This window comes from Corvus hawaiiensis, chromosome 18, assembly GCF_020740725.1.
Source record: "Corvus hawaiiensis isolate bCorHaw1 chromosome 18, bCorHaw1.pri.cur, whole genome shotgun sequence".
NCBI classification, from domain to species: Eukaryota; Metazoa; Chordata; class Aves; order Passeriformes; family Corvidae; genus Corvus; species Corvus hawaiiensis.
In genome coordinates, this window is record NC_063230.1 from 1,855,256 (window position 1) to 1,987,392 (window position 132,137).

The window sequence follows — 132,137 nt, forward strand, 5'->3', positions numbered from 1 at the left end:
CGTGTAAAACAATGGGCAAATGGGAATTTTGTGTGCCACATGTGTGTGAATCCATGGGCACAAACGTGGATTCTGCCTGTGTAAAAGCGTGTAGAACAACGGACGGACGTGAATTTTGTGTGCACACGCGTGTGTAAGTCCACACGCACAGGGGTGCACACCCACGGTCCCGCACACGCGTGTGTCCCCACTCTCACACCGGTCCCCAGTCGCTCCCACAGGCCGAGCCCAGCCCCACATCGCGCCCCCTCCCCGCGCTGAGCCATCCCCGGGTCTCCCGTTCCTGCCCACCCCGGGCCGGTTTGTCCCCCCAACGTCCCAAATTCCCCCTCGCCCCCCGAGTCCGCCCCGCCAGCGGGACCCCCGTGACGGCGGGGCGGAAGGAGGGGGAGCAGGCGGGGGGGCAGGCGTGGGGTCCCTCCTCCATCCCTCCTCCATCCCTCCTCCTCCTCCTCCATCCCTCCTCCTTCCTCCTCCCCTCCCCCGCCGCCCGCTCGGTGCCGGTGCCGGTGGCCGGGCAGCGCCGAGCCCCGCGGAGCGGCATGGCCGGGGGCCGGGGGTACTGCCGCCGCCCGGCCCTGCCCGCAGCCCTGCCCGCAGCCCTGGGGCTCTGCCTGTCCCTCTGCCTGCTGCTGCCGCTGCCCGCCGCCGCCTGGAGCCCGGCCCTGCTGCCGCCCGCCGCCCGCAGGTACCGGCACCGGGGACACGGGGATGCGGGCACCGGGCACGGGGGCAGCGCCTGCTGGGGGGGACCGGCTGCCGAGGGGCACCAGGCACCGGCAGCTGCGGGTACTGCGGACTCCGAGTACTTGGCACCGAGGGCATCAGGGGAGCTCCGGGCACGGGGGGACACCAGGGACGTAGGGATGTGGGCACCTGGGGGGCTCCGGGCGTCTGTGGGTACCAGGGGTCCAGGGTGCCCGGCATGGGCGCATCGGGTATAGGGGGCATCAGGCACGGGGGTCTGTGGGTACTGGGGGGCTCTGTACCAGGCGTGGGGCCACCACGGAGTGGGGGCACTGGCCGCTGGACTCTCCAGGGAGGGGCTGCGTGGGCCATGCTGCCGGGGCTGCTGGGGGTACTGGGAGATACTGGAGCTAGCTGGACTTACTGGGGCTGGGAGCTGCTGGGGCCAGCAGGACTTACTGGGGGATTACTGGGGGGTTACTGGGTCTAGCAGGACTCACTGGGGCTATCAGAGCTGCCAGGATTAGCAGGGTGCTGGGGCTACTGGAGCTGCTGCCCGGGCATACTGGGACACGCTGAGGCTGCCTGGGCATTTTGGGATCCTGGGGCTGCCTGGGCTTACTGGGGCTACTGGCACTACTGGAACATGCCTGGGACTGCCTGGGCGTATTGGGATACTGGGGCTGCCTTGGCATGCTGGGACTACTGGGAATGCTGGGCATACTGGGAATGCTGGAGTCGGTGAAGAGTGAAAGTCCCCAGCCCCAGGGCCCCCACCCGCAGGGTCCTGCCCGTCCCTTGGAGGTGGCCCAGCCCGGGGCTCTGTGGGTGCTGTGGGGGGCTGCAGTCCCTGTCCCGCCGCAGCGGCGGGGGGATGGCGGCGGGAGGGGGGGGTTGTTTACAGGAAGCCCTTGGCTCTGGCCGTGTCTCCGGCACCGGATTGCCGGGACCTCCCGGTTCCGCTCGGCTCGGTGAGGCGACGGGCAGAAGCCGCCTCATTTCCCCTTCCCCTCCCGGCCAAGCCCAGGAAGCTCCCGGCGCCTTGGCACCACCCTGTCGTGTCCTCCCGGGACCCCCCAGGCCAGCACCCAGCACCCAGGAGCCCCCACCGCATCCCACCCATCCCTCCCTGGTGCATCGCTGCGATCCCACGTGCCCAAGTCGGGGGCACAAAGCCAAGCGGCTGCTTTTGGGAATGGGGGTGGGATTCGGTGCCAAGCGTGGTGTGAGATTTACCCCGGGTGGGCACAAGCCCTGGCCCCAGAGCCCGGACCCCCTCGGTGCCAGTGCGGTGCCGGGTGGGCCGGGGTCACGCCAGGCCACACGGGCGCTCACATGCCAAAGCCCGCCAGCTCCTGTGCTGCTCCTGGGAGGGCATTCCCCTTGGGAAACGAGCCGGGACCCGTCTCCATCCCATCCCAACAGGCATTACCACAGCTGGAGCTAGCACCGCCCAGGAGCCGGGTGCCCCTCCAAGGGGGACGATGGCACCCGGGACCCCCTTGGCATGGCGGGGTGGCAGCGGGAGCGTGGCGACAGCTCCGGCGGGCTCGGCGCTTCCATAGGCCTGGCACGGTGCCCGCCTGGGACGCTGCCCAGCCGGAAAGCCCTGTGCCACCCCGCTCTCCCCCATCCCTCCGGCACCTCCCAGACAATTGTCCCCCCGCGGCGCCCGCTCGTCCCTGCTGCCACCGCCTCCCTCCTTGCAGCACTGCAGCGGTCCCGAAAAGCTCATTTTTGACCCAAATTGTGCAGCCTTTGAGTTTGGAGCTGCCGAGGGTACGGCGAGTCCTTCCTGCCGCGGGGATGGGCACACTCGGCGTCATGGCACTGCTGTGTCCCCCTCTGCAGGGGGAAACTGAGGCTGGGGTGCCCAGGGCGGGGGTGGGCAGAGCCTGGCATGTGGGGCAGAAGAAAGGAGCCTTTGTGTGGGGTGGGCTGGGGGTGCGGGGGGGCTCCGGGCCCCGCTCCAAGCTGGCTGGCGCCAGCACCATGCCGGGAATGCAGCAGGAATGTGGGGCCCCAGCTCCCTCCATGTGTTAGAGAAGGGCACCCCAAAAACTGGGGATGGGCATCTCCCAGGGTGGCAATTTGGGTGGCAGCAGCACCTCCATGGTGTCCCCGAGGAAGGGCTCGTGACATCGGTGGTTTCCCTTCCAGCAACTGGTGCTCCTACACGGTGACACGGACGGTGTCGTGCCACGTCCAGAACGGGACCTTCCTCCAGAGGGTCTTCCAGGGCTGCCGCTGGCCCCTGGCCTGCAGCGGGGGCAGGTGAGCGGGGCCACTGGAGTCCCCTGGGAGCAGGGACAGCCGAGATGCCCCCAGGATGGGCCTGAGCGCTGCCCCTCTGTGCCGCAGCTACCGCGCCGTGGTCCGGCCCCTCTACAGGGTGGCCTACAGGACACTGACGGCACTGGAATGGCGGTGCTGCCCCGGACACACCGGAGCCAACTGCGAGGAAGGTGGGAGCTGGCGGGGATGGGGGTCCTCTGCACGGCCTCGGTGGGGAGGTGGCACTCAGGGGCTGTGGGACGTGGCCTTTGCTGCCGCTGGTGGGCGTGGGTGAGGAGAGGGACCTATGGGTGGGATGGATGGATGGATGGATGAGGGATGGAGGGATGGATTCATGGATGGAGGGATGGATGGATGGATGGGTGGATGATGGATGGATGGATGATGGATGGATGGATGGATGGATGGATGGATGGATGGATGGATGGAGGGATGGATGGATGGGTGGATGAGGGATGGATGGATGATGGATGGATGGACGGATGGATGGATGGATGGATGGGTGGATGGATGGATGGATGGATGGATGAGGGATGGGTGGATGAGGGATGGATGATGGATGGGTGGATGAGGGATGGATGATGGATGGGTGGATGAGGGATGGATGGATGGATGGATGGATGGATGGATAGGGATGGATGGAGGATGGATGGATGGATGATGGATGGATGGATGGATGGATGGATGGATGGATGGATAGGGATGGATGGAGGATGGATGGAGGATGGATGGATGGATGGATGGATGGATGGATGGATGGATGGAGGATGGATGGATGGATGATGGATGGATGGATGATGGATGGATGGATGGCTGGATGGATGATGGATGGATGATGGATGGATGGATGGATGGATGGATGATGGATGGATGGACGGAGGGATGGATGGATGGATGATGGATGGATGGATGGATGGATGATGGATGGATGGACGGATGGATGGATGATGGATGGATGGATGATGGATGGATGGTGGATGGATGATGGATGGATGGATGGATGGATGGATGATGGATGGATGATGGATGGAGGGATGGATGGATGGATGGATGATGGATGGATGATGGATGGATGGATGGATGATGGATGGATGGCTGGATGGATGGATGGATGATGGATGGATGGAGGGATGGATGGAGGGATGGATGGATGGAGGGATGGATGGATGATGAATGGATGGAGGGATGGATGGATGGATGGATGATGGATGGATGGATGGATGGATGATGGATGGATGATGGATGGATGGATGATGGATGGATGGATGGATGATGGATGGATGGAGGGTTGGATGGATGGATGGATGGATGGATGGATGGATGATGGATGGATGATGGATGGATGATGGATGGATGGATGGATGGATGATGGATGGATGGAGGGATGGATGGAGGGATGGATGGATGGATGGATGGATGGATGATGGATGGATGGATGGATGGATGATGGATGGATGGAGGGTTGGATGGATGGATGGAGGGATGGATGGATGATGGATGGATGGATGGATGATGGATGGATGGATGATGGATGGATGGCTGGATGGATGGATGGAGGGATGGATGGATGGAGGGATGGATGGAGGGATGGATGGATGGATGGATGGATGGATGATGGATGGATGGATGGATGGATGGATGATGGATGGATGGAGGGATGGATGGAGGGATGGATGGATGGATGGAGGGATAGATGGATGGAGGGATGGATGGATGGATGGATGATGGATGGTGGATGGATGGATGGATGGATGGATGATGGATGGATGGATGGATGGATGCTCCCGTGGGTGGGCGAGTGGGTGGATGCTCCCATGGCTGGCTGTGCCCATGGACGGATGGATGAGTGGACAGGTGGCTGGATAGATCTTCCTGGGTGGGTGCAGGAGTGTCCCTGTGTGTGGCTGGACAGGGACATCCCAGTGGGCGGGGCAGTGGATGGACAGGGGTGGGTGGCCATCGGGATGTGCCCAGGGTGGGGAGCTGAAAAAGCCGATGGATGGGGCGTGGATGGACAGACAGATGGACATTTCTCGGCGTGGCAGTGCCCACAAGGGGGGTGTGGCCCCCACCCACGAGTGGCCGGGTCCGGGTGGGCAGTGGCTGAATGGGTGCAAGGCTGTGCTGTGCGGAGGGGGATGGGCGCTGCCAGCTCCTGACAGGGGGGTCCTTTGTCCCCATTGTCACCACATCCCCCTCCTCCTCCTCCTCCTCCTCCTCGTCCTCCTCCTCCCTCTTCCCCAGGACCCTGCTGTGGGTCCCAGCTCCGTGAGATCCGGGGCTGTGAGGCAGCGGGTGGCACCCAGGGGTGGGGACACCCTGGGGTGGCACTGAGGGCCTGCAGGACAGCGGGTGACCCGGGGCGTGCGGAGGCAGTGGGTGGGAGCAGCTCTGGGGGGGGCGGGGCGTTCTCCTCCTCCTCCTCCTCTTTCTCCTCCTCCTCCTCCTCCTCCCTTCATGCTTGGCCGCCTGCCCCACATCTGGCCCCACTTAGGGCTGTCCCCTGCAGCACGGCGGTGGCCGTGCCGGGGTGGGGTGACAGCGTGGGAGGGCTCGGGGGGGCCACCTCTGCTCCAGACACCCCTTTCCTGCCGTGCTGGGTGGCCCCAAGCCGCTGGCCCCAGGGTCCCTCGGTGGGGACAGGCAGCTGGGACCTCGCCGTGGGGCGTGGATGTGGGCAGCGTCCCCAGGATTGTGCCCCCCGCTCCAAAGCCACCCCCAGCATGGAGCTGGGGGCCATGGGGGTGTTTGGGGGGTGGGGTTCAGGGCTGGATTGGGGTGACCGCGGCTGGGTTTGGGGGTGAGATTGGGGGGTGATCATGGGGAGATTTGTGGGGTCTGGTTTAGGACCGTGGGTGGGTTTGGAGGGTTGTGGGTTGGGGGAGTCTGGTGTGTGGTCATGGAGGGTTTCGGGGGTCTGGTTCAAGACCGTGGGTGGGTTTGGGGGATCCTGCCTCAGGGTTATGGGTGGGACTGGGGGTCTGAGGCTCTGAGGATGGGGCCCTGCACCCCGCAGTGTTTTGGAGGGAGGTACAGCAGGAAGGTACCCCCAGGCTGACCCCCCTTTCCTCGGCAGAGGCTCCCACCTTCCTCACCCTGCGGGACACCGGGCGCCCAAGCTCAGCCCCGCGCCGGCCCCTCCTGCACCCCACGGCCTTCTCAGGTGGGTCCCTCCCCAAACCCGCTGGGGTGGGCACAGAGGGCTGGGTGCCCCCCACCCCACGGCCTGTGCCCCCCAATTTTCCCCACAGGGTGCCTGAACTGCAGCCGTATCGGGGAGCTGACAGCCCGGCTCGCCACCCTCGAGGCACAGGCAAGTCCCAATTTGGGGTCCGGCCACCTCCCCCTGCACCCCCTGGAGGAGGGTCACCCTGTGCCCCCTGCTGTCACCCATCCCTCCTGTGTCTTTGCCAGGTGGCCCGGCTGGCGGTGGCCGAGCCCCCCACCCCAGCAGCACCCAAAGGCAGCACCCCGGGCAGGGGGCCCGAGGCCGGGCAGCTCTGGGGGTCCCCGGCCGCCCGCGGGAGCCCCGGGGATGACGGTAAGGCAGGGTGACAGCGACACCCGGCAGCACCCACAGGGCTGGGAACGCAGCCGGGTGTTGTCAATATTTGGGAGGGTGCAGGACCCCTCACTTTAGGGGAAATGCGATGCTGTCCCACCGCAGCTGTCCGCAGTGGTGACACTGAGCCACCCGCGGGGACAGGCCAGCTCTGGGGAGGGCGTGGCTGATGGTGGGGACCGGGTGTGGGTGGGGGGCACCCCCAGGGGCTGTCCCCGGGGTCCCCCCCTCAGGGCGCTGCTCTGCCGCAGGGACGCCCGGCTGGAGGGGACCCCCCGGCTCCAAGGGTGACGCAGGGGGACGGGGACCATCGGGAATTCCTGGAGTGAAGGGTCCAGTGGGGCCACCAGGTAAGGGGGAGACAGTGTGGGGGACCCCAGCCCGGTGCCTGGCGCAGCCGAGCCCCCCCTTTCCTGGTGGGCAGATCCTGGGGGGGGGGGCCATGCAGCAGTTTGGGGGCTCGGAAGGGCTCCAGCGCTGCACAGCTTTGGGCACCCCCTGATCTTCACCCTCCTCTTCCTCCCTGCAGGTCCCCCCGGCCCCCCAGGACCACCCGGCCGGGATGGAGCCAGGGGGCTCCCCGGAGAGAAGGGGTTACCCGGGCCCCCCGGCCCCCCGGGCCCCCCTGCCCCTGTGGGGCCAGTGATTCCCCGGCTGGCCGAGCCCAGTAAGGGGGGCTGGGGTGGGGCATCCCCTCCCAGTGTGACCCCAAAAACGGGGCTGGTTGGGGGCTGGACTGGGGCAGAGCCGGGTTGGGGGGGCTGAGCATCACCAGGGCTGGGGGTGGTGTGGAGACCTCCTGGTTGTCATTGGGGTCCCAAGGATGAAGTGTGGGGTGCTGGGCAGCACTGGGGACCTCCCTGCTGTCACTGGGGTCCCAGGGTTGAGGTGTGGGGTGCCAGGCAGCACTGGGGACCCCCATGCCATTATTGGGGTTCAGACATGAAGTGTGGGGCACTGGGCACAGCCGGGCACCCCTGACACCACCAGGATTGCAGGGATGAGGTGGGGGGCACTTGGAAGAGCTGGGGACCCCCTGCCAACATTGGGGTGACAGGGACGAGACGGGGGGGAGAGCAGGGGACGGGAATGGGGTCCCCCCGTGTCCCCAGGTGATGCTGGGAGCCACGAGGGGCCTGGCCCCAAACACCCCCCACCATTCTCCCCCCAGGGGACCCCCTCCTCTCCAACACCTTCACCGAAGCCACCAGGAGCATCGTGGGTCCCATGGGACCCCCCGGACCCGTGGGGCCGATGGGTGAGAGCGTACCCCCTTCCTTTGTCACCCCCCAACACTTTCAGGTGTCCCCATGTGGGGCTGAGCTGTGTCCCCTCTCCTTGCAGGTCCCCCCGGCCCCCCAGGTCCCATTGGTCCCCCTGGCCCCCCAGGACCCGATGTAAGTGCTGGGGTGGGGGGACACGGGGAGGGCTGAACCCCGCTGTCCCCCCAAGGCTGATGGCCCCAACTTTGTCCTCGCACAGGGCAGAGCAGGAGTGCCTGGAGCTGCCGGGCCCCCCGGGGAGAAGGGGGACAGGGTGAGTCCCCCCAACCCCGCACTGTGACACGAGCCGGGGGGGGTTGGCTGTGTCCTCCGGCTGCTGACAGGCTTTGTCCCCACCGCAGGGTCCCCAAGGCCACCTGGGCAGCCACTGGTGTCCTCTGCGGTGGCCGTGCCGGGCTGGGGTGACAGCGTGGGGGGGCTCGGGGGGGCCACCTCTGCTCCAGACACCCCTTTCCTGCCGTGCTGGGTGGCCCCAAGCCGCTGGCCCCAGGGTCCCTCGGTGGGGACAGGCAGCGGGGACCCCGCCGTGGGGCGTGGATGTGGGCAGCGTCCCCAGGATTGTGCCCCCCGCTCCAAAGCCACCCCCAGCATGGGGCTGGGGGCCATGGGGGTGTTTGGGGGGTGGGGTTCAGGGCTGCGGGCAGGATTTGGGATGGCTGGGGCTGGGTTTGGGGGTGAGATGGGGGGGATCTGATGTGCGGTCACGGAGGCTTTGGGGGGTCTGGTGTGGGGTCTCAGGGGGGTCTGCCAGCATCTCCCGTGGTGGGGGTCTGGCCGTGCCCCCCGGTGCTGACGGGCTCTGTCCCCCCGCAGGGTCCCCAGGGCCACCCGGGCAGCCGCGGGCAGGACGGGGCGCAGGTACGTGGGTGGGGTGGGGTCCCCCCCGGCCGCAGCCCCCCGTGCCCCCCGCTGCCAGGCCCTCTCCTCTCTGTGTTTCAGGGCGAGCCGGGCCCCCGGGGCGAGCCAGGCGACAGGGGCACTTGGGTGAGTGGCACCGGCGACACCGGGGACGGGAGGGGGACACGGTACTGACAGGGGTTGGGTTGGGGACGTGATGGGTGTGGGGAGACCCCGGCCCACTCCCTGCTGTCCTCTGCATCTCGTCTCTGGGACCCCAATGATGTCCTCAGGGTCCCCACTTGTTCCCAGTGCCCCACAGCTTGTCCCTGGGTCCCCAGTGGTGGCATGGGGGTCCCCAGCTCTGCCCAGTGCCACATCTCATCCCCAGCAGCCCAACGGTGGCACTGGGGGTCCCAGGCTGTGCCAATGTCACCTGAGCAGGGTGATGGGGGCACAGTGCCAGCCCCCCACCCAGCACAGGGGGCACAGGGTGGGCTCGGACCCTCCCGGGGGTGCCCCCACTCCTTCCCCTGGTGTCGTGGTGAGTCAGGGGGTGCCAGGAGTTGCGGGGTTCCCGTGTCCCCTCCCTGCTCCCCCCATGGGGGTGGCCTGGGGCCATTTGAGGTGCAGCCCCCCTCACCCCGTCCCTCTCTTCCCCAGGGGGAGGGTTTGCACCAGCTCCGCGAGGCGCTGAAGATTTTAGCGGAGAGGGTTTTAATCTTGGAAACAATGATTGGGCTCTACGGTGAGTAGGGGGACGGGGACCCCGGGGGTGACCCCCACCCCTGCCAGCAGGTCACCAGGTCCCCGTGACGTCATGGTGGCCCTCAGCTTGCTGATGTCATGGAGTTGCAGGGAGGGGACCCTTGGCAGCCCCTCCTCTTTGCCACAGGGGGACAGGGACCCCCATCCCTGCCGGGAGGACACCAGGCCCCCATGACATCACGGTGGCCCTTGGCCATCATGACATCAGCCATGCATGATGGCATCACCCACATGGTGACATCATGGCCAGCACTGGGGACCACTAAAAGGAAAGGCCACCAGGACCCCCCCCACCCTCACCCCCAACTGGGCACCCCAGAGCCCCCCCAGGCACTGCCCACCTCGGGCAGGGACACCTGTGACAGTCTCGGTGGCCCTCTGGGCAGGTTGGGGACATGTCCCCCCATGTTCTGGAGAGCTCAGTGTGCCAGGGGTGGCAGAGGGAGCACCCCCAGCTGGGGACATCAGTGTCCCCCTGGACAGGTTGTGGACACAGGACGTGTCGGGGGGCTCAGCGTGCTGGGGGGTGGCAGAGGGAGCACCCCCAGGTTGGGGACATCAATGTCCCCATCAGGGCACTGTCAGGGACATCAAGCCAGCAGCGCCTGCCACAGGGCCAGCACAAGGGACCCTCCTGTCCCCATGGACCCGCAGGGGTGGGGGAGCCCCCGGCACCCCCTGAGACTGGGACGACCCCTCCTGGGAGACCTGGCACCCCCTCCTCGTGCCCCGGCACCCCCATCCCGCTGGGGCCGCACCCCTGCCGTGCCCCCCCGCCATGCTGTGCCACCCCTGCCGTGCTGTGTCCCCATCCCGTGTCCCCATCCCCTGTCCCCATCCCGTGTCCCCATCCCGTGCCTGCCGCGGGGCCAACCCGCTCTGCTCTGCTCTGCTCTGCTCTCTCCCTCTCCCCCAGGCCAGTAGCTTCCAAACCCTCCTGCGGCAGCAGGCCCGGCTGGAGGTCCTGGCTAGAAGGGTCACCTTGCTGGAAGCCATCATCTGGCCAGGTAACCACCCCCGCCCCAGCCCACCCCACCCCGCATGAGCCCGGAGCGCCCCGGCACCCCCGGGAGCGGGCGTGGAGCACGGGGGGCTGGAGCCGCCGGGAATGGGACACTGGAGAGCTCCGGGCCCACGGGAGAGCTTGGAGACCTGCTTGGATTGAGAGGGGCAACCATGGAGAACCTCTTGGATTGAGACAGGGAACCATGGAGAACCTCTTGGATTGAGGGAGGTGATCATGGAGATCCTCTTGGATTGAGGGAGGTGATCATGGAGATCCTCTTGGATTGAGACAGGGAACCATGGAGAACCTCTTGGATTGAGAGAGGTGACCAAGGGAGAATCTTGGATTGACAGAGGCAACCATGGAGATCCCTGTGGGCCAAAGGAAACTCTGGAGCTCCCCAAGGTTCAAGGGAGACCATGGAGCTTCTCTCAATCCAAGGGAGCCTTCCAGGCCCGAGGGAGACCACGGATCCCCTCTTGGATTGAGAAACACCCATGGAGGTCCTCCTGAAGCAAGGGAAACCCTGAACTCAAGAAGCACCACGGAGCCTTTCCCAAAACCAAGGGAGACCATGGAGAGACCCTCTGGGAGTGAGGGAGCCCATGGAGATCCTCTTGGACCAAGGGGAACCCTGGAGCTCTTTAAGGTTCAAGGGAGACCACGGAGCCCCTGTCACTCCAAAGGAAACCATGGAAACCCCTCTTGGATCAAGGGGACCCATGGAGGCCCCCCAGGGCCAAGGGAAACTCTGGAGCCCCTCTGGAACCAAGGGAGATCATGGAGCTCCTCTCGGATTGAGAGGGGCAACCACGGAGACCCTCTTGGGCCAAGGGAAACCCTGGAGCTCCCCAGGGCTCAGGGAAATGCCTGGAGAAGGGAGCCCATGGAGACCCTCTCAAGCCAAGGGAGACTCACGGAGCCCCCCAGGCTCAGGGGAGCCCATGGAGACCCTCTCGGACTGGAGCAGCTCCCGGAGCTCCCGTTGTCCCAAGGGATGCCCCGGTGCCCACCCGCCCCGTGCCAGGGTGCCAAGCTGGGGACGGCGGGTGCCCCCCACCCTCATCCCCCCTCCCCATTCCAGCTGCGCTTTTCCACAGGGGTCCAACCGGGGGTGCCAGGCAGGGGTGCCAGCCGGGGGGGGTCCTCGGGTGGGTGTCCCCAATCCCTGGGGACACCCAGAGCCACGGGGGTGGGGGGGGGGGGCACGACCCCCATTTCTGTGGGGCCGGACACCCCCACCCACAGCCCCCAGCGCTGATCTGGGGATTTTTTGGAGGGAGGGGTGACATCCCATTCCCTGACACCCCTTTCCGTTCTTCCCGCAGAGCCAGAGTCCGGCTCGGGCAGCGGCGCCCGCGACACGGCGACCCCCGGGCTGACCCGTGGCAAGCGTGGCAGTGGCCAGCCCCCCTACCGCATCGTCACCCCCCCCCCGCCGGGCCCCCCCAGAGCCGTGACAGAGCCAGGGGTGTCACCCAGGCCACCCCCGTGCCACCCTGGGGAGCAGGATGGGGTCACCCCCCGTCCCCCCTCTTGGTGCTAATGGTGGCACGGCACCAACCTGCCCCCCCCTCCACGACGCTTCGCCCCCATCGCTGCTGCTTGAGCCCCCCAGGGAGGGCAAGGGGTGTCCCCAACCCCGTTTCTGTCCCCTCCCTCCGAGGTGCAGCTCCGGGGAGATGGATTCTGTCCCATCCCAAGCCCCACCCCGGGCACCGCAGGCTGCGGGAGGGGAGTGGGGGGGCTGGCGGTGGGGACCCCCCCCGGGTGGGGACCCCGCTGCGCCGTGCGCTTCGCTGCTTTGGGACCCGCGAGGTCATTAAATGTCCCCAAATCTGTGTCCTGTGGTGTCACTCGGTGCGCCAGGGACCTCCCAGGTGACGTGGGCACCTATGGGGGTGGGCGCTGACACAGGGGCGGGAGGGGGTCACAGTGGGATGGGATGGGGATGGGATGGGATGGGGATGGGATGGGATGGGGATGGGGTGGGGATGGGATGGGGAGGGGATGGGATGGGGATGGGGATGGGATGGGGATGGGATGGGGATGGGGATGGGATGGGGATGGGGATGGGATGGGATGGGGATGGGGTGGGGATGGGATGGGATGGGATGGGGATGGGGTGGGGATGGGATGGGGATGGGATGGGATGGGGATGGGGTGGGGATGGGATGGGATGGGATGGGATGGGATGGGATGGGATGGGATGGGATGGGATGGGGATGGGGTGGGGATGGGATGGGGATGGGATGGGATGGGGATGGGATGGGATGGGGATGGGATGGGGTGGGGATGGGATGGGATGGGATGGGATGGGGTGGGGTGGGGATGGGATGGGGATGGGATGGGGTGGGGATGGGATGGGATGGGGATGGGATAGGGATGGGATAGGAATGGGGTGGGATGGGATGGGGATGGGATGGGGTGGGATGACATTCAGGGGCACCCAGGGGCCACGTGGCTGTGCCACGGGACACCCACCCCCCATGTGGCACCCATCCATACAATGTCACTCCTGGGACACCCACCCACGTCACAGCACCCCCGGGACACCCCCGCACCCCCCGCAGGACACGCTGTACCTGCACCCCGTCCCGTGTCCTCGTGGGACACGCCACCGGCAGCGTGGCGGGATGACGTCACGCAGCGACGCCACACGTGACGTCACTCTGCCATGCTCACCACGTGGGCAGCGCGTCCTGCCGGGCACAGCGCGGGACCCCAGCCAGCACCCGCGGTGCCACGTGACCTGTGGCACCTGGTGATGTCACGCACAGCCCACGGCGGCACCTGTCAGCAGGTGACGCCTGGATGACGTCACGCACCAAGGACATGCCGTCAGGCGACCGCGCGGCACCCGGGGCACAGCGCGTGCCGCCGGGCAGGGTGTGTGACGTCACAGCGGCCCCGCGCCCGCCCGTTACGCCGGCGATGACATCACTACTCCGGCCGTGACGTCACGCCCCCGCCGCGCCCCCCGCTCCGCCTCGCGGCCCGAGCGCCTCTTGCGCGACGGTCCCTAACGGCCGCGGGCTGTACCATCCCACCGCCCGGCGGGGGGGAAGCGCCCAGAGAGGCGGCAGAACCGCGCTCCGGAGCGGCGGGCGCTGCCCGCGGGGCCGTCCCGGTTCTCCGCGGACGGTAAAACCGGCGGGCGGGCGGCGGAGCGGGGCGGGCCGAGCCCCCGGGGCTCGTTCTCCCGGTGATCTCCCCCCGGCCGCAGGGTGGTCCGCGCGGCGGGGCCGGGCGGCGCATGCGCGGCGCGGGGCGGGGCCGGGCGGGCAGCGCGGAGGAGGAAGGCGAGAAAATGGCGTCGACGGGTGAGCGGGGCCGGGGCGGGCCGGGCCCGGGGCGGGGGGCGAGACGGGACGGGACCCCCCCGGCAGCGCCGCCGCCCCCGGCACGGGGTGGCCGGAGGGGCGCTGAGGCCGCGCCGCCGGCCCGTGGCGCCGCGCCCGGGGGCCGCCGGGGTCGGGCCGTGCAGGGCCCGTCCCGCCCGTGTCCCCCCGCGCCGCCCGCCGGGGCCTCGCCGGGGCCTCGCCGGGGCCGCGGGTGTTTCCTCTCAGTGTCTGTTGGTTCAGTTGCGGCCCCTCGGTGCTGCGGCCCCGCGGGATGCCCGGAGCTCCGCGCTCCCAGGAGCGAAGCACCGAGCCAGGGCTTCCTCCGCGCCTTCGGGCCTGCCGGGGCTCCGCAGGGCGGCTTTTGGTGCAAATATGGGATTATGGAATGTTCGGGGGGAAGGGGACCTTAAGGCTTTTCCTATAGGCAGGGACACCTTCCAGTATCCCAGATTGCTCCAAGCCCCGTCCAGCCTGGCCTTGGATACTGCCAGGGATGGAGCATCCTCTGGGAGATTCATTCCAGCACCTCACGGCCAGGAATTCCTTCCCAATATCCCATCCAGCCCTGCCCTCTGGCAGTGGGAAGCCATTCCCTGTGTCCTGTCCCTCCATGCCTTGTCCCAAGTCCCTCTCCAGCTCTCCTGGAGCCCCTTTAAGGCACTGGAAGGGGCTCTGAGGTCTTGGATCCTTCTCTCCCAGCTTTTCCCCGCAGGGAAGTAAGGTGTTCCATCCTCTCCGTGGCTCCAAATTTCTTGGAATTAAATGTTTTTCCACGAGGTCTCCAGCTGGATACAAATAGTTGGAAACAGAGACTCCGCAACTGTAGCAACATCACTTTTCAAGGCCAGCTGCCCAATATCTGATTTTCCTTAAAGAAGGGGGATTTTCCTTCTTTCCAGGAAGGAAAATGTCCCAGGCCATGGAGTGTGAGGGAATATCACCAGTAGCACCTTGGAGAGCTTGAAAAAGAAAAGTCAGTGAAGGAACATCTGCCAACGGAATTGTCAAAATGGGGGTTAAAACCACAGCTGTGTTTTCCCTTAATTCATGGAATTGTTCCTCCTGGGAGGTGCTATTTTCAGCCTGTGGTGTGCTCCTGAGCCTCATGAAATAAAAGGATGAAGATTAATTTCCCCCTGGAAATAAAAGCCGGGAGATGGGTTTAACTAAATGAACCATAATATTATTTTTTATTAATGTTCTACGTTCGTCTAAATCCGAGCAAATTAAAAGGGAGGCATCACCACAGGCAAACGGCAAATTCCACACCTGGAATTAAATCCTACAGAGGGGGAAATGTTGGGTTTAGGTGGGACTGGGGGAGGGCCGTGAGGAGAGGGGTTAATTGATGCCCCTGTGTGGAGCTCGAGGCCAAAAAGGGGCTGAAAATGGAGAATTAAATGAGGTTTTGGTGGCTGGAGGGAGAGCAGGGAAACGAGTGGAGTAGGATGAGGGGGGACGGACATTAATTAACACTCAGGATTTAGCAGAACCACGTGTAAAGCGAATTAAAAAAAACCAGAACCCTGAACTGAACAAGGAAAATGTTCCAATATTCCACGTGCCAACCTGTGAGGGAAGTGGGAATGATGCCAGAGGAGTTTTAACAACTTGTGCCCTGTGTCCCAGCAGCAGGGAAGCCTTTGGAGAACTCCAAGTGTCTTCTTTCTCTGTGTGAGGTGTTCTGGGCAAGGTCAAAGGGGTTGAGAACTCCCAGGAATTGCTGTTGGGATCGCGAATCCGGGGGCTCCGCTCCAGCAGCAGCACAGGGAGCAGGAGGAAAAGCTGGGAGCACACCTGGAGGGCAGGGAGGAAGGGTTTAGTCAGGATGGATCCACAGGCTGAGGAGCAGGGGGTTGTGGTGGATGGAAGCTGTGTTTTCCAAGTGATTCCTGGGGCTCCGTCGCCTTGGGAATAGTGGGATAATGGCATTAAAGCTGGTTAGTTGCTTCCTCAAATTCTCCAGCACAGGAGTTGAACTTGATCCGTGTGGGCCTCTCCCATCTCAGGATATTCCATGATTCTGGGATAAACTTGGATTTCTGACCAAGGTGTGATGGTGATGGGAGCACTGGAAGCTCTTCCCACTTCCCACACTGTCTGGGAACAGCTCCACTGATCCAGCTCCTGCCTCCGGCTCAGGTGCTGAGCCTCGACCAGGAAGTTCTGGGCTCATTCCTGATCTCAGGACTTCTGTGGTCCTGGGAGATTTCTGGCCACGTCTGGTGGGAATGATGAATTCATCCAGACGCTGGGATGGGAGCTGGAGCTGTTGGTGCCTCTGAGGGAACTGGGAGCTGCAGTCGTTTCAAATTCAGCCTCCTAATTGCCATGTGGATTCATTTTCCATCCCCGCCAGCAAATCACTTCAGCACAGGCTTTGCTGCTTGGATTTTCAGGGTTTTGGTTCTCCTCCCAATCAGTGTGCTGACATGGATTGAGGATTTGGGGAGGGAATCGCTCCCAGCTTCCCAGCTCCAACCCTTCCAGGGGACAAGTGGCTTTCCAGCCATTGATTTGTGTCCTTGAAAGGGAAAGAGTGAAGGTGGTGAAACCTTTCAAAGCAGCGTGAGGGGGGGGGTTGTAAGGCTCAAATCCCTGGTTTTCCTTTGTTCCAACCCAAATCCCCCCCTGCCAGCCCCCTGGGATCCATCCAAGGTGGCGCTTAAATTGAAGCGGGGTCATTTGAGATCAAAGTCGCTGCTGCAAGCGGCAGGAACAATGAGGGGAAGAGAGGTTTTGTTCCCCTCAAAAAAAAGGGGCTGAAAATGTGCATTTACCTTCCACCCTTGGGAAACTGGAATTCCAGTGGTTTATAGCGAGCTGCAGGAGGAAATTCCAGCTGCTGTGCTCTTGTATTTTTTTTTTTCATTTTGTTAAGCCTTTATCAAGGTTTTTATTCCTTTTCTTCTCCTTTTCTTTTAGATTACAGTACCTATAGCCAAGCTGCAGCTCAGCAGGGGTAAGTAGCTTAACCTCCTTGTTTTAAAAAGGTGTAATAAAAGGATATCATAATTGTGGTTTGGGCTTAACTCAGGTACACTTGGAAATCCTGAGGGTTTTCCTGGAGCTTTGCATTCCCGTAGAACTTCAGCAGAAACCGTCGGGCTGCGGGGGAAATTTTGTCTCGTGATGCAGATTTGGGGCAAGATTATAAATGTCTTCACATTCATTCCACAGCTACAGCGCCTATGCACCTCAGCCAGCCCAAGGATATGCACAGACCACCCAGGTAAAACACGGGAAAGGGGTGGAATTCCTGCTCAATCACCTGTTTTCCAGGAAAACACGCAGCCGTGAGAAACTCCGAGCGGCAGTGTCGAAATCTGTGGCTTAAAGTTGTCTTGGAGTTTCTCCCCCCAGCCCAAAGTGCTTTTTTAAAAGTGGAAATAACCTCAACAATCCCCCCCCTTTTTATTTTTTTTTTGGTTAATTTATTCAATGCTGATCCCAGAAAAGCCAAATTCTTGGTGTATGTTTGACACCACCACGTAGGTGGGTGTTGTAATCAGAGGTGTAGGAGAGAAAAAAACTGGGGAAAAAAGGGTGGAATTGCCTTTTGGGAGATGGCAGAATTGGACAAAGGAGGAGGAGGGAATACATTTCTTTTTCCTGGAGTTTTGATTGCTATAACTGTTCATACTCTCAGTTGGCTGGACTGCAAAATAATGATGATCTTTAAGAGATTAACTTAATGCTTATTTTTAACCTTTAGAATCCAAGTTACTACAACCACATTTGTCTGCAAACTCCAAGTATGTTTCCAAAGGTAAATTCCTGTCCTCAAAAAGTGCTGTAGGCTTAATTTTCCTTCCCAAGAGGAGGAAGGCAGGCTCAGTGTGGGCTGAAAGGAAGGTGATGGTGACTTTTATTTTAAATTAAGCTCTTGGAGACAACAACTGGAAGAGCTGCTCCCAGTTGTAGGTGAGGTGGAAGGTGGGAGCAGGATGGCAAGGCTAGGAACAGGAGGCCTCAACAACTAAAACCAGCTAATTAAACACCTAACCAGCTAATTAAACACCTAACCAGCTAATTAAACCCCTAACCAGCTAAACTCAGCTCTAGGCACGTGTCCATGGGGAGTTTGCAGCATCCCCTGCCTCTTGGTGTAGGGAAATTCCAGGGACAGGGATGTGTTCACGTGGTCAAGGCTTTCCTGCTCCTGGTTCAGACCTGTGCCCTGAGTTCAGGAAGGCTGAATATCCCAAGAGATTTCAGCTCCAGGTTCCCCAGAAGTCTGAATCCCTGGAAATTAAGGCTGTTTCCATGGCACTCCTCGAGCTGCATCCAGAGTTTTATCCTAAGCCAGGAGCTGTTGGGAGCTTGCTGGTGCCTGGAGCATGAGCTGGCAGGGCATGGCTTGGGCAGCTGGTGACACTGCTGGGCACAGCTGCTTCTCTCCTTTCCTCAGTGATTTTCAAGCTGGATTTGAGAGCAAAATCAGGGAATGGGTGAGGTGAGAGCTGATCCCTGACTCAATGCACAGGCACCGGGATGGGAGTAGCACCGCTGGGATACTTCGGGTGTTCCTGTGGATCCCATCCTTCCATGCCTACACCAACTCCCATTTTTCAAATTAATGGCTGATGGGCATGAAAAATACTCCAAATAATTTAATTGAAACCTTCAGCAGGTTTCTTTTAGCCAACACCAAAGCAGTTTTACACTGAAGTGACTTTTGCTTCGTGCAGTTCCGCCCTCAGAGCGCTCCCATTCCCGTATTTCAGGTTAACCCTGGGATGGTGCCTGTGAGTGCTGGTGGTAATTGTGAGGAGCTGGGAGCTTTCCTGTTTGCTTTCCACAGAGCAGAGGTGTGTGGTGACAATGTCAAGAGCCTGTTTCTTCAGTCTTGGCAGGGAAAAACCACTCCATAACCTCCTTGCAGAGCTGACCCGGAATTTCCCGCAGCACCTAAACTTTCACAGCAGCCTTGGCTTTGAGAGTGCTGAGCAACTGCAATTCCTGAGGGTCACTTGTGCTCATGGATTGAATCTGTGTCCTTTTGGAGCAGACCTACGGGCAGCAGAGCTACGGGACCTACGGGCAGCCCACCGACGTCAGCTACACACAGCCCCAGACCACGGCGACGTACGGGCAGACGGCCTACGCCACGTCCTACGGGCAGCCCCCGACAGGTGAGAGGGGCCTGCTGGGCTGGGCTCAGCCTGGAGACCCCCCTTGGGCTGGGAAAAGGCCTTTCTGTCATCTAGGACAATCCTTGCCATGGGCAGGGCACCTTCCACGGGTTGCTCCAAACGCTGGGCAGCCCCGGACACCTCCAGGGATGCGGCAGCTGCGGCTCTGGGTAACCTGTGTGATAGGGAAGGATTCCTTCCCACGATCCCATCCAGCCCTGCCCTCTGGCACTGGGAAGCCATTCCCTGGGTCCTGTCCCTCCATGCCTTGTCCCCAGTCCCTCTCCAGCTCTCCTGGAGCCCCTTTAGGCCCTGGAAGGGGCTCTGAGCTCTCCCTGGAGCCTTCTCCTCTCCAGGTGAGCAGCCCCAGCTCTCCCAGCCTGGCTCCAGAGCAGAGGGGCTCCAGCCCTCCATGGCCTCCTCTGGACTGACTCCAGCAGCTCCACGTCCTTCATGGAATGGTTTTGGCTAGGAGACACCTTAAAGCTCATCCCATTCCCCCCCTTCCACTATCCCAGGCTGCTCCAAGCCCCGTCCAACCTGGCCTTGGACACTTCCAGGGCTTGGGCAGCCATGTATAAGCAGGAATAAATGCACTGCTGAATTTTCAGGGCAGGGTTTGGGTGCTGTGGGACCGAGCAGGATGTGCTGTGCTCAGAGCAAAGGCAACAGTCCCTGGCTGCTCCTCAGCCCTTCCCTTCCCTGACAGTCCTGTCACTGGCAGTGACATGTGCCTGTTCTGATCCTGCACCTTCTCTTCCTCATCTTGTGCTTCCCACAGTGGAAGGGACCAGTCCAGGTTGGACAATGCTGCTCACTCTTGCATGGAAAATGCCATCTCATCCTGTCAGAACTTGAGGTCCCCTTAGGTGGGAACCCTTGAGGTGTCACTTGGTTTTAGTGGCAGAACCCTCGAGTGTCAGAGCTCACGCAGGCAGTGACAGCAGGGATTTGCAAGGCTGCAGTGCTCTTTGCCATCTTCATGGGTAAAATCCTGACCTCCAAGACCTTTTAAGTGATTCCAACCCCATTATCCCCCCATTTCCTAAAGGATAAACAGCATCCTGCCCTCCACCTTTGCACGCCCCGTGGTGGCTTTGGATTTCCAGAGCAGATACTTGTTCATTAATGCTCTATAAACTCTCCCAGCGTGTTCTTGGAGCTGGAATTTCCTCCAGACAAGTGTCTTAATGTTTGAAACTATTGAGACAATGTTTAATTCATGTATATTCATGTTTATTTAATGTATGTTTGGGTTGAATATTCAGGAGGTTTTGAAAGCAGATTTTCCTCCCAGTGATTCCTTGGGTGCCGTGTCCTGCACATTCCTAAGAGACACATTATAAACATTTCCTAGATGGGATTAAACACTTCCCAAAGCAAGGGAATACCAGGACAGACAGACAGACAGGCAGTGGGATATCTGGCTAGAGAAGCCATTGAGGAATTCTTCACAGGGAAGAGCTGGAGAGGAAATATTCACCAAAATTAAAATATTTACCATCTTTCCATGGCTCAGGAAAATTCCTGCATGTGAGATCCATCTCCATTAGCCAGTGTCACTGGGGGTTATCTACAGGGCTTTTTCCTTTCATTTAAAACTACCTACACAAAAGCTGGCAGCAAAAAAGGATTTGTGAACTTCCAAAATTCCTTTCTTAGAAATATTTATGTCCCTGTGACCCCTGCGGACTCCAGTCCTGCAGGGATCACAGGAAACTGCTCTGTTCATGTTTTTCCTTCTCCCTTAAGAGGAGATTTGCTGGAAGAATAATAATAATAATAATAATATCAGGCATTATTTTTTCTGCACAGCTGCTTTTTTTGGTTTGGGTTTTTTTTTTTTTTTTGGTCGGCAAAAAAAGCGCTTCATTTTCTTTTCATCCATAAAAAAACCACCAACTCAGGAAGTGGTCAAGCAAAAGATCCTGTCAGCCCTTGGAGCACGGAGCGGGGCTGTGGCAGCTCCAGGCACAGAGCCAGGTTGGATTTATCCTTCCTCCACCTGCCTCTCCTTGAGGAGCCAGAGCTGTGGAAAGGAGACTGCAGCCTCTCCCTCCCTCTCTCCCTCCCTCTCTCTCTCCCTGCCTTTCACGCTCAATAAACCCCAGGGCCAGACATTGTCATGCCCTGAGAGACGTGAGGTTCTTACAATTGAATCCCAATCCTGCTTTCCCAAGAATCACCTTTTTGTGCTGCAATTCCTTAAAGCAAAATGCCTTTTTTTTTTTTTTTTTTTTTTTTTGCCTGAACAGCCTGGGGGTTGGGTGAGGTGTTGTTGAGGTCAAGGAAATCCGAGGTCTGTGTGGATGGGTGGGAATGGCAGGGATGGATCTGTCCTTCCCAGCCCTTCTTATCCCACCTTGGCCTGACTCCTGGACACCCCAGGGTGGAGTTACCACCCTCCTTCCCTCCCTGGAGCTGTAGGAAGAGGTGTCTTGGAGCCACCCAGTCAACTTTGTTCCAGAGAAAAAAGGGTTTGGGAGCAGCTCCCTCAGGTTAGGGATCACTGGGCACCCTCAGACATGTGGCTCGTTAATCATTGCAGGGTATTAGCAGGAATTACAGGAGTAAATAAAGAGCATTTCAGTGGCCAGGTGTGGATCTCTTGGAAGTGGGAATTGCTCTCCAAAGCCAGCCAGCCCCTGCTTCCCTTTGCCTGGGAAGTTTGGGGTATGAATATCGACATTTCTAATGGATTTGGAATTAATGAACACGCTCACAGCTGCCATAATGACCCCCAAATATCCCAAAATAGGCTGGAAAGAGAGTGAACTCTGCATCCCTTCTCCAGCCCCTCACTGCTGGGATATACACAAGCCAAGCAGGAGTCAGCTCTCTTCCAGAAGAAATCTCTTTGGAAGGAAGAAACCTCTCTGAATCCAACCTTTTCCAGTTGATATTCTCTGAGGATCAAATCCCACATGCTTCCCTTCCACCTGGAGAATCCCCAGACTTCAGTAAGGGGTTGGTTTGGGTCCGTTGAGGGGAATTTAGACACTTTAAGCAGGTTATTATTTCTCCTGTTACTTTTTTCTTTCAGCAGCTCTTCTGCTGAGTCGACTTTTATCTTCCTAGCTGGGAGGGGATGAGAGAGCAGTGATGAAATAGAAATGCCACCCTCAAAACCACAGCCCTTGAGGGTTCCCAGAGTGTCTAAACTGGCCTTGATTTGTAATTTAGACCAGTGGGGTGGTAAATCACTGCCTTTCCTTTGGGACAAACCCCTCCTGCTGAGCACACTCTTCCACGAGTGAAATGCTCCATCTAGAGCTGAAGCTTTAAAATTCCACCTCTTTTTTTTTTCCCCCTCCTCCCTTTTTATCCTGCTGCCTGTGCAGAGCCAGGTGTTAGCAAAGCTTTTTGCTCCCAGTGACAGCACTGGGAAAGGGGGCCCAGCTGTGGGAGGAGCATCCTGGGGCTCCAAATCCAACGGGAACATCCCAGGGCCGGGCTGTGGCTGCAGCACAGGGGCTGCAGGCTGTACTTAGCCTGTTTTAGTGTGTGGTCAGGCTCTGGCCAGTTAAAATAAGGGTTTATTTAACTCCTGGGATCAGTGCTCCCTGTGGAATTGCTGTCTTGCCTCACATTGAAGTGTTTGGGCTGCTCAAATTTGCCCAAGGCTTTAGAAATCCTCCTGTTGGGCACGATCCCCTTCACCTTCTCAGCAGCAGAGAGCAGCAAACAGGAATAATGACCATGAAAACTGATTTTCTACTGATTCCTACAAGTTATTCCCCAGTGGGAGTCCAGTTTACATTCCCAGGTTGGCAGCCCTGGGATGGGGATGGGTTGGGTGCCAGGAGTAGGAAGAGGCAGGAGTGGGCAGAGTATCCAGGCTGGCCTTGTGTCTTCATCAGGATCCTTTTTCACCAAAAAGCTGAACTTTGCGTTGGGGTTTTTTTGTTTTTTTAAATTAATTTGCTGTGCAAACTTCCTCCCCTCGTCCTGTTGCTCCTTCCTGCCCGCTGGGAAGGGCCCTGGCAGGGTGGCAGGACCGGGAGGTGCCTCCTGGCAGCGGCGCGGTGCCCCATGAGGGCACGCCGCCTTCTGCTGCTGCAAGTGGTGTTTGCCTTGCAAATGAGGGAATTGGAATAAAATGCTGCAGCCCAGTTTGCCTAAAGGAAAAGTGTGTCACAAGGCTCCCGTGTTTATTAAAAATCAGAAGTGATGGAGAAGCTGTTGCCCTCACTGATCCCAGCCGTGAGACCCGTTGGCGGCTCTTTTTGCTCATTTTTTTGGGGTCAGATTTAACAACGTTTTTATTGCTAGTTTTCCATCTTAAGTCTTATATTCTTAATTTGAAAGCTTGCTGGGAAGGTTGTTAGGAGCAAAAACACGCTGTGTTAATGCCAGCTCACCTTTGTGACAAGGCAAGTGGCCACTGAATTATACAGGAGCTGGTTTGGGATGTTGGATATTGTAAAACTGGTCAAAAGGAAGTCTGGGAGCTCTCGGCTTTTGCCCTAAACCAAACTGAAATTCTGAGAAAAGGGAAGGTACATAAGACATCAGGAACTGCCTGATGTGTCTCTCTTGACCTTTTTCTCATGTGAAAGCAAATGGAAAGTGCTTTTCTTTTGTTTCCAGCTTTACTGATTTAAAATAAGCCTTCAGAAATGCCTCTGAAAGATTTCCCAGGTCAGGTTTTGTGCCTTTATTTTTCAGAAAAGCTAAAAGGATGGGACTGTACTTGCTAAAGCAGTTGGATTTCTTTTACTTTGGAGCTCAAGGGGGGGGGTTTGTTACCCTGCCTTTGTCGAGGAGATGCTCCATGTCTCAGCTTACCCTGCCTGAGCTCTGGTTGCTGTAAACAATCCTGGGTGCTGCTCCAGGGGTGGCTTCCAGAAAGCTCCTGGGAGTGGGATTTGGGGATGCTGAGGGGCTGGAGGCTGAGGTTTCCCAAGGTGGGGGGGTTCTGTGAGGAAGGCAAAGGGGCAGCGTGGGGTAATGGATGATTTTTGGGTTGTCTGAGGTGGTAAACCTGTGTCTGTGCCCTGGGTCTGGGGGACCTGCAGCACAAGGGCCAGAGTCTGAGGTATTTGGGAAAGCTGGAGAGGGACTTGGGACTGGAGGGACAGGATAAGGGGGAATGGCTTCATGTGGACAGAGAGCAGGGTTGGATGGGATATTGGGAAGCTGAGGTGAGGGAGGTAACACAAAGAAGCTGTGGCTGCCCCATCCCTGGAAGCATCCAAGGCCAGGTTGGACAGGGCTTGGAGCACCCAGCAATAAGTGGAAGGTGTCCCATGGCAGGGGGATGGAGTGAGATGAGCCTCAAACTCCCTCCCAGCCCAGCCCATGCGGGAATTCCGTGGTTCCCGGCAGAGCTGTGTGAGCTGAGCTGTGTGAGCTGAGCTGTGTGAGCTGTGCTGTGTGAGCTGAGCTGTGTGAGCTGTGTGAGCTGAGCTGTGTGAGCTGTGCTGTGTGTGTGAGCTGTGTGAGCTGTGTGAGCTATGCTGTGTGAGCTGTGTGAGCTGAGCTGAGCTGTGTGAGCTGAGCTGTGTGAGCTGAGCTGTGTGAGCTGTGTGAGCTATGCTGTGTGAGCTGTGCTGTGTGAGCTGAGCTGTGTGAGCTGTGTGAGCTGAGCTGTGTGAGCTGTGCTGTGTGTGTGAGCTGTGTGAGCTGAGCTGTGTGAGCTGAGCTGTGTGAGCTGAGCTGTGTGAGCTGTGTGAGCTATGCTGTGTGAGCTGTGCTGTGTGTGTGAGCTGTGTGAGCTGAGCTGTGTGAGCTGTGTGAGCTGAGCTGTGTGAGCTGAGCTGTGTGAGCTGAGCTGTGTGAGCTGTGCTGTGTGTGTGAGCTGTGTGAGCTGTGTGAGCTGAGCTGTGTGTGTGAGCTGTGTGAGCTGTGTGAGCTGAGCTGTGTGAGCTGTGTGAGCTGAGCTGTGTGAGCTGTGTGAGCTGTGTGAGCTGTGCTGTGTGAGCTGAGCTGTGTGAGCTGTGCTGTGTGAGCTGAGCTGTGTGAGCTGAGCTGTGTGAGCTGTGTGAGCTGAGCTGTGTGAGCTGAGCTGTGTGAGCTGTGTGAGCTGTGTGAGCTGAGCTGTGTGAGCTGAGCTGTGTGAGCTGTGCTGTGTGAGCTGAGCTGTGTGAGCTGAGCTGTGTGAGCTGTGTGAGCTGTGCTGTGTGAGCTGAGCTGTGTGAGCTGTGTGAGCTGTGTGAGCTGAGCTGTGTGAGCTGAGCTGTGTGAGCTGTGCTGTGTGAGCTGAGCTGTGTGAGCTGTGCTGTGTGAGCTGAGCTGTGTGAGCTGTGTGAGCTGTGTGAGCTGAGCTGTGTGAGCTGTGCTGTGTGAGCTGAGCTGTGTGAGCTGAGCTGTGTGAGCTGTGCTGTGTGAGCTGTGTGAGCTGAGCTGAGCTGTGCTGTGTGAGCTGAGCTGTGTGAGCTGAGCTGTGTGAGCTGAGCTGTGTGAGCTGTGTGAGCTGAGCTGTGTGAGCTGAGCTGTGTGAGCTGAGCTGTGTGAGCTGAGCTGTGTGAGCTGAGCTGTGTGAGCTGTGCTGTGTGAGCTGAGCTGTGTGAGCTGAGCTGAGCTGTGTGAGCTGTGCTGTGTGAGCTGTGTGAGCTGAGCTGTGTGAGCTGAGCTGTGTGAGCTGAGCTGTGTGAGCTGTGTGAGCTGAGCTGTGTGAGCTGAGCTGTGTGAGCTGAGCTGTGTGAGCTGTGTGAGCTGAGCTGTGTGAGCTGTGCTGTGTGAGCTGTGCTGTGTGAGCTGAGCTGTGCTGTGTGAGCTGTGCTGTGTGTGTGAGCTGTGTGAGCTGAGCTGTGTGAGCTGTGTGAGCTGAGCTGTGTGAGCTGTGTGAGCTGAGCTGTGTGAGCTGTGTGAGCTGTGCTGTGTGAGCTGTGTGAGCTGAGCTGTGTGAGCTGTGTGAGCTGTGCTGTGTGAGCTGTGTGAGCTGTGCTGTGTGAGCTGTGTGAGCTGTGTGAGCTGTGTGAGCTGTGCTGTGTGAGCTGTGCTGTGTGAGCTGTGTGAGCTGAGCTGTGTGAGCTGTGCTGTGTGTGTGAGCTGTGTGAGCTGAGCTGTGTGAGCTGAGCTGTGTGAGCTGAGCTGTGTGAGCTGAGCTGTGTGAGCTGTGTGAGCTGTGTGAGCTGAGCTGTGTGAGCTGTGCTGTGTGAGCTGAGCTGTGTGAGCTGTGAGCTGTGCTGTGTGAGCTGTGCTGTGTGAGCTGAGCTGTGTGAGCTGAGCTGTGTGAGCTGTGTGAGCTGTGCTGTGTGAGCTGTGTGAGCTGTGTGAGCTGTGCTGTGTGAGCTGAGCTGTGTGAGCTGTGTGAGCTGAGCTGTGTGAGCTGTGTGAGCTGAGCTGTGTGAGCTGAGCTGTGTGAGCTGTGTGAGCTGTGTGAGCTGAGCTGTGTGAGCTGAGCTGTGTGAGCTGTGCTGTGTGTGTGAGCTGTGTGAGCTGTGTGAGCTGTGCTGTGTGAGCTGTGTGAGCTGAGCTGTGTGAGCTGTGCTGTGTGAGCTGTGCTGTGTGAGCTGAGCTGTGTGAGCTGTGTGAGCTGTGCTGTGTGAGCTGTGCTGTGTGAGCTGTGTGAGCTGAGCTGTGCTGTGTGAGCTGTGCTGTGTGAGCTGAGCTGTGTGAGCTGAGCTGTGTGAGCTGAGCTGTGTGAGCTGTGTGAGCTGAGCTGTGTGAGCTGTGTGAGCTGAGCTGTGTGAGCTGTGCTGTGTGAGCTGTGTGAGCTGAGCTGTGTGAGCTGTGCTGTGTGAGCTGAGCTGTGTGAGCTGAGCTGTGTGAGCTGTGTGAGCTGTGCTGTGTGAGCTGTGCTGTGTGAGCTGAGCTGTGTGAGCTGTGTGAGCTGTGCTGTGTGAGCTGTGTGAGCTGAGCTGTGTGAGCTGAGCTGTGTGAGCTGTGTGAGCTGAGCTGAGCTGTGTGAGCTGTGTGAGCTGTGCTGTGTGAGCTGTGTGAGCTGAGCTGTGTGAGCTGAGCTGTGTGAGCTGAGCTGTGTGAGCTGTGTGAGCTGAGCTGTGTGAGCTGTGCTGTGTGAGCTGTGCTGTGTGAGCTGAGCTGTGTGAGCTGAGCTGTGTGAGCTGTGTGAGCTGTGCTGTGTGAGCTGTGTGAGCTGTGCTGTGTGAGCTGTGTGAGCTGTGTGAGCTGTGTGAGCTGTGCTGTGTGAGCTGTGCTGTGTGAGCTGTGTGAGCTGAGCTGTGTGAGCTGTGCTGTGTGTGTGAGCTGTGTGAGCTGAGCTGTGTGAGCTGAGCTGTGTGAGCTGAGCTGTGTGAGCTGAGCTGTGTGAGCTGTGTGAGCTATGTGAGCTGAGCTGTGTGAGCTGTGCTGTGTGAGCTGAGCTGTGTGAGCTGTGAGCTGTGCTGTGTGAGCTGTGCTGTGTGAGCTGAGCTGTGTGAGCTGAGCTGTGTGAGCTGTGTGAGCTGTGCTGTGTGAGCTGTGTGAGCTGTGTGAGCTGTGCTGTGTGAGCTGAGCTGTGTGAGCTGTGTGAGCTGAGCTGTGTGAGCTGTGTGAGCTGAGCTGTGTGAGCTGAGCTGTGTGAGCTGTGTGAGCTGTGTGAGCTGAGCTGTGTGAGCTGAGCTGTGTGAGCTGTGCTGTGTGTGTGAGCTGTGTGAGCTGTGTGAGCTGTGCTGTGTGAGCTGTGTGAGCTGAGCTGTGTGAGCTGTGCTGTGTGAGCTGTGCTGTGTGAGCTGAGCTGTGTGAGCTGTGTGAGCTGTGCTGTGTGAGCTGTGCTGTGTGAGCTGTGTGAGCTGAGCTGTGCTGTGTGAGCTGAGCTGTGTGAGCTGAGCTGTGTGAGCTGAGCTGTGTGAGCTGAGCTGTGTGAGCTGTGTGAGCTGAGCTGTGTGAGCTGTGTGAGCTGAGCTGTGTGAGCTGTGTGAGCTGAGCTGTGTGAGCTGTGCTGTGTGAGCTGTGTGAGCTGAGCTGTGTGAGCTGTGCTGTGTGAGCTGAGCTGTGTGAGCTGAGCTGTGTGAGCTGAGCTGTGTGAGCTGTGTGAGCTGTGCTGTGTGAGCTGTGCTGTGTGAGCTGAGCTGTGTGAGCTGAGCTGTGTGAGCTGTGTGAGCTGTGCTGTGTGAGCTGTGTGAGCTGAGCTGTGTGAGCTGAGCTGTGTGAGCTGTGTGAGCTGAGCTGAGCTGTGTGAGCTGTGTGAGCTGAGCTGTGTGAGCTGAGCTGTGTGAGCTGTGCTGTGTGAGCTGAGCTGTGTGAGCTGTGTGAGCTGTGCTGTGTGAGCTCTGTGAGCTATGCTGTGTGAGCTGTGCTGTGTGAGCTGTGTGAGCTGAGCTGTGCTGTGTGTGTGAGCTGTGTGAGCTGAGCTGTGTGAGCTGAGCTGTGTGAGCTGTGCTGTGTGAGCTGAGCTGTGTGAGCTGTGTGAGCTGAGCTGTGTGAGCTGTGTGAGCTGAGCTGTGTGAGCTGAGCTGTGTGAGCTGTGTGAGCTGAGCTGAGCTGTGTGAGCTGTGTGAGCTGAGCTGTGTGAGCTGTGTGAGCTGAGCTGTGTGAGCTGTGCTGTGTGAGCTGTGTGAGCTGAGCTGTGTGAGCTGTGTGAGCTGTGTGAGCTGAGCTGTGTGAGCTGTGCTGTGTGAGCTGTGCTGTGTGAGCTGAGCTGTGTGAGCTGTGTGAGCTGAGCTGTGTGAGCTGTGTGAGCTGAGCTGTGTGAGCTGAGCTGTGTGAGCTGTGCTGTGTGAGCTGTGTGAGCTGAGCTGTGTGAGCTGAGCTGTGTGAGCTGAGCTGTGTGAGCTGTGTGAGCTGAGCTGTGTGAGCTGTGTGAGCTGTGCTGTGTGAGCTGTGTGAGCTATGCTGTGTGAGCTGTGCTGTGTGAGCTGTGTGAGCTGAGCTGTGCTGTGTGAGCTGTGTGAGCTGAGCTGAGCTGTGTGAGCTGTGTGAGCTGAGCTGTGTGAGCTGTGTGAGCTGAGCTGTGTGAGCTGAGCTGTGTGAGCTGTGCTGTGTGAGCTGTGTGAGCTGAGCTGAGCTGTGTGAGCTGTGTGAGCTGAGCTGTGTGAGCTGTGTGAGCTGAGCTGTGTGAGCTGAGCTGTGTGAGCTGTGCTGTGTGAGCTGTGTGAGCTGAGCTGAGCTGTGTGAGCTGTGTGAGCTGAGCTGTGTGAGCTGTGGTTGTTGCAGGTTACAGCGCCCCGACTGCCCCCCCCGCCTACAGCCAGCCCGTGCAGGGCTACGGCACCGCCGCCTACGACACCAACACGGCCACGGTCACCAGCAGCCAGGCCTCGTACGCCGCCCCGTCCGCATACGGCACCCAGCCCGCATACCCGGCCTACGGGCAGCAGCCGGCCCCGTCCGCTCCCGCCAGGTACTGCCTCCTCATCATCCTCGTCATCCTCCTCCTTTTCCTCCTTCTCCTGCTCTTCCTTCTCCTCCTCCTTCTCTTGTTCTTCCTCGTCCTCCTTTTCTTCCTCCTTGTCCTTCTCCTCCTCTTGTTCTTCCTTCTCCTCCTCCTTTTCCTCCTCCTTCTCTTCTTCCTTCTCCTTCTCTTCTTCCTTCTCCTTCTCTTCTTCCTTCTCCTTCTCTTCTTCCTTCTCCTTCTCTTCTTCCTTCTCCTTCTCTTCTTCCTTCTCCTTTTCTTCCTCCTTCTCCTTCTCCTCCTGCTCTTCTTCATCCTTCTCCTCCTCTGTCTCTTCTTCCTTCTCCTTTTCATTTTCTTCTTCTTTTCCTTCTCTTCTTCTTTCTCCTTCTCATCCTTCTCCTCCACCCCCTCCTCCTCCTCCTCATCATCCTCATCCTCATCATTCTCCTCCCTCTCTTTTTCCTCCTTCTGCTCTTCCTTTTCCATCTCCTCCACCTTCTCTTGTTCTTCCTCCTTTTCCTTCTCCTTCTCTTCTTCCTTCTCCTTCTGTTCTTCCTCCTCCCCACCATCCTTCTCTTCCTCCTCCATCTCATCCTTCTTGTCCTCCTTTTCTTCCTCCTTCTCCTCCTGCTCTTCTTCGTCCTTCTCCTCCTCTGTCTCTTCTTCCTTCTCCTTTTCATTCTCTTCTTCTTTTCCTTCTCTTCTTCTTCTTTCTCCTCCTCCTCATCCTTCTCCTCCACCCGCTCCTCATCCTCCTCCTCATACTTCTCTTCCTTCCCCTTCTCTTCCTCCTCCTCCTCCTCCTCCTCATCATCCTCATCCTCATCATTCTCCTCCCTCTCCTTTTCCTCCTTCTCCTGCTCTTCCTTTTCCTTCGCCTCCTCCTCCTCTTGTTCTTCCTCCTCCTCCTTTTCCTTCTCCTTCTCTTCTTCCTTCTCCTTCTCTTCCTCCTTCCCCCGTCCTCATCCTTCTCCGCCTCCTCCATCTCATCCTTCTCCTTCTCCTTTTCTTCCTCCTCCTCCTCCTTTTCCTTCTCCTTCTGTTCTTCCTCCTCCCCCCAATCCTTCTCCTCCTTTTCTTCCCCCTTTTCCTTTTCCTTCTCCTCCTGCTCTTCTTCATCCTTCTTCTCCTGTCTCTTCCTCCTTCTCCTTTTCCTTCTTTTCTTCTTCTTTCTCCTTCTCCTCATCCTTCTCCTCCACCCCCTCCTCATCCTCCTCCTCATACTTCTCTTCCTTCTCTTCTTCCTCCTCCTCCTCCTCCTCATTGTCCTCCTCCTCCTCATTCCCCTTCTCCTCCTTCTCTTCTTCCTCTTGCTCCTCCTCTTCTTCCTCATCCTCCTCTTCCTCATTCCCTTTCTCTTCCTTCTCCTCCTCCTCCTCTTCTTCCTCCTGCTCCTTCTCCTCCTCTTTCTCCTCCTCCTCTTCCCCCCAGCTCCCTGGGCTCTGGCAGCAGCTCCTCCCTGCCTGTTGCCGCGGCGTTGCAGGGCCGGGGGAGCAGCGTGGGGGGGCAGCGTGGGAGGGCTGTGCTGTGCTCCAGCCCGGTGAGTCAGCGCTGTTCCTGTGGCCGAGGGAGCGACCACGCAGCCAAATCAGCCTCTCAGGGTACAGCAGAGAACCGAGTCCTGTCTGCTGCCGAGTCACGGGGTCAGGCAGGATGCTGGGGTGGATGCACAGGCTGCAAAACATTTCCTCTTTAAATCTCACCCCTCTGGGCACTGCCTGTCATCTGTGGAGTTGAATTGTTTGCTCAGAGGATATGAAAAATTTAGAATACATAATGGAAACTTGCTTAGAAGCGAGTAAAAGCTGATTTATTCGTTTACCTGGTGTGTGTAGCAAGCACTGTGGGAAGGAAAGGCAGAGCCTGGCACAGCTCTGACAGGTTACACTTTAAAGGGATGTAAATTTGCAGGATGAATCCTGACATTGTGAACAATTTTTCCCAGCTTCTACAGCAAAAACAGCTTCACTCTTTTAGCTCCACTCTGAGAAACGCTTAGAAAGTAAAGGCTCAAAGAATCCTCTGAGTTGGAAAAGCCCTCTGAGATCATTGAGGCCACCACTAACCCTGTCCCCAAGTGCTGTATCCACACAGCCTTTAAACTTTGGGACAAACAGAAGGGGACGTGTGAACCACATGCAAAGGGTTCTCAATTTTCAGGCCTTGAGAGTTAATTCTAAATACACAATTGGGTGGTTTGGGTTGGAGGGGACCTTTAAAGGTCACGCAGTCCAAGCTCAGCATCCTTTCTCTTCCGTGGGATAATTGGGATAACGTATATGAGGCAATATCTGCGTGAGCTGGATTCTGAAGCAAACAATGGGCCATTTCAGTGCCTGCCTTGCTGGCTGATTCAGCTCCTGCTTTCCCAGGGCTCTGCAGGAGCAGCCTTGCTGGCATTCCACATCCTCCACTCAGCCCCGCAGCCAGAGTCTGAACGCCATGGCTTTGGGGTGAACAGAAGCTGTGGTGTTCCGTGCTCCCTGTTCAGGGCGCTGCCTGGGCCTCCCCTGGAGTGTGCAAACACCCAGGCAGGGAGGGCTAAAACTGTGTTTATGACATATTTATTGGCTGCTGCCACAGTGGCTGTCACCAGTCAAAGCCAGCTTTAATGCTACCCCAAAAAAGAGCTCACAACCCTCAGTCCTGGGGGGATCTGAGCCCTTCGCTGCTGCCAGGTGTGGGGCTGGGCACCAACGTTGTTCCATATTTCTGCCCAGACCCCAGGATGGCAGCAAACCAGCAGAGACCAGCCAGCCCCAGTCCAGCACGACAGGCTACAGCCAGCCCAGCCTGGGCTACGGGCAGAGCAACTACAGCTACCCCCAGGTGCCTGCCAGCTACCCCATGCAGCCCGTCACCGCTCCTCCCTCCTACCCTCCGACCAGGTAAGGCTTGGCAGTGCTCAGCTTAGGGCCTTTTCCTGAGGGATTTTATGGAGAGGGAGCTTTGGCGTCCTGGGAGGAGGAGCTGTGCTCCTTGCAGTTGTGGTGGTGGGGTTTGGGAGGCTGTGGCTGAGTGTAGCAGTGGCTCTGCATGCACACCTGAGAAGGAAAATCGTGACAAACAGGTTTAAGACATTTTCTAGATTTTTTTTTTTTTTTAATTTTATTTTGAGACTTGAGAATTTTAAGAATTTTCCTAGAGGGACCTTTTGCTGCCTCTTCTCACATACAGCTGGCCAGGAGCTCCCTCCTTCCCTCAGGTATCTTTAATGTGGCTTCTAAAACGTACACTTTGAAATTCTCAAAGCCTCAGCTGCATGAGGGGAACTTCTTTTATCCAGGCCCTGTTACCTCCGTTACCACTGAGTTTTGCCCTGGCGCTGGTGCCCTTTCCTAGAGCTGTGAATAAACTGGGGTTGGCCACGTGGTTTTTGCTTTCCCAGCCCTCCAGACTGGCCTCCATGGGATGACTTCAGCTTTTAAAGTGATTTACAGCACTAAATACAGCCTCTAATTGCATTGCCTTCCAGCATGAGCCACTCCACGCTGCCAGGGAATTGCCTCATCATCCCACCTTTCCCAACGCTTTTCTCTTCCAGCTATTCCTCTACACAGCCAAGCAGTTACGATCAGAGCACTTACTCCCAGCAGAGCAGCTACGGGCAGCAGAGCTCCTATGGCCAACAGACCAGTTATGGCCAGCAGAGCAGCTACGGGCAGCAGCCACCTCCCACCAGTTACCCACCTCCCACCGGATCCTACAGCCAGGCCCCCAGCCAGTACAGCCAGCAGAGCAGCAGCTACGGCCAGCAGAGTGAGTGGGATCCCTGGGAAGGAGCCCTGGCCTTAGTTTGGATCTAAAACTCGGAGCTGTGGTGAAGGGAGGGAGGGTTGGAGCTGGGGTTTGGCCTTTCCTGCTGAGAAATGGCATCTCTGGAGGCCGTGGTAGGTTGGGATGATCCCCTCAGGGGAGGGTGGGAACACAGAGGCACAAAATGTTTGTGGGGAGGAGTTGAGGGGGCTCAGGCTGGAGCAAAGGAGGCTCAGGGGGGACCTTGTGGCTCTGCACAAGTCCCTGACAGGAGGGGGCAGCCGGGGGGGTCGGGCTCTGCTCGCAGGGAACAGGGACAGGAGGAGAGGGAACGGCCTCAGGCTGGGCCAGGAGAGGCTCAGGGTGGATATTGGGAAAATTCCTCCTGGAAAGGGTGGTCAGGGTGGCACAGCTGCCCAGGGCAGTGCTGGAGTCCCCTTCCCTGCAGGGATTTAACAGCCCCGTGGATGTGGCACTTGGGGACAGGGGTCAGCAGTGGCCTTGGCTGGGGGCACGGCTGGAATTGCTGCTCTCAGAGGGATTTCCCCAAACTGAATAACCCCGATGCTGCTGTTGTGGCTGCAGCTGAGGGCAGGTGAAGGGGCTGCCTCTCCCTAACCTGTTGCCACCCTTCCCCAGGCTCGTTCCGCCAGGACCATCCCAGCAGCATGAACATGTACGGGCAGGAATCCGGAGGCTTCTCCGGCCCGGGAGAGAGCCGGAATCTGAGCGGCCCCGATAGCCGGGGCAGGGGACGAGGGGGATATGAGCGTGGAGGCATGAGCAGAGGTGGGCGGGGAGGAGGACGCGGTGGAATGGGGTAAGAGCAAAGCTTTTCTCCTTTTCTCTAATTCTGGTTTACCCATAGGATTTGAAACGCTAAAGAAGGGACTGAAAGGTTGACGTTCCCAGCTGTGTTTCCATGGAGGACATCTCTGCTTGTCATCCATGGAAACATTATCCTAAGGGAAATAGGAGCAGGATGGTTGGTTTGTCCTGCAGCTGGTTGGGCCCCCGGGGAGGGGGAAACTGGGGGTAATGCTGGCCCTGGCACTTTCAGCTCCCTTCGTGGTCGCCCAGAGGTGGAATCCTCTGTGGGGTTTAACAGTAACTCTGGGTGGAACACACACAAACCTCCCACCAGCTCCAGGGGGTGCTCCCTGGGCCTCAGGAGCGGGGATTCTGGCAGGGCAGGAGTCTTGTGTCAGCCTCCTCCCACGGAGCCTGCGAGCTCGGAAAGCCTGGAATGCTTGGAGCACGTGGAGAAGGACCCTGAGAACAGAGAGAAGGAAGTGCTTTGGCTCCCAGGCCTGCTCCCCCTCGGAGCATTCAGGTGCTCCGAATCAGTTTGGCCATTTCACCTGATGGCGCAAGCTGGTTTGGTGCCACCTGTGCCTCCACACCTCCCCGTGTGTGGAGGTCATTCTGATAGAGACGAGGGAGGAGAACTAATCCCAAAGGCTCCTCCGAGAGGGAATTGACAGCTTTGTGTGTGTTCCATCCCCTCACCCCGTTGCTCAGAGCTATGCAGAGTGTCCCCAGGTGTGGCACTGGGACACGCCGTGCCCGCCCCGGTGCTGGCAGGGTGGCTGTGACGGCAGCTGCCCTCCAGAGGCCACTTCTTCCCGCGTGGCACAGCCCGGTGGCAACCCCAGTTTGGCAGTGGGTGGCCCCATTCTGCATAGCTCTGTCGCAGCCCGTTGACGTGGCATGAAATCTTTATCAGAGAAATCCAGGAAAGACATGGAAAAGGCTGGTTTGTGTGGGAATGCATCCAGCTTGCAATTGGCTCGGGTGGAACGGAGTTCCAGGGATCTGCATAAAGATTTCAGCCGTGCTGCATTGATCTCTTAACGATTAAAGTAGATGTAGACACCTGAAATGTCTATCATCACATCTTCAAATTTCTAGCCCCTTCCGAGCTTCTCATTGCCAAAGGTTTGTCACCTGTCTCTGATCTCACACCTTAATCCCAGCTCAAATTTGCCTCCCGAGCGATTTCCCACCTGGCCAGACCCTTACAAAGGGTCCTCCCCCCGCCTTATGGACGTAGAGTTTGTGCTGTCCATAGAACAGGTGGCTTCAGGGGACACCCAGGGCAGGTAGGGGAACTCGGCCCACCTTAGCATGCTGTGGTGATGGATTTCAGTGTCTCCAGCAGGTAAGGAGCTCGATGTTATTAACGTGCCCTTTTTCATTGCCTCGATGATTTGATATTTTTATGAAAATGGAAAACTTTTTAACATGCTTTGTCGCATTTATATGCTACAGGTTACAAAGTGAGAGCCTTGTAAACACCTCAATACTTAAAAAGTACCCGTACTCAGTACTCAGCCGGCAGCATAATGAAAAGTGGGACTAGACACGGTGTCCATATGGAGAGGAAAAATATACATAGAATATTTTTAACCCAATGTATTGATTGTATAAACGGAATCCTTCTGTAACTTTGGTAACTTGCATACTTGTTGTTTGGTAATAAAACCAGAGGAGGGTATACTACTACTTTAGAATTGTGTAACGTTAAAGAAAAAAAAAAGAAAAAAAAAAAAGTGTAAAAATCTTCTGTTTAAAAAGAGAGACATTACGTAAATGGTGTGTACTTTTAACGAGAGGAGGCAAAGCTGCATGCAACAGCTCAAAATTCTGTATTGACTTTTTTTTTTCCCAGTATTAGAGGTGCAATACTTGCTAGAAAAAATTCACGGTGCTCTCCCTCCTCCGCTCGGCTCCTTCCAAACAGCTTGCTGGCTCACCCAAAAAAAGAGCAAGAAACAGCCCAAATCCTTTCTCAAGGTGGCATTTTCCTACTTAACCACCACGCTCCAAAGCAGTTTTAGCTGTGAATGCTTCAGCCAAAGCTTTTGGTGAAAGCTGCGGCCCTGTTTGCATTGGCACCTGCCCAAAAGTGAGTGTGTCCACAAAGCTGCACCCCAGGCCTTGGAGCCCCCGCCGTACTCTGTAAGTTCTCCCTCCAGAGAGTTGTTAAATTCAGTAGTGACCTGAATGTATGGCTTTATTTCGAGGGTTTTAGGGGCGATGTCAGCTGAACTGTGTTGTAGGTCTCGCGTGTGGTTTGTCTCCTTTTACACTGTTAAATGTCAGGGACCCGCGGGCCCGGCGCTGCCACAGGCTGAGGGTGCGCCTTGGTGGACACACCGAGGGGAGGGAGTTGACCACTCAAACACCCCCAAATTACTCTTGAACACGAAAAAAAAAAAAAAAAACCAAAAAAAAAAACCCAAACCAAGCCCACTTTGATTTACAAAACACAACCCCCATTTCTCGGCCAAGTATTGCACTGATGATACCCGAGTAACGCCAGGGCACCGACAGCAAAGCGGTGCCTCAAACCACACCAAGGTTGCTTTATATGTAAAGAAAATTTGAGCGAGCTGCCCTGAAGAAAGGCCTAGTGCCGAGATGAGAGAGAGACAGAGAGATGTTTGGAGATGTTTAGCCAGTGCCCTTCTCCCCTGTGAGCCGCAGAGGCTCAGAGCGGTGCTGGCTTTGTAAAGGGAAAGGCCTTCATTTCTTCGTTTATCCCCCCAGCAGCGCTGGAGAGCGAGGTGGCTTCAATAAGCCTGGTGGTAAGTTTTTGAGCATTACAATGGATAGTGTTTAAAAAAAAAAAACAAAAAATGTGCAGTCAAGTTTTTTTAGCACAAAGTGTAATTTTTTATTCGTTTAAAGTGGTTTTAAAAATGACAATATGCAACCAGACTGTAATGGGTACTGCCGGCGATGCCCAGGGGTATGCGGACACAGTGGAAGAGTTGAGCAACCACTCCTGTAATTTTGGGGAAAAGAAATGGTTTGGATGTAATAAATCTTTTTTTTCTTTTTTTTTTAATATATATATATATATAAAGTAACTTTTATTAATGAAGTTAAAAAATGATTGGCTTGGTAAAACCTTTTAAAAAATCAGCGTTAGTGATTAACGGTTTGAAACCTGCTAAAAAAAAAAAAATCAGTGTGATAGTGGTTAACGGTTTGAAAGCTGCTAAACAATCAGTGTATTAGTGGTTATTGGTTGGAAAAAAAATGCTTAAAACCAGTGTAATAGTGGTTTTTGGTTGGAAGAAGTGCTAAAAGAGCCACCTGATGGCCCAGTAAGGTGCAGTGCTGCTGCTTGTGCGGCGCAGGTCATAGCTAGTGTTGTGTGTGTCGGTTCTCCAGCCCGCAGGGCCCCCACTAACACCCTTCCCTATGCTTCTCTCCCGCCTGGCAGGACACATGGAGGAAGGACCCGACCTGGATTTAGGTAATTGCCACCAAACTCCCTCCCGAGGTTGTGAGATGGACGCTCACGTCCTCGTTCCGAGGGCTGCGGCCGCCGCAGCGTCACCTCACTGCCGCTTCCAGGCTTTCTGGCTGTTCCCTTCATTTCTTTGTTCCCAAACAGCTGGGCTGTGGAAAACCACACGTGGTTGGGAAAGCCACCCTTCTCTGCAGGAATTAGGGGGTTTAGGGGCTTCTCTGGAGCTTATCCAGGGAGTCTGCAGCACCCCCAGAGCCTCATCCATGGCTTGTCCCTTCCTGTCACGCAGGCGTGTCTGGAAGTTCTGCGTCAGCCTTCCAGCGTCGGAAAAGGGGGGAGGATGTCCTTGTGTGGGAGCCCAGGGGGCACGAAGGTCTTCCTCATCTCTCCTCTGGGATGTGTCCTGACAGAACCTGGGGGTCCTTCCCACGTGGGTGGGTGTGGGGTGCGTCTGGCCGTGGCCCTCAGGAGATGAGGGGGGCACAGTCACCTCCCTTGGGCCTGGGGTTTCCTGTCACTGCCAGAGAGCGAAGCTGCGGCCGTGGAGGCCGTGACGGGATGGAAAGAACTCGGCCCTGGGGTATCCCTGCCCTTCCTCTGCCTGCACTGACCCTGGGAATTGTCTCCTAGGCCCCCCCATGGACCCGGAGGAGGACTCGGACAGCACTGCAGTCTATGTGCAGGGACTCAATGACAATGTGACCCTGGAGGATCTGGCAGATTTCTTCAAACAGTGTGGTGTTGTCAAGGTGAGGAGACACCAGTGACCCCCAGCTGACAGGGGGAAAAGGGTCACCCACCTCCTCCTCTTCCTCCTCCTGCTCCCTGCCCATTGCTCACATCCTTCAGGCCCATCATGTCCAGGCTCCAGGAGAGGCCTGGCAGGGCTGTTTTGGGCCTGTCCCTTCATTTTTGGGGTGTCTGGGCAGTTGCTGTTACCTGTGGTAGGCCTGGGGCCCCTTTCTTCTGTCCTGGGGTCTCTGGAATGAGCCTCTGCTGGATGGCAGAGCAGTAAATCCCCGCTGGGCTGTGGGGACACAGGGCCCTGGTGACGTTCCACTGTCCCTTAGATGAACAAGAGGACGGGGCAGCCCATGATAAACCTCTACATCGACAAGGAAACGGGCAAGCCCAAGGGCGATGCCACCGTGTCCTACGATGACCCGTCCACTGCCAAAACAGCCGTGGAATGGTTTGATGGTGAGTGCTGGGGGACGTTTGGGGATGGAATTCCAAAAATTGCAGGTGTGGGAAGCAGGGCTGTGATTCACTGATGCTGCTGCCATTGTGTCCCTCCCAGGGAAGGATTTCCAGGGCAGCAAGCTGAAGGTGACCCTGGCACGGAAGAAGGGCCCGATGAACAGCCTGAGGGGTGGGATGCCCCCGCGGGAGCAGCGGGGAATGCCCCCCCCTCTCCGTGGAGGTACCGTGCAGCCCCCCCAGAGCTCCTTCCCATCCTTCCCGTGGCTCCCAGCACTGACAGGGCTCCTTCCCACAGGTCCAGGGGGACCCGGTGGCCCGGGGGGCCCCAGCGGGCCCAGCGGCCCCATGGGCCGGATGGGGGGAAGAGGCGGAGACAGGGGTGGCTTCTCCTCGAGGGGACCGCGGGGATCCCGGGGAAACCCGTCCGGAGGGAGCGTCCAGCACCGCGCTGGGGACTGGCAGTGCCCCAACCCGTGAGTACCCCCCGCTGCCCACCGCCCTGTGCCAAGGGCCCGTCATCCCAGGAGCTGGCCAGGGCAAGGAGGCCTTTCCCAAAATGGCTTGCTGGGCCTTCTCAGGAAGCGCCTTGCACCTGGCACACAGGGAGGGATGGGGTCACTCCTGGGGGCTGTGGGGGAAGGGGCAGCCGGCCCCCCACCCCAGTGCGGGAGCTGTGCCCCAGGCCCTCCCCTCTCCACGTGCTCTCCTGCTCGTGCTTCCCAATGTCACCCCAGCTGGAATGCTGTCCCACGCTGGGCTGACTGGAATTTGTCCCCAGGGGCTGTGGAAACCAGAACTTTGCCTGGAGAACGGAGTGCAACCAGTGCAAGGCACCCAAACCGGAGGGGTTCCTCCCACCCCCCTTCCCTCCTCCAGGTACGTTTGTGGGGGGCTCACAGCCCCACTTCCCAACGGGACACCCCAGGCCCAGCCTCGGGCTCCTTGGGGACTGGCTGGGCCAGCTCCAGGAGCTGCCAGGCCTTCATCCCTCCGTGAGCCAGGACATGGAGGCTGGGAGCACCATTTCTCCTGTACTTCCTGGATGTGGGGGGCTGGCAGCAGCACCCCGACTCCCCAGGGCCCTGCTCCAACCTGAACGAACCCCGAATCCCCTCGGGGTACCCAGCAGCTCCCAGCCCTTCTCCCGCTGCTGCTGCCAGAGCCGGATGTGCTGGGATCGTGGGGCAGGGATCACCGGAGCGGGGTGGGCTCCCTGGGGGTCACTCTGAGGGTCTCTGCTCCTCCCGCAGGCGGTGACCGCGGCCGAGGCGGCCCCGGGGGGATGCGGGGCGGGCGCGGCGGGGGCCTCATGGACCGAGGGGGGCCCGGCGGCATGTTCCGAGGCGGCCGCGGCGGAGACCGAGGGGGATTCCGAGGTGGCCGAGGCATGGACCGAGGCGGCTACGGAGGAGGCGGCCGGAGAGGAGGAGGAGGAGGAGGACCCGGGGGACCCCCGGGACCCCTCATGGAGCAGATGGGAGGAGGAGGCAGAGGACGGCGCGGAGGGCCGGGAAAGATGGACAAGTATGGATGGAGGGCGGGGCAGGGAGTGATGGGAGGGGATAAGGGGACACTGGGGAGGGGAGACACTGATGGGGAGAGGGTGAGTGGGGTGGGACAGGTGGGTGGAGGGGCAAGGGGGTGAATGGGTGGGGGGGCGGGATAAGTGGAGGGGGTGGGTAAATGGGTGTCAGGGGGAGTGGGAGGGGGGGTTAAGGAACCTCCCCGGCCCGGGGACGGTTCCTGGACCCCACAGCTGAGCCTTGTTCCCCACCCTCGGCCCACAGGGGTGAACACCGCCAGGATCGCCGAGACCGGCCCTACTAACGCCGCCCCCCCAGAGCCGCATTTACTACCAGATTTATTTTTTAAACCAGAAAAAAAAAATGTTTTAAATTTATAATTCCATATTTATAATGTTGGCCACAACATTATGAGTCCTCCTTGTCTGTACTTTAGTATTTTTCACTGTTTGTGGAGAAACATTAAAACCAAGTTCAACGGTAGCGTGATGAATTCTTTCTTCCCCTTCCCCCCCGTCCCCCAAAATAAAACCGGTTGTTTAACGCGCCCCCGCCCCCCACCCCGCCTGTAACGCTGTGAACGGTTGTGACGGTTGTTTTTTTAAATAAAATTCCCGCTGTTTGTAACCGCACCATTGCTGGCCTTTCTTGAGAACATCCCTGGGAGCCGGGGGGACACGGCCCCCGGGCCCGGGACGGGGTAGGATGGGATGGAGGGGCGGGATGGAGCTGCCCGGTGGATGCCGCTGTGCCTCAGTTTCCCCACCGGGGGTGAGTTCCGGGGAAGGGGGGTGGGGGGAGGAGGCAGATCAATGGAAGCGGGCAGCCGCACCCGGGCGGGGTGGGGGGGGATGTCACCGAGTGTCGCTCTGTGTCACCCCCGTGGCTCCCCCGTGGCCGTGTCGCCCCCCCCCCCCCCACCACCTCCGTGTCCCCCTCCCGTGTTTTTGTCCCTCCCCGTCTCCGTGCCGTGCCCATGTCGTCCCCCCCTCCGTGTCCGTGTCCCCCCCGTCCCCGCCCGCCGCCGCCGCCGCCGCCCCCGTCCCGGCCCTTTCTGGGCCGCCTCCAACTTCCCGGCCGGGGCGCGGCGGCGGCGGCGGCGGCGGCTCCGCGGGGCTGCGGCGGCCGAGCCTCGTTGGGTGCCCCCCGGGCCCCCCGGCCGCCCCCCGGGCCGCTGCCGGCGGCCGATGGCGGCGGGGGCCGCGGCGGGGCCCCCCCGGCGCTGGGAGCCGCGGCCCGGCCCGGAGCGGGGAGCGGGCCCGGCCCGGCCGTAGCGGAGCGCAGAGCGGCGGCGGTGAGTAGGGCCGGGGGGGTCGGCGGGTGGCCCTGGGCCCTGTGTCCCCCCCTCCGTGTCCCCGCAGGTGCGGATCCCCTCCCGCCGCCCCCGGTGCATCGCCCCGGAATAGGGACCCCTCCGCCGAAAGGAACCCCCCCCACCCCGAGGAAGAGACACCCCCAGAGATGGACACCCACCCCACGGGGGAAAGGGGGAGCCCCGATACAGACACCCCTCGGCACGGACACCCCCCCCTCCGAGGGTAGGGGACCCTCCCCAACAGAGACAACCCCCCCGAGAGAAAGGGACCCTCCAAACAGGGACCCCCCACCCCCTGAGGGAAGGACACCCCCCGATAAGGACACCCCTTCTCCGAGGGAAATGGACACCCCCCAACAAGGTCCCCCCACTCTCGAGGGATGGGGACCACCCCCAACAGGGTCCCCCCCAGCTCCGAGGGTAGAGGACACCCCCCAATAGGGACAGCCCCCCCCAGGTGAGGGGACCCTCCCTAAGAGGGACACCCCCTCCGAGGGTAGGGGACCCCCCTCAGCAGCACGGACACCCCAGGGGAAGGATCCCCCTCCCAGGGTGTGGGGCTGGGCTGGGGGTGGCAGTGGAGGTCACTGGGCCCCCCCGGGAGGGAGTGACCCCTCTGCTGAGGCGTCATCGGCTCTTGTGCCCCCACTCCATGTTGGGGACAGCTGGGGGGTCCTCCCCGAGGTGCAGCCCCCTCCCCAGGGCTGAGTGTTGGGGTCCAATCCCCCCATCCCCCCAGCCGGTGCAGCCCCTCGCGGTTGGACCCCCCCAGGGTTAGGGGGGGCTCCCTGCCCCTGGCACTGCCATCCTTCAGGGTGTCACCTGCTCCCGGGGTGGGGACACCGGGGTGAGGACACCCACCATGACTGGGCAGCTTTTAGGGCGGGGTTGGGGAGGGATGTCCTCGCTCTGCCACAGCCCCACAGTGGGGTGGGTGGGGGGCACAAGGGACTCATTAACCTGGGGGGGGTGGCAGAGGGGACACAGGGTGAGGGACACGGAGGGTGGGACACACATGGTGGAGGGACACGAAGTGAGGGGACATGGGCTGTGGGGGGACACATGGGGTGGAGTGGGGGGTGCTGCAGGTCCTGGCAGGGATCAGGCAGGTCCCGGAGGGGTGGTGGTGGCAGTGGTGACGCTCCTGCCCACAGGTAACGTGGGGGGAGAAACTGAGGCACAGAGGGGTCACCAAAGTTGGTGGGTGGTTTGAGGGGGTTTGGGGGGCTTCCTGCCCGTAACAGCCCCTGTTGTCTCCCCGCAGGCAGGCCGCCATGGCTGACCCCAGCCACATCCAGTCGGCCGCCTCCAAGAGCATCCGCCCCTTCCGCTCCAGCGAGGAGTACCTGGAGGCCATGAAGGAGGACCTGGCCGAGTGGTTCAACACCCTCTACGACCTGGACATCCAGGTGGACACCTTCCTGGAGAGCCTGGAGACGGGATGTCACCTCTGCCGCCACGCCAACAACGTCAACCGCACCGCCCTGGACTTCCAGGAGCGGCACCCCGAGGCGGCCGCCCGCATGCGCGTGCCCCAGAACGAGGTGGTCTTCCAGGCCAAGAACGTGGTGCCCGGCTCCTTCATTGCCCGGGATAACGTCTCCAACTTCATCCAGTGGTGCCGGCAGGACCTGGGCATCCAGGACGTGCTCATGTTCGAGACCAACGACTTGGTGCTGAAGAAGAACGAGAAGAACTTTGTCCTCTGCTTGCTGGAGGTGGCCAGGAGGGGCTCCAAGTTTGGGATGCTGGCCCCCATGCTGATCCAAATGGAAGAGGAGATCGAGGAGGAGATGAGGGACCAAATGGCCGACGGCGCGCTGGGCACGCGCCGGGAGAGCCGGGACCCCCAGGCGGGCGCCTTCCCCAGCCGGGCCCGGCCCATCACCCTCTGCGACCTCAAGAACCTGGACGAGCTGGTGAGACACGCGCTCCCCTGGGAGCCCTGCGCCTGGGTGAGGGCCTCGCCGGCCACCCAGCGCGCTGGGGCACCGCGAGGGCCTCGCTGGCCACCCAACGGGGCGCTCTGTGGTCTGTGGGAGGTCCTGTCCATCCACCCAACGGGGTGCTCTATGATCCACGGGCAGTCCTCTCTGTCCCCCCAACGGGGCACTCTGTGGTCTGTGGGAGGTCCTCCCTGTCACTATGGCCCCCAGGAGGTCCTGTCTGTCTCTGTGGTCCATGGGAGGTCCTCTCTGTCCACCCAACAGGGTGCCCTCTGTCTCCTGGGAGGTCCTGCCTGTCCACCCAGTGGTCACTCGGTGGTCACTAGGAGGTCCCACCTGCCTGTGGCCCGTGGGAGAACCTCACCCAGTGGAGGCCATGGGGGGGTCCCGCCCATCTCTGCGGCCCCCAGGAGTCCTCTCTGTTGCTGCGGCCCCTGGGAGGTCCTGTCTGTGTGTCCCATGAGGTGCTCCACCATCCATGGGAGCTCCCACCTGTCCCCCCAGCACGGTGGTCCAGGGGAGGTCCCACCTGTCCCTGTGACCCCCAGGAAGTCCTTTCTGCCCACCCAGCAGGGCACTCCGTGGTCCAGGGGAGGTCCCGCCTGTCTCTCTGACCCTTGGGAGCTCCTTCTGCCCACCCCTGTGGTCCATAGGATGTGCTCCACCCACCCATCCCAGCTCTCCATGGCTACGGGAGCTCCTCTCCACCCACCCAGCCACCCACACAGCTCCCGTGGAGCCTCCTGACTCCAGGAGGGGTTCTTTTGGTGGCTGTGACCAGAATCACAAGGGGGACGCAGGTGCCACCTGTGCCCTGCCACCTCCTCCCCGTGAGAGGGTGACTCACAGTGGTCCCCAGCCCAGGACTTGCCCCTCCTCCCCCTCCCCCTCCTCCTCCTTCCCCTCCTCCTCCTCCCCCCACCTCGGGGCTGCTGTCCCCAGGGACGGATATGGGGACACGGGGACATCTCGGCTGCTCACAGGCACAATTTGGGGGTGTCAGATGGGGGGTGCGGGGACCCCCCCGGGCCGGGAGCTCAGGACGGATTAAAGCCGGGTGCGGGATCCGTCCCGCGGGCGAGGCAGCGGCTTAATCCGGCCCGGGGGGGGACACGGGGGGGGGACAGGGGGGCTCTGCCCTCCCCTGACTCCCTAAGCCTTTTTTTAATTGAAACCCTAATTCCTCATTAAGTCCCTCATTAAAGAGCCTCTTGACCCCGCCCTCCGCGCAGTCCCGCTGCAGGGGGGGCCCCCCCGTCGCCGGTGCCCCCCCAAGCCCCCCTGGCCGGGCGCTGCCAGCCCCGGCTGCATTTTTCCGGGCTGCGTAATTCCTCGCCATCGGCTTTTATGGGCAGCGCCGGAGCCGGGGAGGAGCCTGGCGGGGGTAGGATCCGGCCCCCCTGGTACCCAGGTGCCCCCCCCGGGGTGGCAGCAGGGTCACGACCCCCCCCCCCCCCACCGCACGCACTCCCCCTCCTCACTCCGTGCCTCAGTTTCCCCAGCTGGATCTGTCCCCGTCACCCGGATGGGAACCAGAGCGGCCACATCCTTCCTTCCTCTCACCCCTGTGATGGGCACGACTGCAGGAAAACCCCAAAAAATCGCAGAATTATTAAAGAACCCCCAAATTTCGGGGCGAGGCCGCGCTGTGTCCCCCCCGCCCCTCGCCCCAGCCCCGGGCCGGGGCAGGATGTGGCCGCGTCCCCGCGTCCCCCCATGGCTCCCGGTTTAATCCCTGACGTCAGCCCGGGAGATAGAGCCGGCAGCTGGCAGCCAGCGGGACCGTGGCACTGGCCGGCCACCCCACAGCCCCGGGGGTCCCCTGCCCGGCCCCCCAAATCGTCCCACTCCACTTTCACCCTTCGGGTTTAAAGGGAGGGAAAAAAACCCCGGGATTTACCCCATTTCTGTTGGTGGATGTGGGTCCTGCCCCATGTCAGGGGCTTGGGGGCAAATCCCCCGTGGTTTAGGATTAGTGGGGTGGGGGGTGTTTTGTGCCCACATGCGGGGGTCTCGGAGCGGGTGGGCCCCAGATGAAGAGAGTTGTGCCCGTTCTCAGCCTGCCGAGGGTTCTGTGGGTGCTCCCCAACCCTGGGAGCTGCTCCCACCGAGCCCACCCGGCTGCTCCCCACGGAGGAGGGGAGGTGCCAGCGTGGGGGGCACACGGAGCCCCTCCCTGTGTGCCAGTCCGAGGGGCTGCCCCTATCATGGGGATCCCCACTGACCCTGTAGGGGGATTTTGTGCCCCACCGACCCTATAGTGGAGGTTCCTGTGCCTACCAGCCCTATAGTGGAGGGTCCATGCCCCACCAGCCCTATAACAGGGAGTTTGTGCTCACCGACCCCATAGTGGGGGGTCTGTGCCCCACTGACCCTATAGTGGTGCATCTGTGCTCACCAGCCCCATAACTGGGGGGTCTGCGCCCCACTGGCCCTACAGCAGGGGGTCTGTACGTACCGATCCTATAACAGGGGGTCTGTGCCTCAGCGGCCCTGTAGTGGGGGGACTGTGCCCCACTGGCCTTATAATGGGGTCTGTGCCCCACCAATTCCATAATGGGGGTGTTTGTGCCCCACCAGCTCTATAATGGGGTTTCTGGACCTCACCGACCCTACAGGGGGGGTTCTGGACCCCGCCGACCCTACAGCAGGGCGTCCACACCCCACTGACGCCTCCCCTCTGTGCCGGCAGGTGCGGGAGATCCTGGGCTGCTGCTCCTGCCCCTCGCAGTTCCCCATGGTCAAGGTCTCGGAGGGGAAGTACAAAGTGGGCGACTCCAACACGCTCATCTTCGTCCGAGTAAGAGCCACCACCGCCTCCCTCACCCCACTGTCCCCTCCCTCACCCCACTGTCACCCCAGTACACCGGGACCCCCCGCCCTCCTCTTTCCCCCGCTCCCAGGCAGGGTGGGGCCCATCCCGAGGCACCCTGCAGCGGGTGGGGTCCAGAGCTGGATTTCCTGCCTACTCCGGGGTTCTGGGGGGCTCTTGGTGGCTTTTTGGGGCCAGGCAGGGTGACAGCGCTGCCCGCAGGTGCTGAGGAGCCACGTCATGGTGCGCGTGGGCGGCGGCTGGGACACACTGGAACATTACCTGGACAAGCACGACCCGTGTCGCTGTGCTGCCCTCTGTGAGTGTCCCCGGGACCCCACACCTGGTGTCCCCTGCCTCGCTGCTGGCTCCTGGCTCGCTGTGGGGCTCCATTCCCCGGCTCTCCATGGGTTCTGTTCCCTGGCTCTCCATGGGTTCCATCCCTGGATCTCCATGGGTTCCATTCCCTGGTTCTCCATGGGTTCTGTTCTCTGGTTCTCTGTGGGGCTCCATTCCCCGGCTCTCCATGGGTTCTGTTCCCTGATTCTCCATGGGTTCCATTCCCTGGCTCTCCATGGGTTCCATTCCTGGACTCTCCCTGTGGCTCCATTCTCTCTGGGGCTCCTTTCCCTGCTTCTCTATGGGGCTTTGATCCCTGATTTTCTGCGGGGTTCCATTCCCTGGCTCTCCTTGGGACTCTGCTTTTCCATGGGGCTCCATTCCCTGCTTCTCCACAGGGCTTTGTTCTGTGGGGCTCCATTCCCTGATTTCCTGTAGGGTTCTGTTCCCCGGTTCCCCATGGATTCATTCCCTGGTTCCCCATGGGTTCTGTTCCTGATTCTCTGTGGAGCATCTTCTCCAGTTCTCTGTGGGGCTCCATTCCCTGCCTCTCTGTGGGGTTCTGTTCCCTGATTTTCCATGGCTTCCATTCCCTGATTTTCTGTGGGGCCTCATTCCCTGGTTCTCCATGGGGCATCCTCTCCAGTTCTCTCTGGGGTTCCATTCCCTGATTTTCCATGGGGCTCCCTTCCCTGGGGCTGGGCTCCTCAGGGCACTGATCCGGCTGGAAAGGGGAAAAAGGGGAGTGACAGAAGTGGGGTTTTCCCCCATATTAATTCCCGAGGTGTTCACCCACCTCCTGGGATTTCCCACCTGGAAAATGCGGGTGCTGTGAGGGGCGGGGGATGCTGAGCGCTGCCCCCGCTGACCTCCCCCCTCTCCGTTCCAGCTCACCGCCTGCCCCAGCCCCGCACCCCGGGCATGTCCCCCCAAAAAGCAGCTGCCAGCACCTCCTCGTCCCGCGCCCCCAGCCCCAGCACTCCCCGGCGCCCCCGGCCCGCTGGGCCCCCCCCGGCCGGGGCGGAGCGGGAGCGGGGCCCCCAGCCCCGGGGGGACCCCCCGAAGCCCCCCAGGCAGGAGGGTTTGCCCCCCCGAGGGGGTGCCGCCCCCCGCTCCGGCTCCGGCAGCCCCTCCAGGAGCCCCGCGGAGCCGCGGGGAACGGGAACGCTCAGGTACGGCCCCCCCGGGGGGCTGGGGGGACCCCAAAACCGCGCCGAGACCCCACAGCAAGGGCGCAGCCCCACGGAGGGGACGGGGAGGGGATGGGGGGGGTTAATGGGGGAAACATTGGGGGATAATGGGGGTGCAGTGAGGGGAATAAGGGACATTGGGGAAAGTGGGAGGTACTGGGGGGGGAATAGGGGGTGGAATGAGGGTAACTGGGGGCAGAATTGGGGGTGCAGTGGGGGACACTGGGGAAATCCTGGGAGGACAGCGGGGGGGGGGGCAGTGGAATCAGTGGGGTGGCAATGGGGGGGTGAATGGGGGAAGCATTGGGGAGCAGTGGGTGAAGGGGGGCAGTGGGAGATACTGGGGGTGGAATGGGGGCAACTGGGGGCTGAATTGGGGGTGTAGTGGGGGACACTGGGGAAACCATTGGGGTGGCAGTGGGAGGGTGCAATGAGGAGCAAGTGGGGGCATCACTGGGGGGCAGTGGGGGGCAATGGGAGGTACTGGAGGGTGGAATGGGGGGTGCACTGGGGGTGCAGTGCAGGTAACGGGGCTCAGTGGGGCGGTGCAATGGGGAAATCGTTGGGGGAAAATGGGGGGACAATGAGGGGTGCTGGAGGGTGCAATGAGGGGGCAGTGGGGGCGAATTTGGGGTGAAATGGGGGTGCAATTTGGTAGGGCAGTGGGGGCAGTGAAGAAGGACAGTGGGGGGGAAATGGGAGAATCATTGGGGAGGCAGTGGGAGGGCAATGGGGGTGCAGTTAGGGAAGGCAGTGGAGGAGGACAGTGGGGGTTCGGTGTGGGGCCATGGGGGGCAATGGGTGGGTGATGGGTGCTGAAAGAGGGGTGCAATGGGAGGGCAGTAGGGGTTCACTGGGGGAAATGGGGGAATAAGGGGAAATGGGGGGGCAATAGGGGAAATGGGGGTACAGTGGGGTGTGCAATGGAGGGGGATGGGTTTGGCAGTGGGGGGAATGTGGGGTGCCATGGGGGAGTTCAGAGGAGGGAGGCAGTGGGTGTGCAGTGGGGGGGAGATGGAGTGCAGTACAGGGAATAATGGGGTGCAGTGGGGAGGGTTGGAGGGGAGAAGGGGGGAGAATGAGGGTGCAGTGGGAGAGTTCAGTGGGGATTTAATAGAGGAGGAAAATGGGGGGCAGTGGGGAGGGAAATGGGGTTCTGGGGGTTGCAGTGAGGAGGAAAGGGTGTGGAGGGGGAGAATGGGGAGTTCAGTGGGGGGGGCTTAATGGGGGAGCAAGGGGAAGGGAAATGGGGTTCAATAGGTGGGATGTGGGGTTTAGTGGGGGGTTCAGTGGGGGTGCAATGGGAATGGAAATGGGGTTTAAGGAAGGGAATGTGGGGTGCAACGGGGGTGCTATGAGGAGCAATGGGGCACAAACGGGTGCAGTGGGGAGGGAAATGGGGTGCAATGGAAGGAACGCGGGGTGCCATGGGGGAGAGCGGGGAGGGTTCAGTGGGGAGGGGTGCAGTGGGTGGGGGCACTGGGGGTATCAAGGGGGGGTTCACGGAGGCTGGGCGATCGGGGGGTGCACTGGGGGGGTCACCAGGGTGCTCATGACCCCCCTCTCCCCCCCCGGCCCCCACCCCAGGCCTCGCGCCCCCGCGCGCTCCCGGCGCTGCTCGGGCGACAGCGACTCCTCGGCCGCCTCCGCGCAGAGCGGCCCCCGCCGCCCCCCGGCCCGCCGGGACCCCCCGGACCCCCCCGGCCCGCCGGGCTCCCCCCGCGCCCCCCGCGCCGCCGCGTCCCCCCGCGGGTCCCCCCGCGCCTCCCGCAGCCCCGGGCGCGGCCCCGCGCCGCTGCTGCTCATCCGCCGCCGGCCCGACGGGCAGCACTCGTGGGCACGGGCAGAGCCCCCCGCGGCCGGGGCCTGCCCCGTGGGGAGCCCCGGGGGGCGGCGCGACCCCCGGCCCGGCCCCGGGGACCCCGAGGAGCTGGCGCGGAGGCTGCGGGCCCCGCGCTGGCTGGAGCCCGGGCAGGAGCAGCGGCTGTTCCAGCGGCTGGAGGAGGAATTCCTGGCCAACACGCGGCTGCTGGAGCAGCTGGGGGACACGGAGAGCCCCCCCCCCGCGCCCCCTGCCACCGCTGACTCGGCCTATTGCTCCTCGTCATCCTCGTCTTCCTCACTGAACGTGTTCGCCAAGCACGGGCTGCCCGCCGAGGACGGGCGGCGGGGCGGCAGCAGCAGCGACGGCAACAACGGCAACAGCAACGGCAACAACGGCGGCTGCCCCCCGCTGCCGTCCAACCCCACCCTGGCAGCTGCGAGGCGCCGCTCCACCTTCTCCAGCTCCTCCGACGAGAGCTGCTGCTTCCCGGCCTCCTGGGACAACCGGGAGACCCCGGGGAACCCCGGCTCCGACACCGACTGGGCGACCGGGGAGGACGAGCTGATGGAGATGGAGGAGAGCGCCGGGCCGGGGGTCCCCGCGCCCCCGCCGCGGCCCTGGGCCAAGCCCCGGCTGGACACGCAGCCCCACAAGACGCCGTCCCGGATTCCCACCCCCCGGGGGTACGGGGCAGGCGCCCACCGAGCCTCGAACGGCAGCCCCAAGGCCTGGGGGGCTCTGCAGAGCATCCCCTCCGCGCTCCTGGAGCCCCCCTGGGCCCCGCGGGAGCGCGAGGGGCTGGAGGAGAACGCGTGGCCATGAGGAGTCGATGGCCGTGACAGCTCCTGGCAGCCCCGGGGACATCCCCGAGCTGCTGCGGGAGGGGGGAGGTGGCACCTGTGTGGAGACACCCGGCCAGGCGATGGACACAGAGCTGGGGTGGCCAGGACCCCTGCACTTGGTGACTGTTGGCATGGGGGTGGGCCCTGCAAGGAGCCCCCAGCCCCAGCCAGGCCCGAAGGGTGCCGGGGCTGTCCCCATGCCATGGGGAGCAGCTCCACAGGGGGGTCATGGTGTGGTCAGGGCAGTGGTGGCCAGGGCAGAGCTGGCACCTGGGAACGGGGCTGGAGAGGACCCAGCTCTTCTTCTCATCTTGGTCTCTTCCTCCTCATTCTTCTCTGCTCGTTTTCCTCATCTTGACCTCCTCCTCCTCTCCTCTTCTTGCTATTCTTGTCAGCCTCCTCCTCTCCTCATCTCAGATCTCTCCTCTTCTTTTGGGCTGCCTCCTGCATCTCTTGTCTTCTCCTCCTCTAGGCCTTCACATCCTCATCATCTTCTTGACCTTCCCCTCTTCTCAGCCTCTTGTCATCACCTCCTCGGCCACTTCCTCTCCTCCTGTCATCTCCTCTCCACTGCTGAGATGGCTCGGGGACATGCAGTTTGTCACCACAACCCATATTTCAGGGCAGGAGGGATCACTCTTCCCTCTCCAGCCCCCAGCCGGCCACAGCACTGCCCACAGCTCGTGTTGATGTCCCCGGGGTGGAACAGGGCTGTGTCCCCAGCCCAGGCCACCGTGGCCCCCACCCCTGTGGCCCTGCATGTCCTCCCCAGCCAGTAAAGACGAACGGAGCTGAGCCCACCATGTGTGGTCATCTGTCCAGGGGGATCCAGACCCCCCCCCCAGGCCCAAGGGAGGAGGGCTCTGGGGGTCTCAGGAGGGGTGGGAGCAGTGAAGAGCTGGGGTGAGGCTGAGTCCCAATGTCCTGTGCCCCGTTAGAGCCATTGGGGCCCCTCCAGGGCCAGGGACCTCCACCTCAGGGGCTGCTGGCCCAGGGGGACATGGCCATGCTCCAAGGGCTGGGCAGGTTGTGGGTCACCAGGGAGGTCCAGACCTGCTGGTGGTGACCACCCTGCTGTGACTTTGGGGGTTCCAAAGCACCGTGTCCCCTGTGGTCCCTGGACACCTGCTCTGCCTCTCTCCCCTGTAAGTGGGGGTGGTGTCCAGGCCCAGAGTGGTGCTGGTGGCCTGTGTGGTGTCCCAGAGCAGGACCAGTGATTTATGGGATGTCCCAGAGCAGCTCCAGTGCTCAGTCACGGTGCCAGTACCCAGCAGGACGTGCTTGTGCCAGTGCTTGGTGGGATGTCCCAGAGCAGCACTCCGTGGTGCTGCCCCTCCTTGCCAGGGACTGTCACCAACCCCACAGGGACCAGCAGCACCTCCTGCAGACCCCACGCTTATCCCCAACCCCAGGAGGGGCTCGGGGCACCCAGGCTGGGCACCATGTAGGGGTGCAGGGCCACCTTAGGCCTGGGTGGAGCCCTGAGAGGCTCCAGGAGCAGAGCCAGGAGCTGTCCAGGCCCATCCTGTCCCCAAGGGATGACCAGCCCCGTGTCCCTGGGCCACCAGCCCAGCCATTTGCTGTGTCAGGCCTTGCCGTGCCAGAGGCCACTGGCCCCAGCAAGGGTTTATCTGCCAGGAAGCTCCCAGGATCCTGCTTCCCTCGGGATCACGGGGCCACGGCCACCCTGGCAGCGTCCCCACGGGCTGGTGTCACCTTTGTTCAACATTCCCTTCAAACCAGTGAACATTACAATATATTTATCTTTCATATATTAGAGATTTCCTGCTTCGAGGGAGGGGGGACCCATGGCTTGATTTAGGGGGAAAAGGAGCAGTGGGATCCCCAGAGGAGCACCCAGGGGGGAGCAGAGGGAGCCGTGGGGCTGTGCAGGGGGAGAGGGGATGCTCAGAGCCCTCCCAGCCTCGTGGAGGGGGCTGGAAAAGCCCTTTTTAACCTGCACATGAAGTGCAGCCTCAAATTTGGGATCCTCGAGCCCTTCTGGGAGCTTTGGGAAGGGCTCCCATGGGAAGGAGACCCTCTGTGAAGGGCTCAGCCATGGCTCTGCTGAACCAGGGGACAAAATCAGGGAGAGGCAGAGAGAGGGGGGTGGGGGGGAGAAGCCAAAGCTGTTTCCCACCTGCTCCAGCCCCAAATCCCAGGGCTCTGGGGGGATCTGCAGCCAGAGCCACCTAATCCCACGGCACTTTGGGCCCCCCAGCCAAGCCAGCAGTGAGCCCCCAGGGTTTGGAATGCTGAACCCACCACCAGACACCGCTCCAGGAGAGCCAGGACCAGGAGCTGGGGATTTTGGGAGAGCAGCCCCCCACAGCTCCGAGGCGGAGGGTGACACTGAGATCTGGAGGGAGCAACACCAGCGAGGAGGACACGGCATCACTCACACACGGATTGCTACAGGGATGCAGGGACTGGGGACAGCCCCCCCGCCCCCCTCCGCTCCCCCCAGCCCTGCCGGGAATGGGACAATCCCAAGGGAATCCTTGGCAGGAAGGGAAGGGGACATGCACACGGATCCAGCCCTGCTTCCTCGGGCGGGAAAGGGAGGAGAGGAGGAGGAGGAGGGGCTGCAGCAGCACCTCAGTTCTTCAGGATGGTCTCGTAGGCTTGGTAGATGTACTGGGACACCTCTGGCGCTCGGCATTTCAGGGATAACTGTGGGCAGAGAGGGAAGAGCGGGGTCATGGAATCCCACCCCATGCTGGAGAGCCACCAGCCCCAAAGCAGAGCCCTGCATGCTGCAGCTCCCCTCCCACGGGGCAGTCCAGCTCTTGATTTCAGCTGGAAAAAGGTTATTAAACCCCTGCAAGCCCTCCCAGGGCAGAGCCATCCACATGCAGCACAGGCAGGGAGCAGGCAGGGGCAACACTCCAGCTTTTGGGATTGGATTCAATGCCTGGCACTCCAGGGTGAAGGGTCCCCCAAAAACATCCTCCTCTCCGAAGAGGAACGAGCCCCTTCAGTGAGTTTGCTTCAATATGAAACGATTCCAAAATCAATTAGCTCCTCAAGCAGGGAAAGCTCATGGAGAATCCTCTGGAATAAGGATTTGCAGCTATCCTCATCCCCAGTGAAACCAGGAGGGTGGCGGGGACATCCCAACCCTCAGAAACATCCCCCTCCTCGTGCCAGCCCTGCTGGGAAGGAGAAGCAGGAGGCACCAGGAGATTGGCAGGGCAGGGAAAAACATCAGGGGAGGGAGGAATATCCAGGCAGCAGCCAGGGAGAGCCCAAAGCCAGGGAAAAACCAGTGTCTAACCTCCAAATCCTGCAAGGGCGGGCAGGCCGGCGAGGGTGGGCGGGCGGCAGGGACGGAGACACAGAGAGAGGAGTCAGGGTGACACAGCTCGTCCCACCCCACAGAGAACAGGCTGCCAGGGAGGTGGGGAGGGGACAGGGACAGCAGGACATTGGGATGGCTCATGGGTGAGGTGTGGATAGATCCCTGCTCAGGGAATGCTCCGAGGACAGGGTTTAATGGAGCTGGGTGGGTTGGGGGCCCTCTGTGTCCTTCAGCTGCTCCCACAGGAGCAGTGTCACCCTCCCCATGAGAGAGGGAGAGCGGGGCTGGCACCAGCACCACCAGCAGCTGCGGGGGTGCCACCACCAGGGACGTGCCCCCCAGCTCGGAGCGGGGAAGGCGGGGAGCTGCCCCGGGGGGCTGGGATGTACCGTGAAGCTGGGATTGCTGGGCTGGATCCGCAGCTCTGCCAGCACCCAGATGCCGTTGGTGAGCTTCAGGGACTGGTAGAGCATGTCCTGGCCCTCCACGTTCCTCTTGGCAATGGTGAAGATGTTGCTGCCTTGGAGTTTGCTGCTCACGGCATCTGCGATGGGAGAGAGGGGCTGAGGAGGCTGGGCTGAACCCCTGCTCCCCTTGGACCTGCTCCTGGTTCTCCCCTCCTTGTCATGGAAGAGGTTTGGGTTGGATATTGGGAAATTTCTTCATGGAAAGGGTGGTCAGGGTGGCACAGCTGCCCAGGGCAGTGGTGGATCCCCATCCCTGCAGGGATTTAAGACCCATGTGGATGTGGCACCTGGGGACATGGGGCAGTGGTGGCCTTGGCAGTGCTGGGGAATAGCTGGACTCAATGGTCTTGGAGGTCTTTTTCCAAACAATTCTATGATTTTATGATCCCAGGGTGAGCACAGCAGCTGCCCCCAAGGCAGGGACATCCCCACCAGGCAGAGTGACTTGGGATCACAGAATCATGGAATGGTTTGGGTGGGAAGGGACCTTAAAGCCCATCTCATTCCAACCTGACAAGATCTTGCAGGGAGCCAAGGGCAAGCAAAGCATCTGCTCCTTCCTGGAGGTCCAGGATGGGCACAGGGGGAGGAGCTCTCAGCTGCCCACAGCCTGGGATAACTGGGATGAACTGGTCACCAGCAGCCAGCTGTGAGCTGAGCCAGGTCCTTCCCAGGGGGTGGGACCCACCTGCATTGAGGGAACAGTCTTTGATCTGGAACTGGGTCTCGTTCTCGTTGGGAATGTCCTTCCAAGTGGCCAGGAACATCTGCCTCTCTGCAGGGAGCGAGGACACCAGCACTGAGGGAGCTGCCAGACTGGGCACCCCGATAGGGACACAACACAGGTGACGTGACAGCAAAGGGATGCCACCCTGCCACGCCCTCCAGCAGTTCCCCAAGGCCAGGCTCAGGGCAGCCACCTGCTTTTGGGGGCTCAACCAATGCGATCAGGAGGGTTCCAGGGGCTGGGATGGCACCCAGGGACAGGTGACAGAGCCACCCACACCCCGACTCACCCATCTTGCCGTCCTCCACGAACAGGATGTGCAGGGGGTACAGGGTGCTGAAGTAGAAGACGTCGATGTTGTTCTTCACCGCCACCTGGGGTGGAAGGACATGGGGGTTTCAACACCTCTGACCCACAGCAGGTTCCCGAAGTGTCATGTCCCGTCCCATCCCATCCCATCCCATCCCATCCCATCCCATCCCATCCCCCCCTCTGGAGCCACGTGTCACTCTGGTTCCTGCTGTCACAGCTCCCTCGGGAATTCTCCAAGGGACCCTGCCCCATCCCCAGCTCCCCAGGAGGGGTCACCTCCATGTTCCCCACCTGGAGGTTGTTGAGAGGGTCCATCTTCATGACGGAGCCCACGGTGTTCAGGGGCAGGGAGATCTCCACAGACTGGTTGGGGGCCAGAGGTGCGTGCACCTGGAGAGGAGCTGCCGGGGCCAGGCCGAAGCTGGGGGGGACGCCAGGGAGGGCAGGGGGTGAGGGTGGGGACAGCAGGTGATGGCACAAGGCGCTGCCCATCCAACCCTGGCACTCCCTGCCTTCCTCCACTGGTATCTCAGGGACACCCAGCTGCCCCTGCACTGTCCAGGACAGGACTGGTTCCTGCCCTGCCCACCCTGGGGCAGCCCCATAATCTCCCCCCTTCCTCCTACACCCATTTTGTAGCATTCCTGCAGCATTCCCTCAGGGCTTTTGAGGGCAAAGGAAGCATCAGTTCAGCAGCACAAACACCAGGACAATGGTGAGAGCCCTGAGGAACGGCCTCTTCAGCCAACTTCTTAGAGGCTTTGGTTTGATGCTCATCACCACCACAGCCATCAGAGAGAGAAAGGTCATCACCAGAGGCTGCTCCCAGCCCTTGCAGCTCCTTCCACACAAGACCAGGAGACCCCAGCCCAGGGGGGACTCACCTGTTGCGGTTGAACTGGATGGCGAAGTCGGACATGACCTGCAGGGCTTTGTTGGTCAGCACGAGGTCCATGGAGATGGAGCCCACTTGGCGGCTGAAGGTGCCAGAGATCTCCAGCCCCTTGGCTTTCATGGCAGGGAGCCAGACCTGGGTGAGGGGGACAAGATACCCTTGAGGTGTCACCCAAAACTGGTGCTCCTCCACCTCCTCCAGGGGAGGCTGTGCCGTGGGGAGGGGGCACGGGGGTCTGTGCCCCTCCTTAACCCCGAGCTTGGCTGCCCCACTCACCGTTTTGGGGGCCACGTAGGATCCTGAGAGGGTCCCTACCCCACCGGTGAGGTCGAAGAGGTCGCCCAGGCCGCTGCCAAGGGGTGCCCCCACGTTTGTGGGTGCTGTGGTGCTGGGTGCTGGTGTGAAGCTGCTGCCGCCACCGCCGCCACCCATCTGTGGGGACAAGGCAGGGGTTACGGGGGGCACTGTGGGGAGGGGGACAGAAGGAGGAAGAGGAGGATGAGGAGGAGGATGCAGACAATGAGAGGGTTTGGGTGTGAGGGCACACTCACAGCAGGGCTGCCTCCCACATCGCTGCGCAGCTGCAAGAGAAGAAAGGGGCATCAGCAGGGGCAGGGTTGAGGGCACGGGGGTCCCCAAAATGTCCCCTCTGGACACTCCCTGAAAGCAGCAAGGGCCTGGAGTGTCGGGATGCTCCAGCGGTCCCAGACCAGGAGCTGTGAGGGGCCATGGCTGTCCCCAGAGGGAAGTGAGGTGTCACTGGGGCTTGGGGGGGGAGCAGGGGCAGCCAGGGGTGGGCACGGGCAGGAGAGCTGGGCAAAGGTGATCCATACCCCTTCCGACTCGTCCCCCATCTCCAAGCAGAAGCAGGCAAGGTGGAGAGAAGAGCCAGCCACATGCAGAGAGAAGCCAGGAGAGAAGAGACAAAAAGAGAGAGAGAAGAGAAGGGGAGGAGGGGACAGAGGTTAGTCCTGACACATCTGTCTGTCTGTCTGTGTCTGTCCTGGAGCCAGGGGACAGAGCCAGGCCTCATTCCCAGCCCATCACCAATCCCTGTGAGCCACAAGGAGCCAGGGGACCACTTGCAGGGTTACAAAACAGGAAAGGCATCGACGCTGCCTCCCCTTGGGATAAATCTGCTGGATAAATCCGCTGGATTTTGTGAGTCATGGAGAAAACTCTGAACTCCATTCCTTCAGGGAGCCTGGCCCATCTCCAGCACCCACAGGGCAGGTGTTCCCACACAGGGAGAGGTTTCCATCCCACCTCACCCCGAGGCCAAACCACTCCCAGGGCTGCATTCCCAGGAGGACACGCTGTCACCTCCGGATCTCCTGGCACAGGGGACACCCCATAAAGTGCCCCACAGGCTGGGAGTGGGCTCATCCTGGCCCAGCCCTGCAGCAGTTTGGGGGTCAGAGAGAGGTCCCCAAGAGCAGCCACTCCTGCAGCACAGCACATGGAGTGGGAACATCCACACCAACCGAGAGAAAAGGCACCGGGAACGGGTGGGTGGGACCCCTCCAGCTGCTGGATACTGGCAGGATAAAAGAGGGTGCAGTGCCCCTCTGCCCTCACCCACTGCAGGAGGAAAGGACCAGCCCAGATGTCCCCAGGCTGACAAGTCTGTCATATCCCAGGACACCCCAGACCAGAGCCAGCATCAAGTCCAGCACGATGCCAACGGGAGAGCCTGGCATCAGGGAAGGAGCGCGGGAGCTGGGACGTACCAGGCTGTCCAAGCCGCCTCCAAGGAGGTCCACGGCGCCCATCTGCATGGAGGAGGTGGCCATGGGTGGCCCACTCACTGGGGGGCCCAGGTCCAGGTTGAGCAGGTCGCCCAGCAGGTCCCCCTGGGTGGGGATCACCGAGGGCTGATCCGCTGCTGGCCCCCCCGACGGGGCCGCGTCCGGGCTCTCGGCACTCTCACTCCTGCAGGGAATGGCACGGGAAAGATGGGAGAGGGCGAGGAGCTCCAGCGGGGACAGGAGCTCCCACTGCAGACAGAGACCCCCTGCTGTGTTAGATCCCTGCCCAGTTGGATCCCCCATGCCATCCTGGCTCCCGACACATTCCCATGGAGATCCCCTTCCACTGGGATCACTCCTTCAGCTTTTTAAGGACAGTGTTGAACCCCTGCTCCTACAGAACCTCCCTTGGGGATGGGGACTTAGTTCTGAGCCCAGCAGCCCCACAACCGCTCAGCTCCACATCCAACCCCTCCATCCACAGCCCTGGAAGTCCCAGCACGGCGTGGGGACACAGGAATACTCACGAGCCCGTCCGTGGGGGCAAACTCTTGTGCACGACGCCCCTGCTGCCCTCCACGAAGGCGCTGGGGGGTTTGTGGTACACCGAGGCCAGGGTCCCGATGTAGCAGATGAGCTCGTCCAGCAGCGTGGGCTCGATCAGATCCGTCTCCTCTGAGATCAGCGGCTTCTCCGCCAGCACCACCTCCTTGGCGGCCACGGGGTCCGTGGAGAGCAGGCGCCAGTAGATGTATCCACGATCCCGCAGGTCGGGGTTGTCCGAGTCCTTTGGGAAGCCATTGGGAAGCTGCAGCTACTACGGAGTTGCTTGGAGCAACTGCAGCTACTACAGAACTACTCGGAGCTGCTTTTCCCTTCTAAGCCTTGCTGGGAGGGATTACAGGGATCAAAGTTAAAGAGGCTACAAGGCGCCTCCAGAGCCATGGGAGTGTCCACACTCTCCAGGCTTTCAACTGTCAGCATTCCCAGAGGGACGTGGGACAAGGCATGGAGGGACAGGACACAGGGAATGGCTTCCCACTGCCAGAGGGCAGGGATGGATGGGAGATTGGAGAGGAATTGCTCCCTGGGAGGGTGGGGAGGGGCTGGGCTGGAATTCCCAGAGCAGCTGTGGCTGCCCCTGGATCCCTGTCAGTGTCCAAGGCCAGGCTGGACATTGGGGCTTGGAGCAGCCTGGGACAGTGGAAGGTGTCCCTGCAGGCTGGAACAAGAGGATCCTTAAGGTTTCTCCCAACCCAAACCATTCTGAATTAAGCTCCAATTCCCTGCCTGCTGCCACATGACCAGGCCATTCCCACTGCCCCAGGGGATGGGAAGCCCTGGGAAGCTCTCCCAGGTGTTACCCACCTGCGTGGCCAAGCTCAGCACCTGCTGCACCAGCTCCTGCGTCTCTGTGGGCTTCTTCAGGAACAGCTTCACGATGGCTGTCAGCAGCTGCAGCTGGACCTGTGGGGGACGGACAGACAGACAGGTCACACTGGGTTTGTGCAGGAACACATGGATTTTCCCCAGGACCTAACCCCAACCTGCCTTTCAAGGGACCAAAGGCATGGTGACCATGTCAGGGCACCTCACTCAGCCTCATTCCAGCCCATTCCCACACCCTCAGACACACAGGATGACCCCGACATTATGGGGCACGATCTCAGGAGCAGGTTACACGGTCCCACAGGGCACACACCAGAGCATCCTCTGACTTCCACATGGATAAGCAGCAGGAATTCCCCTGTGACAGTCCCTCCCGGCCTCTCAGGGAGCCAGGATCGCTGGCTTGGCTATTTTGCACTCGCAGACTTTGCCCTGGTCACTGTCACTTGGTTACAGGCTGTTTCACAGTTTTCCAGAGATGGAAACCCTCCAAAATTCCACAGGCAACCCCACTGGCCTCAGTCGCCCCAGGAGACAGGGCAGGCATGGCTCCCTCTGCTCCTTTTCCAGCTCCAAAAGGATCACTGTGGGATAACCAGGTGACTGCTTGGTGCCTCCCAGCCACGGGATAGGGAAAGTGCTCGGGACAGCACCATGGTGCCATTTCACAGAACCATGGAACAGCTCGGGCTGGAAGGGACCTCAAAGCCCATCTCATTCCACCTCTTGCCATGGGCAGGGACACCTTCCACTATCCCAGGTTGCTCCAAGCCCCGACCACATTCCTGGGCCACATCCTACACCCAACCCTGCCGTGGGACATGGCTGCTCCGAGCACCTGCATGAACACCACCTTGGGAAGGGATCCGCTCCCTCCCAGAGCAAACCGTCACAGGAGCTGTGTGACGGTGTCACCCTGAGGCAGCGGGTCCCCCTGGCACACCTGGGTGCTCTCATCATGGAAGCCCTCCAGGAAGCTCTCCAGCAGCTCGTCGGCGTTGTCGATGCGCTCGGCGTATTCCCCCACGATCCAGATCATGGCAGCCCTGGCCTCGGGCTCATCCAGGGAATCAAGGTTCTCGCAGAGCGTGGCGATCACGCTCTCGTACCTTCCCAGGAGAGGACAAAAAGCAGGAGAAAGCTCACCAAGAGCAGGAGACCCAAATCCTGATCCACCCAAAGTCCCCATCCCATTGCCCACAGCAGAACTGTGGCCAAGGGCACCCTGCCTGGGGCTGTCCCCTCGCCCCATGGGCAGTGCCCACACTGATCCCAGAGCACATTCCCTGCTCCTGAATTCACCCTGCTGGTCTGATCCGCTCCTCTCTGCAGCAGCCCAGAGCTGCTGGCTATTCCTGCAGAGCTCTGCTCGTTCCCAATCCAGTTCATTAGTATTTATTACCACTATTAGTCCCCCACTTCCTGATTACAGAGCTGCCTATTCATCCTGGCTCAGCTGGAACATTCCCTCCCCTCTCCTCCTGCTGCCCTTGTTCCAGCATCAGGAGCTGGATGGAGAGCCAGGGACAGTTTCTGCTGACGCAAGGGACCTGCACATCCCTGGCAGCTCCTCTCCATCTGAGTGCCTGGAGCTGGGACTGCAACCACGGAGCCACCCTGGGGCTGGGGACAACTTCACTCACTCCAGCTGAATTCCAGCTGATCCATCAGAGCAGCAAAAAACCAAAGCCACCTGTGCTCTGAGGACTTCATCCCACCAAGAGTTTGTGGCCCCCTCAAGCACAGTGAGGGGCGGGAAGAGCTTGTGTAGGACCGGGAGCATCCCGGAGAATCCCCACGCACTTGTTGGGGTACTTGCGGAAGATGTCCTTGATGACGACGATGGCCTCCTGCACCACGTAGTTGACCTTGGTCTGGATGAGGTCCAGCAGGGTGCTGACACAGCGCTCGGCCGATTGCTGCCGGAGGGACTCGGTCACACAGGGACAGGGACCCCCTCACATCCCATCCCAAACCCCCCACTGCCACTCCCCCTTATCCCCCCACAAATCCAACCCACAGCAGAATGTGGTAAGTGTGGTCTCCCCTTCACACCCAAGTGTGGCTCCTCCTCATCCTCTCTCCTCATGGGAAGCATTCCAGCCCTGCAAAGCTACCTTTCCAAGGAGATTTTTAATAATCTCCTTTGGAAAATTATCCCCACAGGGAAGCAAAGCCTCCAAGCATCCCCTCAGGAAGGGATCAGCTCCTTGCCAGCCTCAGGTAAAGAGATGGGGACATTCCCAGGCCCTCAGGAAGGGATCAGCTCCCTCACAGCCCCTCGGGAAGGGATCAGCTCCCTCACAGCCACTCACGAAGGGATCAGCTCCATCACAGCCCCTCACGAAGGGATCAGCTCCATCACAGCCCCTCACGAAGGGATCAGCTCCCTCACAGCCCCTCACGAAGGGATCAGCTCCCTCACAGCCCCTCACGAAGGGATCAGCTCCCTCAAAGCCCCTCGGGAAGGGATCAGCTCCCTCACAGCCCCTCACGAAGGGATCAGCTCCCTCACAGCCCCTCACGAAGGGATCAGCTCCCTCACAGCCCCTCACGAAGGGATCAGCTCCCTCACAGCCCCTCGGGAAAGGATCAGCTCCCTCACAGCCCCTCAGGATCAGCTCCCTCACAGCCCCTCACGAAGGGATCAGCTCCCTCACAGCCCCTCGGGAAGGGATCAGCTCCCTCACAGCCCCTCGGGAAGGGATCAGCTCCCTCACAGCCCCTCGGGAAGGGATCAGCTCCCTCACAGCCCCTCGGGAAGGGATCAGCTCCCTCACAGCCCCTCACGAAGGGATCAGCTCCCTCACAGCCCCTCACGAAGGGATCAGCTCCCTCACAGCCCCTCACGAAGGGATCAGCTCCCTCACAGCCCCTCGAGAAGGGATCAGCTCCCTCACAGCCCCTCGGGAAGGGATCAGCTCCCTCACAGCCCCTCGGGAAAGGATCAGCTCCCTCACAGCCCCTCGGGAAGGGATCAGCTCCCTCACAGCCCCTCGGGAAGGGATCAGCTCCCTCACAGCCCCTCGGGAAGGGATCAGCTCCCTCACAGCCACTCACGAAGGGATCAGCTCCCTCACAGCCACTCACGAAGGGATCAGCTCCCTCACAGCCACTCAGGATCAGCTCCCTCACAGCCCCTCGGGAAAGGATCAGCTCCCTCACAGCCCCTTGGGAAGGGATCAGCTCCCTCACAGCCCTTCAGGAAGGGATCAGCTCCCCCCCAACCCCTCGGGAGGGGATCAGCTCCCTGCCAGTCCCACTCTGGCCCCCAGCAAGCCACTGGCATCAGCCACTGCATTAATTCATCAGGCAGAGCTGCTGGCTCTGCTTCAGGCAGGGATCCCAAAGCAGCTCCTTAGTGAATACCCTCCTGACACCCCACATGATCCCTGTGGAACAATCACGGCTCATCCCCAGGCCTGGGAAGGCTCCAGCTTGCAAATTCCTGGGGGATGAGATGCCCACCACGTGCTGGAAAGTGCTGCCCTGCCCAGCCCCGCCGTGTGCCAGCCCTCACCTCCACCTTGATGGCGCAGCGGCCGATGGCTCTCACCGCCTTCCTGACAAAATCCACATCCACCTCCGTGGCATATTCCTTCAGCTCTGCCAGCACCTGAGGGATGGCACAGTGCAGTGAGAGCCTGGCAGCAAGGAAAAGCCACCAGGAGAGCAGGGCAGTGACCCAGCACGAGCAGCATGGGGGGGACGGCTGCTCCCGGCCGCATCCCGCAGCGCTGGGGCTGCGACTTGGATACCCCTGGATGCCCCAGGCCCAGCTGCTGACCTGAGCTATGTTGGCCTGGGAGGCCAGGCGGATCATGATGTCCAGTTTCTCCAGTTTGACATAGATGGGGTCGTTGTACTTGACAAAGAACACCTTCATCTCGTGCTTCAGGATCTCGGGCCTGGGGGCAGCGAGAGGCAGCGTTGGGGGGGGGCGTGCACTCACTTCCACCACAATCCCAAGGTTTTGGGGGCCTACTCAATGCCAAGGAATCTGAATCATGGTGATTATCCCCCAGGATTCTGTCCCTTGGCTCCCCTTTGCTGGCACTTAGGGGACAGAGCACAACCTTGTCACAAACACGGGCCAGACGGAAGGCAACGGGAGATGTTTGTCCTGCCAAGGCTGGAAGGGACATTTTAGTGGGAGCAGGGACACAAATCCAGACCCCAGGGCTAGGCTGGACCTTTCTCACCAGCTCACCCTCCCTCTAAGCTGGGAAAGAGCTAGGCCAGGTCCAGCTCCAAGCTGCCTTCCCCATTCCCACTCCCAGGGACACTAATTGCTTTCCACTTCTCCCAGAAATTGCTGCTATTTTTAAGAGACGACCACGGCGCTGACTGGGAGGAGGACAAATCATCTGAGTGGGCTGGGGCTCTCCAGCTGCCACTCCTGCTCCAGGCACACGTGTGGGGCCTCGGCCACCTCCTGCCCACCAGGATTTTAGATCAGCAAAGGGACAAAAGGACTCTGAGCACTTGTTCAAAGAGGACAACTGTGGAGAAAGCAGCTGGCAGCACAAAAATCCCTCCCTAGACATGGGAGTGACTACTCCAAAGTCTCACAGCTTTTGGCTTTGCCCTCCTTTCCTGCCCCAAATAAAGAATAAATTAAATTAAAGGAAACATTAAACTGGAGATCCCAGCTTAGCTCCCTGCTCATTCCCCCACCTGACTGACTCAAGACCAGCTTGGATGTGACTTGGAGCAAAGCTGATCTAGTGGAAGGTGTCCCATGGCAGGGGGTGGGATGAGATGAGCTTTAAGATCCCTCCCAACCAAACCATTCCATGATTCCATGACTCTCCTTGGATTTTAAATAACAGAGAAGAAAACACCCCACAGGATGGGTTGTGACAGAGGGACTGAAGCACCTGTGGCAAAGAGGGGACACCTGGACACCCACCTTTTCTGCACAATGAGGTTGATGTTGCGGAGGGCCACGTACTGCAGCTCGGGCTCTGCGGACAGCAGGGTGACCAGTGGCGGGGCCAGCTTCTTCAGGAGAGTGCCATAATAATCCAGGTCCTTGGACAGCATCTCCATGAACTTCATCAGCACCTTGACGGCCGACAGCACCACAGCAGAGTTGGCGTGGGACAGCCGCGGTGTCACCCGCTCACAGATGCTGCCGGGGCGAGCAGGAGGGAAAGGAAATGATCCCAGCCCTTCCTCCTGCTGAAAAACTCCTGCCAGCATGGAGGAAGGACTCATAGGAAAGCTGAGCAGCACTTGGGACCTTCCCAAAGAGGCTGAACTGGCTCTTGAATGCCCCAGTGAAGGTTATTCCCCAGAACCCTCTGGCGGTGACCCCGTTTGGGGCCTGTTGTCCCCTGCAGCCACATTTTAAGCAGCTCAAGGAGCACAATCCCAGTGCCAGGACTCGCTACGGGACCAGGCAGGCTCCAGATGGCTGTGCCCAAGGCACAGCTCCAGCAGATGCCCGCTGTCCCACCTCCTGCAGCAGGGTCAGGAGGATGAAGACGCTCCTCAGAGGAGAAGGGGCAGTGCCAGGGCCTGCCTGTCCCCTCCCCTTTCCAGCCCAGTGTCCCCTCACCTCTGTGCTTCCCGGTCATCCTTGGGCATGTAGTTTGCCAGGCAGTCCAGGATGAAGATCTGGCCCCACTCGGTGCACTCATTGAGGGCCGTGAGCAGCTTGTTGATGGACTGGGGGTTGAGGTCCAGCAGGTTGCTGCTGGGGTGAGACTCCGCAATTTCCGACAGCGCCGCCACCGCGTTGGCCACCACCTGCCAGGGGCACAGGACACGGATTGGTGACACCAAATGTGGTGTGAGGGGATGAGCTGCCTCCTCACTGTCAAACTCTCACATTCCACCCACATCTGGCCTCCAGCTTCTCCTTCCCCCCAGCAGATCCGAGGGAGGTGGATGAGCCATCCCCACCGGCACGCTCCCGCCGCCCACGCCGCATCTCCAGCAGCTCCCACATGTTCCACGGGAGGCAGCCTTGGCTCTGTGCCCAGCTCCCCTTCCCCAGCTCCAAGGCAGCTCCAAGGAGCCCCAGAGCTTTCCACACAGCTCCTGGGCTCAATGCTACACCCAGGGTAAGACTTGGAAAGCAGGGAAGGCTGTGGGAAGATAAAACCTGGGGAAAGGTGGTTTTAAAGTTCCTCATGCCTGGGGAAAGGGAGGGAAGCCAAAGCCCAGCTGCCAGGAGAACCAGAGGCAAAAGCCACTGGCTGTGTAGGATCAGAACCAAGCACCAGCTTCCCCCTGCTCCCAGCCAGCTGGAGCAGCCTCCTTCCCACTGGAAACAGAGGAATAACACACTGCCAAGGGATGGGAGAAACCCTCCGTCCAGGAGACAGGGTTATGGGACAGGGAACACGGCCTGAGGTCCTGACAAGCAAGAATTCCCCAAAAGTGGTTTGTTAACACCAAAAAAGAGAGGCTGGGAGTGAGTCTGAGAGGAAGGGAGTAGGACGCGAACACGATGGGAGAGCGGTCACTGCCACTCGGATGAAGGGAAGGCGGAGAAGGCAAAAAACGATCACCATGGGGTTGGAGTCTGAGATGAGATCCTTGAGGGTGTCCAGGAAGCCCTGGTCCTCCACCAGCTGGGCGTTGATGTCGTGCAGCTTGGCCACGCAGACGGCGGCCGTCTTGCGCACGTAGGGGTCCTCGTCCTTGAGGCACTTCCGCAGGGGCTCGCACAGATATTCCGTGATCTTGTCCACCCGGATGCAGCCCATGGTCCGCACGGCCAGAGCCCGGATCAGCGGGTTGGGGTCCTCACAGTCCTGCAGGGAGGAGAGGGGAGGTTGGGTAGCCTGGGCTCCTCGAATCACAGGTTACCTCTGGTGGGTTCAGGTCCTCCAGGAGGATTTGGGTTCAGACCCTGAGGTTTTTATGCTCTGCTCTTGAGAACGAGTCACCCAAGAGAAGTTCCCCTCTTGTCCTGCACCCACTGAGTTCCAACGCCACCAATCCTCACTCCCAGAACTCCTCATTCCCCCCAGGAATCCCACATCACTTACAGCAGGTAGCTGAACCCAGCCTGATGTCAGAAACAGACACATTGGGATTATGATGTGGGGTTTATCCTCCCTACAAAGCCCAAACTCCTTGTAAAGCCCAGCAGGCCTCTTCACTGAGTGATTTGGCAATATCCTGGCTCCTAACGCACTCTTCAATCCCCAACTCCAACGGGAAGATCACGAGGGATCTCTCAGCACATAAATTCACATGACGGCTCTCGATCACGGGAGCTGCCCACACCCCTGACAGAGCGAGTGGCACAGCACAGCTGCCAAAAACTGCATTTCTGCATTACTGGACAAACTCAATCCGTTTCCTAGAGCTTGGAGAGCCCCTCCTCCAGCAGGGAGAGGCTTTGGAAAGCTGCCCACTCTCCCTGAGTTGCAGCTTGGCGCAGTGACCTGGCACATGGTGTCCCCTGTCCCCTCACCTTCACGAAGGTGTTCACTGCCATGATGGCCATGTCGGGCTGGCTCTTGGCGTAGTTCATCAGGTAGAGGTAGACCAGCTTCTTCAGCTCCAGGTTGTCCGTCTGCATGCAGTTCACCACGTCCGGGAAGAGAGCGCTGGAACGCAGAGCAGCTCTGTGAGGGCAGGACACGGCCACGCCGCCTGTGGGATCCCCCTTCCCATGGAAAACCCACTCCTAAAGGCAGGGGAACCCAGCTCTCTCCCGGGAGCCAGGCTGGGAGAGCTGGGGGTGCTCACCTGGAGAGGAGAAGGCTCCAGGGAGAGCTCAGAGCCCCTTCCAGGGCCCAAAGGGGCTCCAGGAGAGCTGGAGAGGGACTGGGGACAAGGCATGGAGGGACAGGACACAGGGAATGGCTTCCCAGTGCCAGAGGGCAGGGCTGGATGGGATATTGGGAAGGAATTGTTCCCTGGGAGGGTGGGGAGGGGCTGGGCTGGAATTCCCAGAGCAGCTGTGGCTGCCCCCGGATCCCTGGCAGTGCCCAAGGCCAGGCTGGATGGGGCTTGGAGCAGCCTGGGATAGGGGAAGGTGTCCCTGCCAATGGCAGGGGGGTGGATTAGATGGGCTTTAAGGACCCTTTCCCACCCAAACCATTCCATGATTCCATGAGCTGAGCCCACCCTGCAGCAGAAATGGCTGAATTGCCCATACCATGTGGATTTTTTTGTATGAATCTGTATCAAAACCAGCCTGATGGACCAAAACCGAGCTTTCCCAACATGGCTGTGCTGCATCCCCACTCCAGGGCACATCCACTGCCCTGGGAAAAAGTGCTGGACAATTCTCTCAGGCACAGGGTGGGGTTGTTGGGGTCTCCTGCGCAGGGCCAGGAGCTAGACTAGATGACTCTTGTAGATCCCTTCCAACTCAGGATATTCCATTATTTCATGCACCATCATGGGTGCATAAAGAAGAAGAGCCCCACTCCCCTGGGGGAGTCCTGAGCACTGGGATGCTCCACTGGGATGGAGGGGAATGGAGTGGATCAGCTCCCTGCACGGAGCTGGGGCTTCCCCTCCCCAAACATCCCAGAGCTGGGGGACACCAGAGATGCTGCTTCATCCAAACACAGACCAATTAGACAATTCAACCACCCCAGGAGAGGCAATCAAGGGCTAACACAGGGGTTATCCCACCCTGACAGATGTCCCGTGGCTCCTGGGAGCTTCTCCACCTCCGCAAACCCAGCCAGCCCTGACAGGATCAAACCCAGGGTCCCCCTAAATCCAGGGAGCTGGGCTTTGCAGAGCTGCCACCCACCTGGGCTGGTCTCACCCCGGGCTAAACCGGGCTTTGCTGGCACCTCCTGGGGAGCAGTGAACTCAGCAAACTGCTTCCCTGCAGCCTAAAACAGGCACACACCAAAACAATGCGCTGACACAGCCACAGGATCATGGAAAGGTTTGGGAATCGTGGAATCTTAAAGCTCATCCAGTTCCACCCCTGCCATGGGCAGGGACACCTTCCACTGTCCCAGGCTGCTCCAAGCCCCAATTTCCAGCCTGGCCTTGGACACTGACAGGGATCCAGGGGCAGCCACAGCCCCTCCCCACCCTCCCAGGGAACAATTCCTTCCCAAAATCCCATCTAAATCTCTTTTCGTTTAAAGCCATTCCCCCTTGGCCTGTCACTATTTGTCCACGTAAAAACCTGTTCTCCCTTTTTTTTTTAAGCCCCCTTCAAGTACTGGCAGCTCCTGCCACATCCATGGGATCTCCACAGTGGTCCCAACACGGACACTCCCTGCTGCTGCTGCTGCTCTGGGAGCCAGGGATGCCCCAGTTCTCCCAACCCTGAATGTGTTTTCCCTCCACTTCCTCTCAAATGCACCGTGAAATCCAAATTGCTGATGCTGCCTGTGCTGGGACGGGTCCGTGCAGGAAAAGGCAGAAGGAAGGGGCCACGTGCAGCTCAGCCAGAGGGAAAAAGGGAAGCAGGAACAGCAGCAGCCTGACCTTTTGGACTGGAGAGGCTGTAAAAGGCTTATCAGCATCCAAGCCCCAACGGCTCCGAGGGGGTCCTGCTTGTTTTTAGTAACACACGAAGGAAGTGGGAATAATCCCAACAAACTGAGCTGGCAGCCAGACCAATCCTCTCTTAGCCAGATTACAACCAAAGCCAGGAGAGCCCCCACCTGCCAGGTGGCCACGTGGACACAAACTGCACTCCAAGAGGTAGAGCTGTGGCCAGGAGCACACCTGGGTGAATCCCGAGGGGAAAAGCAGCATGGAAACTCCCTTGGAAGCAACAGGGGGGAAAAAGGGAACCCAAAAGCCCAAAAGGGTTTGGCTTGGGCACCAGGGAGAACAGCAGGAAGGGGAGGTTTAGGATGGATTTTAGGAAAAGGTTCTTCCCCCAGAGGGTGCTGGGCACTGCCCAGGGAATGGGCACGGCCCCGAGGCTGCCAGAGCTCCAGGAGCGTTTGGACAGCGCTGCCAGGGATGCCCAGGGTGGGGTTGTTGGGGTGTCTGGGCAGGGCAGGAGCTGGGCTGGATGGTCCCTGTGGGTCCTTTCCCACTTGGGATATGCCATGAGCCAGTCCCAGCACACACCTGACGTCCTTGCCGACAGTCATGGACGCAATCACCTTCTTCACAGCCTCCTTCTTCTTCTCCTTCTTGTCACTGTTGAGCTCAGCTTTCAGCTCAAATATCTCCCCTGGAAAACCGGGAAAAGTGGGAGCTCAGGGGTTGGTGGAAGGGGCATCCCAGCCTTCAGCTGGGTGAGCACCCACTGCACGCCAGGGATCCTCTGCCACCCGCTAAAAGAGGGATTTAACTTCCCCAACACCTCACTGAGGGCTGGGGCTGTCCTGGGGGCTCAGCTCTCATCCATGGGAATGGAGACAACCCTCCTGGTGAATCCCTGTGGCTCCTCCAGCCCCACAGGGATGGGAGATGCTGCAGAAGCCAGGAGCACCCCACGGGCACTGGATGGGATTATGCAGAGGGTATTTTTGGCTGTAGGGTGCTTATCCCAGCCCCAGGAGGCCCTACCCTTCCCAGGGATGATGGCAGATGCGTTTTGGGCACTGCTCCTCAAGCTCATCCAAGGGAGGATGGCTCCCAAATCTCTCCCTGCCTGTGGCAGCAATCCCCCAGCCCAGGGCACCATCTCCTGCCCTCCTGAGGCCATGCTGAGCTCCTTATTCCCTCCTGGGCCGGCAGATTGAAGAGGGAGATGCCACACTGCTTCTCTCCGCATTAATTCCTTGCTCTGGAGAGTGCTTAAGGCCCTGAGTGCTGCCCAGGGGAGCTCCTGAGCTGCTAAAGCCGATCACCAGCTGCCACCAGCTCTGGCCAGGCTCAGGGGACAAAGTGTCCTGACCCCACAGCAGGCTGGCAGCGAGGAGCAGGGTGTGGTGTCAGCCACAGCATCCCACAGGGGCTCAGGGCATTCCCACGGGAGCTTCCCAACCCTCCCTGCCTGGTTTAGAAAGGTGTAAGAACCAACTGGTGATTTGGGGATGAATTGTGATATTCCTGCTCCTTCCCTTACCTTTCTTGGTGGTGGTGAAGTACTTGGAGTCCGTCATGGTGGTCTCCAGCCAGCGGCACGGCCCTGGGAGGAGAGGCAGAGCACAGAGGTTCAGGGTTGATAATTCCCTTCCTGGGATCGTTATGGAGAGCTCCGGGAAGGAAAAACCAGGGGAGGGAAAGAGTTTGGGATCTCATAGGAAGAGTCCCAATCCCTAAGGGAGGGTGAGCACCTCGCAGCTTTGCCATGGTGGGGAATCAGCTGGTTCTCCAAAGAGGATGTGGAGGAGGAAGGGAATCACTGAAGATTCCAGGGCTGCAGCCCTGGCTTTGCTCATCCCACCCTGCACAGAGCCGGGCAGCAGGGGCTCACTGATCCCCCCTGGATTCGCCTCTCCTCATCTAAAAAAACGCTTTCTTAGGGAAAACTCACTCCCAGCCCTCCCTCACACCTACACAGGGAACAGCTCTGGGCTGGGGAGAGGAACCGAGCCAAACCCGAGGTTCAGCTCAACGGGACAGCGCAGCCCAGGGGCACAAATCCGCCAGATCAAAGGGAGCCTCTTCCAGAAACCATCCCTGCTCCAGCAGGGTTGCTTTAAATTCCAAGGGTGCAAGGTTTCCGCCCAGCACTCGAGGCTCCGTTATATAATTCAGGCAGTTTAGGGCAGATTTAGGGCTTGGCAGGCTGAGGAAGGCGACGTGCAGCCCTTCGGAAAGGTCAGCGGGGATTTGGCTTTTAGGGCTGCTTTTCCCAGCTTTCCTTCAACAGGAAAGGAACCAGAGGCTTGTCCTTGAAAGCCTGCAGTGGCCTTGCTGTTTTGGAGGGGCAGGAGCACGGGAAGCAAAGCCAAGTGGGAAAAAAAAAAAAAAGATTAAAAAAAAAAGAGCTTGCGGATGGGTTTAAAATGCAAATGAGCATCTTGAAAGCCAAACACAGCAGGAGCACAGAGGAACTGTGTCCTCTGTTCCCTGTCCAACTGAAGAGGGATCCCCAGCAGGGATAAAAAGAAAATCTGGATGAAATCTGGGGGTTGAGCATGCTGGGCAGAGCACATGGCTTGGCAGGGAGTAAAAGGGAAGGAGTTCGTGTGGGTTTGGGGCTGCTCTGGGGGCTGGCAGCATGATCCCAGTGCTGTTCCAGAGGGGGAAGGCTGTCAGCACGCTCGCACAGCCCTGCCCCTGGCGAGACAGGACACTCCTCCCTGCCTCGGTTACCTGTGACTGATTCAGAGCCTTTTTTATCCCACTAAGTCGATGGCTCTCCAGGGAACAGCGGGAGCTCCGGGCTGCGCCGCAGCTCTCTGCGCCTCACTGCAGATCCTGTCCTGCCAGACAGGGAGGAAGGAAGGAAGTAAGGAAGGAAAGAGGGTTCACTGCAGTCCCTCCGATTCCAGGACCTGGCTCACACTCAGCCCTGCTCTGCAGAAGTGCCTGGAAAGCAAACTTGAAGCCAAGCAGGGAATTTCTGCAGGCAGCTCGGAGCCATGAATCACACCGGCCACTTCCCTGCAGCTTCCCGCTTTCCCAGAGCCCAGGGAAAGCACAGCCTGTGGTTTTTCCATCCACAACCCCACCAAAGTGGAGTTCAGCCACCCAAAACCTCACTGATTTCAGAGGCTCAGACAACCACCCATCCTCCCCGCTCCTTGAAGCCCTGCAGCAGCTCCGAGAAGGAAAGCGGCTCCTCCGGCTCGGGAATGAAGGCGCACCCCTCGCTCCTCACACTGGCAGGAAGCACCCCGGGGCCTGGAGCAGGGTGATGAGGCGATGCACACAGCTGCCAAACCCCAGCACCCTGCACCCTGTGGGTCCCCCAGGGTGACGAGGCAGGGCTGGCTGCCAGCGCCGCAGGTGAATTCCCACAGCTCAGCCCTTGGGCGTGGGCCAGCGCTGCTGCCTGGCTCTGGTTTGAAGGATGCAACTGTGTGGTGCAGACCTGGGAGCTGAGAGAAGCTGTTTGCTCCCTCAGCTCCAGCAATTCCCACCCAGCTCCTTTCCAGGCTGATCTCCCAGGGAGAGGCTGCGTGGAGCAGCTCCTCACTCACAAAAAGCAGGATGCAAGCAACGAAACAAAGGAGATCAACCACCCCTGACCTTGTGGTGGCTCAGGTTTTACCCCATCCTCACGCCAAACTTGTTTTAAATGGGATTCAAGGAGTTAAGTGTCTGTAAGGATCTGGAAGCTGCTGGAGGGGAAGCACCCAGAGCTCCCCCACACTCAGTTTGGGCTCCTCAGGTCTGGTTTTCGGACAGGTTTTGGTAGTGGCACAAACCCACAGCCTCCCCTGGCAACTGCAGGCAAAAAGGGGCTCCCCAAAGCCTCTTATCCCCGATTTTATTCACTCCACAGGACTAAATTCCACAACTCCACACAAGCCACAGCAGTGCTGCTCTCCTGAGCCTCTCAAGCCCCCGGCTCAGGGACATGGCAGAGCTCAGCCATCCCATTTTTCCCACTGCCACGCCAGCAGATCCCAAATTCAGCTATCCTGGGGAGGTAAGAGGCTCCTAAACCAAAAATACAACAACAAACACATCCACTGTGCTTCCCACCGAGGTGGGTGCTGCCCATGGGTTCCTGGGAATGACACCAATGCCAAATGAGCCATTGCTGGTGCTGCTCATTTCCTCTTATGGAGAGCGGAGGAAAACTCCTTTCTTCTGCTACTTTTATCACCCCGTTTTAGGACAATTCCTCCATCCTTGAAGGCTGAGATGCTGCTGACCAGAGACTTTCACAGAACCATGGAATGGTTTGGGTGGGAAGGGACCTTAAAGCTCATCCCATCCCACCCCCTGCCATGGCAGGGACACCTTCCACTATCCCAGGCTGCTCCAAGCCTCAATTTCCAACCTGGCCTGGGACACTGCCAGGGATCCAGGGGCAGCCACAGCTGCTCTGGGAATTCCAGCCCAGCCCCTCCCCACCCTGCCAGGGAACAATTCCTGCCCAATATCCCATCCAGCCCTGCCCTCTGGCACTGGGAAGCCATTCCCTGTGTCCTGTCCCTCCATGCCTTGTCCCAAGTCCCTCTCCAGCTCTCCTGGAGCCCCTTTAGGCCCTGCAAGGGGCTCTGAGCTCTCCCTGGAGCCTTCTCCTCTCCAGGTGAGCACCCCCAGCTCTCCCAGCCTGGCTCCAGAGCAGAGGGGCTCCAGCCCTTGGAGCAGCTCTGTGGCCTCCTCTGGATTCACTTCCAGCTTCCACCAACACAGACCCACTGCCAGGGCTGGGATACAGCCTTTAACCATGCCCAAAACATCCCAAATTCCCGGTTATCCCAGCCCACCACAGCTCCCAGGTCTTCCCAGACCCTGTGACAGCCCAGACCAGGAGTTCACCAGCTGCCAGAGCTCTGATCTCCCCACCCTGACCCAGGTCTCCAGAAGGAAGGAAGGGAGCAAAGGCAGGAGGTTCATCCCTGCACTCACATTCCAGCTGGAATTCAGGGGGGACAGGCTGGCACCTAAAGGCAGGCAGAGAAGAAAGGAGCAGGAACTCAAAGGGGAAGTTCCTAGGAAAGGGCTCACCTGGAAAACAGAGGGGCAGCTGGAGGTTAGTGGGGAAAGGAAACTCCCACAAGCAAACACCGCAGCTGGAAATGAAGCACTTGAGGGCCAAGATGGCACAATTAAGGGAATTAAGGAAGACTCTAAAAAATTAATGGGTAACTGGAGCCGTGGGGAATCACATAACTGTCCCCTGCTGGCGTGAGGCAGGTCCAGGGCAGTGCAGAGGCCAGGCAGGGCTGAGGTGGTGATGGTTCCCCACAGCTCCGAGCACATCCCTGCCCTACGGATAAACCCCAGGAGCTGGCCCAGACACCAGAGAGGGGAGAGAAACAGCCCAGAGTGGAAGAACAGAACCAGAGGCTGAGGATATAAAACCCAAAAAGAGCCTTGTGCTGATCCCTCGCTACTCACAGCGGCGTTTCCTGGCAATCCCATCCTACAGCCATGGGCACAGCGCCCATCCCCGTGCTCATCCCACCTCTGCCAGGCTGCCACAAACCCCCAGGGGCTCACACCAGCCCCACACACATTCCCAGTAAGATATTTTTCCTATAACTGCCATAACAGGAGCCAGTGTTTGCTCCAACTCGGCCCTGCAGCAGCGCAGGGCTGCGATTCTGCTGCATCCCAACCAGGACCAACCCATCCACATCCTCCCAAACCTGTTACTGACCAACCCCAGAGCCTTCCAAAAGGCTCCATCTCCATCAAACAAGGGGCCTCTTGGATAACTCGGGGGTAGGAGCCCTGCCAAACTCACTGTGCCATCAGCAAAGTGCCCAAAATCGTGGCAGATCCAAAGCAGTGGCACCAGCAAATGAGCTGCAACCGATCCATCAACCAGTCATTGGGAATAAACTCAGGGAAAAAGGACAATCCTGAAGTGTCCCCTGCAGTACACACTGCCAGCATCCCATCCCAAAGCACTGTGCTCTGAGAGCTGGGGGGATTTTTAATCACCTTGAACAGGGATGGCACCCACAGGGGCTCCCCCCAAACTCCAGCTGAGTGTCCTCAGGGACACCAAGGACCTTGTTCTGGACACAGCATCAGGTTCCCATTGCAGAGGGGATGTTCTCCTCCTGGGAAAGCCAGGTTCTGCAGGGCTGGACACCTCCTGCCATGGAATTCCCAGCCTGGCTTGATCCAAGCAAGGCCCAACACCTCTGGAAAGCCCCTCAGGGTCCCAAAGCCTGTTCAGCCTGGCAGTCTGACCGCACAAATGGGTGTGGGAGCCACAAAGCAGACTGATCCAACTGCTCATCCGAGGCTTATCCCATTTTCTGTCACCTCAGGAGAGAGCAAACACAAAACCCCAGCTGAGCGCCTGACAGGAGTTAAAACTCTGGGGAACTCCACACAAAACACCTGCAAGAACACCACCACCACCACCTCCAACACGGCTCCTTCAGGCTGGAGCTGTCTCCCAGCTCCTTTTTATCCAGTTTGGGGCTTTTCTCCCTAAAATCCCCACGGAGGAGGCAGCGAGCACAGGATATCAGCCCAGCTGCCCCCCTGTCTCCTCCATGCCCAGCTCCCAGCTTACTCCATGCAGAGCCAAGACTTTACCCCACGGATGTGCCATGCCCTGAGGTGAGTAAAGGGGTCACCACGTGCCCCCCAGCCCTCACAGAGGGTCCTGCCCCCAGCGCGGTGCCCATCGGGGCTCTGGCTGTGACCGGGACACGGTGCCCGGGGTGCCGGGGAGGGCAGCAGACTCCGGGGCGATCCCTCCGGGACAGAGCCGGGAGGGCAGCACCGGGACAGGCGGGACACGGCTCTGGCCCGGGGGAGGCTGCGGGATGGGGGGACCCCCGTGTGCCCCAGCCGGGGGTGGGAGAGGGACACAGCCCGGGCCGAGGAGGGGAGGATGGGGGCACAGCCCGGGGACACGGGAGGGGACACAGCCCGGGGACACGGGAGGGGGCACAGCCCGGGGACACGGGAGGGGGCACAGCCCGGGGACACAGCCCGGGACACGGGAGGGGGCACAGCCCGGGACACGGGAGGGGGCACAGCCCGGGGACACGGGAGGGGGCACAGCCCGGGGACACGGGAGGGGGCACAGCCCGGGGACACAGCCCGGGGACACGGGAGGGGGCACAGCCCGGGGGCACGGGAGGGGGCACAGCCCGGGGACACAGCCCGGGACACGGGAGGGGGCACAGCCCGGGGCACGGGAGGGGGCACAGCCCGGGGCACGGGAGGGGGCACAGCCCGGGACACGGGAGGGGGCACAGCCCGGGGACACGGGAGGGGGCACAGCCCGGGGACACGGGAGGGGGCACAGCCCGGGGACACGGGGTCAGAACAGGGACACAGCCCGGGGCAGGAGGACACAGCCCGGCCCCGGGGCCAGGCGGAGGTCGGGCCAAGGGTCAGGACGGGGACACAGCCGGTCCCGGAGGGGCAGAGGGGAGACACAGCTCGGGTCGGGGGGCGGGAGGGGCCCGGGCCCAGAAGGACGCGGCGCGGCCCGAACCCCGGCGAGGGGCCCGTCCCGGCTGCGCACGGGCGGAGCTCGGGGAAGGCGCCCGGAGCAGGAGCAGCCGCGGGTGCCGGCGCGGCCCTGCGGGTCCCGGCTCAGCCCCCGGCCCGGCCCGGTCCGTACCTGCCGCCGCCGCCGCCGCCACCGGAACTGAGGAGCGGGGAGCGCTTCCGGGGCGGGGCGGGGCCGGGGCGGGGCCAGGGCGGGAGGGGCGGGGCCAGGGCGGGAGGGGCGGGGCTGGGAACGGGAACGGGAACGGGAGCGGGGCGGGAGAGGGACGGGAGAGGGAACGGGACAGGATTGGGGACAGGGATAGGGAGAAGGACGGGGAGAGGGAACGGGACAGGATTGGGGACAGGGGATAGGAATAGGGGACGGGGAGAGGGAACAGGACAGGACTGGGGACAGGGATGGAGACAGGGATGGGGAGAGGGATGGGGACATGGAATGGGGACAGGGGCTGGGGATAGGTGACGGGATAGGATTGGGGACGGGGATAGGAATGGGGACAAGAGTTGGAACAGGGAATGGGACAGGGACAGGAATGGGAGAAGAGATGGGGAAAAGGATAGGGACAAAGCATGGGGACAGGGATGGGGACCAGGATGGGGACAGGGCATGGGGACATGGGATAAAGATGCAGGATAGGGAGAGAGGTTATGGGACAGAGAGGTGTAGGGACAGGGGACACCACAGGGAGTGGGACAGCACACAGGGATAGGACAGGGCATAGGGACAGACAGGGCAGGGGATGGGGACAGGAGACACTGCAGGGATTGGGATGGAAGGAGGGGGACAGAGCTTGGGGACAGGGGTCACATGGGGTGTGGGGGACAGGGTCACACCCTGCATAGGCTGTGTCCCCTTTCTGAGCCGGGTGTCCCCACTCCTGGGGGGCCATAGGGTGGGAAGGACCGCTTGGGGCATCGCCTGTCCCCCCCCCCATGGGTAACCCCCATGGCCCCGGGCTGGTGGCGAGTGGCCAGGAGCGGGTCACTCGTGGTGGCCGGCGGGAGCAGGGCGGGCACGGAGCTGCTCAGGGTGGCCAGTGCCTGCTGGCCCCATGTCCCCAACACTTGCCGAGGACGTGTCACCAGCGGCCTGGCTGAGGCTGGGGGGGCTCAGCCTCCCTCTCCCTCCTGGTGCATCCTGGCTGCTCCCGGACCTGCTTCCATGACTTTTGAGGGATGAGGGATGTGGTGGCACCCTGCTCCCACACGGGACAGCTGTGGGGGACAGCGGGGACGCCATGGCTGCGCCTGGGATCACTGCAGCTGCCTGCTGATTGGCTGGGATCTATGGGCCTGTGTGTCGATTGGCTGGGATCTGTGGGCCTGGCTGCTGATTGGCTGAGCTGTCAGCGCCTGCCCACAGGTTGAGCTCTGTGTGTGCTGATTGGCTGGGCAGCAGCTGTGCTGATTGGCCACTGGCCCGTAGGGGCTGACTGGCCGGGCAGTCTGTGAGTGCTGATTGGTCGGATGGTACCCGAGTGCTGATTGGCCGGGCCGTCCGTGCATGTCCGGGTCCCAAGGGCAGATCTGGGGGGGGGTCACACCCCCCCATCCCCGTCCCCGTCCCTGTCCCTTTCCCCATCCCCATCCCTGTCCCCATCCTTGTCCCTGTCCCCATCCTTGTCCCTGTCCCCATCCCCATCCCCATCCCTGTCCCCATCCTTGTCCCTGTCCCCATCCTTGTCCCTGTCCCCATCCCCATCCCCATCCCTGTCCCCGTCCCCATCCCCATCCCCATCCTCATCCCCTTCCCAGCCAGGATGGCAGACCCGGCCCTCTCACCCCCTCCCTGCCTGCAGCCCCCCAGCATCCCGCAGGGGTGTCCCCTGTCCCCCCCTGGACCCTCCTGGCACCCCCCCTTTCCCAGCCAGCAGAAACTCACCTCCCCCAGCCCCAATCAGTGCCTGACCCCCGGGGGGACACGAAGCGGGGGGGTTTGGTCACTGATCCCCACCCCAGGGTCCCTGCCCTGCCATCCCACCCTTGGAGGGGGTGTCTGTGCCACCCGGGAGTCCCCCCTTTCTCCTTCACACCGAGGTGGGGACCTGCTCTGCCCTGGGTGGTCCCAACTCTCTTCCCAGGGTCCCACTCTCTATTCCTGGGGACGCCACTCTGTTCCCAGGTATCCCTCTCTCTGCCCGGGGTGTCCGCGGTCCCACTGGGGCCCTGTCCTCGGGGGTCCCCCCTCTCTTTCTGAAGGTGCCACCCTCTATCCCTCTTATCCCACTCTCCACGCTCCCTTCAGGGGCTCCCCTCTTCCCACGGGGTCCTTACTCTGTCCTGGGGTGCCCCTGCTCCCTTCCGGGGGCTCCCATTCTCTACTCCCAGTGGTCCTGCTCCCCCCCCGGGGGATGTGTTCTCCCTTGAGACACACCCTCCTCCCTTCCCGGGGAGTCCCACTCTATTCTCGGGGGTTCCACTCCCTTCCCGGGGGTCCCGTTTCCTGCTCCCGAGCTCCCGCTGCGCCCCGGGGTCCCCATTCTCCTGCCAGAGGGGTTCCGCTCCTTTCTCCTGTGACTCCCGCTCCCCACCGGGGCGTGGCAGCGGGGTCCCCCCGCACCCGCGGGGCTGCGGCGGCGGCGCGGGGCGGTGCCGGTGGCGGTGCCGGTGCCCACCCCCGCTGCCGGTGGCGGGGCGGAGCGGCCGCCCCGAGCCCTATAAAGCGGGCGGCCGCGCCGGTGCCGCAGCGAGGGCGGGGGTCACCATGAGCCTCATGCTGGAGACGCTGCTGGGCCCCCCGGGGGGGCTCCGCAAGGAGCCGAGCCGCGCTCCCCCGCGCTCCGCCGCCTCCAGCGGCTTCTACTCGTGGCCGGCCCCGGTGGTGGGACGGGCGCGGGGCGCAGGGGGCGGCGGCGGCAGCGCGGCCGCGTCCTCCACCGAGAGCCTAGACTCGCTGAACGGCGAACCGCGGGCGCGCAACGAGAAAGAGCTGCTGCAGGTGCTGAACGACCGCTTCGCCGGCTACATCGAGCGGGTGCGGGCGCTGGAGCAGCAGAACCGGGCGCTGGCGGCCGAGGCGGCGGCGCTGCGGCAGCAGCAGGCGGGGCGCTCGGCCATGGGCGAGCTGTACGCGCGGGAGCTGCGGGACATGCGGGGCACCGTGCTGCGCCTGGGCGCCGAGAAGGGGCAGCTGCGGCTGGAGCGGGCGCGCCTGGCCGAGGACGTGGCGGCGCTGCGGGGAAGGCTGGAGGACGAGGCCCGGCAGCGCTCGGAGCTGGAGGCGGCGGCCCGCGGGCTGGCGCAGCGCTCGGCGCAGGAGGAGCGGGCGCGGGCGCCGCTGGAGGAGCGAGCCCGGGCGCTGCGGGAGGAGGCGGAGCTGCTGCGGAGGCAGCACCGCGCCGAGGTGGGAGCGCTGCTGCGCGGGGCGCGCCTCGAGCTGCCCGCCGAGCCCCCCGCATCCCTGCGCCCCGGCGTCACCGCCGCGCTCCGCGACCTGCGCGCACAGCTGGAGGGCACGGCGACCCGCAGCACCCTGCAGGCCGAGGAGTGGTTCCGCGGTGAGTGTGAGGGTGCGGCCGCGGAACGCGCCGGCAGCATCCCCATCCCTCCCCGGGGACACCCTGGGCTGCCGCGCTCCGGGGCGGGGTTGGAGCAAGGGGGGCGAGGGAGTCCCGAGGGATGCGGGGACACCCCGCTCTCTGTTTTGTGTTAGGGTGACCCCAGCCCCGGAGGTGCAGGGACCCCTCCCATCTGTGCTGTGCTCCTGGAGGGTGTTGGGATACCCGCGCCCCAGGAGGGTGCAGGGACCCCCATATATTGTGCTCGGGGAGGGCGTTAGAGTCCCCCCGCCCCAGGAGGGTACAGGGACCCCCCCGTACATTCAGCGCCCTGGGAGGGTTTCAGGGTGACCCCATCCCTGCCACCAGACCTCCAGTGCCTGCGGGTGCGCTGCCCGACACCCCCTCTGCCCCGCAGTGCGTTTCGAGGAGAGTGTCAGGATCACTGGCCCGGCACCCCGCAAGGTTTTAGGGTGCTGGACCGCCCCGATGCCGCAGGGTATTGTGCTGGTCCCTCTCAGCCGGGGCGAGTGTTTGCAGTGCTGGGGGGGGGGGGCGGTGGTGCCGCATCCTTGACGCGGGAGGGGAGGACAGGGAGGGGTCTTTTGGGGGGGGGGGGGGGACACTACGGGCGCGGGGTGGGGTCGGCACCCCCAGACTCAGCCCCCGGGCGCGCAGGGCGGGTCCAGCACCGCGGACAGCGGCGATTCAGCACCGCGGGCAGCGGCCGCGCCGACCCCGGGAGCCGCAGGATCGGTGTTCCCCATTCCTGTCCCCTCCTTCTGTGCCCCTCCTCGTCCCCTGGGGTATCCGCAGGGCGCTGCGGCAAAACCCCCCCGCCTCAGGCCGGGCTTGGCGTGTCTGGGATGCGGCGGGGGGGCAGCGTGGTGGGGCAGCGGCTGTGGCACAGCTGAAGGAGAGGCGGGGGCTGCGGCGAGGATCTGCACCGGGTGAAGTCCAGGATGGCAGAAACACCCCCCGAGCTCTTCCTGCCCGTCCTCCTTCACTCCCCGGCACAGAGGGAGCGAGGGGTGGGGAAGGCAGAGTGCTCAGGGAGCCTGGGAGGGCTTTGCAGAGGACAGGGATGTGTGGCATGGACAGATCGGAGTTTCCCCGAGGAGGGGAGGCTGCAGCCTCCTTCCCTCCCGCCCTGCAGCTTCCCCTTTCCCCGTTGCAGTGAGGCTGGACAAGCTCTCGGAGGTGGCCAAGGTGAACACGGACGCCATGCGCTTGGCCCAGGAGGAGATCTCCGAGTACCGCCGGCAGCTCCAGGCCAAGACCACCGAGCTGGAAGCCCTCAAAGGGACCCAGGAGTCGCTGGAGAGGCAGAGGCAGGACTCGGAGGAGCGCCATCATGCAGATGTCCTGTCCTACCAGGTACCGTGGCGCAGTGGGCAGCAGCCCAGGCTGGGGAGGGACCATCCAGCTGCTGGGGAGGAGCAGCGCTGGGGTTTTGGCTTCAGGGATGTGAGTGAGCTGTGGCAAATGCTCGGGGCTGTGTCAGAACTGGCCTTCCCCAGCCCGCAGGGATCAGGAACCCAGAGCCTGAGGGGTGTCCGGGCTGTTGTGTCCCTCAGCACCCCTGGAGCTGCCCCATGGCCCTGCCTGGTGCTGAGCTGCCTGTGAGGATGGTCACAAACACCATGGAAGTGTGTCCAGGGTTCAGGCCACATCCTGTCCCCCAGATCCAGGCAGTGAGGGCTGCGTTGGTGGCAGGGTGAGTTTAGTTGCCATTGGACTCACCTGAGTCCTGGAAGCATTCCCACAGCTTGTCCCTGCTGGAGGGAGTGCTGGGGGTGGCCCAGGGGCTCAGCTGGAGTGCAGCTCCTTGCTGCGGGGGTGCAGGGCTCCTGCCAGGTCCTCCAAGGCAACTGGACACCCTGGGACAAGCCCTGGCTGTGTCCCCTTCCCTGTGTGTCTGCAGGAGGAGGTGGCTGCAGACTCCTCTGTGAGGACACGCTGGTGCTGGAGACCAGAGGACAGTTTAGGGGTTCTCTGTGTCCCCCTGCTCCTGGGGACTGTGTCATGTGCCCCCTGCCATGATTGCTCTGTGTGCCCACAGGAAACCATCCAGCAGCTTGACAGCGAGCTGAGGAACACCAAGTGGGAGATGGCAGCTCAGCTCCGGGAGTACCAGGATCTGCTCAATGTCAAAATGGCCCTGGACATCGAAATTGCTGCCTATAGGTACAGGGGGGGGCAGGGGGAGGAGTGGGGGGGTCTCAGCCAGGTCTGCTCAAGGTCCCTCGTTAACACCTGGGCTCTTTTTGGTGAGAAAATCATCCATCCACCAAAGCCATGGTGGACAATGTTCAACTGGGTGACCCAGTGGTGTGTAGAGGGAAGGGCGAGGAAACCTGCTCATCCCAGGCCACAGGAGCAGGAGGGTCATCCAGGATGGGGCAGGGAAGGAGATGGAGCTGCAGGACATGGCTGGCAGCTCCTGGTCACAGGAGGAGATGAGAAACCATCACTGAGTGCCCTGCTCTGGTCTCTCCCTGGCAGAAAGCTCCTGGAAGGGGAGGAATATCGACTCGAGACTGGCATTGGGATGCTCTCCTACCCCGAGGTGCTCCCCAAGGCTCCCAGCATCCCCACCAGCATCAAGGTGAAGAGCGAGGAGAAGATCAAGGTGGTGGAAAAGTCAGAGAAGGAGACGGTGATTGTGGAGGAGCAGACAGAGGAAATCCAGGTGACCGAGGAGGTCACAGAGGAGGAGGAGGCTGAGAAAGAGGGTGAAGAGGAAAAAGCTGAAGAGAAGGGGGAGGAGGAGGAAGAAGAAGAGGAGAAAGCTGAAGAAGAGGGTGAAGAAAAGGCCAAGTCTCCTGCAAAGGAGGAGGCCAAGTCCCCAGAGAAACCCGAGTCCCCCTCAAAGGAGGAGGCCAAGTCTCCAGAGAAACCCGAGTCCCCCTCAAAGGAGGAGGCCAAGTCCCCAGAGAAACCCGAGTCCCCCTCAAAGGAGGAGGCCAAGTCCCCAGCAGTCAAGTCGCCTGAAAAGCCCCCAAGCCCCTCAAAGGAGGGGGCCAAGACCCCGGTCGTGAAATCTCCAGAAAAACCTGCAACCCCCTCAAAGGAGGAGGCCAAGAGCCCGGCTGTGAAGTCCCCAGAGAAACCCCCAACCCCCTCAAAGGAGGAAGCCAAGGCTCCAGCTGTCAAATCCCCTGAAAAGCCAGCAACGCCCTCAAAAGAGGAGGCCAAGACCCCAACAGTGAAGTCCCCAGAGAAACCTGCACCTCCCTCAAAGGATGAGGCCAAGACCCCGACAGTGAAATCCCCAGAGAAACCCGCACCCCCCTCAAAAGAGGGGGCCAAGACCCCGACTGTCAAGTCCCCGGAGAAACCTGCAGCCCCCTCTAAAGAAGAGGCCAAGAGCCCAGCTGCAAAGTCCCCAGAGCCACCTGCAACTCCTGCAAAAGAGGAGGCCAAACCCCCATCTGTCAAATCCCCAGAGAAGCCCCCGACTCCCTCTAAGGAGGAGGCCAAGGCCCCGGCTGTGAAGCCCCCAGAGAAGCCCCCGACTCCCTCTAAGGAGGAGGCCAAGGCCCCGGCCGTGAAGTCCCCAGAGAAAGTCAAATCTCCCGTGAAGGACGAGGCCAAGTCTCCACAGAAGGAAGTGGCCCCGGCCAAGGAGCCAAGCCCTACTCCAAAGGAGCCAAAAGCCCCCGCCAAGGAGGAGCAGCCCAAGGAGGTGAAGGCTCCCTCCAAGCCCGAGGAGGGTAAGAAGGAGGAAGCTCCCAAGAAGGACGTCCCGGCCAAGGCAGAGGAGAAACCCAAAGAGAAGGCGGCCACTGTGCCGGAGCCTCCAGCTCCGCAGGCCAAAGAGGCCACCAAGCCAAGCCCCAAAGCTGCTGAAGAGGGAAAGGCTGAGGAGGCTCCAGCAAAACCTCAGCAGGAGGTCAGCAAAGCGGCCACCAAGGAGGCTGAGAAGCCAAAGGCTGAGGAGAAGGTGGAGGAGCCCAAGAAGAAAGTGGAAGAACCCAAGAAGAAGGTGGAGGAGGCCAAGAAGGCGGAGGAACCCAAGAAAGAAAAGGCGGAGGAGCCCAAGAAGGAGAAGGTAGAGGAGCCTAAGAAGGTGGAGGAACCCAAGAAGGAGAAAGCAGAGGAACCCAAGAAGGTGGAAGAACCCAAAGCTAAAGCAAAACCCAAAGATGAGCCCAAAGCCAGTAAGGACCCCCCCAAAGTGGAGGCTCCCTCCAGCAAGGAGGGCACAGCCCCAGAGCCGGCGCCGGGGAAGAAGTGACAGGAGAGTCCCGGGCGCCAAAGGCACCTCTGGGCATGGGAGCTGCTCCGCTCCCTCCGACGGCTGGGCCCGGGGTGGGACCCCAGGGACCCCCAGAGCCCCCAGGCCAGGCTTTCCCTTAGCAATAGGCCCGTGAGAGCCCCTCGGGTGGGCGATTGCTTCCCTCGCAGAACGTGATATTCGCCGAGCGCCACATTTAAACACTTGAATTATAACCCAGGAGAAGAGGGGGGGACCCCTGGGGGAACCCCACCGCCCTTCTCCTCTAAGTGCATTTATTTAATGTATGTGCAATGGATGGATGAGTGCAATGCAGAGCTGTAGCTGCTTGGGGGGGGGGCTGGGGGGTCCTGCCCTGCCCTGGGGGGTGACAGTCCCTCCAGGCAGAGGTGGGAGAGGCTGGGAGCTGCTGGAATGCTCACGGACACACCCGATGCACCAGGAACCTCAGCCCACTGATACTTGCTTTCTGTGCAATAACCAAATAAAAGTGCTTACGGAGACACCCCGGCTCTGCTGGCTCGTCCTGGGGGGAGGACGGGGAAGGAAGGTGGGAATGTGGGGCTGGGATCTGTCACTCAGGGCTGAGCTGGGTGACACGGGGCTTTCCAGAGGGGAAACACACCCCACAGCAGGCAGGAAGGACCCTGTGCCCTGAGGATGGAAACAGGGCCGGCCCTGCCGTGCTTTCCAAAGGATTTCAGTGTGGTTTTTCCCTTCCTTCTTTTTTTAAAGCGTGGCTCCTCAGGGACTGGGGGAGCCTGGTTTGACCCAAGGGCTGCGGCGCAGCCTGGCACTGCAGCACTGCACCGAGGGCAGCAGCTGGGGGGAGCAGGAGAGGGGCTGTCAGCCCTTCTGGGGGAGAAATCACTCCCAGGAGAGACAGGGAGAAGCTGGGATGAAGGAGGGACAGCGACCTTGGGAGTGGGGATGGAACCCCAGCTCTGCCAATCCGGGACCCCACACGGAGCAGTGCCGGGGAAGGGGCACATCCCAACTCCCTGATGCCAAGCAGGGCGAGCCAGGATGCTGGGATGTCCCAACCCTCATCCTGCCTCTCTCCCAGGACCCTGCTGTGCTCCCCTCCGAGGCCAGGGAGCAGAGAAGCCCCCCCAGGATGCAGGGATGGTGCCGATGGGATGGCAGCCAGGCAGCAAGGACAGGCTGGGGCTGCAGTGCGGGCTCTGGAAAAGGGCTATTTTTAGCCATCTCAGTTTTTAGCCATCTCAGCTCCCCAGTCCCCGTGGTGGGGAGGGGAGGGAAGTGAGGAGGCAGGCATTATCCCTGGAAAGGCCGTCAGAGCCCAGGGATGGGACACAGGGCTTGCTGCAGCCCCCACAGGTCGGCCATCCCAGCCCTCTGCACGGACAAGGCACCCACACATTTTTTCTTCAGTTCAGTTTAATCCCTTTGACTACAAAACCTTCAAACAAAACCCAGAATCTTGGAAAAGGAGCTGAAATGTCAGGGTGGGAACACTCCCTCCACAGAGAGAACGAGCCCCAGAGTGATGCCCAGGGCTGCTCAGCGATGGCTGAAGAACCCCTGGGGGTAGTTGAACTTGAAGGGCTTCAGGCGCAGGGGACCCCTGGAAGAGGGAGAGGCTGTGACCCACAGGGATCACAGAAAAAGCCCAGTCCCCGGGATACTGCCCAGCTGTGGGGGCAGATTCCCTCAGGACAGGCTTCCAGGCTGGCTCCAGGCATCAGCAATGCCACCAGAGTCCCCGCCAGCACCCTGAGCCCGCAGCCAGCTCCCACCTGACCAGGCGCAGACACATCTTCTCCTGGGGGAACTCCTTGGGCCCCTCCACGCTGGGATCGTGGGGCTCTGTCTCCAGGTACACGTCCAGCACCATGCACAGGCGCTGCAGCTGGTTGGTGAGGAGCTGGTAGCCCGGTTTGGGCCCCCACAGCTCCTTGTAGTAGACATTGACCTCACTCTCCATGGCCTGGAAAACAGAGATGAGGTCGGCACAGGCTTGGATCTCTACTCTGCATTCCCAGGCGTGTCCAGCCACCAGCTCACCCCAACATTCCCTTGTTACGGACACAGAACTGCTGGGAACACCCCCAAAAAAGGCAGGGGTGCTGCAGGGCCCTGTGCCCCCATCCCACAGTACCCGAATGTTGTCGTCGTTGCTGCTGTTCCGCTCTCCCTTCCAGTTGAGGCACAGGCTGAAGACGGGAGGCAGCGTGGAATACCCGGGGTTCAGCACCACGGCTGCCTGGAGCTTGGCTGAGCAAGGAAAAGGCATCACCCACGGGTGGATTATCCATGGAGGTTCCCAGAAGCTGCCCTGGGATGGGGATTGGGAGTTCCCAAGGGAAGGAAAGGTGCCTACCTGTTCCCCTCTCTATCAGGGCCATGTAGTAGAGGTGAGTGTCTTCAGCCAAGCCAGCCTCTATCACATCCTTAGTGTAGGGCAGCTCCTGAGAGGAGGAGAAGGACTGATGGCTCCAGTGCCATGTGGGAGCTGTAAAGGAGCTGGAAGGGAGCTGGAAGGGAGGGATTCAGCCTCGTGCTCGGCGCTTACGGCATAATCCTCGTAGGGAATGGCTGTCCACTTCACCAGGCGCGAGACGATCTTGGTCGGGAAGAGCTGCTGGCACTCGCTGGACACGGGCACAACGCCGTGCTCTGGAAGCAAGGACAGGGCCCCTGAGCAGGGCAGGGCTGGGGACACAGCTCTGTCACTGCCCTGCAGCGGGGACGCTCCCAAAGTGGGACCTGGGGATGCCCTTATCCTTCAGCAGCTCCATCAGGTACCCTGGGCTGTGATCCCACGGGATCCTTAGACTGCGATCCCACTGGATCCCTGAGCTGCGATCCCATGGGTTCCTTAAACTGCGATCCCACTGGATCCCTGGGCTGTAATCCCACTGGATCCCTGGGCTGCTTGACAGGCACACAACACACATGGGTGTGCACTTCACCTCCCACCACGTCCCAAATCGCTTCCCAGCGCTGGGATGGCCATTCCCAAAAAGGTGCTGGGCACCAGAAGGGGCAGAGCCTTCCTCTGCCACCCAAAATAGGGCAGTTCCCTCATCCCTACAACTCCCAAGGGCAGAGGGAACAACTGGGAATGCTGAGGGTGGCACTGCCACCCATCAAAGGTGACGTCAGCCAGCTGATGTCTCCTCTCCTGTGATTGCTGCTGTTCCACTCTCCCTCCCAGTTCAGGTTGAACTGGCTGAAGATGGGCAGCAGCGTGGAGTAACTGGGATTCAGGACCACGGCCACCTGGAGCTTGGGGATGCTGCCACTGCACCCCTGTCCCCAGGGATGGCTGGGGGGCCTGGCAGGACCCTGTCACTGTGCCCTGTGCCTTCAGGGACGGGCAGGGAGCCCAGCACTCACCGAGGGATGCAAACTGCTTGTGCAGGGCCAGGCGGGACTGCAGGCGGCTCCGGAGCAGCTTCACCGTCAGCTCCATGTGGCTGGCACTCAGGGAGTTGTCAGCAGCCACCGTGTGCTGTGGGCAGGAGGGATGTCAGTCCCCAGCAGCCACCCCTCCAGAGGGACAGAAACCCACTGGGTCACTCAGTGTCACTGACAGGGCTTGCACTACGCCGTGTGTGACATCAACACATCAGCATGGCCCCACGCACAGACCCAGCCCAGCCCATCCCAGTTTATGGTTTGGGAGCAGCTGGGGCCAGCAGGGGCACAGGACAGGACCCCAAACCTCAGCAGGGGAAAGGGGAGGGGTTTGTGCCATGCCTGAGGCTGATCCTTGGGGAAATGCAGGCCACCCAGCTTCTGCACCCACACGTAGGGGTGTCCCAGCTCTGTCACGTAGTCACTCAGGGTCAGGATGCTGTGGGGACAAGGAGGAAGGGTCACATCAAGCCAGGGAGGATTTGCTGTGCTGGGGCGAGGACCTCACGGCTGTGGCCTGGGTGACACTCACCCCACTTTATCGAACTGGAACTGGTTGGCCGGGTTGGGCGTTTTCCTCCCGTGGTCCCCTGGATAGAGGCAGTTGAGGAGGGAGTCTGGGGAGAGCAGGTCCCTGGCAGAAAGAGGGGAGAGGTGAATCAGCAGCAGCCTGGGTTCCACATCTCCCCACAAACAGCCCTCGAGCCCAGAGAAGGGGATTAAGAGCTCCATGAGCTCAAGACCTGAATGACTTTCCCCTAGTTCCACTCCTAAAGGAGAGCTGTCTCCTCCCTGGCTGGGAGAAGATGGAAATCACAGGGCACCAGCTCCTGCTCCCTCCAGTGCCATGAAATTCCTCATGTCTGACTGTACTCACAAGCCCAACCAAGCACAACGGGCTGCAGGATTTGGGGCCTGGCTCAAGGCACAGCCTCCCTGGTTTGGGGTAACACAGCCAAGGGCAGCAGGAAGGAGGGAACGCCCTGCACAGGATCTCCAGCTGCTGTCACACAGGGTTTGGGGTGTCTGCAGCAAGAAGAGAACCCCAAAAGGATGAGGAGGCTGCATATGGGACAGGCTGGGAGGCAGCACCTGCTCCCAGGCAAGCCCAGCCCAGCCTCTCCCACCCCCTGTCCCAGGGAGAGCCAGCAGAGAGCTGGCAGCTGGTGGGAGCTCCCCGGGCAGGCTCCCAAAGCTGCCACTTCAGCTGTTCCTCACAGCAGTCAGGCTCCAGCAGGCTCTGGGGAGCACAGGGAGAGGCAGCTGCATCTCCGGAGCTCAGGACAAGGTGACCTCGGGAGCAGTCAGGTGAGGGAGCTGCCAGGCTCTGCCTGTGGCAGGGAGGCTGAATGTGTCAGCAGGAGAGGCTTTCCCCCAGCTCCTGACAGCCCTGGCACTGCTGAGAGGTTCCCAAACTCCCTGACTGTGCATTGTCATGGCAGAGGAGAAGAGGAGGAAGGTGCTTGGGCTGTGCAGGGCTCCTGGACCCACGAGAGCAGAGGGGTCACTGCCTGAGGGCTCTGCAGGGCTCCTGGATCCCATGGGATCGGTGCCCAGTGATCTCCAGGCTCTGCAGGGCTCCTGGATCCCAGGGGATCAGTGCCTGATGAGCTCCAGGCTCTGCAGGGCTCCTGGATCCCAGGGGATCAGTGCCTGATGAGCTCCAGGCTCTGCAGGGCTCCTGGATCCCATGGGATCAGTGCCCAGTGATCCCCAGGCTTGCTGCCCACAGGACTCTCCTTACCCAGCACTGATGGCCGTGGTCATCTCCACAGCAGTGGTCACCTTGGCTTTCACTGTCATGACGTTGAGGTTCATCAGGTAGTGGAAGGTCAGGTGAAGCACGTTCTCATCTGCCCACACAGAAGGGGTGACATTGGTGTCTGCTCCAGCTCAGAGAAACCCCTCCACACCCTCAGCTCCCCCCAAGGTCCCCAGGGTGCTGCTGGGGTCAGTCCCTGAGCTGCTGTCCCACCCCAGAGCCCCTCACCTTTGCACTTCAGGTCGAGGGTGACGGACAAGGGATGTCGCTTCAGCATCTCCTTGCGTTTGTCGTCCAGCTGCACGCCCAGGGTGGGCCTGCGCCGCTTCTGGGGGGGTAAAACAGCTCTCAGAGCCTTCTCCTGCTCCTCACCAACCCCTGGACCTTCCCAGCCCACTGCTCTTTCCCCCCAATCCAGTTCCCCGATCCCCCAGCACCACGGCCACAGCTGCCCTGGGGAGGGAGAGGAGCAGGAAACCAGCTCAGCTCTGGTTCCTGTCATTCCTTCAGCTCCAAGGAACGTCTCCACTCCTGGGAGACAAAGCCAAGGACCTGCTGGCCCAAAAGCTTCCCCACTGCAAGAGGCAGAACCCAGAATCAGCAAATCCTTTAGGCTGGAAGAGCCCTCTGAGAGCACCAAGTCCAACCACTCCCACAGCACTGCCAAGGCCACCACTGACCCCTGTCCCCAGGTGCCACATCCACCCGTGTTCAATCCCTCCAGGGACGGGGACTCCACCATTGCCCTGGGCAGCTGTGCCAGGCTGGACAGCCCTTCCCATGAAGGAATTTTCCCTATATCCTCCTCTGGCAAACTCTGTTCCCTCTCCTCCTGTCCCTGTTCCCTGCGAGCAGAGCCCGACCCCCCCCCGGCTGCCCCCTCCTGTCAGGGACTTGTGCAGAGCCACAAGGTCCCCCCTGAGTCTCCTTTGCTCCAGGCTAAGCCCCTTTCCCAGCTCCCTCAGTTGCTCCTGACCCTTTCCTAGCTCTGTTCCCTTCCCTGGACACCTGAGGCCCTTCCCTTCACCCTTCCCCACAGGAACAGCCTGAAACACCCAGTGCTGGTGCCAGGAGGTGGGAGTGGAGGCCCAGAGCCCCCTCAGGCTTTGCTGCTGGGAGCAACCAGCATTTCCAGCCTCTCCTCAGCATCCAGCAGGAATTATCTGTAGGAGAAACACTTCCCCCAAGGACTGCTGAACAAGCCCTGGTGCACAGAATGCTGCTGGCACGGGATGGACACGGATCCCTCCCCGTTGGACACCAGCTCCCTGCCCTCAGGCTATTTATACAAAGTGGAGCAGCTCCAGCTGGAGATGTGGGATGTCAGCGTGGAGGGACACGAGAGGAGCAGCTCTGTACCCTGGCTGCTCCTGCATTTGGGACACAAACTGGAAATGGCAGCTCCCTCCTCCCAAGAAAGGTTGGGATTTGACATCGCTGCACTTCCACACACTCACGGTGAGCAGGGGCAGCTCCCAGCCCCACCCAGCCCCACCCAGCCCCAGAGGGGAACAGCTCTGTCCCTTACCGTGGTCTGTTCCTCCTCCGCGTCGGAATCGCTCTCATCATCTGTGCAGAGAGAGGGGTGTCAGAGGGACCACCCAGGGCTCAGCTCTCCCACCACCAGCAGGACCACCAGCCCTCTTCCCAAGGCCATGGCTCCCTCTGACACCCCTCTCCCAACAAAAGCAGAGTCCCAGGAGCTGCAGACACACAGGAACAAATCCCCAGGGCAACACCACAACTCACCCTGCGAGTCCTCAGGTGGCTTGTAAAGGGCTTTGGCTTCCTCCACACTCCCTTCAATGGCCACCACCAGCTTCTTATCTGCAGAGGAGACAGGAAAACTGAGTTAGGAATCCCACTCCTGCTGGAAAGGCAGTGGGCAGAGCAGCCCTGCCCCAAATGCTCCTGGTTCCTGGTGAAGGAAGCTCCAAAAGAGGCCCGGTGGGAACAGCAGTTGTCTGGAAAGTTCCGTGAGGTCACCACAGGGTTGGATCTCCTGGACAGGATGAGGTCAGAGGATGGAAAATGATGGGTTTTGAGGGACTCTCCCTGACCCCATAAGGGCCAAATCGTTATCAAGAGACAAGAGGGGTTGGGGTCTGGCTGGGACAAGCAGGGATTGAGGAGTGGTGTCACCATGGCTACAGATGCAGCAGGGACCTGGTGTGGCCAAGCGCCGAAGTGTCCTCCACAGCCTTCACCACACAGGAGGTGTGGACAGGCCAGTGGGATCCCCAACCTGTTCCAGAAATCCTTCCCGACTCAGGGCGGCTCCAGAAAGCTCCTTAAAATACAAAGCTGCCTGAGGGGATGAAGGTTTCCAGGCGAGCTGTGGGAAGGGGCTCTACAAGGCCAGGGAAAGGCACCACCCATCTTGGAGTCCCCACCACCCACGGGTGGCACAGGGCAGGGGGTGACAGCTCTGGGGAGGCTATGACAGCACCCAGCCAGCTCACAGGCTGCAAGGACATCCCTGTCGACCTTGGGAAGGGGGGGAAGGGGTGGGAAGGGAGCTTCCCAAGCACTTCTTCCAGCGAGGCAGCTGAGCAAACAAGGTTTCAAATGCTGCTGCCTCACTGCGCCGTGGGGCCACCCCGCTGCTCTGCGCTCAGCAGAATCCCACAGCACAGCAGACGGTGGGGAAAGACCCCCAAAAAGTGGTGATTCCTGCAAGCAGGAGTGAAATCTGGCCCGTGGAGGGGCACTGCCCCCTTGGTGCTCACCACAGGCCTGTCCGTAGGCGCTGGCTTGGACAAAGAGGACGTAGAGCGGCGGCGGGAGGTGCCGGGCGGTCTCGTACTGCTTGTGTGCCTGGTCGAAGGGCATGAACAGGTACTCCTGGACTGGCAGGGAGGCCTGGAGAGTGACAAGGAGAGCCTTCAGCACTGGGAAGGGAACAGCTCATCCTCCTCACCCCGAGCAAGTCAGAGATGAAGCTGGCACAGCAGCGGTGGGCAGGGTTAAATATGGAGAGCCCCAGGGAAGGGCTGGCAGCTGCCTCTGCTGGGAAGGTTTTGGATCTGGAAATAACCCAGTTCCTCCTCCTGTTCTTCCCTCCCAAGGCAGTCACAGGGGGCTAGAACTGCGTGGGGCTCTCCAGGGAAAGGCCCATTTAGCAGCTCCTGCAGCTGCAGGGCTGCGGGAGCTGCCGCATAAACAAGGAGACTCTGGAGGGGTCTCGGATCTGCCCCTCGGCCTCCCTGAGGGGAAACGAAACATCTCCAAACCCAAACCAGCCCAGGAGCTGCCCCTGGGACCGTGAGCTCCTGCAGAGCTCAGGTACCTGCATGATGCTGTTGAGTCGAGGCTGGAGGCTGCTCAGGTATTCCTTCTTCACCTCGATCTCCTTCAGGATCTTCTCCTTGCTGGTCAGGCACTCCTTGTACTTCTCTGCCAGCCTGCGGGTGGGAATTCTGTCACTGCCACACACCACAGCTCTAAACCTGCTGGGATCCACCTGGATGATGGGCTCCAGCATTCCTGCCCCAACATATGGAACCAGGAGAGCTCAGACATGGGGCAAACACTGAGCTCCCAATGCCAAGGGCAAGCCAAGGAAGGAACTGATTGGAGATGGAAAACGAACAAGGAAAAGGGGAAGCTCAGCCTCGTGCTGTGCTCCAAGGAGGGGCAGCAACGGGATCTTCCCTCAGGAGATCTGCTCCCACAGCAGGCTCTGCTGCCAGCAGCCACGAGCCCTCCAAGCTCCCTAAGAGGCTTTTCCACTTCATATTCCCAGAGTCACTTCATGTCACATAGTCAAGGTTTAATACAGCAAATCCAGGGAAATGCAAGCCCATCACGATGCTCTGAGCCCTGGACACACTTGTGTTTAGGGAGAACTCACTAAATCTCCTTATTGCTGCTGACTGCAAGCTCTTTCCCAGCAGGAGCAGGGAAACTGGACATGGAAGTGACCAGTTCCTCTCCAAGGACAAACAGACCTGACCTTGCAGAACCTGAATTTTGTTTCCAAGCAAAGCTGTGTTTGTGGGGGTCAGCACACATCCCAACAGGCTCCCACGCAAGTTCTGAGCTCCAGGGTTCACACACCTTCCCAAAACTGAGCTACTGAAATCCCTGCACGCCACTCCAGAGGCACCTCGCAGAAGATTCCAAAGCCAGCCCAGCACTCCTTGGGGTTGCACAGCTGAAAACACCAACATAAATGATGGATGGATGGAGGGATGGATGGAGGGATGGATGGAGGGATGGATGGAGGGATGGATGGAGGGATGGATGGAGGGATGGATGGAGGGATGGAGGGAGGGATGCCAACAACATCAGAAAAGGCCCAAAGCACCACTGGCATCGGCTCTTGAGCAGCTGAACAGGCCATGTCCCACCTCAGCAGCAGTGGGAGATGGACAAGGGCATTCCCTAGACACCACACAGTGAGGATTGGGAATTCCAGAGCTTCTCAGCAATTTAATGTGCAGCTGAGGGTCTCCATGAGGTTTGCAATGACCATTTTTAAGCAGGACCCTCAGAGTTCTGCCAGCTGAACACTCCTCCGCTTGTGCCACAGGCAGAGCCAGCTGGAGGATCCTGGCTGTGCCTTCCACCAGGCAAAAGCAGCCAGGTTTTAGGGAAAGGGTCTGGGAGAGGGGAAGCACGAGGGGTTGGAAGCACCCAGCACCTCTCACTGCTCTGCTGAGCTGCCCTCAGGCAGCACCCACCAGCACATTCCAACGGATCTTTCCAGAAGGTGCTCCTGGCCACTGTTCCCCAAACACAGGAATGCTGTGTCATGTTTGCTTTTCCCAGGGGACAAGAGTCAGGGAGCAGCCGGGACAGCGGTGACGCCAGCAGCAGGACACGGGGCTGTCCCAGCCCAGCGTGGTTGGCAGCAGCTGCAGCCAGGATGGGCTCCCTTTCAGGGGGCACAGGGATCAGCAGGCAGTGACAGAGAACTCCCTGACCTATGGAACACGGACCCCAGCTCCACACAGCGGGAATCTCCCAGCCACGCAACAAATGCCTTGTTCCACACTGATCCAAGAGGCAGTGAAAGACTTCATCCCTACATTTGCTCTCCCAGCAGATCCCTGGAGCAGAGGCACGGAGTGGGAACACCCCTGACCCACCTCTTGCGCTGCTCCAGCTCCCAGTCCAGGCGGGCCAGGGTCTGCTGGTGGGGCTCGGTCAGGGTGATGGCAGGGCGGCTGATTTCAGGGGGGGCCTCTTTGTAGAACTCCTCCAGGCTCACCAGCTCGATCTCCTCATGTTTGGACCTGCCAGGACACACGGATCAGACCAGGGAAAAGTGGGAAGTGCCCAATGTGTCCCACAGGAGAGCGTCCCAGTGGTGCTTCCTGCCCCGACTTCCCTCTGCTACTGAGCAACCACCATCAGTGAGCTGAACTTGTTTTCTCCTTCACTGTCTGTGCTTAAAGGGGCTCTAGGAGAGCTGGAGAGCAACTGGGAACAAGGGCTGGAGGGACAGGACCCAGAGAATGGCTTCCCAGTGCCAGAGGGCAGGGCTGGATGGGATATTGGGAAGGAATTGTTCCCTGGGAGGGTGGGCAGGCCCTGGCACAGGGTGCCCAGAGCAGCTGGGGCTGCCCCTGGATCCCTGGCAGTGTCCAAGGCCAGGCTGAACATTGGGGCTTGGAGCAGCCTGGGACAGTGGGAGGTGTCCCTGCCATGGCAGGGGTGGCACTGGATGAGCTTTGAGGTCCCTTCCCACCCAAACCATTCCATAATTACACAACACCTGGAGCACCTGCTCTGCTCCTGCAGTGAACTCAAGGAACATGGGAAGAGCTCCCAAAGACGGGAATCATCCACCCATCCCAGACACACCACTGCTCCCTCTGCTCCCTGGCCACACTCACTTGAACTCCAGGCACTTGGTGATCTCTTTCTGCAGGTGCATCACCTCGTAGAGCAGGTTCTGGAGCTGCAGGTGATAGGCATCAACCTTCTGCTTTGCCTGAAACACAGCCAGAGCAGGGATGGAGCAGGAAAGACACCCCAAGAGAGTCACCAACACCCCCTGTCACAACAGCAGCTTGGGACAGCAGGTTTTAGGGTATGCAACAATTTTTGGGTGGAAGAATGACATTTTTAAGGGCTGGGGGAGCAAAGGATTGTGACATGAGCCCGATCCTGCTCCTTCCAGCATGTTTCAAAGCCAAGGCACAGGACAGGGCTCATTTGCTGGGGCACACAGAGCTCCCTCTCTGAGAACTCTGGGTATGGAGCTCCCAGGCCAATCACCCACCCATCTATACACCTGCACAACACCAGACCCTTGAAACAGAGCTTTCTGACTCTCCACTATGTTCAAGACAGAAGTAGACACTTCATTATTCATCTAATCACAGCTCCCCACACTCACCAGGAGTTTATCAGGCTTGGAGTCTCCCAACCAACCCTCAGCTCAAACCCCACGGCCTGGCTGAGGTGTAACTCCTCACACCACATACACAGAACAGGCAGGACCAGCCCCATGTCCCACCCCCCAAATCCCAAGCTGCATTCCTCGCTCCCAGCCTCTCCTGGGTACCTCGTGGGTCTGGTCCCTGCCTTTCTTCAGCCGGATGTGAGCCAGGCGGTTCAGCTTCTTCAGGGTCATGAAGTGCACACAGCTCTGGACGCGCCGCTCGTCGATCTCCGAGGCCTGAGGGGCAGGAGGGAGGGGATGGAAGCAGGAGAGATGGCTGCAGGGAATTTCTGGCACAAAAGGGGCTCTGCTATGGAGCCACATTTATGCCACTGAGGCTTCCAAGGGAGCCTCCCCCTGCCAGATCACAGGGCACTGCTGGGAATCACTGGAAGGGGGGGGTCCAGGCTCCTAAAAAATCTCTCCAGTCACTTTTCCCAGCAGTAGGAACAGAGGTGGTTCAGCCTGAAGCACCTGACATGTCCCAGGAGCCTGGGACAAGGGAGGCTATTCTATTTCCAGAGCTCAATCCCTGCCCCAGGAGCCTGGGAAAGGAAAGCTGTTCCATTTTCAGAGCTCAATTCCCTGTCCCAGGAGCCCCAGTCAAGGAAAGCTGTGCCATTTCCAGGGGTTCAAACCCTGCCCCAGGAGCCCCAGTCAAGCAAAGTTGTGCCATTTCCAGGGGTTCAAACCCTGTCCCAGGAGCCCCAGTCAAGGAAAGCTGTGCCATGTCCAGAGCTCAATTCCCTGTCCCAGGAGCCCCAGTCAAGGAAAGCTGTGCCATTTCCAGAGCTCAATTGTCCAGGAGCCTTGGACAAGGGAAGCTGTTTCACTTCCAGAGCTCAATTCCCTGTCCCAGCAGCCTTGGACAAGGAAGGCTGTGCCATTTCCAGGGGTTCAATTCCTGCCTCAGGAGCCTGGGACAAGGAAAGCTGTGCCATTTCCAGAGCTCAATCCCTGCCCCAGGAGCCCCAGTCAAGGAAGGCTGTGCCATTTCCAGAGCCAATTCCCTGTCCCAACAGCCTTGGATAAGGAAAGCTGTTCCATTTCCAGGGCCTCAATTCCTGCCCCAGGAGCTGTTCCATTTCCCTGCCTCTGCCCAGGAGCCATCACAGCTCCTGCTGCCTTTCCTCTGGGATTAACGGGAAAACACCAAAGGACAGACACGTTACACCACACACAGAGGCCTTTCCTTACATTTTCCTTGATGCCCCGGCTCTTCAGCTCCTGGATCTCTGCCATGAGCCTCTGGAGCTCCTGGCAGGTCTCCCTGTAGAGCTCGTAGTCCTTGATGGGGTCGCGCAGATCCACCTCGCTCTCCTCGCTGTAGTACCTGGCATCCTGCCAAGGCAGAAACACCTCCCCTGGCTCATCCCTCCCACCTGCAAAGGGCTCTGTGGGACGAGCTGCAATTTCTGGCTCTGCCCATGAATCCCACAGGGAGAGGAGTCAGTTCCAACAATCCCAAACCCACCGGTCACTAAAACACCTGGCATGTTTATGTTTGTTGTTATAAACGTGAATCCACACGGTTGGGGTGGCCTGGGCACGGCCAGGAGCTGGACTGGAGGATCCTTGTGGATCCCTTCCAACTCAGGATATTCCATGATCGACAGGACCACAGAGGATAAACCAGGAAGGTTGTTCCTCCTCCTCCTCCTCCTCCACCCTGATCCCCACTCTGGCTGATCCTACACTATCCTGCTGCTCATGGGAGGGTTTGAGGGCACCATGCAAATCCCTGAGGGATCCTCCAGCCTTGTGCTTGCTCTCCAGAGGAGCGTTTGTGTCTCCTGAAAGAGATGGAAGCAGGTTTAGGAATTCACAGCAGGAGTTTAAGAGGCATTGGAAGCTGGGGGAGTTGGATCTCACAATTCAAGGAATCCCAGAATGGTGTGGGTGGGAAGGGACCTTAAAGCCCATCCAGTCCCATGGGCAGGGACACCTTCCACTATCCCAGGTTGCTCCAAGCCCTGTCCAACCTGGCCTTGGACACTTCCAGGATGGGGCAGCCACAGCTGCTCTGGGCATTGTTTTCCAGCAGGGAAAACCAGGCCAGCACAGAGGGGTGTGGGAAGGTCCTGGGCAGGTCTGTACCTGGTCAGCGTCGCCCTTGCCCCGCTTGCCCTCGGCTGGGACCCCGTCCGTGCGGATCACCTTGGGCTTCCTCTTCTTGCTGGACTCGGAGGACATGGTGCTGCCAGCCGGGCTGGGGAGGGGGCACAGGGGGAGTCCGTGGGGGCCAAACCTGCCTGGATTGGGGCTATCCCGGGCTCCCCCCGCCAGCCCCGCCTGGGCTCTGCAGTGTCCCCTGTGCCTCCCTCCCTCCATCCTCTGTCTCTCAGCCCCCCCGGTCTCCCCAGACCGACTCTGAGCCCCACCAGGACCGCGGGCCCAGGGTCTCTGCTCCACCACAGCTCCCTCAGACCCTCCACTCCCACTGGGCTCCCTTGGGACACCGGGCCCGAGGGCTCGATCCCCCCAGGCCACGGGGGCTCCACCGCCCCTGAGCCCCCAGACTCCAACACACCGGGACTGCGGCTTCTGCATCCCCAGAGCCCCCCAGATCCACAGATCCGGGACTCTCCGCTCCTCCAGAGCCCCCCAGACCCCCAGCACACCGGGCCCGAGGCCTCAGAGCTCCCCCAGACCCCCAGCATGGAGCCTTCGCCCCTGCACACCAGGACCCTTCACTTCTAATGAGCCCCCAGCACACCGGGCCATGAACCTTCCGCCTCTCCGGAGCCCCTCCCAACCCAAGGGGCCCGGGATTTTCCCTCCATCCCCTCCCGGGGGTCCCGGTTCGCCCCCCGCACTCACCGCGCCCTCGCCTCCGCGTCTCCCGGAAGTGACGTCACGGAACAACAGAGCGCGGAGCGGCGGCGAGAGGCTGGCACTGCTGCAGGCGCCCCCTAGCGGATCTGATGTCCTGGAGGACCCGCATGGCGGGGGGCGTGGCTTCGATAAATGGGCGTGGTTTGCGCGAAGGGGGCGTGGCTTAAGCGAAGGGGGCGTGGTCGCTGTCCTTGCTCGCAAACCCGGCGGGAGGGGAGGGGGATGGGGCAGCCCTCGGGGTGAGACCCCTCGCACTGGGGGCACTGGTGGGACTGGGGGGGCTCCTGCTGCAGAAGGGCCCCCACAGGAATAGGGGGAGCTTGGATAGGGGCTCCCGAAGCATTGGAGGGTGTCCGTGGGATTGGGATGGGATCCCCGGTGGCACTGGGGGACATCCATGGGCTTGGAAAGGGTTCAGGATGGGGTCCCCAGTGGCACAGGAGGTACCTATGGGATTGGGATGGGATCCCAAATGGCACTGGGGGGTATCCATGGGCTTGGGATGGGATCCCCAGTGGGGTGAGGGGCATGCAGGGGCTTGGGGGGGGCATGGGATGGGGTCCTCGGTGATGGTGGGAGGATCCATGGGTTTGGGGAGGGCTTGGGATGGGGTTCCCAATGGCACTGGGGTGGATTCATGGGCTTGGAGGATCACGGGATGGGGTCCCCAATGGCGCTGGGGGGGATCCATGGGCTTGGAGGATCACGGGATGGGGTTCCCAATGGCACTGGGGTGGATTCATAGGCTTGGAGGATCATGGGATGAGGTTCCCAGTGGCACTGGGAGGATCCATAGGCTTGAAGGGTCATGGGGTGGTGTCCACAGTAGCACTGGGGGGTTTCAGGAGCTTGGGATGAGGTTCCCAATGGCACTGGGGGGTATCCAAGGGCTGGGCTGGGGCTTCACTTGGGGTGCCCAGTGGTACTGGAGGGATCCAGGAGCTTGGGGGGGAACTGGATGGGGTCCCTGGTGGTGCTGGGTGTATCCATGAGCTTGAGGGGAGCACGGGATGGGGCCCCTCATGGCACTTGGGGGTATCCATGGGTTTATCAAGGGGTTCCCAGCGCCACTGGAGGAATCCGTGGGCAGAGGATGTGGTCCCCAGCAGCATCAGGGCTACACTGGGGTTTTGGGGGGTACCTCAGTGTATCACAGCACCCATGGGTGGGGGGCCTTTGGTGCAGGAAGCACCCATGACATGGGGCAGGGGGTGTGACCAGCCTGGGGGGGTCATACCGAGCACCCCCAGTACCGCCCTCCCCACCCTGAGAGGGGCCCAGGCTTTGGCATATTAAATATTTAATTGGCAGCAAAGGCACCCACTGGGCTCATCAGGAGCAATTAAGCCCCCCCCCCCCACCTCTGCAGCCTGCCCAGCCCCCCCGGCAGCACCATCCTGGGCACCCACCACAGGATGGGGGGCTCCCACCTTCCCCTCCCCGCTCTCATCCCCTCCAGGGCACCCCAAAATGGGCTGGGGGGAGAGCTGGGGGGGAGCAGAACCCCTCCCAGGCCTTTCCCAGCAGGGCCAGGGCACAGGCAGGGAGCCCCTGGGGGTGCAGGGACACAGCCCTGGCACGGCCCCCCAGTCACTGCAGGGGGGAGATCTTCAGGGGAATCATGATCCGTGATTCCATGGTCCGGATCAGCGGGACTGGGGAAGGAAAGGAGAGAGAGAGGTGAGGGCAGGAGGTCCCCACAGTGGGATGGGGTACCCAGCACGGGCAGGGGGTCCCCAAAGCGGGTGGGGGTCCCGCTCACCAGTGTAATAAACGTTCTCATCCCAGCCCCTCTTCCTCCAGGCCGCGTTCCTCGTCTCCTCCCGGGACTGCAGATCCCTGTAGGCTGTGGGGAGAGGACGGGGCTGGCACCCTGAGCCCCCCAGCCCAGCCTCCAGGCTGGGGGTGCCCCGGGGGTGACACCCCCTTACCCCAGAGGTGATGCACCACGTAGAGCTCCCCGATCTGGGAGAAGAACCCCCCGACTGCCTCCTGGTTCTCCTGGCGGTATTTAATGGCCCGAGCCCTGCACAAAGCAGGGGACACATGGAGGGGCTGCCCCAGGGGTTCCCCCTTCTCCAGAGGGAGCTTTTCCCACCTTGGATCCCTCCATGCTGGGAAACCAGTGGCTTACCAGTTGTTGCCCCATTCGATCATGGTCCCTGGCTGGAAACAGGGGAGGAAAACCAATCAGAACTCCCCTGCTTGGGGTTTCTTCATCCAGGAGGGAGGAATTTGGGGGGCTGTCCCCCAAAACCTGAGGTATATCAGCCTGAAGACCCCTCCCTGAGGCACGGGGTGACCCCCACCTTCAGCTTGTAGGTCCTCAGCTCGTAGATGTTCGGTCCCTGCCGGGGCTGGGGCTCGTTCCAGAAGCTGAATTCCAGGAGCAGCTGGTTCCTGCGGGACAGCAGCATCCGGCTCCTCTCCTTGCGGAAGTCCAGGTACTCCTGGGGACAGCCCCAGCCGGGGGTTTCGGGGTGGGGGCGACACGGGCCAGGGGTATTGGGCACAGGGGTCTCGCCCCCACCCCGGTGGTACCTTGTTCTGCCGGAGCTTGCTCATGCAGTCCATGAGCGCCGGGTACCCGCCCGAGAAGCGCCACAGGTGCACTGCAAAGAGGGTTTTGGGGGTGGGGAAGAGGAGCAGCACCCCAAAATCCTACCAACATCTCTGCCTTCGGAAGTGGAGGCAACGGGATCTGCCACCTGCCCTCACCTGCCTGGTCCTGCTCGCCATACCACGTGTTCCAGTTGCCCACCAGGTCACAGGGGTAGTCGGGATCCGAGTGGAGCTTGGGCAGCACCTCCTCTCTGTGGGGGCACAGAGGGGGGCAGTGGGGTGGGGGGGCAGCACCCCAAAACCCTCCCAGTGCCCCTCTTTGCCCTCCCAGGGTTTGCCCAAACAGGATCTGGAGCAGCTTTGGGGCTGCATCCATTTCACAGCGAGGGAAACTGAGGCACGGCACAGGGACACGGACCCACCCAGGAGCCCCGGGAGCCCTGCACGAGCCCTCCCACCCCTCTCACTCCAGAGCAGCACCCCAACATCCCGCTGGGATGCTGGGAAGCCCCCTCAGTGTGCTCACGTCAGCTTGTTGTAGGCTTCCAGGCACTCCGGCTTCACGTTGTGAACTGCAGGGACAGGAGAGGGGCTGGGAAGGGGGGAAGGAAGGGGAAGGATCCAGGAATGGGGGTCCCAGTGGGTGAGGAGGGGCAGCAGAGCGGGGTGCCCGCCTTCTTCCCGGCAGGAGCACTCACACTGGATCTTGTAGAGGTTGCTGGTCTCCTTCTTGGAGAGGAGGTTGGAATGCGCGTCCTTGCGCGGATCCACCTTGTGCACGAAGAGGGAGCGGAACCAGCTGCCCTCGGCATCCCTGGAGTACCCCCTGAGGGACAGCAGGGCAGAGGAGACACCGGGAATGACCGGGAATGACCAGGAATAACCAGCTGGACAGCAAAATGGGATCCAGAGGCCTCACTGCCAGTCCTGCGGGCAGCTACCTCCGTTGTCCGGCTTCCGGGGGGCCCTGGGACTTCACCGGCTTCTGCTCAGTTCATACTGGGAGCCCTGTCCCAGTTCTAGGGTGGGTCTGTCCCTAGTGCCAGTCTGTCCCCCTGAATCCAGATGGATCCCAGAATCCAGAGGGATTTTGGCCATGCTGCCCCAACAGAGCAAGGGCGCTGCTGTGGGGGTGTGGGACACGGGGGGCAGCCCCATGGGAGCCCCCTCAGCCCCAAGGGCCACTCCAGTGGCAGTGACCCCTCCATGGGCAAGGGGACATGGGGCAATGGGGGCATCCATAGGATCCCCTTTACCCAGGGGCTGCTCCAGTGGTGGTGACCCCTCCGTGGGCAAGGGGACAAGGGGACATGGGGCGACGGGAGCAGCCCCCCAGCCTGTCGCCCGGGGTCCCCCATCAGCCCCAGAGGTGGCTCCGGTGCCCCGGCGAAGGTCGGGTCCTCCCCAGGGTAGTGGCGGGGGGGGAACGGGGCCCCTCGGCCCCGGGTCCGAGCTGCGGCCGGACCTTTGTCCCCAGTGAGGCAACGACCGTGGGGCCACTCCGGGGGCCGCCCGCGGGGTCCGGGAGGGCCGCGGGGTCCGGGGAGGGCTCAGGGGGCTCAAGGACGGGGTTGCGGGGTCTTCGCCCGGGGGGATGCGGGGAGCGGGGGGGGATGCAGGGTCCGGAGGGGGTGAGGGGTCCAGGAGGGGATCAGGGTAGCGGGGTGTGGGTGTCCCGACCCGGGGGGATGCAGGGTCCGGAGTCCGGGAAGGATGCAGGGTCCAGGGGGAGGATCAGGGGAGCGGGGTGCGGGGGTCCCCTCCCGGGGCGCTGCGGGAAGCGGGGGGGATGCGGGGGCAAGGGTAGGGATCAGGGGTCTCAGAGGCGGGGATACGGGTATCCCGGGCCGGGGGAATGCGGGATCCGGAAGGGATGTGGAGCCCGGGGGGAATGCGGGGTCCGGGGGGGTGGGGATCGGAGGGCTCAGGGGAGCGGGGTGCGGGAGGATGCGAAGAGCGGGGGAGATCTGGGCCTCAAGGCCTCAGAGGTGGGGTCTCAACCGGGGGGCATGCGGGGAGCAGGAGGGATGCGGGGTCCTGGGGAGATGCAGAGTCCACGGCGGGAGGATGCGGGGTGTCCCCGCCGGGGGAGATGCGGGGAGCGGGGTGGACGCAGAGTCCGGGGTAGGATGAGGGTTCCGGGGATGCCGCGGGGGCTCTCAGGGCGGGGGGTCCAGGGGTCCCCGCCCGGGGGGCCCCCACTCACCGCGCGCCCCGCGGGGCCGCGCCCGCGCCCCCGCCCCGCAGCCGCCGCAGCGCCGCGCTCCCGCCGCGCGCTCCCGCCGCCATCTTCCGCACCGGGGCGGGGCCGCGCGCGGCGCGTGCCCACCGGGCCCCGCCCCCTCGGCCCGGCCCCGCCCCCTCAGAAGCTGGCCTGCAGCAGCGTGATCCTGATTGGCCGCCCGGCCGCGCCTTCGCGCGCCCAGCCACGCCCCCCCGCCCCCGCCCGCCGCCGCCGCGACGCGTCATTGGATGCCGGCGCGGGGGCGGTGCCCGCGGGTCCGGCGGCGCTCGGCAGCCAATCAGAAGAGGCAGTTGGAGAAGCCGGTGGCTGATTGGTCCCGATGTCTCGCTCCGGCGCTGCTCCGGGGGGGCGGGGCTTCTGCGGGTTCCGCCCTGGGGAGGCGGGGTCAGAACGGGCGGGGCCGAGGGGGCGTGGCCGAGGGGGCGTGGCCGGGTCTCACCTGCGGGCGCGGGCTCGGGGCGTCCCCGTGGCCCCCCCCCCGTGTCCCCGGTCCTGGGGGGACACCCCCGCGTCGGGGGCTCCTCCTGGGCTTGGGGCACCTGAGGAAAGCCACAGGGAGCGCTGCTCCGGCGTCCCCAGAGCCGCTCCTGCCCCAGACCCCCCTCTCTGCCCAGAGTCCCCTCCCTCTGCCCCATAGCCCCCCCATTTTGCCCCATAACCCCCTCCCACCCCATAGATCTGCGCCACAATCACCCCAGTACTTGCCTCCCCTCTATTCCCCCCGCCCAGTACAAGTCCCAATGCCCCCCCCTCCCCAGATCTCACCTCGCCGGGGGGCAGTGGAGGCACTGGGGGGCAGCGAGGAGGGGGCACGGGTGGGCTCCCCAGCCCCCGACCCGGGGAGTGTGTGGGCAATGGGGGTGAGGCGGGACCTGTGCTCCGGACTTCCCGGGGTGTCTGCAGGGAGAGGGAGCGGGGGGAGCTGGGAAGTGGGGAGAAAACAGGGGTTAAAGGGTTAACTGCCCCCAAGTGACCCCCACCCCAGATTCCTCAAACCCTCTCTGACCCTCACAAAGCCTCCAACCTCCTCCTGCAGCCTGGGATCCCCCAAACTCCTCAGTACCCTGGCCCCCTGTGCCCCCCGCCATGGACCCAGGCCCCCCGTGCCCCGCTCACCCGGGCAGGGCCAGTGATCCCGACGCCCCCCGGTGCCCCCCGTGCCCCGCTCACCCGGGCAGGGCCAGTGATCCCGACGCCCCCCGGTGCCCCCCGTGCCCCGCTCACCCGGGCAGGGCCGATGCCCCCCGGCGCAGGGCGCAGACCCAGGCGTGCAGCTCCTCGGGGGTCTCAGCCCCCAGGCAGTAGGTTCGCATCCCGGGATGTTCAGCCTGGGAATGGGGGATCCTTGGTAGGCGGGGCTCAGGTATCCGGGTCCCATGCTCCCCACCCAGGGCACCCCCGGATCCCGGCACCCAGGGGGCCGGGGCTGACCGTGAAGAGGAACTGGGGGGCTCGGGGGGCGCGAGGGGCGGGGGGCAGGACGCGGATCTCGTAGCCGGGCAGGGGGAGGCCGCCCCGCACTTGCTGCTCGCTGCTGTCTGGGGGACAGAGGAGGGGTCACAGTGGGGGCACCAGAACCCCCCTCTGCACCCCGATCTCTCCAGTACCATCAGGGAGAGGCCGGGGAGCTGCTCTGAGTCCCACCGGGTGCCCCCAAGCCTCCCGGAGCCCTCCAGAACTTGGAACCCCACCAAGGATCTCTTCAAGCCCCCAGGGACCTCCAGTGGCCCAGGGACCCCCGATCCTGGCGGGATCCCTGATCCAGCCAGAGACCCCCCCAATCCCCCAGAATTCCCAATGCTCCAGAGACCCCAATTCCCGGGGGATCCCTGACTCCCCCAGACACCCCCAAATGCCCCAGCGATCCTAGATCCCACTGGAATCCCTGACCTCCCTAGGGACCTCCAACACCCCAGGGACCCCCCAGTCCCCCAGGATTCCTGGTCCTCCAAGGACCGCCCAACATCCCAGGAACCCTGAGCCCCTCGGGAATCCCCAATGAGTCAGGGACACCCCGGGGATCGCTGACCCGCCAGGGACCCCAGGTCACCCAAGACCCCCCTCACCCCCAGGTCCCCACGCCCTCCGGGTGTCTCCAGAGCCCCTCGGCCCCCCTCACCCCGGTAGTAGTAGAGGCAGAGATCCACCAGTACAAACCAGCGGCGCTTCCAGAGCCGCAGCCCCGAGCTGTCCTGAGAGGCGGGGAGGGGGAAGGGGGACAGGGGCTGAGCCCCCGCAGCCCATCACCCCCCCCCGGGACCCTCAATCCCTTCTGATCCCCCCGGGACTCCCTGCCATGCCAGACCCCCAAACCCCATAATCCCCCCCGCACCCTCTTCCATCCGAGACCCCATAACCACCCCACACTGCCCAGTCTGACCAAGTGTCTCCGACATCCCCAAACCCCCCAAACCCCATAACCCTCCCTCACCACCTCAGATCCCCCCAACCCCCTCTGACCCCCCCCAAGATCCATATCCACCCCCAGGACCCCCTGACACTCTAAACCCCCCCAACCCTGTACACCCTCCAGCTCCTCCCCACCACCCCAGGTACCCCCAAATCCCACAAGCCCCCCAGAACTCCCCACCTCAAACCCCATACACGCCCTGAATTCCCTCCCCAGCCCTCCCCGCGCCCCCCGCCTCACCTGCTTGTGCAGCCAGCCCTGCATGGCGGGGGGGGTGCGGGGGTCTCTCCGCAGCGCCTGCTCCCCCTTTCCAAAGGCGTGGACCCTCGGCACGGGCCGGCAGGGCTGGGCAGGGGGGTCACCCATGGCAGGAGGCCAAGAAAGGCCCCCCCAGCGCCCCCCTACCCCAATTTATCTTTGTACCCCACAATGCCCCCCCAGCTGCCCAGGGCTCCCCCCTTGTGCCCCATAAGTCCCTATGGAGCCTTGGGCTCCCCAAACCCCCCAGTGCTCCACGTGCCCCCCTCGAGTTCCCGTGGGTGCCCAGGGCTCCCCAAGAACCCCTCCCAACCCCTACAACCCCCCCAAGCCCCGCCGTGGTTCCCCAGTTTCCCCCCTCATGTCCCCCACCCCTTTCGCCCACCTGGCTGCGGGGGCCGGCGGGGGCGGGGTCCCGGCGGGCGAGGTCGTCGCTTTCTGCCATGGGGAGTCCTGCGGGGGGGTCCCCGTCAATGTTCCCATTGTCCCCGCGGGGACAGAGGCCCCGTTCTTCCCGCTGCGGAGGCGGGGGCCGCTCCTGGACGCCCGGGTCCCCCCCGGGGGTGTCGGAGGAGCTTCTCAGCTCCCGCTGGTCCCTTCCCTCTCTTACTCCTGCCCGGTTCGGGTCGGCCTCGTTCCCCCGTGCTGGTCCCAGTTCCCGTCCCAGTAACCCCGAACTGGTTCCAGTTCCCGTCCCGTTACTCCATGCTGATCCCAGTTCCTGTCTCGTTATCCCCGTGAAGGTCCATTTTCCGTCCCAGTATCCCTGAACCCCTCCGTCCCAATTCCCACGCCGTAATCCCCGTGCTGGTCCCAGTTCCCGTCCCAGTATCCATAAACTGGTCCCAGCTCCCGTCCTAGTAACCCTGAACTGATCCCAGTCCCGTCCCATTATCCCCGTGCTGGATTCGGCTTCCGTCCCACTAACTCTGAGCGGATCCCAGTTTCTGTCCCATTCCCAGCACGTTATCCCACACCGATGGGGGTCGCAGTCCCTCCCCTTGCCCTGGTGACGGGTCCCTGTCACCGTCCCATCATCCCAGCGCCGGTCCCAGTTCCATTACCGCAGCTGGCTCTGCTCCCAGCCCTGTCCCGTGTCCCGGTATTGGTGCCAGTCCCGTCCCGTTGCCCCGCGCTGGTCCCAGCCGCAGTCCCAGTCCCGGTCCTGCCCCGTGTCCCCGCCCGCTCCGGGCACTGGTCCCAGGCTCTGCCCCCACCCACGAGCCCGGACACCCGGGTCCCCCCGGGACCGCGTGGGCCCCCTCGCCCTGGCAACCACCGAGGGGCAGCCCCCCGCGTCCCGCGTCACCCAGGGAACCCCGGTGTGCGGGGACACCCTCGGCCCTGGGGACACCCGTGACACGGGGTCACCCCGCGGCCGCGGGGACAACGGGGGCAGCGGAGACACCTCAAGGACCTCACGGACCCACAAACCCCGCTCATCTCAGGGATCCCTGACACCCCGAGGACCCCTTATACCCCACGGACTCTGGCCACCTCCGGACACCTCCGGACACCCCCAGACCCCTGACACCCCCACGGACCACTGACAGCCACGGACTCCGGGCACCCCAGGAATCCTTGGCACCCTACGGACCTCGGACACCCCAGGACCCCGGACACTCCTCGGACTCCTGACACTTCATGGGCCCCAGACATCCCGGGGACCCCGGACTCCCCACAGACCCTGGACACTCCGGGTGACCCCGCGGATCCCGAACACCCCACTGACCCTCCAGAGACCCCGGACTCACCACAGACCGCCCAGAGACGCCGGACATCCCTGGATCCCGGGCACTCCGCGGACTCCTGACACCTCACGGGCCCCGCACACGCCAGGGTCCCCTGCCACCCTCCCGTGTCCCCGTGTCCCCGTGTCCCCGTGTCCCAGTGTCCCCGTGTCCCGGTGTCCCCGTGTCCCCGTGTCCCGGTGTCCCCGTGTCCCCGTGTTCCCGTGTCCCCGTGTTCCCGTGTCCCGGTGTCCCCGTGTTCCCGTGTCCCGGTGGCCCCATGTTCCCGTGTCCCCGTGTTCCCGTGTCCCGGTGTCCCCGTGTCCCCGTGTTCCCGTGTCCCCGTGTTCCCGTGTCCCGGTGTCCCCGTGTCCCCCCGCGCCGGGTCCCGGTGCCCGCCCTCTCCCACGCCCGCGCCTGCAGCGCGCTCCGCCCGACACCAGGGGGCGACATCTCCACGTCCCATCGCTTCCTCCCACCTCCCGTATGGCCCCGCCCCGCCCCGCCCCTTTCATTGAGCGGCGTCCGTTCTACCCAATCAGAGTTGCTTCTACTCCCGCCTCTTCAGTCTTGCCCTTTCTATTGGCTATGCGGCGCGGCGGGGGCGGGCGCACCGCGCGGCGGGGCCAATAGCGTGGCGGGGGGGCGGAGCCGGGCCGCCATGGCGCCGCCGCCGCGCTGACCGCGCCGCGCCGCCATGGCCGGGGCCATCGCGTCCCGCATGAGCTTCAGCTCCCTCAAGCGCAAGCAGCCCAAGACCTTCACCGTGCGCATCGCCACCATGGACGCCGAGATGGAGTTCAGCTGCGAGGTGACGGCCCGCGCGGGCGCGGGGCACGGGGGTCCCGCTGAGGGGGGACGGGCCCCCCCAAACACCCCCACACCCCCTGAGGCGGCCCGGGCCCCCCCTCCCCGTCCCTCCTGACCCTCCGCCGGTTCCCGGGGCCTGCCCTGGGCCAGCAGCGGCCCAGCCTTGTTTTGGTTATAAGTCAGCGTTATCCTGATGTGATCCGGCGTGATTTTGGTTATAATTGGACATTATTCTGGTTGTAATTCGTCTTTACTTCGGTTGTAATTCACCTTTTCTTTGGTTATAATTCGGCTTTATTTTGGTCATAACTTGTCTTTATTGCGGTTGTAATTCAGTGTTATTGTGGGTGTAATTCAGTTGTATCCTGGTTATAGTTTGGCTTTATTTTGGTTATAATTCATCCTTATTATGTGTGTAATTCAGCATTGTTTTGGTCATAAATAGTTTTGGTTTTTTTTCTGGGTCTAATTTGGCTTTATCCTGGGTGTAATTTGGCATTCTGGTTGTAATTCAGTTTATATTTTGGTTATAATTCAGCTTTATTCTGGCAATAATTCATCTTTACTCCAGGTGTTATTTGGCTTCATTCTGGTTATAATTTGGTTGCATTCTGCATATAATTTGGCATTATTCTGGTTAGAATTCAGCCTGTACTTTGACTATAATCCAGAGTTTCTCTGGCTATAATTCATCTTGATCCTGGTTATAATTCAGCTTTATTCTCATTACAATCCAGCTTCATTTGGGCTCTAATCCAGTGCTGTCCTGCCATCCCAGCCCAAGCCACCACTACACAGTGGCTGTCACAGGGCTCGAGGAATCTCAGTGTCAAGGCTTGAATCCACAGGAATCCAACTCCCAAGTGCTCTGCAAACACCCGAGGACAGAATTTTGGCATTTTCCTAACTTCTTAGCTCACCATGATGCTGAGGGATGCTCCAGGGGGTTGGGTCTGGCTTTTCTCTGCTAATTTCCCTTTTTTGGGCCCTTGGAACTTGTAAAACATTCTCCCAGGGTGTTACTGCCAAACCCCGGGATCTGCTCTGCTTTTCCTGCTTTTTCAGCTGATCCAGAGGGATTGGCCACACAGGCATTGAAACCATCTCTCCCCACTTCAACCTCTTCATTTAACAGTTTATATTTCATTAGCCTGACCCAAACCCTGACGGAATCCCAGCACCCATCAGCCAAGGGGTGTTTGTCATCACCAATTCCCTTGCTCTGGAAATCTCTTGTCAGCCCTGAAGAACTTCCTGCTTTTCCTAGGGATTCAGGATTTGCTCTAGACAGCCATGTGAGCTTCCCACTTCCAGCAGAGCACAAGTGTCCTGGCTCTGTTTTTCCTGCTTTCCCGAGGCTGCAGCAATAACTGGGGCTGGAAAGTAAATAATTACTCATTTCAGTGGTGTGGCCGCGTGTCATTTCCCCTTGGGATCAGGGGCTTTGTGCAGTGGTGAGGCAGCGCTCCCGTGGGATTTGGCTGTGGGACTTGAGCATCATCAATTGAGTTTTCTGGGGGAGGTTCCTGCCAAAAGAACTTGTTGCTGCAGATAGACTTCTGCAGCTGCAGGGAGCTCAGGAGCTGCTGCGAGTGTGGCCCTGCCGAGGGCTCCTGGGCCATGATGGGGCTGGTGCTGGAGGGATGCAGAGGGAATTCAGGCCTCATCCTTCAGCACGGGGTGTTGGAGCAGGAGGGAGGGAAGTGGTCGGATGTAGGTGGGTGATGTTTCACACCTTGCAGGTGAGGAGTGAGTTTTCAGAGAATCATGGAATGGGTCAGGTGGGAAGGGACCTTAAAGCTCATCTTGTTCTGCCCCCTGCCATGGCAGGGACACCTTCCACTGTCCCAGGCTGCTCCAAGCCCCATCCAGCCTGGCCTTGGACACTGCCAGGGATCCAGGGGCAGCCACAGCTGCTCTGGGAATTCCATCCCAGCCCCTTCCCACCCTCCCAGGGAAAAATTCCTTCCCAATATCCCACCTATCCCTGCCCTCTGGCACTGGGAAGCCATTCCCTGTGTCCTGTCCCTCCAGGTCCTTGTCCCCAGTCTCTCTCCAGCTCTGCTGGAGCCCCTTTAGGCCCTGGAAGGGGCTCTGAGGTCTCCCTGGAGCCTTCTCTTCTCCAGGTGAGCATCCCCTGATCTCCCAGCCTGGCTCCAGAGCAGAGGGGCTCCAGCCCTTGGAGCAGCTCCGTGGCCTCCTGGGCTTGCTCCAAGCCCAGGGCAGCCCAGCTTGAGGTGTGAGTTTTATCCAGGCTCTATCTGAGCAGTCCAGCTCCCTGGCTGGGTCTCTGTCCCTGTTTTTATGTTGTCCTTGGGAGGCTCCTTGTTTTGCGGACTCTGCAGAAACATCCACTGGGTGGATCAGATGGATCAGACACACCTCGAGTCTCTGGGATTGGGAAGGTGGCCCAGGGAAGGGTTTGGCTTGCTCCACACCCACAGTGAGACCTGGAGCGTGGAGTGGAGTTTGCACACTCCTGAAAGTCAGTGGGGTAGGAGAGTTGATTTTTGGGAAAGACTGTGCTCCTCCCTGGAGGAATCAGGCCCCTATCCCAAGCTGTGCCGGGAGAAGAGTGAGCAGCACTGTTGAGCCAAGTATCTGTGTGCCTTGAGGTGTCTTTGAGCAGGATGGAGAGCTGCTGACCCCAGCAGGAGGTTGGGAGAGGGAAATCTGCCTCACAAACACTTGAGAGGATCAGTGGAAGGACGTGCAGTGGGAATCCTGCAGTTTGGGGGCTCTTGAGATGTGTTTTTGTGGCCTGTGAGTGGCACCTGCTGCTGACAGGGACAGAGAGCTGCTGATCTGTTGGATGTCTGGAGTTGATCTTCCATGATCCCTGGGGATTCCTTCCAGCTCAGGACATTCCATGATTCTGTGACCCAGCTGACTCACCTTCTTTCTCAGTGTTAATTTTTCAGTCTGCTCCCTAGAAATCCCCAGCCATGCATTTTAAGGGATTAAACCTGCTTTGCATCTGTTTATTCTGCAGTTGATGGCTCTAAATTGAGCCTAAATCTAAAATAATTCCTAGAAATGAAATCTTAGTCTTTCTAACACGGTGATGGAGATTAATAATCACGGTTGGGGTTTCACTTTAAAGACTTAAAATTTGTTTGGGGAAATCTTGGAGGCACGAAGTGAGTGTCTTCCTTTTGTTACTTCCATCACAGAGGTTTGAGCTGTACCTAATTAATTGATAACATCTGGAGGAAGGGTAGACATTTGCATAGCTCTTCAATCCCTGTGCTAAAGCAGCCCCAGCTGCCTCACCTTCCTGAGAACCTCAGCCATATGGAAGCCTCTTTCCTGTGAGGGTGGGCAGGCCCTGGCACAGGGTGCCCAGAGCAGCTGTGGCTGCCCCTGGATCCCTGGCAGTGTCCAAGGCCAGGCTGGACATTGGGGCTTGGAGCAGCCTGGGACAGTGGGAGGTGTCCCTGCCCATGGCAGGGGTGGAACAAGATGGACTTTAAGGTCCCTTCCCACCCAAACCATTCCCTGATCCATTCAATAATGAAAACCCCAGGGTATTTTTGAGTCCGCATCCAAAGCACTGTTTATCCCGTCCCTCGAGTGGGATGGCAAAGGTGTGGTGCAGCTGGTGTCAGGTTGGTCTCACCCTGTCCCATGTGCAGTTTTTCCCCTCTAAGGACCAAGTTCCCTGGCTGATGGGAGAACCCACCCATCTTTCCTTTGGCCTCGTGGGTGTCTTTGCCAATTTCTTCCTCTTGCAGTGCTCAGTCCCATTATCGTCTCTCCACCTCAGAGCCACGGCCTGTTTTCCAAAGGGTGTGTTTTTTCTTTATCCTTTTCTGTTGTGTTTGTGATCTTGGGCTTGAATCCTGCAGGGATGGTCACTCCATCAAGGTGCAGCTCGCTGCCCAGCTGCTTCCCAACCTTAATCCTTTGGCGTCTTAAAAATGAGTTGGGAAAGCTTTACAGCCAGCCTGGAGAAACAGCTTAAGTGTTCAAGCAGTGAGAAGAGGCAGGTTTGTGCTGATGTATTTGCTGGTCTAAACATGCATTCCATTATTGCTTCAGTGCTTAAGCTGTTCCTCTCTGTCCAGAGGATAATCCTGGTTGGAAGGGATCTTTATTTTAGCCCAGTGCCCCACTCGGTGCAGAGCCAGTTGGATGAGGTTGGATGTAAAGCCCTTGTAAGTAGAAGAGTCCTGATTTCGGGCACGTGCGGCCGAGTGCTGTCCCTTTGTCACCAGACACAGGGAGTTGAGTAGCTGAGCTGCAAAGCTCATCCTCTGGAACAGGAACAACTGAGGATTTGGTGGTGGAAATCTGGGTGGAAATGAGTTTTTGAGGAAGAGCTGGTGCAGTAAATCCAAGCTGGGTTTTGAGCTCTGTCCAGTCACTGCACCAAAATAAAAAAGCAGGAGGAGGAAATCAGGGAGCAGAGTGCCCTCAGCTTCTTTCTGCATTGCAGGATACTTGGAAGGGCGTTTATAAAAATCCATACATTCCCAGTTTCAGGCAGCAGCTCGTGGTGCTGGTAGGGGCAGTGACCTCTTGATGCTGCAAAGCTTCTGCCAGCGGGCACAGACTTAACAGGAAGAGACCAGTCTGTGTGCAGGAGCAGCTGTTTTAAAAAGCTGAGAGAAATAATCCCCCTCAGCTACAACATGATCCTCAATAAATTGTTGGGATACCAGCTGTCAAGTCAGTGTTTGGTTCCTCCATGTGCCTGTGTGTCCTGATCCTGTGCCAGCACTCAGGAGCACGTGCTGCTCTCTTTAAATCTGAGACACAGCAGGTAAGGGCTGTTTCCTCACTCATGTCTTGGAGGGGTTTATGCCCCAAAACCTCAGAATTTCTAGTTCACACCAGTGATGTTTGGGAGTTAATGTTTTGGAGGTGCCTTGCTTGATGCAGTTCATTCCCTTAATCTGTGCTCGTAACTTATGGACATGGATCCTCTTTGGCTTTGCTGCCTCACCCTGCACCTGAAAAATTCTCTGCATCCTCTGTTCCCCTCACAGCCTCTTCTAAGCCAGTTGGAAACTTCTGTTACTTCTCTCCAAAGACTATTCAAAACTGCTGTCAATCCCCAGACTCTGTTAATTAATCCAGAGATGTGTTGATGCTGAGGGGAAGGAGGGAGGGCATTTGGGACAGTAAATCTTTCTCTTTTGGTGTGTAGACTCCACTTTTGATGCTCTTTAATACCTCTTTTTTTTTTTTTTTCTTTGTACAGGCAGTGTCTTTCGAGTAGGTGGTTTTTGAAATTAAAGGTACTTGAACAGGGAAGCAGCCCTGGGAATAATCTCCTTACTTGGAGCACTGGTAGGGAATCACACAGCCCTTGAAATGGGAAGAGAGGCATTTAACCTGGCTTCACTCCAAGGTGAACCGCTGGCTGCCCCTCTCCTGCCCGGGTGAGCTGTCTGTGTTTGGAGCTCAGCAGTGGGTAAGGGTTCATCAGAGCAGGTCAGGCTGGTGCTGAAACACCCTGTGTCCATCAGCAATCAACTCCTGCATGGAGGAAGGGCTTGGGGCTGTCGCTTCCCTGGGCAGGGAGCAGTGTTGGACTGCAGGTGTGTAAGTGCAGCACACAGACAGCTCTGGCTGATGTTACAGCTCTGTGCATCCTTCACAGAGCTCCCTGCAGGATCAAAATCCTCCTTTCATCCTCTTGGAGCTTCTTGCTCCGCACCGAGCTGCTGTGTGACCCCGTAACTCTTCACCTCTGTGGGCCCAACTTACAGGGCAAGGTGAGGCTTTGGAACATGGAACCATGGAATGGTTTGGATTGGAAGGGGCCTTAAAGCTCATCCAGTTCCATCTTCTGCCATAGGCAGGGACACCTTCAACTATCCCAGGTTGCTGCAAGCCCCATCCAGCCTGGCCTTGGACACTTCCAGGGATCCAGGGGCAGCCACAGCCTCAATCTGTGCTTACAGGGAACAATTCCTTCCCAATATCCCACCTATCCCTGCCCTCTGGCAGTGGGAAGCCATTCCCCCTTGTCCTGACCCTCCATCCCTTGTCCCACGTCCCTCTCCAGCTTAGGAAGGTGCTGGAAGGCACCTGAGGTCTCCATAAACTAGGTGAACCCCCTCAGCTCTCCCAGCCTGGCTCCAGAGCAGAGGGAGCCCTTGGAGCATCTCCGTGGCCTCCTCTGGACTGGCTCCAGCAGCTCCAGGTCCTTGCTGTGCTGGGCCCCTGGAGCTGGAGGCAGCTCTGCAGGTGGGGTCTCACCTGAGGGGGGCAGAGGGCACGTTGTCACCAGTTGTTGTCCCCTGCCTCTCCCTGGCTCTGTCTGGTCACAGCCGCCTGCTCTCCGTGTTCCCGCTCCGTCTCTGTCTCGGGCAGACACCACGGAACGTGCTTGGCTGCACCATCTGCATCCTCACGCCTGGGCGCGTTTTTGGCCTCCTCGGTGGTTAACAGAAATAGGTTTTAATTAAAAGCTCATTATCGAGTTGTCGTGTAGCATTAGTAAATAAAAATAACTTTTACAGCCCTGCCTTGTGACTCAGTAAGTGGCAATTGAAAATATTTGACATCACTTTATTTTAAAAAAAATGGACGAATGTTACATTTTTGATTCCCTGTTTGCTCCAAATGGGCTTTAAATCTAAATAAATGGTTGTCTGTGGCACTCTGGTTATCATTCAGGTCCAGAAGGAGAAATAAGTGTGGTCTGCAGTCTCAAAATCATCTCCATTTCAGTTGTAGACTGTTGTGGGCATCTCCTATGGGACGGGGTTTTGGAATAGCTGCAGCCTGTATCCATTTCCTCATTCCTGGGTGGTTGGTGGAGGGATGCTCTGCTCAGGCCCAGCTCTCTCCCTTCTGCCATCGCCACCCCTGTTTCAGTGAAGAGGTGTCATGTTCTCTTGTTAAAATTTGATTCTAAACAGGAATAACTTCACTCTGTGGAAGCTGAGCACTTTTTCCTGGGGCTCAGTCCCCTTTTCCCAGCAATCCTTTGGCTGTCGTGTCACAGCAGGGGCTCTTGCCTCTCTTCTCATCCCTAGCACAGAGCTAACACCTAATAAAATGATCTGCAAAGCATAAAGCCATTTTCTGTGTTATTTGCAGGTAAATTGGTGCAGTGAAATCCTCTGTAAATGTGAGTCATTTCTGCAAGGTCGAGCATTAACCTCGTCCCGTGGGTGAGGTGTGCAGGGACCGCTGCCATGGGCTTCCCTGGGAAGCAGCTAAGCTTTGGTGTCCTCTGCTCACTTGTTTGTGCCCTTATTGCCCAGCCTGATCCCAGGAAGAGCTGAAGCTCTGGGGGTTTGTGTTTGTGATGAGGAGAAGGTGAGATCTTCATCTGCTCCCCCTGTGCAGAGCCAGGTTCTGTCCCCTGGAGTTTGGGCAGCTCCCTGTTGTCCCGGGAGAGCCTCTTGTGTGAGGAACCTAAATATGAAATTAAACCCATCCCTCTTGCTTCCCCTTCACCACATTTGACACTGTTGGAAGGAAAGCGTCAGCCCGACAATTTTTTGGGAATCTCTTTTCTGTGTAGACCCCTTGCTCAACCCTCTCCATGCAGGATGGTTGCACCCCCTTGTCCCTTGCTGCCCATTTTATAGAATCATGGAATATCCTGAGCTGGAAGGGACCTGCAAGGATCATCGAGTCCCACTCCTGGCCCTACCCAGACACCCTAAAAACCCCAGCCTGGGCATCCCTGGCAGCGCTGTCCAAACGCTCCTGGAGCTCTGGCAGCCTCGGGGCCGTGCCCATTCCCTGGGGAGCCTGGGCAGTGCCCAGCAGCCTCTGGGGGAAGAACCTTTCCCTGCACTCAAACCTAAACCTCTTGACAGCTCCATTCCCTAGCTTGCCCTCCCTCCTTGTCACCCCCTGATGAGGGGACCAGACAACCCTTCTGCTCATTTTTGGAGCTACTTTATCGACTTGGGAGCTGAGGAGCAGTTGTGAAACTTGACAGAGAGGTTATGCTCCGAAATAAATCGCGCAGTTGGCTGCAAGTTGGAAATGACTCCCAGTGCGGGTTAATAAATAATGCAAACCCTGTTAATAGATGCCAAATGCGCCATCTCTGCCGGAGAAAAAGATGATGCCAATAATCTGGACTGGAAATACTCTGTTCTAGCCATTGGCTGCAGAGTTTTAAGTGTTTAGTGCTGTTAATATAAAATGCTTTGCTGATAGATTGTAACAGCTCTGTGCTTAGTAAAGAACACAAACAGCTCGGTGGAATAACAGCCTGTTCATAAAGCACCTCGTTCCCGTGTCCCTTTGGCGACTCCTGAATCCCTGCAGCCACCCGTGCTGTGATCCTGCTAATGGGAAAGGAGCTGCAAATGTCAGAGGTGATGCCTGCAGCACAGGGAGGATGCTGGAGTGACGCATCCTGCTCTGTCCTGACGGTCACATTGAGGTTATCGTGATGTAGCTTTTTGCTGGGAGATAGAGCTTTGTTACAGCATCGTGCCAGCCACCCCAGCATACGGCTGAGAAGGTTTTTTTCTGCTCTGAGCTTTTTAGTTTTGCTTGCAGGAGCTCAGAATGGCTTGTAAAATCATCTTTGTGCTTCAGGTGTCACTTGAGTGCCATGCAGGGAATAGCATGACAGGCACAGGATGGATGGGAATGGCCAGCCTGTCCTGGCTGTCCACCAGGCTCCCTGGACAGCAGCTCACTCCATTCCCTCATGCCCTTGTGGGGCTTTTTTTTTAGTAGTTTACAACCACAAAATGTGGCAGTTAATGATACAAAGCCTGTAAAGTATGGGTGAGGAGGGCTGAGGTCCTGGATCTCTGTAAAGCAGTTGGAGTTCAGCTGTCAAAAGATGCCACTTGAATGCAGATTGTTATTGTAAGTACCGAGGTGTGGAGGGAAATCATGTCTGTTGGAATAAAGGTGGCTGCTGATCATCGATATATTTAATGAAGGTAATTCAGCGCAGTTGGGGAGGATCTGTGCTCTGTTACGGCTGGAGTCTTGAGCATTGTGCAGGAATGTTAAATGTCTATTCCTGCCACCACAGAAACGCATGGTGACAAAGCGCTGGTGTAAAATGCAGCAGCAGAAGCCTCACTTAAAATACAGCCCCTTAAAGGGGAACTTGTGAAAAAGGAGAGAGAGTTTTTAGTGCAGGTAGATAATGATAGGAGAAGGGGGAATGGTTTTAAACTAAAAGGGGAGAGATTTAGATTAGGTGTAAGGAAGAAATCCAGCTGTGAGACCCTGGCATGAGATCTCCAGAGAAGCTGTGGCTGCCCCTGGATCCCTGGAAGTGTCCAAGGTCAGGTTGGATGGGGCTTGGTGGAAGGCGTCCCTGCCAATGGCAGGGGTGGAACTGAATGATCTTTAAGGTCCCTTCCCACCCAAACCATTCCAAATTCCCATAACCAGGTTAAAAACGCAGGGGTGAAAAACACACAAAGCTCCTGCTTTGATCCTCACTGCCGCTCTTCCAAACAACTGGTGGTTTGTGTTTTGAGAGGAAACCTTTGGGTCCTGTCAGCTCTTGGGCATAGTTTGGGTACCTGAGGTGGTTTGGTGAGGGGTCACAGGCAGTGGAAATTCCTGGTTAAACGCACTGATCCCATGGGATGTGGAGCGATGTCCCAGGAGCGGCACTGCGTGACCAGCAGGCAGGAGCCTGTCCTGGGAAGGTTTGGTGCAGGCACTGCTGTGCTGAGACTGAAATACAGTCTTAGAGAAGGAAAAACAGCCCATAATGCTTTATACAAAGCAGTTTAGTGAAGAAATAGCCTTTTGCTGGCAGCCTGCTTTTATGTGCCTGCAAAAATGGTACCAAATAGCTCTTTTAATGGGCCTCACTCTGTTTTGTCTGAGCCCTCGAATTAACCTCCCACTTAAAATCATAGTCAGGAAAAGATCTTCTGCAGTCTGAGCCATCCTGTGCCGAGCTGGAGCCCATCCCGGGGGCTGGAGGGTAGTGAAATGTGTGAAATTAGGGGGGTTATAATTACAGCACTGCCAAACTTGCTCCTCCTGGCGTTTTGACCCCGAAGTGTTGACAGCGCCCGATCCGAATCGCGGCGAGCAGTCTGGAGGTGGTGTTTTTCGGGAGGGTGGCATCAGCTTTGTCCTATTCCGGGACTGTCAGCGTGTGTGTCTGTGCTCTCTGGGAAGGGGGAGAGCAGTGACAGAGTCATTACTGAAAGGCAGAGCTTGGTGATGAGCTGGGCCTGGCTGCGCCCACAAGGCGGCAGTGGGTGACAGCGGGAGCGGCCCCGGCATTAATATTGATGTGTCCAGGTGGCTCCGGGATTGAGTTGTAGTGACAAGAGAGTGCTCGAGATCTGTTTGCCCAAGGGCTTTGGAGTAATGGCCGTATGTCTCGGTCCGGCAATTGTTTTCAGCCTGCAGATGGAAGACCGAAGTGTCTTTGGCATATTAGATTCATGTGGTTTATGTCCCTCTTCACCTCTCTGCCTCCCAACACCTCCTGCTTTTATGAGCAAACTTCAGGAGCATCATGGATGCAGCTGCAGGATTGCTCGAAGGACACGGTCCTTGAGCAGGACCAATTTTCTCTGCTCCTGAGCTGCTTTTGTCACCAACATTTTCAGCAGAAAATGCAGTTTGACTCTATCAAAATGTGCTCCCAGAGAACCGCTGACTTCAGTGGTAATGCTGGGGATTTTTGAGCTCTCTTTCCCTTCTATCTGTGCAGGGTCAGAGGCTCTGGATGGACACGCTCCGTGCGTGGATTGTGGCACTGCTGACTTTGTGCTGCTCTCTCTGAACCCCTGGTGTTGATGGTGGTGCTTGTGCAGAGCTTCCTGGGCCTTTAGGGAGACACGTTAAAGCCACCAAGGGGCAGCTCAAAGGGATTTTATTCTCTGCTGGCAACAGGCAGGAACCTAAACACATCAGGAGCCTAAACGTGAGCTCAACAAGAGCCTAAATGAACCCTTAGGTTCCCAGGGCAAGAAACCGAAGCTTTGCAGTGTCATTTTTTGGAAAAGGGGGGAAATCACATCTCAGTTTCCTACTGAGGGAGGAGCTGGTGATCTGCAGATGAGATCAGATGGAAGGAGGTAACGTGTGCCTCCTTAGGATGTTTTTGTGTCTGTACCAGATGCCTGCGCAGGGGGGTTAAAGCTGACCTTGTGAGGTGAAAAGAGTGCCTTTGGTTGAACAGAGAGAAGTTCTGAAATCCATCTTTACAACTCTGCTTCCTGTTTGCTCTCTGGCAGGTGAAGTGGAAAGGGAAGGACCTGTTTGATCTGGTGTGCAGGACACTGGGACTCCGGGAGACCTGGTTCTTCGGGCTCCAGTACACGATCAAGGACACGGTGGCTTGGCTCAAAATGGACAAGAAGGTTGGAACCAAAGTTCACAAAATCCCAGAATGGTTTGGGTTGGACGGGACCCTAAAGCTCGTCTCGTTCCAACCCCTTGCCATGGACAGGGATATTTCCCTTGAGAGGTTTTGTGGGATGACAAAGGAGAATGTCCTTTCTGAATGCCCGAGGTTGTGTGGTGGGTGAACTGGAATAGATGTACTTAAATCCCATCCCCGTGGCATCTGGGGGTGTCAGACCAGGAAAAGCTGGCAGAGATGCCCCATCCCAGCATCTGTGCACACCGAATCCCCTGGAGACATTTTGGGAGACAGCCGTGCTGGGGTGCTGCGCTTGGGGGTGACTGCAAAGCAAATGAAACCTAAAACTCTCTTTTTTGTGCCCCTGAACACAAAACCATCAGCAGAAAAGTGGAGTTGCCTCTTGTTTGGTTGTTGAGAAATACAGAGAGCTTGAGAGGAGGAAAAACAGTAAAAAGGAGATGGGGATAAGGGAGGAAATACCTCCCAAATATGTGGGGGGTGGGTTTTGGAGGTGTCAGACGTGGCTCTGTTCGCATCCAAAGGATGTAACGCTACAACCAGATGGTCACGGACACTGAGGGAAGTCTCACCTCTCCTGCTGAGGTTTTAAACCACCATTTAACTGGGCAGTACAAGAGAAAGGTGGTGAGAAACACCACTAAAATAAATCCAGTGCAGGGGAACAAGGAGAAGGTCGAGTGGTGGCGCAGCAGGATCCAGCCTCGCTCCGCAAGGACCGGGAGAGGCAACAAGCACATGGCAGATCAGGATCAACCTTCCCTGTCTCATTTCTCATGCTGTTTGTTTCTGCCTTTTTTTGTTCCCTTGCATCATTAGGAGTGTCAGAAATGTTTGTTTTCTTTTTTTAACTACAGTGTCTGAACTATTTAGGTCTGCTCTAGATGTCTAAAAGTGTCTGACAAAAGATGTGCTGATCTGAACAGAAGGGAGCTAGGTCTTGTCTTGAAGAAACCAAATGGCTTTTGTATCCCACAGGTCCTGGATCATGATGTCCCCACAGAGGAGCCCAAAACCTTTCACTTCCTGGCCAAATTTTATCCTGAGAACGCAGAGGAGGAACTGGTCCAGGAAATCACCCAGCACTTGTTCTTCCTGCAGGTGGGAGTCAATATGGTGTTATCCAACCTGAGGGAGAGGGAGCCAGGATGAACAGAAGGTTCCAGGGTCAGAGAGTTGGTCAGCAGAGTGTGCTCCACATCCTTATGTTCACATCTCTCCAAAGGGATGTGTCTTCAGCAACAAAAACTTCCTAAAATAGGTGAAGGATGGTTTTTGTGGAGGAAGCAGTCTGCCCAGACTGGCAGACCTCTGAACTGGCAGTCAGGACTGATGAGGTGATCCATAATATCCATAGGTGGTGGCTCTGGGACATGAATCTGTCAGCCAAGGGCTCGTGTCCCTCTGCAGAGTATGGGATGAGCTGTGCTGAGGGGTGGCAGCTGCCTTTGGACGTGATGGCATCGTTGTGTGGAGTAGGGAGTTTCATCCTGGAGAGCAGAGTGCAGCCAGCCCGTTCCCAGGCTGTACAGCAAAGTTCACCTCCTCACGAAACAGCCTCCAGGTAACTGGAGCAGAGGAAAATCCCAGCAGCTCAGCTCTCTGATGGAAAAACAGAGGAGAAGGGGCAACCTCACGGTCCCACCTGCCCCAGGAACTCCTGCCCTTCAGCTAAGCATTTGGGAACTGTGATGAACACGTCTTGGTTGGGTTTTTATATTTAAATTACTCTGCAAAACTTTGTGTCCTGAGAAATCAATTCAGCTGATGATGTGGCAGTGCTGCATGGCTGGTAACAAGGAGCTGCTATCACAGGAGTTCTCTTTCAGAGACATGATCAATTTTCCGCCACAAAATCCATTTTCTGACACATTTTTCCTCTGAAGAGTTGTGTCAAGCACAGTTACAGGGAATAGAGAACTCCTAGACAGACCTATGGGTATTCACTGGGATGCTTCAGCTGCTCTGTGGCTGTTAATTTGAAGATAAATGATAAAAATTTTTTAAAAGTCACTCATTCTTATGTTCCTTACACTGAAGTCGAGGCAACCTGAATTTGGGAATACCACTGCAGCCTGGAGGGTGTCCTGCCCTTTCCAAGTGAGCCCACCAGCCATTTGATGCTCCTCACTCTTCCAAAGTCCATCTTTTTTCTCCAGAGCCAAAAGTGTTCTAAATGCAAAGTATTGCTGTTAATTTCCAAGCTTTGTCTCGTGCACTGGTGTCCCTGTAGGGTTATTTCTAAATGCCTCATTTGCCAGGAGCTTTATCCACGGTGAGGAGAAATGCTGTTGGCATCTTTGAGAAGGAAAATCAGAGAGGAAAAGCCATTCAAGCTGCATTTTCTAAATGCAGACCATGACTTTGCTGCTGGGATTTCTGTGCTGAGAGGAGCCTGGGCTCCTGAATGCATTTGGGAAACAGGAGCACATCTAAGCTTGTAAACTCTCCTGTTTTTATCTTGATGCAGCAGAATATCTGCTGTGATTATGTTGTACCCAACTTTGAGGACTCAAAGCACGTTATAAATTCAAATTGATGTTCCTGCATCTCTTACAATCCATCTAAGCCTCCCAGGAAATCGGAGGCTTTTTTTACTGTTTTTTTTTCCCCCCCTATCTTTAATCAGGAAAATTAAGTGTGCCAACCCAAAAAATATCGAACATGACAGGTTTAATTTTTTAATGCACAGAAGCCAGGGAAGTAAAGCCCCGTGTGGCTTCGGGGACCTGCACGTTGGCTCTCCTGGGAGCTCGCACAGGGCTCTGCCTGCTGCTAAAAGCTCTGCCACGGAGGTGACCCGCAGCTCTCCGTGCTGGGATCCGAGGAACTGGCCTCCAGCACAGGTGAGCACTGACTCACAATGAGGCCTGAATGTCCCAGAGCAAAGCTTGCAGTGCTCAGAGACTCGGCTGCAAGCTGCTCTTTTATTTAGCAGCGTGGCTGGATGTGCTATCAATCCCTAGCATATGCCTTAAGAGGTTTTATCGCTGTGTTTACATGCAAGGCTTTTCCCCCCCCTTGCATTTAGCAACAGGATAGAGGTGCTGTCATTTTTCACATATAAATTTAGCTCTTCTCACCAAGCTGTCTGAGAAAGGTGGTCTGTGAAAGCCTGAGCCCTTCGGAGCCGCCAGAGACTTCCTGGGCCTGGACTGTGATTAGTGTTAGGAAAATTGTTAACTCTGTGTGGTTGACAGCTCGAGTTGAAACAAACTGCAGCCATCTGCTGTGACAGTCATGCTCTGCTGTGCTCCACTAAACGTGTGTTATCTGTCCTTTGCTGCTCTGTGTGCAGGTGAAGAAGCAGATTTTGGATGAGAAGATCTTCTGTCCTCCTGAAGCCTCTGTCCTGCTGGCCTCTTATGCTGTCCAAGCCAAGGTAGGCACCAAGGGATGCTCCAAGGGTCTGCTGGGGTGATGTTGCTCCAGGGAAGCCAGGTGCTTTGTGGTGGAGCCACTTCCTGGGGAAAGGGAAGGCAGGGAAAGCTGTGAAAGCTTGGGAAGTGAGGGGGCTACACCAGCACTGCTGCCTTCTCCACATGGCTGCTTCCTGGCTACCTCCAGACATTGGATGGGTTTTTTGCTTTCTCTTTCTAGGACTCTTTAGCAAATGCTCAGCTCATGAGCTGCTGAACCTGCTTGAGTGTGGCTTACTGCTGGAGCAGGTGAATTCCCTGAGCCTGAGGTTTTTTGGATCTCCTCCGTGCTTTTGCCACTGTAGCCAGAGGCAAGCCAGCTGTGGGACCCCCAGCTCCACTGCTCCCCCAGAGTACCTGTCATCATGAGAATGACTTTATTTCAGGGCTGGAGCTTGCCACATCCATTTTATTGCACTGTGAAAGGGCATTTCCTGGCTTCTCCCTTTATCTTGGGTCTGACCTTGGCTGCTTGGCCTCACCAGACAGAGGGAAAAGTCGGCGTTCATTGAGTTGTCCTTGTTGCTCTGCTGGGTTCTGCTCTGGGCCCAGAGTGGGTGTTTTGCTGAGGATTTATTCCAGAGGACACTGTTCTCCACTTTGGAGTGTGCAGCCTTGGACAGCTTGCCCAGGGCAGAGATTCCTGGGATGGAAGGAGCAGCCCAGGGTTCAAAAGCCAGCACATTCTTGCAGTGGGGGACATAATTGCTGCCTGTGTATGCACAACATGTGCTGCTGCTCCATTAACAGCTCCAGGAGCTCAGCTCCAGTTCATGTGTGCGAAGATCTTGTCTTTGGGCGAGGAGCGACTGCAGTCTGAGCACAGCCCAGCCACGTTATCGCTGCAGCTCACGTTGGTTCTGACTCTGATGGGATTTTGGGAGGCTTTGGCTCACAGGACCGCAGGCAGGTGGCCATGCCCTGGGTCTGGTGACTCCAGCTGTCCTTGAGGAGCACGGCTGTGGAGAGGTTTAGGAGGAGCAGGTCTGTGGGGCCACCTTTGCTGGCAGTGCAGGAGAGGGGGCTTGGCCCTGTTGTCTGAAGAGAGGGCCTGATCCAGAATGGTTTTTTCCCTATGGCCATATAATTTTCCTCATAATAGAACCCTGGGTGCCATGTTCTTTGATGGTAAGTGTTTGGATTTACTAGAAATTGGTGTTTTCTCCTCATAGTCAGAGTATTGATGAAACCATGTTTTGTTCAAGAGACTCATGAGCTAGGAAAAGAAAAGTTGCTTTTAGAAATGTTTCTGTTATTGTGAAACATTCATCACTCTTATTAGAGTGCATGAGTAAACATTTCTTGGCTTTCTCTCCATTGACCTGAGCTGAGGATATGTAGGCAATGACTTTTCCTGCTGCCAAGATGAATAAACGTTGGGTAAATACTGAGCTCTGTTACCTCTTGGCCAGGACAGCTCCTGCTCACGTGCTCGGGAACAGGCTGTGACTTGGTGCAGGTCGGTTGTGCCATCCCCTTTGTCCTCTTGGCACCTTGGACGTCCTGGGGCGTTGGGAGGAGGTCACATGGGGTCAGAGCAGTTCTGACCGTGCTGAGATCAGGAGAAGGTGGAGGAGGGATGACTTTTCTGCTCTTCACTAATGGGCTTTTCTTCAGACATCCCTTTCCTTGCTGCCCCTCCAGCCTGGGATTCCCCCTGCGCTTTCATTCCCGGCAAAAGCGAAAGCTGAAAGCACATCTTTGATAGGGAACCGGGAAGAAAGATGTTGCAGGTCATCTCCTTCCAGTTAAATAGGATCATGATGTCCTTCCTGGACAAGAAAGCAGGCAGTCAGCACAGTAATTTCACTAATAACGTGCTGATTTGCATGATTAGGGGCATAATAGCCTGACACAGCAGTGTGTGTGCATCCAACAGCCACTTACTGACAGCCAGGTGCTGCTGGTCCATCCACACCAACCTGAGACAGCAAAGGAAACAGGGGGGTCATAAAAATAACAGCTTATTTATTTCCCTCTCGTTGTGTTCATTTGGGGAATTACTATGTGCTTTCCCCTCCAGCCCTGTTCAAACCACCCACACTGCTTTCAGAGGTTGGAGGTGGTTCAGGTTTTAAATAGCTGGGAAAGACGTGGGATCAACAGGAAAAAAAAAAATTGGGAACATCCAGGAGGTTCTTCTATTTTTTGCCCCTTAAATGCCGTGCTGCAACTCTCTCAGCACTTCAGATCTCGTAGCACAGCAAACAGCTCTTTAATTATTATTGTTTTTCCCCAAAACAAGCAATACTTGGTGTTAATTTGGAGCTGAGCGTGCCTGTGTTTATCCAACAATCTAAGCCAGGCGCGTGATCGTGGTAAAGGCAATTCCATGCCCAATCATGAATATTAATCATACAGTTCAATTAACAGGAGCTGAAATTCCATGACAGTTTGAAAGTAATGATTTAATTGAAAAGGCCTTTAGAAAGTACGTTTGCAAAATCATTTGAGCCAACAAATTCTGCAATACTTAAGCCATTTGTTGATTTTTGACTTGTGAATAATTAATGTTCTCATCCAGACTCCCCTCTCAGTACAAATATTCCTCTGGGACACGGCAGTATTTTTCAGCACATGAAAAGTCACATAATCCATACTTAGTCTTGGATCTCCGTGGAAGATCACAACAGAAAATAATCGTGTTAATCCTATTTGCTATTATTTTCATCACCTAAAAATGATTCACCTGCTGCCTGTCCAAGGTTATTGGAGTTGTTTCCTTCAACAGTGCCACGTTTTTAGTGCTGCTTCCTTCGAGGGGGGGCTCAAGGGCCGTGTACCTGCAAAGTGCTGCATCCTGAGGAGCTCCAAGACCTTGGAAGACAGAGTTACTGCTGCTCAGCACCCTCCTGGATGAAATCCGGGCTGGTTTTGTTCTATTAATTGAAGTCTGAGTCAGGGTAGGTTGTTGTTACATGCTCCCTTCGCATCTGCATTGGCTCCAGATCAATATTTGTGTCTTTAATCCCCACGTGTTGTCTCCCAAGCGGAGAGGTGGGATGTGTGTAGACTTCTGATGCTGAGCTCTGGTTTCGGTGCACGATGCGATGGTCCTGGCACGAAAAGGTGGCTGAGAGGAAAAGCCTCCTGACTTGTTACATGACCACCGAATGCCTCTTGGTCTTGGGTTTAAAAATTGGCACCATTTTGCACTTCCTGAGCTGAGGTTGCTTGGAAAAGCAGGGAGGGAAGGGCTGCCTTGCTTGCAGAATGAGTGGCTTGAGCAAAGGGTGCCGTGTCTCGTGCAGTCGGGGACTGCCACCTGTGTCACTGCAGAAGTCCTGGTTGCCAGGTGAGTGGAAGTCACAGCACTCTGTGTACTTGCCTCACATGCTTTGTTCCTCTCCTCCTGAACTTGCTGCGTTGTTGGAGGAGCCGTTTGCCAGCCCTCTGAGGCCATGCAGGAGGTAAATTCATTTTCACATGCACCGCAGGGACACGCGGCTCTTCAATCTGTTAATAAGCGGTTTTCTTTCTCAGTCACTTTATATGCTGCTCAAAGAGATGTAAATCTAAACAAATACCAGTAATTAGTGGATGCACTTAACAAATCTGAATTGGATTCCATGACCCAGTTGAGCAACAGACCCTCTGACAGAAGAGCCACCACCTGCCTGAGAGGAGTCTGTCAAACTCCTCTAATTTTTTTGATATTTATTCATTAGGGTGATGAGCAGTGGCAGAGGAACTGCCATCTGCCTAACCTGGATTGCTGCTATCCATCAATTTTTGGGGACAGGTCTTTGTCCATGGCTTGTTTCCTTGTTCCACTACCTGTGGAACCACAAGGACCTCTCAGCTGTAGAATCTTGCCCTGTGTTGGGGGAAGTGTTAATTAGGGCATGATAATGAGAATAGAATAGACAACCATCATCTAGTTCAGCGTGGACATCAACTGGTGATGGTCATCAACTGAAGCTGTGGGAAATGGTAGAGTCACCATCCCTGGAAGTGTCCAAAACGGAGCTCTTGAGGACCTTAGGGGTGTTCAGTCACAGGCTGGACTTGATCTTGGAGACCTTTTCCAACCTTAATGATTCTGTGATGGTGGGAAGTTTTGCTCTGCTCCCACCTCTGCTGCATGATGAGAAGGAAGCTCTTTGTTTCTCTTGGCAATGAAATGACAAAGAAAGCCAGGTTATCCAGCTTAGAGAGCAGCAGGTTCTCTGCTCGTGGGGTGGAGGGGTGAGCAGGCCGTGTTTGCTGTCTCTCAGGGGTGGCTGTGAGGGGCTGAAGTGTTTGACTTGCCCTTGTTGTTAACGTGGGGTGGGCACTGTGTCTGTGCTTCTTCCCAGTACGGTGACTACGATCCCAACGTCCACAAGAGAGGCTTCCTGGCACAGGAGGAATTGCTTCCCAAGCGGGTAAGGAGCTCAGCGGAGCCGGGGAGTCGGTGTCCAAGCTGTCTTGAGGCTGGATGTGTTGCTGGGACCTGTCTTGGTGGTTTTGGCTTTCTTGCTGAGCCAGGAGCAGCACTGTGACCTGGTCTGTGTCTCCCATCTATCCCAGGTAATAAACCTGTACCAGATGACTCCAGAGATGTGGGAGGAAAGGATAACAGCCTGGTACGCCGAGCACCGGGGCAGAGCGAGGTGAGCCTGTGCTGCTGTGCTGGGGCAGGGCCAGGGCCAGTCCCCTCCCCTGGGAAGTCACTGGCCTTTGGGGAGCTTGGGCAGGCTCTGGATGAGCTCTGCCAGCAGGATAATCCCAGCACATCTCTGCAGCAGCCTTGGGAAGAGCTCAGAGCTTTTGCTGATGGCTCTGCATGTGCCCTGCTGTCCCCTGGTTGCTGTCAGGGCCCTTGAGAGAATTTAGGAATGATGCAAAGTAAGGACTCACCTGCATTGGGGATCAGGGGGCTTCTGGGGCTGGGAGAAGAAATAGGGATTCAAACTCTGTATGGCTGCCTCAGGTGGCAAAATGCTCCTCTTGGGGGATAAACCTAAAGCCATGGATGTGAAACAGTGGCATCCCAGCCAGGGATTTCCTATTTATGCTGAAGGGATTGGGAGGTGAACAAAGCCAGGCCTGGAGTGCTGCATCTCAGCAGCCACTCACATTCTGGCAACTGCAGAGTGGGATTTGCTCTTGGACTTTATTGATCTTGCCAGCAAAGACAGGATTGACCTGTGTGATAGAGACAGTCCAGGCTTTAAAGCCTGGTGAGTGCTTAGGATCAGCAGGAGCAGCCGTGTCCCTCTCTGATCCTCCCAAACGCTGTTCCTGCCCTACAGAGATGAAGCTGAAATGGAGTATCTGAAGATAGCCCAGGACCTGGAGATGTATGGCGTGAACTATTTTGCCATCAGGGTGAGTTGGGTGGGTTGGGGCTCCTGTTTTCCTGCCAGTGTCATCTCCATCTCCTGGAGAGCCAGGAGAGCTGGGAGGTGGCACTTTGGGGAGCCCCAGCTGTGCTGAGGGGAGGCAGCAGCTCCTGGTACCCAGTGCTGGGTCACTGCTCAGGGCTGGCTGAGGAGGAGACAGTGGTTCATGTCTGACCCTCGCAGTGATTCCTGCTCTTTCCTTTCCTCATGCAGAATAAAAAAGGCACAGAGCTGCTCCTTGGAGTTGATGCCTTGGGTCTTCACATTTACGACCCGGACAACAGGTTGACCCCTAAAATCTCCTTCCCGTGGAATGAGATCCGGAATATCTCCTACAGCGATAAAGAGGTATGGATGTGTCTCACCTCCTCCCTGAGAGCAGTAAGAACACAACTGGGATTTAAAATGATTTCTCTTGGCTTCTCTGTCTGCTGTGCTTGCTCTCACCAGCTTAGCTAAGGGCAGCTCAACTCCTCCAGCTGAAACCTTACTCCAAGCCTTCCTGAAACCTTGCAGGAGTGGGCGTGCAAGGGGTCACTGCAGAGCTGCTTCTCCTCTTTGGTTTCAAACCTTCTATGTAATAATCTTTTCAAAAACCCCAAATTGCTGTTGATGTGCTTAGCCCAAATACCAGAGTTCAGAAGTTAAAATCTCTTCTTTACTGAATATATTACAGTATTTATTACTGTGGATATATTCTGTATTAGGGAATACAGGGAGATGTATTCCTGGGGAGAAGAGCTCTTGCCATCTCATTACATCATCTTGGGTTTCAGGCTGCTGGGCTTGGCATAGCAGCTGAAATCTTTTTAGGATGTTGAGCAATTTAAGCCTGCTGTTGGATAGTTACTTATTAAATCCAGTCTAAATATGGGTCTTTGGGATTGTTGGCCCCCAAACCTAACTGAGAACAGAAGTGCAATTGGCTGTGGAGGGGGGACTGAGCAGCTCCTTTTTAAGTCTGAGAGAGCTGCTCAAAGAAACCAGCTGCCTTCATGGTAAGGAAGAGAATTAACTTCTTAATTAAAAATGGTTTTCTAATCTAAACATGATATTGATCAGGGAAGCAGCTAAAGGTTTCTCATCAGCTGCGTTTATTGCATGTCTTGTGAAGTTTTATAAGCAGTAAATCCGTGCTGGAATTGCCTCCACTTGCTTTACTCCTTAAAGAGCTTCACGACTGCAAAAAGCCCAGCACTGAGTGACTTCCGAAGCTTCCCTGCCTGTGACAGTGCAGTGGGAGCTCCCCAGAATCCAGGGACTGACCCCTCCATAAGCAGGCCTTGCCACAGGACTGTAGCAGAGCTCTCTCGGGGTAAAAGACGGACCCTTTCCATCAGCCAGTCATCTGTGTAACCAGGTGCCCACGAGCAGGCCTGACCTGATACAAGCAGGGCCGAGAGCTGGGAACAGCAGCTCTGCCAACACCACACTGGGGGTTATCCCTCCTAACAAAGATGGACTGTTCACATGGAGCTGAAACTCCTCTCCCAGCACGTTCCTGCTGCTGCTCTCAGTGACTGCTGGGGGCTCTGCTGGAGCCTGAATCCAGGGACGTTCATGCACGTCTGCTTTTGTGAAAGTCTTAAAAGATTGGCTCTTAAACTGCCAGAGCGAGGCAGTGCCAGGGCAGGGCCCTTTGCAGGCAGGGCCGTGTATTGACAGATCTCCCACTCTAATGGACACACTCTGTCTGCTCCAGCTCCTCAGCCCGTTATTTCTGTAGCGTGTGGGGGAGTGATGGAATATGTGCATGTCTCCTAAAAAATGCCATCTTGCAGAGCACTCCATCTCTTCAAGTACCCTTTTGATAGTGCAGAGGCTTCTCGCCGTCCCAGGGCTTCATTACCAAAACTCTTGAGGGATTTGTGCCACCACTCTCCTCTCAAGAGAGCCACTGTGGGAGAGCTTTGGAGAGGGTGAAGCCGGGCCATGGGTAGAGGGGGTTGGCTGGCACATGGAGTGTAAATACAAGTTAGAGACAGGGAATAATAGTTTGAATTGTGGGGATGTCTTAGGGAACAGCTGAGTTCTGGAGAAGAAAATGCATGGAAAATTCTTCTGGGGAGCTCTTTTGAGTGGAGGTGTTGGAAGGGCAGCAGCTCCTTGCTGTGTTCCTAATGCAGCTCTCCTGCCCTTTTAACTCCCTGACAGGAGAGTGCAGCCAGATGGGAGTCGGGCTCTTCTCCCAGTTAACAAGTGACAGGATGAGATGAAACAGCCTCAGGTTGTGCCTGGGAAGGTTTAAGTTGGATATTAGGGAAAATTTCTTCGTCAAACCCTAGCCCAGGCTGCCAAGGAAAGTGTTCAAAACACTTGTGGATGTGGCACTTGAGGACATGGTTTGAGGGTGAACACAGTGGTGTTGGGTTGACACTTGAATTTGATGATCTTGGAGGGCTTTTCCAACCTTAATGATTCTGTGGTTCCATCAGGCAGCTGAGCTGGTTCTTCCTCCCTTTGGAAGCATCCTGAGTTCCTGCTGTGGTTGCTGTGTTCCCTGCAGCTCCCAGGAGAGCAGCACCTTGCCTGGGGAGGTGCTGAGCTGAACCCCCATCCCTGCAGGGTTCTCTGCAGAGGACGCCAGCACCTGAGGCCCCCGTGTTCTCCTGACTGGAGGAACAGTTGTCTCCTTGGCTGCTTTTGATGCGAGTCCTCTTGCTTGGCTCCGAGCCACGGGGACGGCTCTGAGCCGCGTGTCTGACCCTGCTGACCTGCTCTGAGCCAAAGCTTTCAGGAGGAATTTTATAGCTGCGTTTTTATTAAATGTACCACTCTCTGATAACTCTCTCCCTCTTTATTTTTTCCTTTTCAGTTTACGATTAAGCCATTGGACAAAAAGATTGATGTTTTTAAATTCAATTCATCAAAGCTGCGTGTGAATAAGCTGGTAAGTGCACAGACAGTCTTTTTTTACTGCCTGCAGCAGTGGGTTCTGCAGAGAGCGTGAGACAACGAGCTTTTGGGGCTTTTCCTCTGAGAGGGAGCTGCTGCTGTGTAGCTGTGGTGGGGTGTAGCAGTTACTGCTCGCTGAAGGAGGGAAGGGGGAGGCTCAAGACAAGCTACTCCACAGAACCTCTCCCCCTTCCCTGTTTTTTGCTGCCTTTCGGAGCTCTTGCCTTTCAGCTGACCTGAATAGCGGAAGCACTTAGTGAATACAACTCCCAGCTTTGCTCAGTTCCTCTTTCTTCCCCTGTGGATCTTTCCCATTCTGCCCTGTGTTGTAGCTTTCCCTGTTTTGGGGGACACCTTTACCAGAGTCCTGGCTTTTCCCCCTCTGAGGACACTCTGCTTGGACAAGGATGGACTGCACTGAGCTGTCCATGTTGGAGACCAGCTTTAGCTGATGTTCTGGGTTTGGATCCGTTGTTGGGTCGCACAGGGACCTTTGCTGTCCTGGTTGTTGGCTGTGCTTCACATGCCATAGGAAGTGGGGCTTCCTCATTCCCTGCATCGTCAGGTTCATAGTGCTGAAAGCTCCTCTGACTCCAGAGCAGTCATTTGTGACTTGGGAAATGCCATTTGTTACCTGGGTTGTGGCTGCCCCTGGATCCCTGGCAGTGCCCAAGGCCAGGTTGGACGGGGCTTGGAGCAGCCTGGGACGGTGGAAGGTGTCCCTGCCATGGCAGGGGTGGCACTGGATGAGCTTTAACGTCCCTTCCAACCCAAACCATTCCATGATTCTGATCATGATTTTATGAAATGGAAGAAGAGCATGTAAATCAGTCCTTTAGAAAAGAATCCAAATTTAGAACCCTGCTTTTATTGCCAAAAAAATCTTTTCACTCCTCTGTGTGCCCACCTTGTGCTAACCCTCCTCTAGCATTGCCACCTCCCTGGTCCTTACCAGAGAGAGACCCACACTGGGGCTCAAATCCCTTCAGCAAAGGTATCTGGAGATGCCCAAGTAAGTTTTTTGATAAGCCTTCTGTTTGTCCAAATGGAAAGTGGTTTTCCTTTTTTTTTTCCTTTTAATTTATTTTTCAATCTCAGTGCCTTAGACA

The 132,137-nt window shown here is 59.2% G+C and overlaps 9 protein-coding genes and 1 non-coding gene across 34 annotated transcripts in view; 5 read left to right on the plus strand and 5 right to left on the minus strand.

The window, feature by feature from the left end:
- The first annotated feature begins 511 nt into the window (after positions 1-511).
- EMID1 (EMI domain containing 1) lies at positions 512-12,279 on the plus strand. 7 transcript variants are annotated; one of them, XM_048323216.1, is made up of 15 exons: positions 512-688; positions 2,848-2,961; positions 3,049-3,152; positions 6,059-6,145; positions 6,234-6,295; positions 6,397-6,523; positions 6,796-6,894; positions 7,074-7,211; positions 7,716-7,802; positions 7,889-7,941; positions 8,027-8,080; positions 8,641-8,685; positions 8,767-8,811; positions 9,328-9,412; positions 11,767-12,279. In XM_048323216.1, exons 1-15 carry the CDS (start codon positions 543-545, stop codon positions 11,982-11,984), a joined length of 1,464 nt encoding a protein of 487 aa, XP_048179173.1. In that variant the 5' UTR covers positions 512-542; the 3' UTR covers positions 11,985-12,279. The 7 variants fall into 7 exon arrangements, with proteins under 7 accessions (XP_048179173.1, XP_048179170.1, XP_048179171.1 ...); XM_048323213.1 differs by lacking the exon at positions 9,328-9,412 and adding an exon at positions 10,349-10,439 and having other exon boundaries at positions 513-688; XM_048323214.1 differs by lacking the exons at positions 8,767-8,811; positions 9,328-9,412 and adding an exon at positions 10,349-10,439 and having other exon boundaries at positions 513-688.
- Positions 12,280-13,699: 1,420 nt separating this feature from the next.
- On the plus strand, positions 13,700-40,514 carry EWSR1 (EWS RNA binding protein 1). 5 transcript variants are annotated; one of them, XM_048323094.1, is made up of 18 exons: positions 13,700-13,761; positions 16,708-16,744; positions 16,963-17,014; positions 17,498-17,551; positions 18,794-18,917; positions 28,956-29,142; positions 31,857-32,024; positions 32,681-32,895; positions 33,532-33,712; positions 36,445-36,482; positions 37,127-37,159; positions 37,787-37,905; positions 38,227-38,356; positions 38,457-38,579; positions 38,655-38,832; positions 39,138-39,235; positions 39,610-39,883; positions 40,147-40,514. In XM_048323094.1, exons 1-18 carry the CDS (start codon positions 13,749-13,751, stop codon positions 40,184-40,186), a joined length of 2,064 nt encoding a protein of 687 aa, XP_048179051.1. In that variant the 5' UTR covers positions 13,700-13,748; the 3' UTR covers positions 40,187-40,514. The 5 variants fall into 5 exon arrangements, with proteins under 5 accessions (XP_048179051.1, XP_048179052.1, XP_048179053.1 ...); XM_048323095.1 differs by having other exon boundaries at positions 36,448-36,482; XM_048323096.1 differs by lacking the exon at positions 17,498-17,551.
- Positions 40,515-41,229: 715 nt separating this feature from the next.
- On the plus strand, positions 41,230-50,946 carry GAS2L1 (growth arrest specific 2 like 1). The gene is made up of 6 exons (XM_048323159.1): positions 41,230-41,420; positions 42,462-43,116; positions 45,836-45,943; positions 46,178-46,274; positions 47,184-47,466; positions 49,072-50,946. Exons 1-6 carry the CDS (start codon positions 41,344-41,346, stop codon positions 50,129-50,131), a joined length of 2,280 nt encoding a protein of 759 aa, XP_048179116.1. The 5' UTR covers positions 41,230-41,343; the 3' UTR covers positions 50,132-50,946.
- Positions 50,947-51,894: 948 nt separating this feature from the next.
- On the minus strand, positions 51,895-76,128 carry AP1B1 (adaptor related protein complex 1 subunit beta 1). 8 transcript variants are annotated; one of them, XM_048323087.1, is made up of 25 exons: positions 76,065-76,128; positions 71,159-71,268; positions 69,963-70,025; positions 69,017-69,122; positions 66,426-66,561; positions 65,512-65,757; positions 64,554-64,744; positions 63,903-64,124; positions 62,778-62,898; positions 62,511-62,606; positions 60,794-60,909; positions 59,934-60,099; positions 58,970-59,068; positions 58,129-58,388; positions 57,584-57,785; positions 56,687-56,707; positions 56,405-56,434; positions 56,130-56,285; positions 55,843-55,988; positions 55,250-55,379; positions 54,936-55,020; positions 54,608-54,694; positions 53,842-53,996; positions 53,429-53,437; positions 51,895-52,824 (listed from the first exon to the last, which is right to left on the minus strand). In XM_048323087.1, the coding sequence occupies exons 3-25, from the start codon at positions 69,997-69,999 to the stop codon at positions 52,750-52,752; spliced, it is 2,892 nt and encodes a 963-aa protein (XP_048179044.1). In that variant the 5' UTR covers positions 70,000-70,025; positions 71,159-71,268; positions 76,065-76,128; the 3' UTR covers positions 51,895-52,749. The 8 variants fall into 8 exon arrangements, with proteins under 8 accessions (XP_048179044.1, XP_048179045.1, XP_048179042.1 ...); XM_048323088.1 differs by having other exon boundaries at positions 71,159-71,263; positions 76,065-76,083; XM_048323085.1 differs by lacking the exon at positions 76,065-76,128 and adding an exon at positions 73,373-73,572.
- On the minus strand, positions 55,684-55,788 carry LOC125335595. Its single transcript, XR_007207496.1, has one exon. It is a non-coding gene; the product is annotated as a small nucleolar RNA SNORD125 (small nucleolar RNA).
- Positions 76,129-78,630: 2,502 nt separating the features above from the next.
- On the plus strand, positions 78,631-84,194 carry NEFH (neurofilament heavy chain). Of its 4 annotated transcripts, none has more exons than XM_048322738.1 (5): positions 78,631-79,449; positions 80,627-80,826; positions 81,512-81,636; positions 81,955-82,372; positions 82,415-84,194. In XM_048322738.1, the coding sequence occupies exons 1-5, from the start codon at positions 78,657-78,659 to the stop codon at positions 83,687-83,689; spliced, it is 2,811 nt and encodes a 936-aa protein (XP_048178695.1). In that variant the 5' UTR covers positions 78,631-78,656; the 3' UTR covers positions 83,690-84,194. The 4 variants fall into 4 exon arrangements, with proteins under 4 accessions (XP_048178695.1, XP_048178694.1, XP_048178696.1 ...); XM_048322737.1 differs by having other exon boundaries at positions 81,955-82,288; positions 82,331-84,194; XM_048322739.1 differs by having other exon boundaries at positions 81,955-82,288; positions 82,373-84,194.
- Positions 84,195-85,059: 865 nt separating this feature from the next.
- THOC5 (THO complex 5) lies at positions 85,060-99,318 on the minus strand. 2 transcript variants are annotated; one of them, XM_048322740.1, is made up of 21 exons: positions 98,050-99,318; positions 97,327-97,438; positions 96,960-97,022; positions 96,427-96,570; positions 95,353-95,466; positions 94,679-94,776; positions 93,929-94,075; positions 92,125-92,239; positions 91,565-91,697; positions 90,585-90,662; positions 90,364-90,404; positions 89,064-89,163; positions 88,818-88,926; positions 87,606-87,707; positions 87,416-87,512; positions 87,053-87,167; positions 86,226-86,329; positions 86,034-86,121; positions 85,812-85,927; positions 85,450-85,640; positions 85,060-85,277 (listed from the first exon to the last, which is right to left on the minus strand). In XM_048322740.1, exons 2-21 carry the CDS (start codon positions 97,420-97,422, stop codon positions 85,214-85,216), a joined length of 2,115 nt encoding a protein of 704 aa, XP_048178697.1. In that variant the 5' UTR covers positions 97,423-97,438; positions 98,050-99,318; the 3' UTR covers positions 85,060-85,213. The 2 variants fall into 2 exon arrangements, with proteins under 2 accessions (XP_048178697.1, XP_048178698.1); XM_048322741.1 differs by lacking the exon at positions 96,960-97,022 and having other exon boundaries at positions 85,061-85,277.
- A 91-nt stretch (positions 99,319-99,409) lies between these two features.
- NIPSNAP1 (nipsnap homolog 1) lies at positions 99,410-102,915 on the minus strand. The gene is made up of 10 exons (XM_048322742.1): positions 102,833-102,915; positions 101,325-101,452; positions 101,153-101,198; positions 100,783-100,877; positions 100,606-100,676; positions 100,374-100,514; positions 100,199-100,230; positions 99,996-100,090; positions 99,827-99,910; positions 99,410-99,719 (listed from the first exon to the last, which is right to left on the minus strand). Exons 1-10 carry the CDS (start codon positions 102,913-102,915, stop codon positions 99,655-99,657), a joined length of 840 nt encoding a protein of 279 aa, XP_048178699.1. The 3' UTR covers positions 99,410-99,654.
- Positions 102,916-102,988: 73 nt separating this feature from the next.
- Positions 102,989-106,830, minus strand: LOC125335490 (pleckstrin homology domain-containing family A member 4-like). The gene is made up of 9 exons (XM_048323160.1): positions 106,604-106,830; positions 105,925-105,992; positions 105,522-105,626; positions 104,991-105,063; positions 104,335-104,409; positions 104,096-104,297; positions 103,637-103,793; positions 103,311-103,410; positions 102,989-103,242 (listed from the first exon to the last, which is right to left on the minus strand). The coding sequence occupies exons 2-9, from the start codon at positions 105,982-105,984 to the stop codon at positions 102,989-102,991; spliced, it is 1,026 nt and encodes a 341-aa protein (XP_048179117.1). The 5' UTR covers positions 105,985-105,992; positions 106,604-106,830.
- A 1,090-nt stretch (positions 106,831-107,920) lies between these two features.
- NF2 (NF2, moesin-ezrin-radixin like (MERLIN) tumor suppressor) overlaps positions 107,921-132,137 on the plus strand; it is a 47,405-nt gene continuing 23,188 nt past the window's right edge. For all 4 annotated transcript variants that reach the window (XM_048322758.1, XM_048322756.1, XM_048322759.1 and 1 more), the window contains exons 1-9: positions 107,921-108,080; positions 119,239-119,364; positions 120,366-120,488; positions 122,686-122,769; positions 127,105-127,173; positions 127,319-127,401; positions 128,044-128,119; positions 128,347-128,481; positions 130,949-131,023. In XM_048322758.1, the coding sequence (XP_048178715.1) occupies positions 107,967-108,080; positions 119,239-119,364; positions 120,366-120,488; positions 122,686-122,769; positions 127,105-127,173; positions 127,319-127,401; positions 128,044-128,119; positions 128,347-128,481; positions 130,949-131,023 (885 nt within the window). In that variant the 5' untranslated portion in view covers positions 107,921-107,966. The remainder of the gene's footprint in view (positions 108,081-119,238; positions 119,365-120,365; positions 120,489-122,685; positions 122,770-127,104; positions 127,174-127,318; positions 127,402-128,043; positions 128,120-128,346; positions 128,482-130,948; positions 131,024-132,137) is intronic.

Bases quoted from the DNA above. Each gene is read 5' to 3' on its own strand.
- EMID1 (XM_048323210.1), top strand. From the start codon at position 2,023: ATGCCAAAGCCCGCCAGCTCCTGTGCTGCTCCTGGGAGGGCATTCCCC. The intron at 6,146-6,233 runs GTGGGTCCCTCC...TTTTCCCCACAG, and splicing joins GCACCCCACGGCCTTCTCAG to GGTGCCTGAACTGCAGCCGT. The intron at 8,081-8,640 runs GTGAGTCCCCCC...GTCCCCCCGCAG, and splicing joins CCGGGGAGAAGGGGGACAGG to GGTCCCCAGGGCCACCCGGG.
- EWSR1 (XM_048323094.1), top strand. The intron at 17,015-17,497 runs GTAAAACACGGG...TTTAACCTTTAG, and splicing joins GATATGCACAGACCACCCAG to AATCCAAGTTACTACAACCA. The intron at 18,918-28,955 runs GTGAGAGGGGCC...TGGTTGTTGCAG, and splicing joins CTACGGGCAGCCCCCGACAG to GTTACAGCGCCCCGACTGCC.
- GAS2L1 (XM_048323159.1), top strand. From the start codon at position 41,344: ATGGACACCCACCCCACGGGGGAAAGGGGGAGCCCCGATACAGACACC. The intron at 45,944-46,177 runs GTAAGAGCCACC...CGCTGCCCGCAG, and splicing joins ACACGCTCATCTTCGTCCGA to GTGCTGAGGAGCCACGTCAT. The intron at 47,467-49,071 runs GTACGGCCCCCC...CCCCCACCCCAG, and splicing joins CGGGGAACGGGAACGCTCAG to GCCTCGCGCCCCCGCGCGCT.
- AP1B1 (XM_048323087.1), bottom strand. From the start codon at position 69,999: ATGACGGACTCCAAGTACTTCACCACCACCAAGAAAG. The intron at 55,021-55,249 runs GTGGGGAACATG...CTTCCACCCCAG, and splicing joins ACCCTCTCAACAACCTCCAG to GTGGCGGTGAAGAACAACAT. The intron at 53,997-54,607 runs GTGGGTCCCACC...CTCCCATCGCAG, and splicing joins AGACTGTTCCCTCAATGCAG to ATGCCGTGAGCAGCAAACTC.
- NEFH (XM_048322736.1), top strand. From the start codon at position 78,657: ATGAGCCTCATGCTGGAGACGCTGCTGGGCCCCCCGGGGGGGCTCCGC. The intron at 79,450-80,626 runs GTGAGTGTGAGG...TCCCCGTTGCAG, and splicing joins GGCCGAGGAGTGGTTCCGCG to TGAGGCTGGACAAGCTCTCG. The intron at 80,827-81,511 runs GTACCGTGGCGC...GTGTGCCCACAG, and splicing joins CAGATGTCCTGTCCTACCAG to GAAACCATCCAGCAGCTTGA.
- THOC5 (XM_048322740.1), bottom strand. From the start codon at position 97,422: ATGTCCTCCGAGTCCAGCAAGAAGAGGAAGCCCAAGGTGATCCGCACG. The intron at 97,023-97,326 runs GTACAGACCTGC...CATCTCTTTCAG, and splicing joins GCAAGGGCGACGCTGACCAG to GAGACACAAACGCTCCTCTG. The intron at 91,698-92,124 runs GTACCTGAGCTC...GTCACTCTCCAG, and splicing joins GACTCAACAGCATCATGCAG to GCCTCCCTGCCAGTCCAGGA.
- NIPSNAP1 (XM_048322742.1), bottom strand. From the start codon at position 102,915: ATGGCGGCGGGAGCGCGCGGCGGGAGCGCGGCGCTGCGGCGGCTGCGG. The intron at 101,453-102,832 runs GTGAGTGGGGGC...GCTGTCCCTCAG, and splicing joins GCGGCCCCGCGGGGCGCGCG to GGGGTACTCCAGGGATGCCG. The intron at 99,720-99,826 runs GTGAGCGGGACC...TTCCTTCCCCAG, and splicing joins TGAGAACGTTTATTACACTG to TCCCGCTGATCCGGACCATG.
- LOC125335490 (XM_048323160.1), bottom strand. From the start codon at position 105,984: ATGGCAGAAAGCGACGACCTCGCCCGCCGGGACCCCGCCCCCGCCGGC. The intron at 104,298-104,334 runs GCGCCCCCCGAG...CTTCACGGTCAG, and splicing joins CGTCCTGCCCCCCGCCCCTC to CCCCGGCCCCCTGGGTGCCG. The intron at 103,411-103,636 runs GTGAGATCTGGG...GGCTTTCCTCAG, and splicing joins CTCCACTGCCCCCCGGCGAG to GTGCCCCAAGCCCAGGAGGA.